This window comes from Cibotium barometz, chromosome 30 (genome assembly GCF_041138505.1).
Source record: "Cibotium barometz isolate CiBa-2024 chromosome 30, ASM4113850v1, whole genome shotgun sequence".
In the NCBI taxonomy this organism is placed as follows: domain Eukaryota; kingdom Viridiplantae; phylum Streptophyta; class Polypodiopsida; order Cyatheales; family Cibotiaceae; genus Cibotium; species Cibotium barometz.
This window is the reverse complement of record NC_141075.1, coordinates 22,619,967-22,744,863: the sequence shown is the minus strand read 5'-3', so window position 1 is coordinate 22,744,863 and position 124,897 is coordinate 22,619,967. Positions and strand designations below refer to the sequence as shown.

Below are 124,897 nucleotides of genomic sequence, written 5' to 3'. Positions count from 1 at the left end.
ATACATCATCTTTATGTGCTGCTTCAACATTTTCAGACATGGCATTAACGACATGCTGCATAACAAACAACCTTTCATTATCCTCATTGTTTCTGCTCGAGGATGCATAGTTGTCTTGCTGCAATTTTCCATTTTGCATGTCAACCTGCTTCTTATAACAATCTACCTACACATGTCCAGGCTTACCACAATAAAAGCATCCACGTGTATCATTATACTGCCTTTGCCAATTTCCATGACCTCTTTGACTCCCCCTGCCTCTGAATTGGCCTCTTCCACCTGCGTGTTGTTATTGTTGTTGTTATTGTGAATTCTGGGACTGCTGTTGTTATTGCTGCTAGCCATAATTCTGATTACCTGTTCAACCACCTCCTTGGCCGCGTCCACGGCCTCCTCTACCTCGTCCTCTTTCTGAACTTGTGTAGAAGTCCTATTGCTCTGAACTGTTTTTGTTTTGTGAAGACTGTTGGTCTTCACCCAAGCTCTTCTCTTTTATAATCAACATAGACACCAAATCTGTGAAATTGGGAATGTTTTCCCAATTGGGAATACATTTTGTGAAGACTGTTGGTCTTCACAAAATGTTTTCCCAATTTTTGTTTTGTGAAGACTGTTGGTCTTCACCCAAGCTCTTCTCTTTTATAATCAACATAGACACCAAATTTGTGAAATTGGGAATGTTTTCTCGAGTCTGAATAGACGTCTTGAACGCCTTGTATTGTGGTCCAAGACCACGTAGACAGACTTCCACCTTATCATCATCATCTACTAAAACGCTAATAAATGCAAGGGATTCCACAATACCCTTGATCTTCAATGCATAGTCATTCACAGACATACTCTTTTTCTCCACAGTATGAAGTTCATTCTTCAACTGTATCTTTCGTGCCTTGGTATTCGTTTCATAGAGTTTTACCAAGGTGTCCCATGACTCCTTGGGGGACTTGGCATCATGTATGTGTCCAATCATGGTGTCCTATATACTGATAGAGAGCCAATACATAACATTTCTGGCTCCTTGGGGGACTTGGCATCCTGTATGTGTCCACAATCATGGTGTCCTGTATACTGATAGAAAGCCAATACATAACATTTGTGTCTCCTTGGTTCCAATCCTTGAACTCTTTCACATCTGCAGAGCAGTCGGATTGATCTCCGGTATCTCTGGTGTCTCTTCGTGCTCACCTTCTATGTAGTCCCGGTAACCCTTTCCCATCAGGAAGTTTGTTAACCTGAACCTCCAAGCATGGAAGTTGTTCTTATCAAGCTTCTCAGCAACAATCTGGTTTATGCCATCATTTGACATCTTGCCAGACACACAAATTTACCAGAAACAACACTCTGGTTTGTCCTGCACAAACTCTTGTATTTTTTACAGCGATACTGTACTACACTCAAATGTCACAACAACCACTGACCTTAATGTGCATACATACACCTAATGGCAACTGTTGACCTCCTTGCAGCACACACAATGTCTGCACAACCAATGTGTCTTCCTGCAATTCTTGAAATAGAGTTCTGCATAGAATCGATAACTTACAGTGTTCGAAATCGCTTGCTTTCGGAAAAACAGAGGTCCTAACATGCCCGAAACGCATTTTCGGCCCGAGAAGTTTAGTCCGATAGGTTAGAATAGTTGCCCTATAGCTTTACTCCCGTGAAGAAAGCTCCTCAATCAGAGAACGTTTGCCGGTGCCTCCCGTAGAGCTCCTGACAAGGGTGTAGTTGCCAACACAAATAGGGAAGAGTAGATGAAGCTCTTACCCTCGTACCGCTTCCTATGCTTCTCTTACTTGAAGCTCAGCCCTTAGCATGCTCTGATACCATGAAAAGATGCAGGGGAGAAGAGAGCTTGAGCTCTTGCAAGCACACACACACTCACAAAACCCTAAAAGAGAACACACAAGGTGAGAGGGTGAAAATCTTCTTCTTCTTTACACAACACTCAACACACCATATACAAAGATAAAAGCACACACCATATGAAAAGGTACTCAACCAAATACATACTAGGGTTCTCTAAAGTGTGAACCTAACTAAATGAGCTGGCGCTATAACTATGCCAGTCTCTAGAATGGCTGTCACATAGCCTGTCATCCCACTGGCCGCATATCACCCATGATCTCACCAACCATGCCAGTGGTATAAGTGTGGAGCCTATCCCCCAAGCGGGTCATCAGTGTCCACACTGCCTCACTAGATGAGCTTGATATCTCAACACTTTCTTGGTAAAAGACACAAGAAAACATGGAAAAAGTGAGTTGATAATAGAATATTCTTGAGCATTTTCTATCTTTTCAAAGATTTCTTTGTCAAAAGTTAGCTATATAAAAGAATATTCCAATAGTATGAAAAGACGTGATGTTCTGCCATTTAAGATTATCAAAGGCTACCTAAAAACAAGGAAACCAATTTTTGAATTTAAAATTATACAAAAAAAGTGGAGGGACTTAAGGATTTTTGTAGAGCTCATTCTTTAAGCCTTATCTTCCTAAAATGCGTTTAAAGTTTGAAAGGAAGAGGAGGACTCCTTTTATAGATGGAGAATCACCCTCTCTCACCTTAATACAAGTTATAAAAATAGAAATCTTCATATCTTCATCCCTCCGTGACATAAGGCCCGATGTTGCTATCAATTGTCCTTCTTAGCTACTTTTGATAAATGTCTCCTTGATTTATTTAAATCAAGGAATTGGGGTATAAGATCTAACCCCACTTTAAGCCCACATAGGGGCCCCTCATGTACACATGTTAGATCAAAGATATTAAATTTTGTTATCATAACATCATCTCCAAGTAAGATGAAATAAGTGGTAGCTCTTTGCCTCATTGTAAGCACATGTGATATCCTCTCATCATCAAGACTCAAATTTGCTCAATATGTTACTTGGAGACAAATCTTTTCCTCTAGTCCACCCACTCATCCGAGGAATAGTGACATATGATTTTTTTCTTAAGTGTGTGTTGATATTCTTCTTTTCAGGTTCTTTTAAGTAGGATGTTCCAGACTCAAAATATAATAAGAAAGATCTTGTTCCTTGGCTTTTTAATAATCCTCTAATGCAAGGTTTGAATACCTTAGTTTGAACCTCTTAAGTTTCCCATGTGAGGTTCCCTCATGCTTTTTAAAAGTGCATTTCCTTTTAAAGGATCTTGTGGGCTTACCAATCCTTGCCTAATCTCACGTTTACTCTTTCACTTAGTATCATAATAGATATGGGAAAGATATAACCTAAGTATAGACTCCTTTTGAAATTCAAATATGCCTTTCAGCTTGTGGACCACTTCTTTACAGCAGGTGGCGATGGATTGAGTTAAAGGTTTTCTTCTCATGTAACATTTATCCCAAGTTATCCATGCCTTATCTTGCTCACTCTCTCCTGGTAAGAACTTATTATATAGGGCTTACTAAAACTCTTACTCATGTCACATTCATCCCACATTGTCTATGACCTATCTTGCTCATTCTCTAGTAAGAACTTGTTATGTAGGGCATACTAGTGACTCTTCCTAAATTTCAATTAACTTACTATCTTGGGAAAGCTCACATAGAAGCTTCCCTCGCTTGGCTTGACATCGAATGAACATGGCTCTTTAGCTTGTTTCTATTGCAAGACTAGACCCTATATGTAGAAGCATGTGTGACGCTATAGTGTACTATTGTATAATAATGACATGCATATGAGTAAATTGATAATACATCAGGGTAAGGTAAACATTTATATAAGGTACAAAGAGGTGCGTCAAGGCAAACATTGCAAAAGATAAGAATACTTATGAAAGAGGCAGTTTCGGAGGTTGCTACAAGTGTTCCAAGGAAGATTGACATGGATATCACAAAACAACTTGTATTGGATGCAATTGTTAGAAAGCATATGATAGATGGATCAAATATTAGCAACATGGAGTTTTCACAATTATTGGAACACATGCAATCCCTAATTCAATGTCAAAGGTAAGTTTAACTCCATATACATTTTAATTGTATGATTGTGTTTCCTAACATAATTTTACATAAATTGCTAAGTTTTCGCATTTTCTTGTAGATTCAGGAGGATGGTACGTGCTTCTAGAATCAACGATACAGTGCAAGGTGTAAAGTCTAGTATCCTAGATTTGAAGAGACAATGTGCTTTTGAGTTCTTCCATGGTAGTCGTTTTCCCGGCCAATGAGTCAGAGATGTGCTACGTGTTTAAAATGCCAACCACAGGGCCTGCATCAGGTTTAGACTTAGTGAACCGTACATGCATCAAACAGGAGATGGTGATTAAAAAGGACTTAGGTTTGTTTTGATCACATCAGGCATGTGTAGGGATGGACAACAATGGCTACACATGTATATGATCCAAGGTACAACAATGGCTGCACACATCAGGTATGTGTAGGGATGGACAACAATGACTGCACATGTATATATTCCAAGGTACAGTATGGTCTTGTAAAACTCCTAAAAATTGTGAACTATTTTACAACTATTATATGATGGCATGCAACTTGCAAGAGCTTATGACAATTGCTTCTTGAGAAATCAACGAAGAAGACATAGTGGCACACGTTTTGGGAGATGATTAATGATGTTGTGGTGCACAAAGGCTTTCCCAAACTAGATTTTTATGGCTTTATGGGCTGATGAGGTGGGAGTTGATTTGGAGAGCAGTAAAAGGATAGTATATAACAATGTACTAGAAAACATATTAGAAGGTCGTGAGTGGTTATGTCTTTTTCATTGGGAACAAAGCGTAAACATATATACAGTTCAATACGTAGTCAAGAATTTTCAAGAAGAGCATAAGCGACTGTTGTCGGTGGCGTTGTGCATTGAGTGAAGAAGAGGCACTTTTGAAGTACATACACATTAGATCATGGTGGATGAATGGTAAAATTGCTGATGGAAACTTACTAGCCATGGATTGGTAGTTTAGTTGTGGTGGCATATAAGATATCCCCATTGGAGGAAGCACCTTGTAGGGGTAAGTATTACTTTCTGGGTTTTCAAAACATAGAGCTTGCACTTTGGATTCTCATGTGTTAAGTTAATCTTTTGTTATAGGATGTGGTTGAACCTTATTCTTTGGATTCTCATATGTTAATGTTTTGTTTTAGGATGTGGACAACCCCACTTTGTCACACATGCCAACCACCAATCTAGCTGAAACAAAACATGCAAGTTAGTTGGTAGAAGAGGGCTTCAGGGGAACCACCAGTTTTATGATGTTGCTGTTTTAGATCTCGTTAATGCCCTCTTGAAATCCACAGGAAGCATGCATTCATGCAAGGAAAATAGAGGAAAAATATCACGAAGTAGGCCCTACAATAACAAAGTTGAAGGAGAAGGCTAGATCATCAAAAACTCCAAGCCTGTAGTAGCCGCTAGTAGATTGGTGGGGGATTGCACACTAATGCATGTGCAATCAAACTATATTGGTGATAATATTATAGTTAATTGATGCCAAAAACCAACAATTATAACTTGAGGATAACAACTCATCACATCGTCCAAAGTATGACAAAGAAAACCAACCACGTAAGACAAAGGGTAGGAGGTTAAAAATTTCACTTCCTATTCTTACAGTTACACAAAGGTGGTCAGCACAATGAAGGATTTGCAAGTGAAGATGAGGTGTAGGAAATTGTAGAGAATGATATATACCACTCAATGTGAGCTATACATTGAACACCTTTAACCAACAAGGTCACCTGCTCTGCCAAGAATGGTTAGGTTGCCAAGATGGCAAGTGTAAGAAGAGCATTAAAGACTATGGGTGAGGTGTTTCAGCTCCATCTTTCTATTATATGAGAGAGTGGTTAGGGGCCAGAGCTGTTAGTTCATGTGGTTTTGCAACAATGGCATGGATCACACATGGAGAGTATGTAAGACTATCTGTCAATCACACATGGAGAGTATGTAAGACTATCTGCTGTCAATCACCTGCTAGACCCCTAGTTGTATGGCCAATTGGACGAGTTGCAAACCTTACTATGGATGAGATCCGAGCATTGGAGGCTGGAGGATTTATGTCTCAAAAGGGATTACACCAAGAAGCAAATGATGTAGTGGCATATTGGATATGGTAGCTAAGAGAATAGATTCAAAAGTTTCAAATACAGCTATTTTCTTCGAGCATTTGGTCATTAAGGCCGGAGAAATGAAAGTGCTTGTAATTGAGAAGGAGAAATCACTACTATGTAAATACAGGGTAACTATTGAAAAGAATCCATCATGCACATGTCCCTATTTTCAAATCAGAGTGGAGGCTGGTAGAGCATATTGCGCATGCAAGCACATTTATTTTGTATATTTACGTATTTTTGGGTTAGATGTGAACCATAATATGTTTATACATCAACTCACTCTAAAAAAGGAAGACCTAATTAGAATGTTCAGTAGTGATGAACAATCTAAAAAGAAACTTTAAGTTTATGACAATTTATAGTTTTTTTTAAATGTCCTTGATTTTGCTAGTATATAATGTCCTTGTTACATGGTTCTATCAATTCTCTATGAAGTTCTATATACTTTTCATTTTTTAATATCTTAGTAGGACAATCGATATGGTTATATTACAATGCTTGAAATGGAAATGATGAATACATTTTTTTCTATTAATGTTAATGGTTAGAACATCTTCATTTTATTTATTAAGTTTTTTTAATGTTGATGTCAGCATCTGCATTTTATATATTGTCAATGGTTGGAATAGCTTTTCTTAAATATAGCAATTATCCATGTAATTACTTTTCTAACTTTATGGATTATCCATGCAAATCACTTTTTTCTTTTAGCATGTTCTATCTATATATATGACCCCCTAGCTTTTACTCTAACCCTCACTCCCATCTCTCTTTCCCTCTCTCTCACTATCATTCTCTCCCTCCCTATTTATCCTTCTTTCCTTCTCTCTCTCTCACTATCATTCTCTACCTAACCTACCCTCATTCTCATTCTCACCCTCTCCCTTATTCTCTATCTTTCTCTGACTCATCATGTCTTTATCAAACGCCCTAAAATCTACTCTTAAGGATATCCTCAAAGCTATTTGCAAGGATTTGTGCAAGAAATTAGGTAGAGTGTGCAAGAGCATCTCAAAATCACAATATAGGCTCGTAATCTTTGGGGCATGCTTCTAGCTTATGAGCCCATTGACTCATGAGATCTATATGTATGGAACATGAAGATTGGAACCTCCATCAACACTTGGCGGAGTTACAACTACATTGGTAAAGAAAAGGAGGAGCCCCTCCATGAAGATTTGAAGAATAGAGTAGCCCTTAAAAGTACTTAGGTGTAGGAACTTTTATGTAGTTATGTCATGTTATCTTTATGAAATAGTATGTAAGGCTATAGCCCTTAAAAGCACTTAGTTGCAGGAACCCTTGCTAGGTCATGTTATCTTTAGGAAATAGTATGTTAGGCTATAGCCCTTAAAAGCACTTAGTTGTAGGAACCCTTGCTATGTCATGTTATCTTTAGGAAATAGTATGTTAGGCTATAGCCCTTAAAAGCACTTAGTTGTAGGAACCCTTGCTATGTCATGTTAGGCTATAGCCCTTAAAAGCACTTAGGAAATAGTATGTTAGGCTATAGCCCTTAAAAGCACTTAGTTGTAGGAACCCTTGCTATGTCATGTTATCTTTAGTAAGCAGTATGTAAGGCTAATGTAATAACCTTGTTGGAATAAAATCATCTTTTAACTATAATTGTGATTATTATTCGCCTTGTTAATTTTACACTTTTTGTTGTTTTTAGGAAACAATATGTAATCCTGATGTAATATTTTTTCTGGAATAAAATTATCTTTTACCCACAATTATCCATAATATTAACTTTATAAGTTTACATTGTTCATTGTTTTTTTATGAAACAGTATGTAAGGCTAATGTAATATCTTTCCAAGAGTGAAATTATCTTGTATGCATAATCATGTATATTATTCACCTTATCAATTATACTAGCATGCAACGACGTGAAGTCACATGCAAAGGCATGAAATTACATGCAACGACATGAAGTCACATGCAAAGGCATGAAATCACATGCAACACTATGAAGTCACATGCAAAGGCATGAAATCACATGCAACACTATGCAAATGATATGCAACACTATGAAAAGGCCAAGTAGTACCATACAATGTAATGTAATGACATGCACATGTAATAACATCCAAATGCACTGCCATGCCATGTAATTACATCCAAATGCACTGCCATGCCATGCAATGCAATATGTCTCATACATGCATTGACATGTGTGTGTGTGTGTGTGTATGAGAGAGAGAGAGAGAGAGAGAGAGAGAGAGAGAGAGTTGGACAAAGGGAGGGAAAGGGCTAAAGATGAGTGAGAGAGAGGTAAGGAGAGATTATGCATATAGAAGGTGGGAGAGGGAGAAGGAGAGGGAAGAGGGTGGAAGAGGGAGAAGGAGAGGGAAGAGGGAGAGGGAGAGAGAAAGGGAAGAGGTTGGGAGAGAGAGAGAGAGAGGGGGGGGGAAGAGAGAGAGAGAGAGAGAGAGAGAGAGAGAGGGAGGGAGGGGGGGAAAGGGAGAAAGAGTGAGAGGGGGAAGAGGGTGGGAGAGGGAGAGAGGAAGAGAGGAAGAGAGAGAGGGAAGAGGGCAGGAGAGAGAGAGAGAGAGAGACATAGAGACAAGGGAGGAGCTAATTTGGGCTACAGGGGAGAAAGTGGGTTGGGTTAAGAGGTGGTGGTGGAGGTGGAGGTAGTAGGACGAGATGGAAGGAGGTAGTGGTGGAGGGACTAAAGAGAGAATGTCCACATTTTTAAAGAGTAGCCAACAAAAGCTCCCTCCAACCAAGCTCCCTCAAAAATCACACTCGATCTAATTGGACTACACATACATCACACATGAGTGTTGCTCTCAAAGATTGGTAAGAAATGTGAATTTTATTTTTGAGACTCTCTGAGGATGAATTCATTGAGATCCTGTGATACATTCAAATTCGCATGTCACATGCTATGAATCTATTAGGAATGTAGTGTTGAGATACCATGCTGAGATACACATGTCACGTCACAAATTGCTTTATGGTATGTGTATCCACATTAGAGTCCAACACTCATACTTCTCCGTGTCCTAGAGGAGTTCTTAGCAAGAGAGCTCTATCCATTGTATGAGCCAAAAACACATGTGCCCTAGAGGAGTTCTTAACAAGAGAACTTGAGTTGACAATACAAAATTTTATAGTCTTCTAACAATACGAGTAACAATTTGTTGTTAGTTGGTCAACTAAATTAATTCTAAACATGGTCAAAGTAGGTCAACTAAATTAATTCTAAACATGGTCAAAGTATATTATTAAAAGCCATTACAACTGAGGCTTTCCAACTTAAATGTAGGCTGTTGTCAAAGCCTTTTAAACCTTAATTAAAGTTTTAGTTCCTTTAATAGAGAACCTCCTATACAAGCTTTATAGGACTTATATAGCTCTATATTAAAGTTTTCGCTTGCTGCTCTATAACACTTATAATATCCAGAATTTAACTTGCACTTTTTTGGCGCATAAGCTCTTTTTTTTGGGGTTTATTCTTGTCCTCTTCAAAGAAGGTGCAAACCACCGGTTTGTTGAGAGAGGAAAATAGAAAGTTTAGAGCCCTCAATTATAGAAAATCTTATCTTAAAACTAAATTTGTTTATGAGAATAGAGAAAAAAAATTTAGATCTAAAAAAGATAAAGAGATACAATTCCAATTATTTGGAAAGAAGCATCGTTTTGCTAAAGGGTTGAAGAAATAAACTTTTAAAGCTTTAGACTTTGTGTTATATTCTTTACCCTTTACCCAAAGATTTTAAACATTTTCTTTTTCTTTGCTCAATGGAATAAAGAAGATGCTCTCTCTTACCCATAAGTCTTGAAAATTGGTTTGTACCCTTCACGGTTGGGTTGAGATTACAAATTTTGCACGCTTTTTATGGACTTTAAAAAAATATTTATATACCTTTTAAGAATTTTCAACACAAGGCTTTAAAAATAATAAGAAGCTTAGTTTTTTTAAAAAAAATTTCTTTTTCCAAGACAACCGTTCCTTTTATACTTAACCAAAGCTTTGATACCACTGTAACATGAGCTTTTCTCCAAATAATTATGTGAGCTTGCAAAATTGAAATAAATAAGGGATGTAATTAATACACCATAACATAACATAAGAAGAAGAAAATACTTAATACCACAAAAACAAGAGCATTGGGTGTAATCTCTCTCTCTCTCTCTCTCCCCCCCCCTCGGATATGTGTGGCTCCTCTCCCACCTGTTGTATTTTAATCATATTCATAATTTTAGCCCATAGAGCCATAAATAGCACCTGTTCCACTTTTAGGCTTTTGCTTTATATATAAATAACTTTATCCAAAGTTCCTAAGGTTTATACATGATAAAACCATTGCCTAATATCAAATATAATTATACACATCTACTTGTGCACACAAGCACATTAAATAATCTTGTGCTCATACGCACATAAACTCTAGCCACATGATAGGATACAAATGATCAATTAAATGCTAGTACAAAAATATCACGATTAACAAATGATCTTCGTCTTCACACCACCACTCAGTCCACCATCCATGCCAACACCTCAATCGGTGCTCCCACACAGTGCGACACCTCAACTGGTACCCTCACACAGTGCGACACTTCAATCGGTACCCTTGCATATCTTACCATCTATACTTTAAACATAATCCATATTAGTTAAACAGTCAATTGAAATCACATCAATCAATCCCAACGTTGTGATGAGAGATAAGCAACCATAATTTAAAACACACGTACCCATCGGCACGATGCACACGAGCGTCTCTGATATAAAATAGAGAAATAATAACATACGAGTTATTTTCGTAACAGTTATTACACTAATGCTATGTAACAATATCACAAGATTCACTTTATTTCAATGGAAGATACTACAAGAGAGAAGCATTTCAAAAAGTGTTTTTAAGGTAATCTATAAGGGAATGGAGAATGATGCTTTCGAGGAAGGTTTAAAAATCTCAACTCATGGTAACTTATGTTATCGCATCAAAAATATATGCATTTGACTGGCGGGATCCAACAACCAGATCAACAAGGCCAACTTAAGCTTGCAGGTGAGCTTTCATTGGATTTGTTCTGGTTTTCTGATGGCCTGTCTGGTTGATCTTAGCTTAGAAAAACGATCTCACCTTGCTGCGTGCACTTGCAAGTTCTTCTTATAGATCAAGGGTTACACACGCAATTTAATTCGATTTGCTTGTAAATCTAGATGAACGATTCAAATTTAGCCATGGAAGAAGGCTGCAGATCGATCTGCTTGTCATATAATTAGGGTTTTAACACTTGATGCAACAATGGAGGAGTGCCAAGCCTTCAAAACACGAGATGAGGGATGCAAATGAAACCCAATTATAGTTTTTCTTTTGGGTGCTTTTTATTTACCACCACCTCAGACCTTAACAGAGACATGTTTAAAGATTAACATGCTTCATTATGAAGGTTAGAGTGGGCTCCATCAAGTTTAAGCCCTAAGCACGGGGTTATCTTTCTAAGCTTGTCGGCAAAGCTACTTTGAGCTTATCAGAGGGCAAGGTACTTTGGGGGGTTAACTTTATAAGCTTGTCTGCAAAGCTACTTTCAGCATATCAGGCCCTTTGGAGGTGGTCATGCCCGGGGGATCCGGTGAGCTGCCACCCGCTGGGTGTCGGTGACTCAGCCAATGACAGGTGGCAGCTCCACATTGCTTGAATTGGATGGTGGCTGTTTGTCATCCTGGGCAGGTTGGAGAGAGGGAGTAGAGGGGTTGCCCTTTCAAGGAGTAAGAGATTTTACTTGATTGAATTTTTCACTTAAATATAGGTGTTCGGTAATGAACATTGCTCTGGAGCTGAAGTTGTGCACCCAACCATGCTACATGGTACAAAGGAATGCTTGAATCCCTTGGTTGGCCCTGATGTGGTCTGCCTTGAGAAGTAGTGCTTGAATGTGTGGGCATCTTTTTTACCTCGTAGTGGGCCTTGCATCATGGGGTACGACCTTTCTGCTACAGTTAGGAGTGTGTACCCATGCTGTGTAATGATAAAGGGATGTCTTGGCTGGCCATTGAGACTCACCCTTGGGACCCCACGAACAGAGTCTAGGGGTCTCCTTGCCCATTATCCATTTCAAGGTCTTCAGGTTATGTCCTCTCCTATTGATGTTAGTGAAGGGTACATTTGACAATTGTAGCTGTAATTGTGGGTTGGATAGTGGTTGTAGTAGGGTTGACCTTGTAGATCTTAATATCTTACTTAATTGAGTAAGGCAACACACAATCATAGTTGCCAGACATTTCAAAAACGATCTGTATGAAGCGTACATTTCATAAAAATATGAATCTTTCATATAGGGGGCTGTGTGGGGCTGCTGTGACATAGCTCCCACATTTAACCTAAGTTGGATAATGGTTTGTTCCTAAGTTGGAGCATGATATACTTGTTCTTGCATTGGGAGAAGAGGATTCCTAAGTTAGAGTTCAACATTTCTGAGTTGGAATGCACAGTTTCCTGCGTGAAAACATCATAGAAAAGCTGTGTGTAAGATTGGAGATTTCATGACAAACAGTTCTGCTTTCTGTGTCTTGTTGTGCTTGACTTGTGTGTGACTTGTGTTTGGACATAGACATTGCATTGATTCAATCGCACATGGTTGTTTGTGAGTTTCATGCGTGTGCATAAATCCCAAAGATGTGAGTGGCTAATGGGAATTTATTATTTTGTGCATTATCAATTGGCTTGGGATTTTTGCAGCAGGTGGTTAAGATTTATCCTATTTTTTGATATGTTTTTAACCTTAGCTTTTGTAGGTTACCTTAATGATAAACCAAAGGGCCACATAGGGTATTACTAGTCCAAAAATGCTCAGAAAGCCTTTCATGGGATGAACACTAAGAAGGTGCTTTTTGGCTAGTGCTCAGCTCTTTGCCCTGATTAAGGCTGGTACACGCTTTCCGAGCGAGTCTCATGACTTTTAGATAGACTCTATGGCTGTGTGCAGATCCCAAAGCAGGAGGAATGGCTGAAATATCAGTGTACAGCCTGTAGCAGCCCACATGTTAATTGCAGGGAACTTATCGGGCTGATTCCAACTGTATGGATGGGAAAAGGCTGGGTGGTTGTGTTTTGACTAGGTTTTGGACAAAATTGTGACATTGACCTAAAGATCTCTGAGTAGTACTTGGGTTGTGGAAAGCAGAGCCACGAAGGCAGTGTGCTCATGGACCCCAAGTTGGTTAGCGGGAAATCATACCGGGCATCTCATGTAGTTGCTCTTCAATCGGGGCCACTAGACTATGTTGGAGGTGCAAATCTCGCATGGGTAGTGGGGATTGCAAGATGGGAAAAGGGATGCCAAGTAATCTTACATGCAAAGACAATGTGGAAGATGAAAGGGTCTATATAGCCCAAAGGGACCCCTCCTATATTCAACTCCCCCAAGCGTGTCTTTTGTGGGTAGAATGGGGACATGCCTTAGCATGTTGGAGCCTCTGTAGGCCCATGTGGACGTGTGTGCCTCCAGAATCCTAGCGGCCCTCGCGGAAGGGGCATGCTGGGCACATTTGTTGGCTGACCACCATCCTCCTCCTTGGTGTGTTGGCAACTCTTGGTCTCCAAGATAGTATCAGAGCCCCTATTCATGGTAGTTGAAGGTAGGAGGGGTCCCTTTTGACTATATACACCCTTTCATCTTACACATTGCTGTTACATGTGGGATTACTTGGCATCCCTTTTCCCATCTTGCAATCCCCACTACCCATGCGAGATTTGCACCTCCAATACCCCCCTCCAATCAAGCATGGAAGGAAGTGGAAGATTGTAGGGCTGGTTAGGCAAAGTGGGGACTTGCCTTAGCATGCCAGAGCCTCTGTAGGTGCATGTGTGTGCCTCTAGGGTGGTAGTGGCCCTTGTGGAAGGGACACGTTGGGCACATTTGCTGGCTGACCACCGTAGTCCTCCTCGGTGTGTCGGCAACTCTTGGTTTCCAAGAGACTATCCACAGGAGCCGTGCACAAAATTTTCCCCCCCCAAGAAAACAAACTTTTTAAAGTTCAGGATAAAGTCTTGTAAAAGCTTCATACATAGTAAAGGGAAAAAGAAGTGAGGAGGTTGTAACTAATCTGGCAAGTGGATATGCCATCATGAAGGCCTTGTGGCTGTATATGTGAAGAAAAGACCATCATCCCACTCTTATAAAGGAAACTCTACAGGCTAGTGTGGTGCATGAGGAGTTCTCCATCCTACCTCACTTGGCCATGTGGGTGTGTAAAGTATTTGGCCAGCGTATTGAGTGATTGAGAGGCATAATTTTGAGTCCCATCTAGAGCCTCTGTGCATCTTGATCTCTAGATCTTCCATAGTAAGGAGACTCAGGTCTACGAATAGGTACCTTATTGCATCTAGAGTGATAGGTTGAGAGACTCTTCTATGGGTCAAAATCGTTTTGTCCTAATCTGCTCCCTCGTACATAACATGAGGAGCTGACTGTACGCTAGGCCAGAGATTTCCAAGTGATGTAGAAAGTCCCTCTCCTCAGCCTGCTAATTGAGAGAGTGACGGCTTGCCACATCCTTTGGGCCTCGGTGCAATCCCATATGCAATGCTAAGTGGACTCTAGTCTAAGTGGGTATCCATTGGAGAGGACATCCACCATAAAGCCAAAGACACCTTGGAGTCTGGACTACCCATGACAAGAGAGGGGTAAGGAGTCAGGACTATGTACCAATGGCTATTACTGAGCAAACCACTCTGATTGTGTAAAGAATAGCATCCTCAATCGGCTCCTATTTTGTTAGTCTGACTAGTCTCCAAACCTTTGCCACCTTGTAAAGGACTGACTGTTTATCCTCCTTGTCCCAGAGGATCAAAATTACCTGTAAGGGAACACTTGTGCTCGAGAAGATGCCCAGTCAGTGATCTTGTCTGCCCTCAATCTGACTGCCTCCTGACATAGTCAAGGGGTATATTTGTATATTTGTGAGTGATTTGTAGGTCATGAATGATGCTGTGGCGCTCGGGCGAGGGCAGCTCTCTGAAGACTATTCAAGAGCCCATTGTGGAGGCTGGTCCCCTTGACCATCTGGTCCATTGCATGAATCCAAAGATGCTTAGTGGAGACCTACAAATCAGAGATCAGTTAGGTGTTCAACCTTACAGGAGCATAAAGTGACAAGCTCTGTTCTAATGCTATAGGCAGCCCACCCCAAAAGCAGTTTAGCCACAGCCATTAAGTGGGTACTTGGTACCCAATTGGGTGTACTCTCCTCTCTTCTCATCTTAGATTCCTCATCATTCTTTGCATGCAATTAATGCGCACCTTAACCATCATAAATGCATCCACAACATACTGCATGTAACATTGGTATCAGAGCTAAGGCTTTGATCTAAGGCTGTGCAGAACTTGTGCAAGGATTTTTTTACTGTTGTTAGAGCTCCGGGGAAAACCCGTAAGAGCCACACACTAAGAAGATCTTTTGAATGGTGGTCAGCGCCCTGCCCAAGAAATTTTGACCAAGCCACCGTGGGTCAATGAGGAGGAATCATCTGTTCCTGAGGTCCGAGGAGGCTTCAGAGACCTCACACCACGGAGAACATACCCACCAGTATTCCTACCCCTTCAATACGAGCAGAACCTGTGAAGGTGAAACAAGCCCACTTAGAGCTGACTCTAGTCGGCAAGTCCATAGCTTAACAAGTTATTGTACCAAGTTAGTAATCCAATTGGTGAAATTCGTGCGTGATTCATAGTCATACCCTTAACAGGTGTAGGCATAATTTTAGGCATGAGTTGGTTTTATAGGTTTTACTCCACCATTGACTGGATTAGGCATCTGTTAATTATAACATTGAACATTTTTGAGGCAATCTTTATCAAAGGCAAATCCGGTACCCCACAATTTCCTATCATTTCTAGTATGCAAGTGATGCGAAGTCCAAACTATGGCCCTCCAAGTGTGTCAATGACTGGAATAGGCATTTGTTAATTATAACATTGAACATTTTTGAGACAATCTTATCATAGGCAAATCTGGTATCTGGCAAGTTCCTATCATTTGTAGTATGCAAGTGATGTTGTAAGTCCAAGCTATGGCCCTCCAAGTGTGTCAATGAAGTTAGACACCTCATCTATGTAAAGGCCAAAGAGCGATGGCATCCCTGCTTCACCCTGGTGCTAGTGATCACATGTCATATGCCTCCTGGTGGCCAGACTCTCCTTGTCACAGACTCATATAATGCCATGACTCCTCATTTAATGAGAGAGAGAGAAATGAAAATGAATTGAAATGTTATATTAACATCTTTAAAAGGCCATAATGACCTATGAGACCAAAAGTTACATCATGGTGGATCTGATACAATGTCTGGATAAAAAAACCCAGAAAATGAAAAATAAAGATGATACTACTGGCACCTAGAAAATGAAAGTGGAATTGGAATATAGCGAGGGGGGGGTACGCTATGGAGGTGAGTGGAATATAGTGAGAGGATACAATATCATGTGGGATGGAGGGGTACACTATGGAGGTGCCTCCATCTCATAATATGTGCCGCATCGGACACTGGCGGATCTCCTCAATATCCTCTGTGGTCAGCACCCTGACTGGGTGTCCCGCATGCCTCGCAAGAATAATCCGAATCTGCCGCTGCAACCTCCGTCTATGCTGGGATGCCCCCCTCCGTAGTCGTGGGCGTCTGGACCACCCAAGCTCAATCGCACGATCAATCAGTGTACCCCTGGTGTGGGCGGTATCCATGTCTTGCTGCTGCTGTGGTCCATCTGGCGCAGTGATGGCTGGACTAAAGAAATCTGTAATGTGCCTCTGAGTCTGGCTCTCTGGGCGCCTAAGCAGGCTATCTCTATGTCTCCGCAGCTCAAGCAAGAACAATCCCACACACCTCTGGTCCTGGTATCCCATGACTCTGGAAAGTGGTCCAAAACCCTCTTTGAATAAACAGTGGAAACGACCACGTATCTCATAGTATGCAGTACAATGGCATATATAAAGAGAGAGAGAGCATCCATAAAGACCCAATGGGCCCATGAGACCGAAGTGATACAATAATGTCCATGGCATATCTCATCATGGAATGGAAAATAAAATAGAACAAATCAAAACTCTCAGTGGAGTGATACAAAACTGTCCATGGAAATCTCATCATGGAATACTTGGAACATGAAACATGAGAGGAGCATCAGGCACTCTCCAAAATATCAAGCATGGGGCTAATGAGTATGGCTGGGAGGTCTCCCTCAGTTATGTCACGTGGAAAGGTAGCTCGATGGCAATGGAGCATGTCTTGGATCTGGAGCTGATGAGGCTGATGTCTAGGGTCAGGGCATCGGGCATGCTGGAATGCAGAACAGGTGGTTCCATGGGATCTAGTGTATGGGTGTCCTCCTCCTCCTTGGGTGTGGAAGCCAGCTGTGATGAGAACTCCCAAAGGGTCTATGAGACCAAAAAGATGTTACATATGATCCATGTGTAGACTGGATGTCAGAACACGAAAAAGAATGGCTGATGTACTACATAGGTCCCTGACTGTACGACTGTGCGATGTTTTGATAGACATCGAGAGCTCAAATGTCCATGGCAAAGTAGAGTGCTGAGATATCCACCTCCCGTGGTGGTGCCTCCCATGGCATTGGGGGATGTCTAAAATCTAAAGCTGATGGGTGGAAGGTTTGAATCTTTGAGGGTGAGGGCATTGGGCTCTATAGCGGGAGGCTGCCCGATCTCTGGTGACTCCAAAGGGGGCGAGTAGCCAAAACCTCCATGGGGACTAGTCTGCTTTGTGTGTGTGTGTGTGTGTGTGTGTGTTTGAGAGAGAGAGAGAAAGAGAGAGAGAGAGAGAGAGATTAAAAGGCAGATTGCAAAATGCAGAAATGGCCTCAAGCAGTTCAGAAGAGGAACTGAGCAAGAGTGATGTGTTGAAATCTGCTGCAAGCAGCACTGAAGATCAACTCAGCAAGAGTGATGCATCAGAAGTGGTGGTAACATCAAGACAAACTGAGCATAAGCCAAAGAGAAACTTTTTAGGAAGGATTTGGAGCAGTTTCTCCATTTTTGGGTATTTATTTTACAGCTCTAGCAATGAGGATTTTGAAAAAAAGTTGCAACATCTTTCCAAAGAGGAGGCAGCAGTTCACACTCGCCTTAAGCAGCGATCTCAAACTTGGAGAAAGCTAGCCAGGGGGCTGATTATTTATTCGATCATCATTGAGGTGCTTATTTCTTTTCTGCTAACAAGCAATTTATATGCCCTCATATGTATCCACTTTGTCAAAGAGACCTGGAAATGTGTGGATGCATGTGCATACTGATACATATATAGTAAAGCATAATGCTTGCATGAAAAATGCTATCTGTAAGGCATATTTTTGTGCACACATTTATTTTGTGCTAATGGTATGTACTTTTCCTTGAAGGTTTATGCACATGCACACACTGACACAATGCAGCTCCTATTCTTGTGAGCCTTTTGTCAAATTGAATATAACACAGGAGGGGCCTTTTTCACGAGCATGCTTTTATCACTAATACCAAGTTGTGTGAGCATTTTGTCAAAGCAAATATTAAACAAGAGGTGCCTTATATTTATGAAACCACATCACCCCCTCCAGTTTTTTTTCCCCTATTTGCCAACTCTTAGCCAGCTGGTTGCAACGAGTTGTTAGCTAGCTTAAGGTGACTGTCAGCCATGTCAACTTGCCACGTGGCGGCCCACATGCTGTCTCTACATTTGGGCATCCTTTTTAAGGAGTTTGTCCCCTAAAGGATGTGGAATCGTCCCAGCATCATCCACAGATGGTATTGCGCCAAGCCTAAAGCTCCATGCGATCCCCTGCCCATACAAACATGAGCTATCATTTGCTTCGGCCAACCTGAGATGGGAGCATGAATTTCTAAGAGGTTGGGTTTGTGAGAGGGCACATTGGTTCTTGTGTAATGAAATGAAATGAAAAAGCTTGTACTTTCCCTATGCTACGCTTAATAGTTTTTGTCATTGGCTGCTTTTTGCAGTGAAGCTAGTACTTTTGTGTTCCTTCCCATAATTGTGAGGCCATATATACTGCCAAAAGTTTACATCAATCTCTCCTTAATGTGTTTTGAACTCAGTTTTCAAAGGTGGATATAATTGATGCTGAAATTTTGTCTGCAGCTTTTGCTCTTGGGGATCGCAGTGATAATGACAAGGGCACCTGAGCTATCATGGCAAATGAGGGCACTCCGTGTCCTTCCCGTGTTTGCTTTCCCAGCTCTTGCTTCATTAGTGTACTCCACTTGTGCGAGTTACTACAGACTGTGTACGTGTCTTGTCTCTGAGCTAGCTCCATTATGTTCAGTTGGGATCGGGTTAGCCGATACAATCTTGTGTCATGAGATTTGGACTTTCATGTGCTGCTTTTGATGAGATTAACATCATGTGTGTTGCCTAGGGCTTGGCTTTTGTCTTTAATTATGTTTTATCCAAGCCTGTTTTTCCCCTTAAGTAACTCTTACCATGCTAAGACTGTCCTACAGATGATTTGCAATAATTTGCTAATTTTGGTCTCTTAGTCTGATTGTAGAATTTGGATTAAGAAAAGAGTGGTTGAAAATGTGAACCTTTTTGTGCAGGTGAACGGAAGGATCAGAAGACACTCGACCGACTTCGTAACGAAAGGAAAGCCAAAATAGACGAGCTGAAGGAGAGAACAAATTACTATTTGACACAGCAGCTCATCCATGTGGGTTCTTCTACACTGTCTCCATTGGACACATGATTATTATTTCTCATGGATTAGTGCTCAGTCCTTATCATGTGTACTGAATAAGTTATCCTTTTTTATTCTTGTTTGTCAATCCAGAGCTTGTGTGCAAGCTAGAAATATTTCAAATTTTGGTGCCTTAAAAGGTGATTATAAGAATCAAGATTATGTCTAATAAGCCTTCGTTTTGATGCTGCCTCTGGGATTTAGAAATACGATTCTGATCCTGCGGCAAAAGAAGCTGCAGCTAGAGTCCTGGCTTCGAAGCTTGGAGCTGATGCTGGACTTAGTTTATCATTAGAACCATCAAGTGTTGTGGATGAAAATAAGCATGCTTTAAGTGAAGCAAGAAGACAAAATGTGGAGCCACTCGATACGACTGGACTAAGAAGGCGGGTGAGACATCAGAGCACACCCAGCATACAGGCAATCGATGAGACTGCAGCAAGAGTTGGGGGGCTCTATCCTGGAGAGCAATCAATGGAAATGGAGCAGATTACAGGCAAAATAAGTGGTGGTGGTGGTGGCGGAGGGTGGGTTGCTCGCCTTGCGGCCATGCTAGTCGGGGAAGATCCTACTCAATGTTATGCCCTGATTTGTAAGAACTGCCACATGCATAATGGTGCGTTTCATGTTCTCATCGTCTTGTCACTGTCCCAAGTTGCCATTGGGAGTTGGGTGTTCGCCCTTAATGTTTTAGAGGAACTTTCTTGTTTTCAGGCCTGGCGAGAAAGGAAGATTTTCAGTATATAGCGTATTACTGTCCCCATTGCCATGCCTTGAATGGATCTCGTCAACTAGGTGAAACTGCAGCAGATGGTAGCAGTTCACTTGCAACTACTCCAAGGGCTGGGCTTCAAGGTTTAAACAACAATGATATCGTTATGGTAAGTGCTCCTTTGGTCACAGGTGGAGGAGCTATTGTTGAACCTCAGTCACCTGAAAATTATACAACTGCTTCTGACAGAAGCAATGATATCACCAGTTAAAGTAGATTTCCAAATCAGGTTGAAGTTTTCTGTTTAGATAGAGCAGAGGATCCTTGCATGCTGGGGAAGGATGATAGTGATGCTCTTGCAAGAGCTTGCTCTTGCTGCCACATGCTATATGCTTTACTTTAAGGAAGCTGTACAAAGAATGAAGAGATTGGGCCAACTATAAGTGCTGTACAGACAGGATGCTTGTACTTCGATTTCTTGGTTATATCTTGTGGTAATCATTGACATTGACTTCATAGCTTTTTGCAAAAAACAAAGCAAGCAGCTTGAACAGGAGAATTCTGAAATGGCGGTTTGATATATGTTTTTTGTTGTTTGGGCATTTGTGGCAATGTAGTTTGTAGGTCCTGCTTGGACCTAGTGTTCTCCTTGCATTTTAGGTGGCACTGTGGCAATGCTTGCCTTCTGGGACCTAGTGTTTCTCCTTGGGTCTAAGGCCATTTAGTAAAATATCAGGTTTTTCCTACATTGGGTGCCCAATGCCAAACCATGCACAAATAATAATAAACTGTTTTGTTGAGGTTGATGCCCTAGACTATTTTATCACGGTAATACGTTTTTTAAGGCCCACAGGTTTATTTTAAGGTTTAAAATGCAGATTATTATGAATGAAAACTAAACAAAATAAGAGGACCTATTGCTGGATAGTTTTCTGAAGCAAACACGGACGGTGACTGCACTGCCTTTTCATGTGCATCTTTGAGTTCCAATTCCAAGGAAGACTTTGGTATGAGTGGAATCAAAGGTGTGATATGTAAGCTGTCCGGATTATATCATGTTGGTTAGTTTATGAAGCTAGTAATATTTGTTTCTATTCATACCCTTTGGGTCTACATATGCAGCGAAAATCCATGCTTCAACTTGAGTAGCAATAAGGAAATGGCAACATGCTTGGCCTAGATTGTGTCTTCTGGGGTTTGCTCAAGTCTTCATCAACCAAAGCCTCTAGAAAGTTAACAATGAGAGCAATTTTCCAGATTAACCATATTTGAAACCATCACAAGTACTGAACATGAAACTTAAATGGTCCACAAGAAACATGCTTAAGACCTCGAATTTATAGGTTGCTTGTAATTTATTGTGCAGTTTGAAGAACATGGATTCTTTTGTCCCCTACAATCTAAAGGGGAAAGGATTCTCTCCCCCCCTAAATAAAGGGAAGAAACTTGTGGATTTCAAGATTTTGAAAGCATGTACATACTATCTGTGTAACATTCTAGTAAGATTGAAACGAAGATCACTAAGCCCCTTGCATGACCAAAACCCTTCTCATGTTTTATGTATGTTAAGGACCTTGTCAGGCACAGAATAAGTTAAATGCAAGGCATGCAAATTGGTTGAACTTTGTTTAAAATGAAAAAGCTCTTTGTACCATGGTTAATGAGCTGATTGTTTTTTTGTAAAGTTAAAGCAAGAGAATTTCACCTGCTCCAAAATAACATCGAAGGCATGCAATACTAATTTTCAGCACATTCAAAGAAACATCGAAGAGAGCTCAGAGGCTTTTAAAAAAAGGACTGATGAAAAAACAAGGGAGAAATTAAATGAAGAGGGTAACTTGATTATCTTAGGCACATTTAATGGAGTTTCAAAAATTTTAAGGTTTGAAGGGCCTTGGTGTGTAAGATTACGTGTTGTAAAAAGGAGGGAGATAAAAATAAGTCGGCACAGTGAATTTTGAGGATTATGAGTAATTAGTTTTGGAGCTGACCTTGAGTCTTTGGGGTTTTATCTACTTTTTAACTGTTAGAGAGGATACATGTGGCTTTTTTGTATGTTAGAAAGCATCATTTATCATGAAATTGTGTGGGCAATTTCAACTTATAACTAGTCTGAAACTACCCTGATGGTTCTTACTTATCTTAAAGAATTAGCTAAAATTCTATAAGGGAGAAAGCATGAGCATGTAACAGCTCGGACTAGTACATATTTACAAGCATGATGATACCTTTGGGGGGGGGGAGGGAGGTGTGAGCTTGATTCGAGCTCCTCTTCTATTCGGTAGGGCTCCCACCTCTACCACTACACTATTGTCCCCACCCCAAAAGTCGACCTCTTGAGTGTCTCTTTGATAGAGATTCCATGTGTTCTTGTTGGTGGCAATGTCAATACATGGGCACATAACTTCTAAGAAACCTTTGGTTGTCAGTTTGAATCTAGAAAATAGCATATTGAAGTACTTAACTCTTGTAATTAAACAAAAAACTTCAAAGAAACTTTCCATATTAGATGCCTACATAGGGTGATAAAAAAATAGGTATAACTTTCCTGCTTTTTAAGAACTATAAATACTACCTTGTAGAACTACACACACACACATCGCTATTGTAAATTTATAACACTAGAGACCAAGAGAAAACAAGTGTATCATACTAGTTTACAATGTATATTGACCTAAATTGTCTCGTGTGCATGCAAGCAAGATCATATAATTTCATGATAAATCCCTTGGTGGGTATTTATGTTTTATAATTTATTCTACCAGGCAAGACTATACAATGTATTTATGTTTTATTCCACAAGGCAAGACTACACAATGCATTTATGTTTTAAAGAGGTAAAGGCCTATAAGTTTTAAGCTATTTACGCAACTTAAGTACAAGACTATACAATGTGTTTATGTTTTAAAGGATTAAAGGCATGTAAGTTTTGAACTAGTTACACAACTTAAGCACGAGATGATGCCTTCCCAAGGCATGGGCATGGCTTGTTAGTTAGGTAAGTGGAACACTGGCTTTTAGCTTGGTTACCCTTTTATTCACAAGAGAAAGGAGAAATGGTGGGCCCTTTATCCACAAGAGAAAGGAAAAAACATGAGGAAATGGTGGGCCCTTTATATTTTTGTATTTGGGAAAAGTTCCATGGTGGGGTTGGCAAGGGCCCTTTGTCTTTGATTGGTTGGAGTTGGAATGCCTTGATTTGACCCTCAATTGGCTATCTGGACTTTTTCAAATCATGGGAGGTAGGTTGTATGGAAGTAACATAATTTCTATGTGTAAGATGTAAACAAAAAACACTACAATCAAAGGTTGCATAAAAAGTTATTGATGGGTGACTAGTCTATAAGTAACCAACTAGACATTTTATAACACCTTTCTTTTGTGCATTAATGGTGTGTAAGAGAACACTTATGGTAGATACAATGTAGTATTTGATATGGCTTCAAAGATAGAATTTAAGTTAGGTGGCCACATTTAGATTACGTAATACTTCACCACAATGTACTTGATAGATGAGAGGAGATGCAAGTAGTGCGATAAGCGAAGGTACCTTAAAATGGAAGGCAAATTTGTGTGAACTTTTATGTCCGCTATCGAGTATATGTAGGGACATTTTTGAGGTGCACATGCACACAATTTGTGCTCAATCATTTCTCGTTCTTATGAATGTACACAAAGATTAAAACACATTCACAATTACACACGAACTATGGGTAGTGAAATGTCTTATATTAGGATGGCTTGCATGTTCTTGAACATGCATATGTTTGCTACATTGGCTAAACAAAGTGATGTTACTACATTGTGAGGTTTTGAACATGATCCTTCTTGTTTTTTCTCTTGCAATGCAATTGTCCATGCCATCGGGTACATGCATCGAACGAAAAACTAATTTGCTCTTGCAGTATAATTCTTCATGACACATCAGGTACATCCATTGAACAAAAAAATGATTTAAAAACATGATTATTTCAAGTCATAAGCATGAGCTACTAAATCAGCATAACATGTTTAATAAGATTGGATTGATAAAGAAAATATTGGCATGGTCCATGTGCTACCAAAACTTTAAAAATTTGCTAGTGAAGTAGCGGTTTTTGGATAGCTCCAATCTCCTGGATGCAATACTTGATAAATATTGTGATGATAGAGATGCTTTTGTTGCATATTCTAGGCTCCTTCTTTCCTTTCTCTTCCCCTAAACTTCCTTGTTCTCGTAAGTACTACTCTCTCTCAACTTGCCAATCATGCAATTATTACTAACTTGCCAATCATGCATTATATGATAAATATGATATCATGGCTACAATCATTAAAAAATTCAAAGATTATCAAGGAACTTATAGTGCTCAACAACTTTCTGAAGCTTCTATATACTTCATTAAATTATATAAAAGGAGTACATGCTTGTTGAACCAATTTTCTTATGTATGGTTAGATAGCCCATGGCAAGCATATACATACCATTCAGAGCATGGACCATGTTTTTTGGGAGCTAAAGCCTATCCTATGCATGGACATACGATGCCGATCATGGACAACCCATTTTGAGACCAATCTAAGCATGGACATCACATTGCAAATATGAATAGGACCATTCCAAGCATGGATAGCCCACTTAATGTATAGAGAATCCATTCCCAACATTTGGACGAAGTGCTACAATGACTCATGAATAGATCAGACTTAAAAAACAAGATTTGGGAGCTCAAGACAAGTGCAAGATGAAGGCTATGGTGGATGATATGTGAGAAAATGCATTGTTTAGTTCATGAGAGAGAAAGGACTAGTGTGTTAATGATGGTGTTAGTGTATAAGCAAGTGATCACAACTTGGATAAGGCAAAAGTGTGTTCTTCTTCATTAGATTGTGGCTCTAGATATAGCCAAAGGAATAAAAACCATGTGGTTTCAAATGATGCCACCTCATCATCTCTATCCTCCAAACACATTGATAATATCTCATCTCCACCATCTAGGAGTGGATTCACATGCTCCTCTCTGTGTGTCCCAGCTTCCCACACATGGTACATTCAAGCTTTGGTTTGTTCTTGAACTTGCATGTGTTAATTGTGTGATCCAACTTGCCACAATGATTGCATCTGGGTTTAAATTCCCTTTTACTAGCATAGAGTGCCAAGTCCCTTGATGAGGACGCTCCGTTTTCATACTTGCTTTTCATCTTTTACTCATGTTCAAGCAATGAAGTTTGTACATCATTTAAGGTTAAGTTAGAGTTGTTAGACAAGATTTTAACTATGTTGGCATACTCTTCTTTCCTTTCACAACAAGCAAAATAGCTTTAGCTTCATCATCATCAAGTACTTTACCAATGGTAGCAAGTTGTTTGATACTTTTATACTTGTTGATGTGGCTTGTTAGATCAAGACTATTACCTAGGCGGCTGAGTTGATACGATCGCATTAGCAAGTAAACTTTGGAGTGCTTTGCTTGTGTACCAAACAATGTGTTTAGCTCTTCCCATGCCTCCTTGGCCTTCTCAATCCCAAAAATGATATGATGAATTGTCTCATTATCTAATGCAAGTGCTATGAGTCCCAAGACTCTCTCACTTTTCTCATTCCATGTGCTTCCTATGCTTGCTTGAGTATCCCTCCCTTGAATTATTTCCCATAGATTTTTTTTCATGAGTGCATACATGATCTTTGACTGCGATGTGTGAAATCCCATACCACTAAACTTGACAATTTCATCTTGGGCCATGGTGAATAGGGGGTCTTACCAATGCCCACTTCTTGGCAGTGTCTACCCTTTACAATGGTTGGTCTCAATGAGACTTATGAATAAATCTACACCACCTTGCCTTAATGTAGAAGACACTTACATACATGCCACATTCCTTACTGATTGTTTGCAGGATGCCTCAACTTAGTGACACACACATTAACGATGGGATGCACAACACATCAAGGTATGTGGATGCACTAGTGAGTGCTTACATAACAAGGATGTGATTTTGGTGGTGATTGCATATGGATACAAAGGGGTATTTGTGCAAGACTTCCCACAAACACTTTAGAATAACTCAAACCACTTGTACTAATGTCTCAATTAGTCCTTAAGCCACTGTGATTAAGATTTTTAATCAAACATATCCAAAATACCTCCAAAGAGTGGCCATAGCAGTTGAGGTAGGCATGAAGAAGGTATGATTTCTCCTTCTTCTCTTCGAAAGAGATCAAACCCTTTTAGGGGCTTGTAGAGCAGGTGGAGGCGTAGCTTTGACGTGCTAGAATTAGCCTGAAATGCGATGTACGGCCCGCGTGAGACAGAAAGGTGAAAACATGATGCGATGTACTATTCGAACAATGTTCTTCCTGAGCTTCACGATGTCGAGCCATTAGCGTAAAGTTGTGCCCTTCAATCCTGAAGAGAGCGAATCAAATTTCAAGGCAAATGGTTGCCTGTAGCTCCTAGAATATGCAAAAGTAGCTCATGGAATTTGCAAATGGTCAAGTTGCCAGGAAAGTTTAAAAGAGGATAAGGTTGAGATTGAGACGTGATTAGTGACAGATTTGGTTAAGTGACTCAAGGAGATTTATGAGCCAAGCTAAAGTGAGGTCCTAGGATCTAAATGCTATGATACCAACTTAAAAAACAAGATTTGGGAGCTCAAGACAAGTGTAAGATGAAGGCTATGGTGGATGATATGTGAGAAAAGGCATTGTTTAGTGCATGAGAGAGAAAGGATTAGTGTGTTAATGATGGTGTTAGTGCATAAGCAAGTGATCACGACTTGGATAAGGCAAAAGTGTGTTCTTCTTCATTAGATTGTGGGTCTAAATATAGCCAAAGGAATACAAACCATGTGGTTTCAAATGATTGCACCTCATCATCTCTATCCTCCACACACACCGATAATATCTCATCTCCACCATCTAGGAGTGGATTGACATGCTCTCTTCACACCCCCCCTTAGTACAAGAACTTGAGCATCTTGGCACCACATTTCCAACAATCAGCCCAGGTAGCATGATTCCTAATTACCATCCATGCAGTTCCTATTGTAAACCATAAAAGGATTCAGCCAATGTTACAACCACGGAAGTGGGCTACCTCATCCATAAAAAGAAGACCCAAGGATGATAAAAAAATAATTTCTAAGAAACCTTTGGTTGTCAGTTTGAAGCTACAAAATAGCATATTGAAGTACTTAACTCTTGTAATTAAACAAAAGAAACTTCAAAGAAACTTTCCATATTAGATGCCTGCATAGGGTGATAAAAAATAGGTATAACTTCCATGCTTTAAGAACTATACATAGTACTTTATAGAACTACACACACACACATATCGCTATTGTAAATTTATAACACTAGAGACCAAGAGAAAACAAGTGTATCATACTAGTAAACAATGTATATTGACCTAAATTTTCTCTTGTGCATGCAATCAAGATCATGTAATTTCATGATAAAGCCCTTGGGTATTTATGTTTTATAATTTATTCTACTAGGCAAGACTATACAATGTATTTATGTTTTATTCCACCAAGCAAGACTATACAATGCATTTACTTTAAAGAGGTAAAGGCCTATAAGTTTTAAGCTATTTATGCAACTTAAGCATAAGACTATACATGTTTATGTTTTATAAAGGATTAAAGGCATGTAAGTTTTAAGCTAGTTACAGAACTTAAGCACGAGATGATGCCTTCCCAAGGCATGGGCATGGCATGTTAGTTAGGTAAGTGAAACACTGGCTTTTAGCTTGGTTACCCTTTTATTCACAAGAGAAAGGAGAAATGATGGGCCCTTTATCCACAAGAGAAAGGAAAAAACATGAGGAAATGGTGGGCCCTTTATCTTTTTGTATTTGGGAAAAGTTCCATGGTGGGGTTGGCAAGGGCCCTTTGTCTTTGATTGGTTGGAGTTGGAATGCCTTGATTTGACCCTCAATTGACTATCTGTACTTTTTCAAATCATGGGAGGTAGTCAGTATGGAAGTAACATAATTTCTATGTGTAAGATGTAAACAAAAAACACTACTCCATAAAAGGGATTGATGGGGGTGACTAGTCTATAAGTAACCAACTAGACATTTTATAACACCTTTCTTTTGTGCATTAATGGTGTGTAAGAGAACAAATATGGCTAGATATAATGTAGTCTTTGATATGGCCTCAAAGATAGAATTGAAGTTAGGTGGCCACATGTTTAATAAGATTGGATTGATAAAGAAAAGATTGACATGGTCCATGTGCTACAAAAACTTTAAAAATTTGCTAGTGAAGTAGCAGTTTTTGGATAGTTCCACATATCCGAGGCTCCTTCTTTCCATTTTGTTTCCCTAAACTTCCCTTTCTCACTTGTTCTTGTAAGTATTACTCTCTCTCAACTTGCCGATCATGCAATTATTACTAACTTGCCAATCATGCATTATATGATAAATATGATATCATGGCTATAATCATTACAAATTCAAAGATTATCAAGGAACTTATAGTACTCAACAGCTTTTTGAAGCTTCTATGTACATTAAATTATATAAAAGGAGTACATGCTTGTTGAACACCATTTTTCTTATGTATGGTTAGATAGCCCATGGTAAGCATGTACATACCATTCAGAGCATGGACCATGTTTTTTGGGAACTGTAGCCTATCTTGAGCATGGACATATGATGTCAATCATGGAAAACCCATTCTGAGACCAATCTAAGCATGGACATCACATTGCAAATATGAATAGGACCATTCCAAGCATGGATAGGCCACTCAGTGTATAGAGAATCCATTCCCAACATTTGGACAAAGTGCTGGCCACAAATATGATGGCTAATGAATAGATCAGCCCATGTAGCACGAGTCCTAATTTTCATATAGCTATCTATGCACTTCCTATTATAAACCATAAAAGGATTCAACCAATGTTACAACCACGGAAGTGACCTACCTCGTCCATAAAAAGAAGACACAAGGGTGGTTATAATTAATCATATGCTCATCAGCAGATGAGTGGCAAGGGATCCGACACGGATGAGGAAAGAACAAATAGAGATACATGAGCCAAATAAGGCACCCTCTCCTCTCCTCTGTTTGACATATTACTATTTCTATTGATTTGGTATCTTTTCAATTTATGTAGCTTAGTCTAAAAAAGCACATATGTGGTGTAGGAGAAAGGGTTATAAGAATGAAGGTGAGACAACCTCCATGATAATAGGCACCCAACATCATTTTTTAGATTAATTAATTAATATACACAAGAAATAATAAAATCATATGATATTGAAAAATGGACAGACTCTTGGAACAAATTAAATAGATAGTACATGTGGAAAAAGCCTGGGGGGTGGTGGCACTCATAAACATGTAACCAAGCACCTAAGTTAATGGAGGGGTATTTTTTTTAATACATGGACTTACATAACCCTTACATGGAAGAGGGAGTTTTTACATATTTAATGTAGTGAATTTCTATAAATGCACATAGGGGGTTTTTAAAATTTAACATTCAAACATGTATACATATGAAAGCCCCCTATAAACATTTATGTAATAAAATGTACATATTTAATTTTATGGGTATTTTAAATACATGCTTGCTCACACATGCTATATGGGTTTCATAAAGAGTGGCCGTCTAGGTAAAAAATTTGCGATGGCAAGAGGTCGAGATTGCTAAATTGAACTAGAAAGTTGTATACTTGGCATCATTCCTCTTTTTATGAGTGTAACAAACCCCCCACTATAACCATACAAGGATTCAACCAAGTCCTTTTTGTGTTACAATCACGTAAGTGGCCTACCTAGCTTGGAAAGCCCTATATCAGAATGTTTAAAGCATGGCCAAGCTTCTCTTAGCAAGATGTGGCTTTTACCAAAGTATAAATATCATATGCAATCCCTATGCAAGCATGTACATGCTTTTCTACACATGGAGAGGGTTTTTCTGAGCATGGGCAAGGTATGTTTGCACATGGGCAGGCTTAGGCTTTCTTCCTAGTTTTTTGATCATGGAAAACCCTATATCCTAAGACTTTCTCTTCCGATGCTTAGGTTATTGACACCTTTGATACCCTTTTCGAGCATGTACATAACATATGCAACCCCTTTCGAGCATGTAAAAGACATGTGCACCCCCTTTTAAGCATGTACATAGCATATACAACCAACTCCTTTTGTGCATGTAAAGCCTTGATTTAGGATATTCTAATCATGGACATGATTTTTCACACATTAGCAGTACTTTACAAGCATGTAAATGGCATGGATAGTTTCTTCTAAGCATGGAGAAACCCTGTGTATGTGGAGAACACATGAACCCTTCTTGTAAACACAAAGCCCCTTTTGAGCATGTAAGCATTTGAAGAACATGTGCAACTCTTTCCTGGAATTAGGAGCACAGAAAGCCTTGTCTCAACAACATGTTCTGACTATGGACAAGCATTTTTGGTAGCACTTTACAGCATATAAATGGCATGAGTAGTCTCTGAAAGGCCTATGGGATGCCATCTATCTTGAGTATGTGGATGGTCATGGTCATGGTCATGGTGCATGGCTATGTATATATGTATGTATGTCCATGTGCATGTGCATGGTCATGTATATATGTGCACGATCATGTGCATGGCCATGTATGTATGCATGTCCTTGCCATGTCACATGTTGACATGGACACATCAAGTCCACATTAGCAAAACCCATATTGCTAAAGCTTGCCAAAATGAAAAAAGCTTGTTGCCAAATGCTCACCAAAAAAATAACCTCCCACCTAGATGAGAATGCTACCATCTATGTAATTTTATTCCCGAGGCACCGCTGAGTGGGTAATTTTTTTGTCCCAATGTGGTGACCATTGAAAAGTGGTGACATGTGGGTACCAAGGTGGTGAGTAACTGAATGCATAAGGTTTGACATTGAAGTATATATGTCATCCTCATCTCCTTTGGAACTTGAATTTACAAACATTGAAGTATATATGTCATCCTCATCTCCTTTGGAACTTGAATTTACAAACAACGTTTGCTTATACCACAAATATATAAATATAAATAAGCTTAACTATAAAATGGATTAGTTCTACCTGTGGAAGAAGATTCTCAACCTAAGCCTTCTTGGTATGGAACCAACATAGCAAGACGTGACATGCCATTTGAATCATTGTTCCATTCTCTTGAAATTCCCAACAATATGGATCTTCATTCACCACCTTGAGTATAGCCTCTAATTCTTGTTGTGACTTGTTAATGACAAGTGCGGTAGGACGAACATGACCCATTCTAGAGAAAACAATCCGCAGTGTGAACTCCAAGGCAATGACTTCATGGTAGGCTCCCACATCACATGTGCACAACATGAACCAAATTGGTATGCCAATACCAAGTTGTTTTGGTAGCACTGCAGCATATAAGGATAACCCAAATACGTTTGTCTTGAAAGTGCTATCTATGGCCCATGAGTTGTTTTTAGAGAAACGTAAAGCCATTTCCAACATCCAGTCATCTTGCAAAACCAAGATGAATGGCCTATCTTTGGCATCCTTTGCACTTGGATTATAAGGTTGGTAATATACACCTACATAACAACAATGTGAAGATGAATGGCCTATCTTTGGCATCCTTTGCACTTGGATTATAAGGTTGGCAATATACACCTACATAACAACAATGTGTGATATACCAAGATGTAACACATATGGTAGAGATCTCCAAAGTACTATAAAGTTTAGAATACACTACCTTTTCTTGTTGTTTCAATGCTAAAGCCTCCATGTACATTGACTCCCAATCATCTTTTGAAACCTTACCTGCATCATGTTGGTGCACTCAAATAATTACTCTTTGTGATCTAACAATATTTACTCATAAACAAAGGATCACTCTTAATTATCTTATCATATTTAATCATAAACAAAGATCAAGAAAAGTACCCTCAGCGCGAATTCGATATGATAATGAAGAAACCTCTTTGGGAATCATGAAGAACCTATAGATAGCGCAGTCAAGAGTAGATGCTCTCTCCATATGATATCGTTCTTTAGATAAGGACATTTTTGCAACATGGCGAGAGCTTCCCACATCAAACAAATCTTCTGTGCAGCATTCAATAACAGATGGGTGAACTGGCAAGTGATACAAGTCACTTCGTGTGCTTGGTTCATGTCGTGTATGGATTGGATTAATGAAAATACACTTCATCCTTGCCGCCGTCAATGTATTCCACTTGCACTTTGAAAGTGCATCCACATTTCTTGGATGTACGTAATCTCTTAATTTTTCCACTTCATTTAGGTCCACCTCCTCTATGACACATGTAGTCCACCATAGTCTTGGAAGGGTGGTGTCTCTTTGATGACCGCACCATGACTAGTCTCACCATATACTCTATCATTATATTCTTCAATTGCATGTCCACATTAGCCCTATTTATATGTATAGTATATGATGGCTCCTTGTTTAGATCCCATTTGGGATGCCTAATTAAAAGCATATGTTGACTCTTGCTATGATTACATGTACATGTATTAATAAACTCCTTGATGTAAGATGAAGGTATTCCATGTCTTCTGATGTCAGTGCACCATGTTGACTTGATCGCTTTAAGCGTGGCACATTTGCACTTTTGTGTTCTCTTGAGCCTTTGCCACAGTGTGCAGCTTTCACAATGCTTTCCCACTCCTCAATACATGTAAATTAAATCTTTAACTTAAATGGCCCCTTTAAATAAATACAAAGAGAACCATCCTCTCTCTCTCTCAAGCAAAGCTCATCTTTCATTTTTCGTCACTTTTTCAAATCAAGCATGTCTCTATCATCATGACTTTTTTAGCATTTCCAAGCTTGTGGACACATCATCTTGTAGTACTCTTATCATTAAGTTATATAGCTCCTCACTAAAAGAGAAACATATACGGGATAAATGCTCATTTGGATTGCATGCAATTTTTTTAGACTTCCGTTGTAGTATCATGGTTGTTACCACTTTGACATTGGTCTTCAATGTTTAGATCATCATCAATACTTGCATCATCACTATCCTCATCTCTAACTAGCCAATCCATCGTTGTGGACATTTAAGACTACATTATCAATACATACACAATCAAATTGATTAATATGCTAAACTATAAATTGTTTAAAGATAATGCACATCACATTGAAGATAAAATCATGTCAAAACAAAGAATTTCATTATCAAATTGATCAATATGCTAAACTATAAATTGTTTAAAGATAATGCACATCACATTAGAGATCAAATCATGTCAAAACAAGGTGTTTTTTGGCAATGCTTGTAACCAAAAGTATAGCTCAATGTATTAGAAAGATTAAGCTAAGAGAAATACCTTCTTGACAGATTAATGCAAGTGGTAGTTTGATCTTTAGATCCAATAAGATAATAGAATATTCTTCTCCTCTCCACTTTCTGCAATGTATTGGCTATATATATATATATATATATATATATATATAGAGAGAGAGAGAGAGAGAGAGAGAGACTATAATGTCAATGAAGTCCTCCCAAAATTACGATGGGCCGAGATTACTATTATCCCGAGATTACTTAGTGGTGGCTAGCATTATGTCCATGTAATGATGTTTAATAAATATCATTTAAAGAAATATGGACTCTCTTCAAATTTTTTAAAATTATACCAATGCATTCAATTCTCTTTATTTTTCGAAAAGATTCGCCACCCCCCCGCTTGCCCCAGCCCGAGATTACTTTGGGTTCGAGATTACTCGACTGGCGCCCGCCACCAAGATCAACGCCCCTCGCGTCAAGATGCGACTCCCAAACCTTCTCCATCGTTGATCCCCCTTGGCCATGCCCGTGTCAAATAGAGCTGAGGCCTGCAGCCTGAACCGTTGTTTTGCGAGAGGAACCGACTGCTTGTCACTGTGTCGGAGACGCTAGATCCACTACCCCGCTGCTGCAAGGCCTTCTCTGGCAGCCATCTCCGTAGTAGTCATCAGTGTTGCCACAGTAGCCACTAGTTACAGAAAAGGTTGTTTGGCGCCCCCACCCTGACTGCCAAGTTGTTGCCTCTTTCTTCTCTTTCTCCTCTTCATCATCTTCAACCTCCTTCTATGTTGTCTTTTCGGTCCACAAGGAAATATGGTAACTGATAAACTCCGAATGCTTCTTTACAGAAGCTTGAGCCTTCATTCTTCAAGATACTGCGCCCACTGCAGTGTAAGCTGTAGAAAAAAACCAACACGAAACACTGCGCCCAGCTGCAGTGTAAGCTGGAGCACAATAGAACCAGCACGCTGGGAGTGCTACCCCATATCGCTAAAGCTTATTTTAGAGAAAGAGGGAGAGAGAAGTGAGAGGATCCGTGGTTACTGAGCTACAAGCCTGTGCCGTTGGTGCTTGCTGTTGATGCTGCTGCTTCACATGTCCATAAGAACATAAGGTAGTGGTCTAGGCACATGCTTAAAGATAAAACGACTACCATTGAAATCGGTGCTGCTACTATCAGAGCCAATAGGAGAGTTTGGGCTGACACTAAGCTTTCTTAGCTTGTTTGCTTCCCAGCTACTACTCTCATCTTTCAAGCTCTCGTCTACGGAGGAAATCTCCTTACTACTTCTCTTTCTACCTTCAAAGCTGTTGCAGATCTCTTCTCCCTCCTCCTACTCTTCCAAAACCTTGCTTCCTTGGCCACCACCACCAACCAAAGAAGCTTTCTCTGCCGTGCACCGCCTTTTGAGACTGGAATTCCAGTCGTTCTTAATCGTGTTTTGTGTCCGACTGGGCAGCATGTGGGCGATGGTCGCCCACTTGTTACTGTGCTGGGCATTGGCGTCCATGATGGCGCGGTCGTCCTAGGGTGTGGCGGGCCTATGCTCCATCTGGGGGCTGAGCTGGTTGCACCATCGGAGGCGGCATGATTTGCCGGAGCAGCTAGGGACACCTTTATTGATGAGGGAGAGCCCCATATCTCTCAACGAGGCGATAGAGGGCTGCGTCTTCTTTTGGGCTCCAGGGACCTTTGATGCGCTCACACTCTTCGGACAGGGAAGAACCCTTGGAGGTAAAAATCGCCATAGCTAGATACAAGAGAAGGGTTGGGTTGTCCGTAGGAGAAAAGTTGTCCGTCTAACACGCTTTTTACCTCGCTTTTTTTTTATGCTTGCGTCTAGCATGCTTAGCAAGGGCGTTAAGGTAAAAACTGCAAATTTAATCGGTCACGCTGTGATTGTGGGACCACAACGGCTCCACGTGGGACGATGAATAGATGCCACGTGCATGCTCCTTTGTGAAAGTTGACCTTAGTTACGCAGCAAGCTTATTCGGGCGTAAATTTATGGGACTCGGAAGCCTTTTCGTCTTCTCGCAGCTAACTTCTATCTACGTAAGCTATGGTGGATTCATGACAGTGCCCGTGTGCAGCAGCAGCAGCAGTAGCAGAGGAAGAGCTGCCCAGTCATGGTGCCGCGAGAGGCCACGGTTGCAGCTCGCGCGGCTGCAGTGATGGTTCGGGTACATGGCCCTGTATGCTTCTTCATCCTCTCTCTGGTTTCTTGCTTTGTTCTTCAATACTAAGATTAATGTTACTCAGACACGCAATTGAATGAATCTCTTCAATGCTAGAACAGGTTGCAGCTGAATATTTGTGCTGAAAACTGTGAATTCATGTGTTTTTGTATGTATATATGCATCTTAACCTTACGTAGATTGACTAAGGGCCCCTGCCCTCCTGTAAATTCGATGGGCAGGGGCTTGGATGGAGACCCTCCATCGCCGTCCATGTACAATGGGCATTCCCGCCCCCGCACCACGCCCCCGCCCCCCTTAAAGCGTTTAGTGCCTGAAAACAGAAAAAAAAACACCACCCTTGGGAGGACTAGCAACGAGGACTTGGGTCTACAGGTCTTGAGGAGGGAAGGGTTTACAACCAAACTGTTGCTTGTTAGGGCTAGCTCAAGCTTGCTGAATACTCGAAAAAACAGTCTTTCTTATCAAGCAGTGTAGAATACTTGTCAGTGGTCCCTGGTCTCCTTGAACCAATTTCTTCCACAAAGCTTGCATCAAACGGGCACTTATTGTCAGCGTTAGTGGGGATGTCGTAGTATCTAGTCCATAGGATGCATAATGAAGTTGATAGTTATATAGTCTTGTGGGTTGACTACCATGAGTATATAACATGCACGTTCCTAAAAGGTGAATTTGGGCATGTTCCTGGATTCATCTAGGTATATACTTATTGTCAGCAAGGCCTTTGTGCAATGGGCCTTTTTCCATATTTTCCATGTCTGTTGAGTGTGTCCCATTTTTGTGAGTCAGTGGAGGGAAGCGCCTATTGCCTTGTGTCAATTGTTGTGTCTCATGTACCATAACAAGTTGATGAGCGCTTTTGTGGGGCCGTGGAACACTCCATAGGCTCAGCTTTGCAGGCCAAACGCTTGGTCAACCTCATGCTTTATCCTTGATACATGCCCTTAGTTTGGATCTTAAGACCTCGTCATAAGTAAATGTACCTCCCACATAATACACTATCCTGATGATGCTGATACTGGTCACCCATTCAACTGATCTTCTGTTATTGGAAATACACTGTTGAAGTTGACTATCCCTTGACCTGTGAGAATCTGTTTCTAAGAAGTTTGAGGCTGGGACGAATATTCAGAAGTTCACAGAGAGCATGCATGCATTTCTTGTCCTTATCAGAGGAACACACACCATCATTATTTGCTTGGTCCTATACAAGCTCCAAGGGTATCTTGCTCTTACTTGGTCCTTTAAGGGCACCAGGACTCTTTGGTGCTTTGGTCCTGTGCACATAGCAAGGCCTTTTCGTTGCTTGGTCCTATGCAAGCACATACTGTTGCTTGGTGTGGTACAGTCACATTTTTCTTTTCAGCAGGCACCAAGGTTCTTTATTTGCTTGGCCCTGTTCAAGCACCCAGGCATTTTTTGTTGTTTGGGCCTATACAAGTATCAAGACTTTTGTGCTTGATCCAAGCCTTTTGGCTGGTACATTGCCTGTCCCTTCATGGCATTCTCCTGAACAATTTGCACGTACATCTGTGCAAAAGCCAAGGCTTTATTAAATGGCAGCGGCTCCTGCCAGTTCACATAATACTGGATAGCCAATCCAAGTCCAGTAAAAAGTGCATCCTGCTGGTTATTGTCAGACTCCTGTTGCTGAACTCCCAACTGAGGAATTTTGCAGACAAACTGCTCAATGGACTTCGAATCATTCGCTTCAATCCTCTTGAACTCTGTTTGCACTTGCTTCAAGCAGACAGACTGTAGGTCAGAGGAAGAGCTACTGGGAGAGAGCTGAAGCCTATGTGAAAGGAAGCAGATGTTGGGGTGAGGAAGCAGAGGGAGAAGGAATTGGAGGTGACCTGTAGTAGTATCCTGAAAATCCTGAAAAAACATGCGCATGGTGGACCACAGACGTGCAGCAAATCTTGTGACTGTGGTACACTATTTTACCTCGATTAATAGATTAGTTGCTAATGATTATCAAGTGTTTACCCTTTCAGCTCAACCTGTTTGTCTCTTTGCCTTGTGTATCTTTTGCTTTTTTCAGAGTAGGTTTCTTACAAAGCCTTGTATTTTCCTCTTTTTCAGGACCCCAAAGGGAGGAAGATGCAGAATCATGCCTTTCATCATTCTGAGTATGTACATAGTATTGCATACTTAATACAGGATCAAGTTTGTAAATTAATGGATGTCCCAATCAGTTGGTTTAGTTAATTGGGTCAAGACCTGCTTAAATTAGGTATTAATATGTATAAGGGTGAAAGGTGGGGCCACATGGTAGCTTTTGGGAAAAGCCGCTCAACACTTAAATGTGACAGTGGATGTCAGATGTTGATCAACGGAAGTGTGCCTTCTTTGAAAGACCTCAACACACAACGCCAAGAATATACAAAAAGTAGGAAGAGAGAAATAAAGAATTGACAGTGGAAGATTTGCTTCTCTCAACTTAATCTACTGTAAATTATCCAAAAGATGACTATGTACAATGAAACTGCTGAAAATGGAACTCTCTGTGCAGAGCTCTTGTGCCTATGTGCTAGGTTTTTCAAAGATAGAAAGAAGATTCAAGCAAAAGATGGCTATGTATAATGAATCTGCTGCAAATGGAACTCTCTCTGTAGAGCTCTTGTGCTTATGTGCTAGGTTTTTCAAAGATAGAAGGAAGATTTAAGCACACAACCCCACACATTATAAATGGGTGGGTGGACAACCCACATCAAGGGCCCATAAAATAGGGGAAAAATGGGGGAATGTCTGAGCACAATACTCAGTCCAATCCTCACAAGTACCACTTGAGTCTAGTGGCCATCCAAATACAAAACTCTTACCACTAGCACACCAAGGTGGCTGAAAGTACCTTGGTGGAGAGGTGGGCTCAAGTTTCAAATCCTCATGAGAACATTCCACATTCTCCTTGCAAAGTTACAAGGTTAAGGATGCACATAACCAATGAAACAATCTTGCAAACCAGAAAGTAAATAACAAATATTGCGACTGTGCAAAACACAAAATATACTTAGCTTTTTATGTTTGTTGGAGTCAAATTTTGATTGTCCTTAAGTTTGAAGAGGAGGTCCTCTTGGCTTGATATGGGGTTCCGGCAGCGACCTGTGCTAGTGCCCCCCACCGCATGCCCCTTTTGCCTGCCATCTGCCCTGTGTGCTGCTCGTGACCCCACCTCCTGCCTTACCTCTTTTCGTGCAGCCCTTGTGCCCCGCCTTCCCGGGACAACAACCCAACCCCCCGTTCTCTTTTCCCCCCCGGGTGTCACCTCTCCCACAGTTTCCCTCTTTTCCATCGCTCCTCTTCTTCCACATGAACTGTAGAGCAACCTCTTCCATTGACCACGAAGGAGCTGTACGGCTCCCATATTTGGCTGTAGTATGTATGGCTCTCATTTATCATTGTAGCATTGTACCACTGAAACTTGCAGGGCTGTTGTTTCTTCTCTCAGCTCTAGTTGGGTTTTTTAAAATCATGTTTTTTTTCCATGATTTGTCACTTCATGGACACATTGTAACACTTTTGGTCTCATAGGCCCTTTGGTCTTTGGTAGAGTTAATAGCACTCTCTCTCTCTCTCTTCCACAGGCTGTACGGTGTTTCTACCCAGCTGTATGGCATCTTTTACAGCTGGTGGACTCCTAAAAGGCTAATTTACTCTTCCTTAGGTGTGCAGATCAGTTAGGGGCTGCTCTTTAAGCCTTATCCATGTGTGGAGAATTACCCAGGGCTTTGGATAAGGCGAGGCTCAAGAGAATGCAGAAGAACTCTTGGAAGGACAAGATGGCTGTCGGCTTGTATCTGTCGCTGCTGGCCGATAGATGACTTGCAGCAAGTTGGGTGAGTCCTTTGCTGCTGGCAGACAGCAGGTCGGCCAGGTTCTATGCATGATGGGAGCCTAACAAAGGCTAAGCAAGGCATGTTTGTTATTCATCTGAACCCTACAGAGGGGCTTGCCACATTAGAGTCTCTAGACTCTGCTTTTCTACCATTTTCGGGCATGCCAAAGGCTGCCAAAATATTGTACCTTTTTGTACTATAGAAATATACTGGAATTACAGCGCGTCTCTCTCTCTCTCTCTCTCTCTCTCTCTCTCTTCTCTGTCTATGTTGGTTTGTTCTTGCATCAAGAGTTCCTATGCAGTTTTTAGGGTTGAAAGAAGACTCCCAACATTCCCAGAGCTTCGGCATGTCACATTGGTATTAGAGCTTCAGGTTGATTCTGAGATAGTGTTGCTGCCCATGTCCCACCCACCCTTACTGCATCACACATGGATGAAACCATTGCCCGTGTCTTGATCTTAAGATAGTGTGGTGACCATGCAACATTGTTTCAGAGTCTTAGGCTCAGCAAGGCTAAGTGTTGTTGGTGGCCGAGAAGAAGTGCATAGGTCCAAGGAAAGTAACCTCAGCATGTATCAAGATCCCTAGAAGTTGGTTGGTGTTAGGCCAAACCCAAGGGAAGGGTTTCATGGAAGTCGGTAGTCATTTGGAGCTGCCAAGGAAGACTTTTATGGAGCGACTCCAAGGGATGATCATCATCCAAGGGGTGGAGCCAAGGGTGTCATGATCAACTTCAATTGTTGTGTTTAGGGATAGGGCTAAGAAGGCAAGGGGACAAAGTGGAGCAGGTGCACAGATCTCAACACTTTGCTAGGAAGGAAGGATGATAGATTTGGGAGTCCATGAGGAAACAAGGGGATGATGTCAGTCATCCAAGGTCAAAGGTTGGAATCCCGTCATCATGTTTAGCAGGAGGGGATGTCATGTTCACACATGGACATGGCTGTTTTCTAGGCTAAAATCTGATTTGGCAGCAGATAAACATTAGGGTTAGGGCATTAGCCAAGCTCAAGAGAATGCCTCTGGCATTGAATGAATAAATGCATAACATGCTCTTTTGCATTGTTTGTGTTGATGTGAAATTCCACAGTTTATTTTGAAGAAAGAGAACATACTCGTAGCTTCAATGAGCTCAAAGAAAGTGGTTCAAAAAGAGGCATTTCGTTTAGATTTGTCTGCCTTGTATCAAGAACCCTTCATCATTCTATAGAAGTTCAGTGATGCATCTTAGCTACCAGAGTATTGGAAGGTTTTTGGCAAGTGTCTTGTCTTAGTTAGTATGGCATATATTAACATTAGGAGGTTCATGGTTCGGAAGCAAAGTGAGTAGATTGGCACCAGATAGCAGGTGGTTGTTGGATAGCAAGTGTGAACTTGGGCAGGCTGATCAAACATAAGCTAAACTGAACTGACAATTTATAAAGGTCAAACAGGCTGTATGCAGCCTGATCAGGTTGATGTGCACTTGAGGACCATTTCTACGTATTGATCGAGTTAAGTCAAGTAGCTAAAGATATAAGCTGTCTACCAAAGGCTACTTCTTATGGCATGCAATGTGTTGGTGAGACTCTGTTGATGGACCAATGGGAGATACTCTTCTCATCCGTCTGCTAGTCATAAACATAGCATTTGAGAACATCAAAGCTAGCTTATTAAAGATCTCAGTCTGCTGGTCATGAACATAGTGTTTGAGAACATCAAAGCTAGCGTATAAAAGATCTTGGTCTGACCATCTAACTGAAGATGGAAGGGGAGCCCTGGGATTAGGAGAAAGCAGGCTAATATTGGTGGCTAAGGTTTTTATTAATAAATCCATGTGTATTGGCTATTTATAATAGTTCGGTTATTTATAGTAGCAATGGGCACTACATAAGTGAACCATGGGTTATTGTTGTTGTAACTCAGTATTGGTCACAGAGTTCAACCAAGACGCCAGCTACGTGTGTGGCAGAGCATAGATCGGCATGCCTAAGATACGTGTCTCAGAGCATAAATCGGCATGCCGAACCCGAACTAGGGGCTAAGGTCTAATTAACACAGATCCATGCGAGTCCTTCGGCATGCTAATCTATGCTCTTCCACACACGTAGCTGGAATCTTGGTCAAACTCTGACCCAACAGTGAGGTTACAAGAACAATAACTCATGGTCATAGAGAAGCCTCATCAATGTAATCTTAACAAAAGTCAAGACGTGCTTCCCTCGTGGGTAAAAACTCATCAGAGTCTCAAAAAATACCTACCCACATGAAGCTATACTAAATCCCCAGCTTAAAGCCGGAACTCTCTGGTAGAAGATGATGGAATAAACCATCCCTGAGATGCTATGCACTACCACTAAGAAATGTACTCAATCAAACACATAGACAGGGAGTACTGTTGGTAAACTCAAAATAGGCAAGATCAATGATAGTATAGGAAAGTAATAAGCAACTACAAGTAGTCACAAATTTGGTCACTAGCACTCGGCTGTGACATACACGCATCGTAATCGAAGCAAATGCCTGATGAAATTCCTTCGTCAAGGCTTCCTGATTGGCGTCCATCTATCCAGGATAACCAATGTTATTCTTGGATGCACGAAGGAACTATTGATCATGACAACTCTGCCAGCCAAAATAAAATTTGATAAGTGCATAGTATACATAGGCACTATCAAAGTCATGCCATCGATCCTTCGCATTCTCTCCTGGTTCACACCAGGTAGACTGCAATCACTAGGATCCCCACAAATGACGTGGGTTCCCCTTTGCAACGCATGGGTCACGGAATAAATACTAGAGTACATCCACATCCAAGAGTTCCTCTAACAAACTCAAGGTTATCTTGGAAGACCAACCAAAGAAGGTTCTTTGGTCTCCCAAGTCAATGGTCTCTACAATAACTCGTCTCTATAGGTCAGGGTTGTTTCCGAGAAGGAAATAACCCTTCTACAACGGAATCCTCTCAAATATATATATATATATATATACCTAGATGAATTCAGGAACATGCCCAAATTCACCTTTTAGGAACGTGCATACTCATGGTAGTCAACCCACAAGACTATATAACTATCAACTCCATAATGCATAGTATGGACTAGATACTACGACATCCCCACTAATGTCATCAGTGCCCAATAGTGGGTGTAGAACTCAATATCAAGATAGTGGGTGTAGGACTCAGAACGATACTCTGTCAGATATTGTGTACCACATGGGGCACCAAGGTATATGTCTCCAAGGTGTGTATCTCTATCTGAACCTCCCAAGAGATCAACCACTCTTGGGTCCCCTGCTTGAGATCACCCCTACAATGGTTCGGATCTACTGCTGCAGACGACAAGTCTACCATGAGTCCGGGTAATCAAGGAGAATTCTAGTCCAAGTTGTTCAGCTAAGGCATTACGAGTGCATATAAATTAAGAAGCTATCAAGAAATCTGCTTCTCGCTACATACTCAAACCTATGGCCACAATACCCTCTAATGGAGGGGAAAGAGCCATTAGGTATCTGGAAGGAATCATGAAGGAAAACTCAACTGTTTTGTTCCGATCCAGGATAGAAATCTACTCGGATCAAACCATAGAGGTGAGAGGCGGCTCGCTGAAGCTCCCGCTCCCCCCCTACTTGCGCTGCCTGCCTGCACGCCCTCCCCCCTTCCCGCCCACGCGTCTGTCCCCCCCCCCCCCCCCGCCCTGCCCTCGCGTATGCTCCCCCCCCCGCGCCTGGTTTTCTTGCGCGCCCCAGCGTTGTAGCGCCCGCCGCTCCCTGCTCCTCTCCTTCGCGCCCCCCTCCCTTCTTCAGTGCCCCGCCCCCCCTCCGCCAGCGGCCGCCCTCTCCCCTCCCCCCCCCCCCCGGGGTTTTTTTCTTCGCCGCCACCTTACCCCCCCTCCCCTTCTTTCTGTTTTTTTTCTGTCCCCTGGGGTTTTTTTTTGCCTTCCGCCTTCCCCCTCCGTCCTTTGTGTGCAGCTCGCATTCGCTCCGCCTTCGACATAGCTTTAGACTCTGATGGAGGCTCCTCCCGCCCCACCTCAGAGGGACTCTTCCGCAGCCCCCTCGCCCGCCCCTGAGGATACCCCCATCAGGCTTTCTCTTTCGCCAGAAGAGGAAGCGAGCCTCGCCGCAGAGGTAGAACGCCTCCAGGCACATTCCACCATCTGCCGTATAGTCGGCACTCGCCCGAGCAGAGGGGAGATCCGGGATCTTCTCCAGGCCCGCCTTCTTGCAGATGTGGGCAAGATCCTGGACGTTCAGCTACTACTGGGCCGTGGACACTACCAGATCGAGTTCGAGACAGCCCAGAGCGTGGCCCAGGTCCTAGCCATGAGTCCCCTTGACATCAGGGGCGCTCGGGCATTCTTCGCATGGCTTTGACCCAGCAGCGGCCGAGCAGGGGGAGCGCCTTTTCCATGTTACAGTTTGCTTCCCTGGACTCCGCCGTGAGTACCTTCCGCTCCTTTTTAGGCTAGGAGCATTGGTGGGCTCGGTGCTTGAGACTAGCCCCACAGCAGCTTCAGTGGTGGCTAGAGCAGCTGGGCTACCTTCGGTCAGAGTTTTGGTTCCTGACATCTCCTCCCTTCCGAAGGTCATTCAGCTACCTAGGATGGGGGGGGAGGGGGGGATGGATTGATCAGAGAGTGGAGTTTTCGGGGCTCCCGAACCACTGTTTTATCTGCAGGCAGGTCGGCCACCTGGCCAAGGCCTGCCCTCGCAGGAGACCCCGACCTTCACCGCAGCAGCAGGCCCCCGATGGCCCCGTCCACAAATGCGGCTCGGCAGGCAGCCTCCGGGACACCTGCTTAGCCCACAGAGACCTTGGAGTGGCAGCCTGGACAGGGGCGCCGTCAAGGGAGACAGCCACAACAACATGCCCAGAGACCGATGCAGCAGCAGCCACAGTCTCAGCATCATTGGGTTCCCGTGAGGAACAGCTTTGCTCCCCTCCAGGAGGAGACCCCAGTGCCGAGTGAGGACCAGGAGATGCCAGCACCCCCTCCTTCGCCCCCACCCCCCCCTCCCGCCTCGCTTCCACCTTCGCCTCCTCCCGTCCCCGCTCCGGTTTTGGCAGCGGCTCCTTCTCCAACCCCTTCTCCCCCCCCTCCTCCCCCCCCGCTCGCCTCAGCTCCCCGGGAGGCCCTGGCAGTTACCTGCAGTCCGGCAGACACTGAGCACCGACCTTGCTCGAGCACCGTAGAGGAGACTTACCATGCCGATTCGGGCTTCACGGATATCCTCTATCCGCAGTCGGCTGAGTCGTCTCGACACTAGACAGCGCTCGGAGGCTTTTGATTACTCCTTCACACGGCTTTTTGGAGTGGAGGGCCCCCATGAGCCAGCACCCATTAGAGTTCATGTAGTGATACCTCCGGCCCGAGGGGAGGAGGCACTTGATTCAGCGGTGGCCTTCTCATTCCCTCTCTGTGGCCCTAGCGACTGGGAGTGGACTCTGGATCTCGCTCTTAGCACTTTGAAGACTCAGGCAGTTCAGTTTTCTCACCATGTGAGCGATCTGGAGGTGACAGACGTGATAGGCCGACCATGGGAGTTGGCTCTTTTTTTTTTTTGATCCCGGAAGTGTGGATGCCTCCGGGATTCGACATTTGGTGGTTCGTATAGTGGCAGACTTAGCACGCGACCCTAGATATGTATGCATACACGAGGTTGCTCTGTCTGAGCGGGAGGCAGTCGCCATGGGACACAGCCACTGGTGCCTGGAGGTGACAGACATGATAGGCCGACTATGGGAGTTGGCTCATTTTTTTTTTTGATCCCGGAAGTGTGGATGCCTCCGGGATTTGACATTTGGTGGTTCAGACTTAGCACGCGACCCTGGATATGTATGCATACATGAGGTTGCTGTGTCTGAGCGGGAGGCAGTCGCCATGGGACACAGCCACTGGTGCCTGATCATCCGAGATTCTTGCAGCACACCGGGTGGGCAGATTCGTAGCCGCTCAGATGGGGACTATTCTCCATCCAAGCCGCTTGCGAAGGCCCGCCGTACGGCTGAGACAGCCTCCACCTCAGCAAGTCATCCATGAGGATCATCTCATGGAATGTACAGGGCCTTGGCGGCGCACACTATATACGTTATCGTGGTTGCTTAAGGCAGGAGCTTCAGAGATGCCTGGTTGGGGGTAGTATTGATATTTTGATGATGCAGGAGCACCATTTGGGTGAGAGCAGGATCCGGAGATACGGTTCGGTGATGCCTGGTAGATGGGACACCTTTTGGTCTGCAGGGTTTGGCCCCTTGGGTGGGTAGGGAGGAGTATGTATGGTCATTGCGGATGTATGGCGGCAGGCCATTGTGGATCGCGGGATCATTGTGCCTGGTAGAGCACAGTATGTCATTCTGAGGATGCATGATGAGCTCTTTGGCGTGCTCAATGTCTATGCGCCCAACCATGCTAGTGCCAGAGCAGAGTTCTGGACCCAGGTTACGGATGCATTGCCAGAGGCCGCACATTGGTGTGTCGGGGGAGACTTCAACATGCTTGAGGACCCGGCCGATAGGGTGGGAGGCAGTCATGTTATAGTGCACAGCACGGAGCTTGCAGCTTGGGAGCTATTTTGCATGACACTGAGGATCACTGATGCATGACTGCATGAGGCTTTCTCCCGCTCTCAGGATAGTCTTAGTTTTTCTTGGTCGGATCGCCAGCAGGGAGGGACTAATCTATCACGGATTGATCGCTTCTATGTGGGCGACAGGTTAGGGGAGCAAGGGGGCTCCGTTGGCATTCTCGCTGGCACCTCTTTTTCAAACCATGCGCCAATTATTTTGACACTTGAGGAGAGGACACGGGAGCCCAACTTGCAGTTGAGGATCCCAGAGAGGGTACTTACAGATCCTAGTCTCGCTGAGGACATTGAGAGGATATGGCATGATAGCCAGAGCTCTGACCAGGATGCAGTAGGCCAGTGTGCCCAGGGACTCATCGAGCTCAGATCTTTTTTGCACGCTGCAGCCTTGACACGGCTGGGAGAGACTCGCGCGTGGGAGTGTCGGTTGAGACGTAGCCTTGCTTCGCTTCAACGCCTTCAGGAGCAGCAGCCTACATGTGAGTGGGTGGCGTCCCAGCTGAGCCAGGCACGCCAGGAGGTTAGAGAGGCAGAGGAGCAGAGACATGAGTTCTACTATTGTCGCCAGGCCTCTCAGTGGACACAGCTTGGTGATAGAGTGACTGGGGAGTTTTTTGAGATTACTGGACCCCACCATGCTCGAGCAGGAGTCCGCCAGCTCATGAGGCAGGACGGATCGGTAGCCACTGAGTCCGAGGAGATCAGAGCCATTGCCACTGAGTTCTATAGAGACCTGCTTTCAGCGAAGCCAGCCACTGAGGCTTGGGATGCTTGCAGACAGACTGTGTGGGCCCATGTGCAGAGGAGGGTCACATATCGTATGTGTACGGTTCTGGGTGAGTCTCTTTCAGAGGTTGAGCTTGCTGAGGCCTTGAGGGTCCTTCCGCGCCATAGTTGCCCTGGGGAGGACGGATTGACGCCTGCCTTTTTTATGCGCTATTGGGACCTTTTGGGGTGAGGCCTCCGCAGGGGCTTTCATTATGTTTTGGACACTGGGGTGATGCCACAGAGTTTTTCAGAAGGCTTGATCTTTCTTATCCCCAAGGGGGAGGGAGTATCATATGATATTCGGCATTGGAGACCTATTACGATCCTCCATACTGTCTACAAGGTCTTAGCAAAGGCCTTGAGTTTGAGGATCCAGCCCTTCCTGGGGGAGTTGATTCATGCTACCCAGACAGGATTCGTCAAGGAGCGTAGTATCCTTGACAACATTTTCACCTTCTGGGAGGCGACGGCCCGAGCTAGATTTCTCGGTGAGGACCTGGTCGTGATGCTTCTCGATTTTGAGAAGGCATACGATAGAGTCGATTGGGGTTTCTTAGAGGGCACTATGCTTCGCCTGGGCTTTGAGCCAGTTTGGATTCGAGGAGTGGCAGCTCTATATTCCACAGCTCGTAGCCAGGTGCTGATGGCAGGAGGACGGGGGCCGAGTTTTTGAGTTGACCAGATCAGTTCGTCATCAGGGGTGTCCTCTCGCCCTGTTTCTTTTTCTCTTCTTTGCTGAGGCTATGAGCATGTATCTGACGGCAGAGGAGGTTGGTTTGAGAGGACTCCAGCTCCCAGTCCGGAGGGAGGACCTGCTCGATGCTGAGTTTGCTGATGACACGGGTTTATTTTTGCATGGCCAGGAGGCCAATCTTCAGCGGGCAGAGCTGTCGCTTCAGGTTTTTAGTGCAGCTTCGGGAGCATTGATCAATTGGCGCAAGACAGTGGCCTTTTGGATCAGTAGTGCTCCCACTCCGGCATGGAGCCCAGACCCGGGTTTTAGATGGATTCCTCTTGGCACAGCAGTGCGGTATTTGGGATGCCAGATTTGACTAGATTTGTCACCTGAGCAACAGATTGCCCCGCTTCTTATGAGCATTCGGAAGAAGCTTTTGTATTGGAGTACAGCTTGGCTATCCTTGGCTGGGAGGGTGGTGGTGGCAAATCAAGTGCTTTTAGCGACCATGTGGTACATCACGTCTTGCTGGATCTTCTCGAGCTCTTGCATCAGCCAGGTACAAAGGCTGATCAGGAACTTTCTTTGGTCTGGGCGGGATGGTCAGCCAGCCCGGGCTAAGGTTGCTTGGGCAGTTATTACACTTCCGCTGGCCCAGGGGGGCTTGGGCATTATAGATCCAGTTGATCAGAGTAGAGCCTTATTGAAGAAGCTTATTGTTCGGGATTGTCCTACAGTTATAAGAACAGAACTGTAAGACTCCGAGATGATATAGAGTAGAAAATACTGGAAAATACTGAAAAATGTATATCAGGTAGATCCATGTATGCTGATCAGTTGAAGTGTTGCCCTCTCCTTAGATCAAGTATCTCCGCCATGGGGCTGTCTAGAATGGAGAGGTCGTAGAAGCGAGGTAGGCGCCTCCGATGCCGAGCAATAATGGCTCTGATCTGGCGATGGTGAGGATGCCGTGGTCGGGATCCTGGTGGGCATGGCCGACGAGCATGACATAAGATAACTGCTCTATCAGTGGTGACTCCCTCGGAGCGTGGTTGGTGTCGTGATGGCCAAACGGAGGAGGTATCAGGACGTGTGTGGGCTAGGTTGGTGGTGCTGGTGCCGTAGAAATCTGTCAAGGTCCTCTGTCTAGGTACATCATGGCTCGGCCTCCTGTCTGCCAAGAGGGTCTCTCTGTGTCTCCTGAGCTCAAGTAGAAACAATCCTAGGCATCTTTGATCCTCAAACTCCATGACCCTGCGTAACGGCCCAAAACCCTCTCGGAAGAGGCAGTGATATCTCCCTCGGATCATAAGACTGTACATCGGCAAATGTAGTGTTCCTCTATCTCTACCTCCTGGTAGCATAGCTGACAAATGCGGTCATCCAAGATCTGATGCACATATCGCCCTGTCTCAATCCACAGCTGGTGTCATGAGGTCCGGATCTGTCCAATGGCACAACGTATCCCATGTGATAGGTGTACATCCATGTACGCCGGGCGGGTGATAAAATCATCCGGTGAGAGGGGTAGAAAATGGCTCTTGTAATGAGCCATTTTCGTGCCCAAGGGCTCAAGGGGGCTAGTCCATGTTTTCTATGTGTCCACTCTGATGATATCCATCCTGATCACATGGTTTTGCTCTGAGCGGGTGAGATCCAAAAATGGACAATCCAGACTATACTGAAAGGGTGGTAGTGCCTCTATCCACAAACCATGTAGGTCAAACCATGATCTCATCTGAGCGTACCAACAATGAGTATCTCCATCCTCTGCCAATTGTATGGATGAGGTCAATGCCAATTGGGAGTACCTCTGCTGAGGGAGCTCCCATACCCGCTGTAAAAAGGTAATTGCCTGGAGGAATAGAGCCTCGGTTACTACTGGTGGGGCATCCAGCTCAGCTCGAACAATCTCATGTGTTACTGATGATTTGCTCCGAATCATGCGGGCAATCATCATAATCAGTGGTCTCTCCGTTTGCCTCCATCCCTCATCTGTCCCTCTCTGAGATCTGTGATGTATACTGGGCCCCCAAATTGGAGCTCCATACAGGAGGGTCGGTGTGACAAGCGTATCAAATAGCCACAATTTGGTGTGTGGCTCCTGAAACTGTATGTGTGCACACTGCCTCTCAATTGCCCCCAAGGCTGCATGCCCTCGAGCTAATCTAGCTGTTGCTGCCTCCTTCAGGGAGAAACGCGGTCCTGTGAAAGTAACTCCCAAGTAGACATATGACCTGACGTACTCTACCGGCTCCCCTCGGAAAGTGAACTGAGGCTCTGATCTCGTCACCCATGCCTGTGTGGTGTTAAGCACCATAACCTTGGTTTTCCCAAGGTTCACTGTCAAATCTCTATCTGCATAGAAAGCCTGTAATGCATCCAGGTGTCTTTGTAATCCCTCCGGAGAGTCTGTGATTAGAACAGTATCATCAGCATATAAGAAGATGGGTATCAACACCCCTGCCAGGCATGCCCCTGGGCCTCCCAATCTGTCTACATAATCAGAGACCGCATCAATGTACAGTCCAAAGAGGGTGGGCGATAGCGGGCATCCCTGCTTCACCCCTATCGTGTTGGTCACCCTATCAGATAGTTCGCCTGGAGCTCGGACTCTGCCTGCAGACTTATACAAAGCATATATCCCCCACTGCATATCCTCGGGTACCTCAATGTCATGCAATCTGTGCATAAGCCTGGCACGTGGTACGGTATCGAAGGCTTTGCGGAAGTCCACAAAGCAGCAGTATATCCTTCTCTTCTGTGCCCTGCCCTCTTCAATAAGTGCCCGAAGTGTTAGTATGTGATCCAAGGTAGTAAATCCTCTCCTGAAGCTAGCCTGTCCATGCGCTCGATGACCATGCCTCTCTGCCCATCGGCTCAGCTCCGACTCCAATATAGAGCCGTATAATTTGGCCAAGTAATGACCAATCATGAACCCACTCTTAAAGAGTGGTACAATGATATGCTCTGTCCAGCTTGTTGGGAAACCCTCACAAATGGCACGATTAAACACATGTACGATGAGCAGAGCCAAAGTGTCTCGTGCATATGAGAGTTGGTAGATATCCTCCTCTAGCTTAGCCAGATAGGCTCGTTTCTTCCTCCACACAAGGCACCGAAAGATCATCCTGGCCTGTCTATGCATGTGAGACCCAATGGCAATCTCACGCTGTAGCTGTGCTCGTGTCTCATGACACTCATCATCATACCAACTGTTCTGTGGGGCAGTGCTGCTGGGGTGGGTGGATGGGATCATAGTGCAGGGAAACGCATATGAGGCAGATGCATGTAGTACACCTGCCAATCCTCTCGTGATCTTGTCCAGAGGGCTATGCGGGTCTAAAGCGAACAAGCCATCAGATTCTGCATCTCGATAAACCCCAACTGTCTCACGTGTAAACTGATATCTCGGGTACCTAGGTAGATGAGTGGCTGGCCCATCTACCTACTAGTGTGAAACTCAGGTATGCATGATCGGCTGCTATGCCAATGGGCCTACTGGAAATCGTGAAACCCCGCACATCAGGTATCAATGAAGGAGATCCCATCAAGTAGTCCACTGTGCTTACTCCCCCTTTAGAGTTCCAGTGTGTGAGAGCATCTGATCCTTGCCATCTCGATAAGCCATTGTATATGACCAACCCATGTGCACTCCCGAGTGTCAGAAAATGCCTGCCATAATCTGTAATCTCCCCCTCATCCTGTGCCGCGCATCTCCTCGCTCTCCCCTTTCGACAAGCTCACGGGAGGGCTCGCCTGGTGCATCACCGCTAGCAACGTCGACGTCGATCAGAAAATGCAGGAGGGCTCACCTAGTGCATCACCGCGAGGGAGAGAGAGTCGCCTGGTGCATCACCGCGAGAGAGAGACTAGAGTGTGTATGTATGAGCCTTGAGGGAGGGAGAGAGAGAGTGTGTGTATGAGAGGGAGAGAGAGTGTGTGTGTGAAAGAAAGAAAGCTGTATTAAACGTCTGCAAAAGGCCAAAATGATCTATGAGACGAAAATAGTCCATTATCATCATCATCTGGATACATCATCAAAATTCAAGAGTACAAAGTAAAATAAAATGAACTGAGAGAGCTCCAAAAGTGGATATAAAAAACATCATCATCCTAGTGTGTTTGAAGTTTGAAGTTTGAACTTTGGGTCTTGAGAAAGGCTTAAGGGAGGGAGGGAGAGAATGAGGGAGAGAGAGAGAGTGTGTGAGAGGGGCTGCCTTGGGCCCTTAAAGCCCCCGTCTAAAGACTCACACCAGCAAAAATTTTAAAAAAATTAAAAATAAAAAAAAATTTATGGACGCCTCGATCAGGCAGTCGTACGCCTCGAACGCCTCTAACCGTTAGAGGCGCGCCTCGTAACAACTATACACACACGAGTGCATTTTTTTGGAAGAAACACCCATTTGTTTGTTTGTGTTCGATAAAGTGTTCAGGGCTCATGATCCTTCCGGAACCTTCCTAGAACATAAATACACAAGATCTCCAAGATAGCTAGTCCCAAAGACTTTCATCATGTCAGGCTCCATGGCCAGACATGTACACCATGTCAAGTCCCACAAGCCACACATGTACTATCATGTCAGGCTACACGAGCCATACATGTACTGTCATGTTAGGCTCCATATGCCACACAGACACACCATGTCAGGCTATACCAGCCATACATGTATGTCATGTCAGGCTCCACAGTAGAAAAATAGAAGCTGTAAGGAATTTTGTGACACATACATACACCCAATAGCACTTGTAAGATCTCTTTGCAGTACACAATGTTTGCATAACCAATTGCCCTTCTTGCAGTACCAAAAATAAAATTTTGCAGAGAATCGAAACTTACCTGCAGTGCCCGTGAACCATAGTTGAGGGAAATGGGGAAACGGAAACGGAAATGGAAATGGATACGGATATGGAAACGAAAATTTGTAGGAGAGCCGAAACGGAAATAGAAACTCCACGTCAACAAGGAGTGCTAAGGGAGGGGAGGGGTTGAAAGTTCATGATTGTTGGTACACACATGTGATCCCATTATGACATGAATTTTATGGTTTATAAGAATAAAAGGGGAATAAAATGGATATCAGTTGTTGTAGTGTGACATTTTCTTACTAGTTCATGTTGATTTGGGTGGAAAGATCTTTCAAATGTGTAGTGTTGTGGGAAACGGCAAGCTAAAACGTTTTCCCTTTTAGCTGAAACATTTCGAGGAGCCATTTCGGAGTTACTGAAACGTGTTTCAGTCTCCTACCTACCTTGAAACGTGTTTTGGCCCTCAAAAACAATTGTTTCGGGCGTTTTCCATAACTATGCCGTGAATGCCGACGAACTGAAAAACGGAGGTCTAGATGCACCCGAAACATGTTTTTGGCCCGAAACATAGGATTCAAAGGACAATATTGTTATTCTTAAGCTCCGCTCCCGCGAAGAAAGCTCCTCAATCGGAGTTCGTTTGCCAGTGCCTCTTGAAACAAGGGTGTAGTAGCCAACACAAAGGGGGAAGAGTAGATGAAGCTCTTACCCTTTGTGTAGTAGCCAACACAAAGGGGGAAGAGTAGATGAAGCTCTTACCCTTGTACCGCTTCTTGAGCTTCTCTTGCTTGCCGCTTAGCTCTTAGCTTGAAACAAGCTCTGATACCATGAAAAGATGCAAGGGAGAAGGAAGCTTGAGCTCTTGCAAGTGCGCACACACTCTCACAAATCCTAGACGGAAGCTTGAGCTCTTTCAAGCACGCACACACTCTCACAAATCCTAGAAGAGAATACACAAGGTGAGAGGCTGAAAATTGTTCTTCTTCTTCAACAAAAGAGGTCTACAAAGGAGATAAAGTGACTAAGACACGTACTAGAGTATATACAAGCGGTCCATAATGTGAATACGCTAAAGTGGAGTGGGTAGGTTTGGACTAGTCAATGTAGTCTAGCTGTAGAATCTCTATCGAAGATATGTCGGTGCCAGCTACCAAACCCACTAGTGATGTAAATGTCGAACGGTCACGCAGGCGCCTCATGAGTGTCAGCTCATGTTGAGCTTGACATCTCAACAAGGAATGTCACATGCACACCCCATTAGGTGTTCAAGTGACATGGCATTATTAGCATCCATAAGCATTAATCAGAGAACATTCAGGATCATGAAATATTATCTAGGGCATTTACAGCATATATCTCATCATTTGCAACATGTGTATGGGCTTGTACATCACCTACAGCAGTTATATAAGACATTCATGAGCATTTAGGGCACTCAAGCATCAGGTCGGGAATTGTTATTACCAGCCAACAGCATCTTTCAGCAGTCGACAGCAGTATTTGGGCATTTAATGTAGTCGTGAAGGCCTAGGCATCTGACCGACTGCTGTACAGTACCCGACCAGCAGCATAGCACTCATATAAATAGAATCGCATCATTTCAGCATCTCATATCTTGCATTCTCTTGAGCGTTTCCTTCCAAAGGAGCAAGGAGAGTCAGTAGTTTATCTGCAGCCTGCAGTACAGAATACCCAAAGGTACAGCAGGGGAGTTCATCATCTACAAAGCATTCAACATTCACCATATTCAGCATATTCGGAATTCATTCATCATCTCTCCTGCCTTCTACATAGAGGAAGGCCAACATTCCAAGGGTGGACCTCAGCATTGGAGAAGGGAATAGTCATTCATCATCAGCATTCAGCTTATCTCTCTCTTCTCAAGATAGATACTCATCTAGGGACAGCATAGATCTATTTATAGATCTTCATTGTAACCATTCATTTAATATAGCTGCATTGCATTGCATTGACACCATTGTCTATCTCTTAAGTATAATTAAGTGCAGTTTAGTTAAGCCTAAGGTTGTTTTACTACAATCAATCCCCCGCATGTCACATTGAGATTGCAAATAGCAACTCGTAGCCCAACACTGCTGAAGGTCTCCTTGGCCAGCCCATGCCTGTAGAGAAACAGTCTGGAGACGCCTAGCAATGAGAAATGCAAATGAAAATGGTGATTACGAGATGCATATTTATATATATATATATATATATATATATATATATAGAAGAGAGAGAGAGAGACATACATTTCACCTATGCTAGTCGGCCACCTTTTTTTAGGTCAGCCTGTTTTAATTGCTCACGAAAGCTTCATAATGACGAATTCACACATGTGGCCCAGCTGCACTGTCTAGGCCTTGACCGGCTTCCCACACACTCATCCACCTGCTCTAGGGACCGCTTGCCTGCCTACACACCTGCTGTACCTGCATGTCTGCCTCAGCCAGTGGTCAGCTACCACGTGGCAGTGCCACATGGCACTCCTGCAGTAGAGGGGTGTCACAAAGATGGCTTCAAAAAATATTCTAACAAGGCTGCCCTTGTCTCATGTACACTAGGATTCTGATTCGAATCTAACTCATTGGGAGAACACAACATCTCTTACCATGCCAACCTCCCTAATTGAGTGGTCGACACCTTAGGCACAGTGGAGATCCTCTGTTCACATGCGATCACTATGGGTAGCTGAGATCCTCTGGTATCCTCTGGTCACATGCGATCACTATGGGACCTGGGTATCTCTCAACAAGTGTAGAGTATGATGTTGCCACTTGATCAGGGGATCATAGTGATGGAGGAATTGGATGCCCTAAGTAGTATCTGCTCCAATTAATGGTGCAATGGTGAAATTCTTATCCTTCATCCACTGTTGTAAGTCCAGCTCCATACCGTGGACCTCTGGTGAACTCTGCAGGGTTCCTTCCTCAAGACTAGAGTAGGAGTGACGTATATGGTAAAAGTGACGTGTAATCTAGCCCGCTTCACCTCCCCGGCAAGATGAGGCCTGTTTTTGACAGAATTAGCACTCTTTGTCCCTTGACCTGTTCAGAGCACCAAGCACGTCCTGAGAAAAGCCTCCCTCTTTCTTTGAAGAGCCCTCCTGCTTACATTGGTACTGCCAAGAACTATGAGAACTATGGGTGGCTGAGCAGGTTCTAAACCTAAGGTTTATTTGAAACCTTTCAGATTTGCAGCTTTTGCCGAAGATGAGGCCAATCACCCTGCAATGTTGAGAGGTTTGATGCCACGGTTCCGCTGTGCCAGCTGGACTAGATGATCTGATGATGATGCCATTCAATCTTGCTGTTAACTGCGTGTGAGTTTGAGCTGTGCTTTGCATGTCTTTATGATGGTCTTGCTTGAGGCCAAAAATAACCTCATTCTGCTTACACTGAAGGGAAAGCAATGCTGCCAAGTGCCTATGGGCTTGGGCTGAATAGCTGCCTTGAGTTTACTGCACTGGATTTTTGAAGAAATGCAAAGCGGTGACTCTTGATTAAGGCTAAAATAGCCTTCAGAGAAGCTTTTCTGTTGGAGGTGTGGCTGACCTTTGCAGGCTGAAAAATGCTGAGCCAGTTACACTTTTTGTCAAATGATGATCCTTGCTGCTTTTATGTGAGCTCTCTGGGCACTGCTAAAGCTCAAAACATAAGCTAATTTCTCTCTGAGAGTGTCCTAATCTATAATTAGGGACTACATCTTAAAAAGGTGAGAGACACACAAATTGGATAAACATACTCATTCTTTCATTGTAGAGTGAATCTTTATTAAGGAGGCAAATATTTGTGAATTAAGGTGCCAACATGTTTACATGTCCATGCCATGTGTCTGCCTAACCATGTTACAAGTGACAAAGTTACTTTTCACTATCCTAATGTCTATCCCATATGCAAACTAGTAATCTAGTTGCATTATCATATGACTGAAGTTCTCTTTTTTGTACCAGGTCTGGAGATACCACTCTGTCGGCATCCGGATGGTTGTTGCATGATGGCTGTAAAGCTGTTGAAAAGGACAGCTCTTTACTAGTATTAACATGTGCATCTATTGTTGAACCGTTCCTCCAGAAAGCACCCCTCCCAGCAGAGGGATCTACAACTCAGGTATATTTGAAACTGTGGTATCTATCATGGCCATGGTTGTCTTTGATAGAACTGATACCATATTGAGTTGAGTATTCTAGCTCTGCAACTTGTATAATTTTCGGTTTTATAACTTGCAGTTTCAAAGGACTCCCATTTTGATTCCTGGTGCTGAAGTTGATATTCTCATAGAGGATTTTGAGCAGGTTAGTCATGCTGTGCACTTCTCTCAAGCTTCTTGGCCACATGCTGCTTGCCCATGCATAATGTAAAGGGTTGGCTTCTCTTGTTTATACCTTGGCTGCCCTTGGTGAAGTTATTGTGCTTCTCCCCCCCGCCCGAAAAAAAAAACAAAAAAACAAAAAAACAAAAGAAGAAGAAAGAAAACCCCTAGGATGCAGCCTCCCTCTGAGAGCGGTTAGCCATGGACCCCAGGTGACTATGCCCTTCTCTCTGGAGAAGAATGGTCCGGTCCTGCAGGTTGCAGTAGAAAGCCACCTGCGGTCTCTACATGCACTCTGAGTCCTCGTAGGTTATGAATGAGATCAAGCCAAAAAGAGCAAACGGTCTCCGCAAGAGAAGTGGGGGCACCTCCAATGATCTCATGCAGTGCGCATGCCAGATGTGCTAGGTGGCCAGGCTGCAGATGAGCTCCCAGCACTGGCATGTCCCAGTCTCTGGGGTCCGGTGTGGGCCCGTGGCATGGGGGCTGTGGCCACTGACACCACTGAAATGCGGCGGTGCGAGAGCACAAGGGCTCCTCCCTCATCCTCACAGAATAGTGTTGGGCTGGCCTCCGCCTGTGAGGCCGCTGTGGGCCCCCCCCCCAAAGGTGATGGCGCGGGTAGTTGCAGGAGGTGGAGAATGTGCTGCCAAGCTGCTAGGCCTTCGGGAAATCCCAAAGACAATGTCGCTGTGTGACTCAGCCGGACCGTCACACCTGCAACACACTGCTGGCTAACAGAGATCACAAGCCATGTGCTCACCGCAAGGCTTCCAGCAACCACAAGAAGTAGGAAACCTTGTGGGGGCGGTAGCTGTGCCAAAGGCACTGCTAGACGTCTTTGGAGAAGGGGAGATGCAGCGAATCTGAAATGGAGGCTGAATTTGATGCCAGACCCTCTGACGGGCCTCCTCGTGCTGGGAAGAATCTGGTTCAGCAGAGAGTAGCAGGGTGTGGTAAAACTGCAAGGCAACATCCCGAATCTCTAGAGGGGGGGAGGGGGGGGTGGGCGCATCCTGGTCGCCTCAAGGAACGGATACCTTCTCGGCAGAAGTGGGGCCCAGTGGTGACGAAGGAATCTCGGGAGAGACTATCCCCTGCCTGTGACCAGAATGAGGTGTGGGCATGGTACTTGTACTCCACTCTCTGCTCCTTCAAAGAGAGGTGAGGGCAGTGCAGGTTGTCTAGAGCTGGTGGGCCACTATGCAGGGCTATCAGGGGCGTTCTGCTCTTGGAGACGTTGAAGGGAGACAAAGCCACGGTGGCAGAGGCCTCTCTATCGCTCTCTAAGAAAAGTGAGCTGCTCTTGGGCTGGTGACTGGAGGAAGTGGCTAACCTCTTGAAGGGCGTGGTCTAAGGTCGTTGCGGCACCTTGAGGGGAGAAGGAACGAGTGGCCCAATCTCCTCAATCCGCCTAACTATGGCAGGTTTGTGGATGAGGAGATCCGAGATCCTCGCTGACTGTTGGCGGTCCTGGTGCCATGGGTCAGCCAAATGAGGAATCACCAGGGCATGGTTGAAAAAAGTGCTGCCTGTGAGGATGCCTACCATGCCGCCTTTGTGGCACCCTCACTCGTCTACATAGAAGCGATCCAATGGGAGAAGCTAGGGCTCTCCCACTGACGTTCAAATCGGGAAAAGGCGAGGCTGTGGGGCGTCTCGCCAAACTCTAGGAGGTGCCAGGTGTCCTGGGCCCTGACCAAGATCAGGGGAGGGGCTGCTAGGCCCTTGAGGAGGGGCAAGATTCCCTCTGTGCTGGGGTGGGGGGTTGCGGCCGGAGGAGGCGGAGGAGGAGGGCATGCCTTGAGGCGGCGGGGTGAGTGTTGATGCTAGTGTTATGGCTGGCTTTGGGCCAGGGTTAGGGTGCGCTAACGGTAGCGGTCGCTAACAGTTTGCCACTCTTGTTCCAGCTCCTTCTTAGGATGAGGCGCTGTTGGAGGAGAGGGGGGGAGGGCTGTCAATGGTGAGGACGTGGTGTGGGCTCCGCATTTGGAGTGATCTTGAGCGGATCCAGGAGGTGTTGGATTGGCTCGTTCCTCGGATAGTGAGGCAACTTCGGGCATTCTTCGGATTTACTGTCTTTCTTAAAAAGTCAGTAAAGGATTATTTGAATTTGATTGTTCCTTTCACAAACCTTCTCAATTACCTAGAATGAGAGGCTTGATGAGGTTTTTCGTACTCTCAAGCTCAAGGTGAAGGAAGCATCTACTTTAGCCTTATCGGATCTTGGCTAGCCATTTGTGGTTGAGACTGACACTAGTGATCACGCGATAGGGGCTGCTAAGAAGCTTGATGATAGCCATATTAGGTGGCGTACTCAAGAGAAAGAATTGTTTGCGGTTATGTACGCATTAAAAATTTGGAGACATTATTTGTAGGGATCCAAATTTGTTGTCCTGATGATGACTGACCATGAGTTGATCAAGTATATTTGTGATAGATCTGAGTTTAGAGGAAGGAAGGCATGGTGGGCATAGATTATGGGACTTTGATATGGAGATTCAGTATAGGAAGGACAGTTGGGATTGCCATGAACCAGCAGAGGGCATGGTGCTATTTGGGTGGTGGTAGATAGACTAACAAAGATGGCAACGTTTTTAACTAAAAGGTCAGCCATTAGAGCAACTAATGTAGCTCAACAATTCTTGAGCAGCTGTTAAGATTGTATGGGTTGCGTTGTGACATAGCGAGTGATAGGGACTCCAAGTTTTCTAGACACTTGTGGCAGCTAGTTTTCCACAGAAATTGGAGACTACCCTGAGCATGAGTTCCTCTGATCATCCTCAGTTCGATGGGCAAATGGAGAGGGCGAATCAGGTTCTGGAGGGTATGCTTTATGCATACGTCTTGAGGCGACATTCTGATTGGATACATCCCAATGGTTGAGTTTGCCTACAATAGTGCTAAGCATTCGGCTATTGGTTATAGTCTGTTTGTATTGATGTATGGTTACCAACCTAGATCTCTGATAACTATCTCGGACTTAAGGGTATAAAGATTGATGTGGCTAGAGATTTCTTAGCAGATATGCAAGAGATGCTAGTCACTACACGTGAATCTATCAGAAGTGTTTAGGAAAGAGCATGGTTTTATGCTGATAGGAAGCTTTCACCGAGGGAGTTTTTCAAGGGAATTCTTGTATATCTACGGATACCCAAGAGTTCTGAGACGTTGCGGATGGGGAAGGTTGGGAAGTTGTTGCCTAGGTACTGTGGACCTTATCGAAAAGGATTGATGAGGTGGCTTATAAATTAGAATTTCCTCCTAATGTAAAAGTTCATCCAGTTTTTCATGAGGATAAGGTAGTTAAACCTAAGGACCTAGTAGATGTTTGAGGACTTGTCCTTTGTTTCACATGAGCCAGAGCTTATTTTGGATTTTAGGGAGAGGAAGCTTAGGAATAAGTTGATCCCTTAGGTGGTGGACTCGACTTGGGAGGATAGTTGCTAGTTTAGAGTGGAGATTCCCTAATTTTGTTTCCTAGAGAGAAAAGGTCTTCGGAGAGGAAGTACGCTATGTACCCAACACTAACCCTTGGGATTAGGTCCTAATCTAGTTAGGGTTGGAGCCTGAGATTAGGGGAAGGCCACATGTAGGTTACATGTAGCTAGGGTTCATTATTAGTGATAATTCATGGTTACTGGCTATTTATAGCGGAAATAGGCATTATATAAGTGACTTTTGGGTTATTGAGATTCATTTAGTCATATTACTTGGCTGATGGTTTATGCCTAGACAAGATTCCTGTGCCATGGACATGGTGGTTCACAGGCGGTGTTCCTGAAGGTCCCTTAGGATGGGCTTGGGTGGTATGGGATGCCACGGTTGACTGGCTTGGCCTGTGGGGGGTGGAACCTTAGCCCCTAGCTCGAGGGAGATTCCTGATAGAATATACGGTTGGGAGGTGAGTTTGCTTGCACCCTTCTATATGTTCTAACCTTGTGTGTTTAGCTTGTGTATCAGGTGGTCCTATGGGAGCTTTACACTAGTGATGATTGTAAAAGCCAAGAATCCTCACCCACTAAAGTGAGTTGCCGCTTAAATCCTCGGTGGGGGAGAGAGTAAGATGTCCTTGTGGACTAACTGTGAAAAGCAGTGCAGGCCCTCCATCCGGGCCAAGGACTGCTAGGGGGATATCATGACGAATGAAGGCTCCAAGCCACTGGGGGGGGGGGGGGGGGGGGGGGTAGAGTCTTGGAAGGGGGTCTACTAGTCTAGAGAGATGGTTGAGTCGATGGCGAGGGTAACCTGTTGATCTCTGCCCCGGATCCCAATGAGGCATGTGTCATGCATTGCTAGGGGGAGTCTCTTGAAGCTAGCTCCACCCTCTGAGAGACTTAGTAGGACCAGTGTAGTGGGGGCCTAGGTAATGTGGGAGCGAGCGCCCAAGGGGTGGCCACGCAGCATCCTGAAGAGGGGATTCCAAATCAAGGGCTGGTGGAGTCTCTTGTAATCTGTGGTCAGAGGCAAGTTGGTGAGGGCAGGCTTAAGATGACGCCAAGCTCTAATCAAAACTTGCTGCAAAGCGATTCTTGAAGGAGGAGCTGGGACCATAGTAACGGGCCTATGTGAAGACCCACCGTGCACTAGGGATCCAAGGGCCACCAAGATAGGGGATGTGGGCTGAAAGCCAGGGGAGAAGAAAAGCCTTCTAAGGCTCATCACCTTGTTGAAGGCCTTGAACAAGCAACTTGACCAACAGGGCTCTACTCTAAATAGTTGGATCAATGATGCCCTATCACGTACACCCTGCATTGGGGTACACAGTGACACACTGGCATCATCATTAGTGCAGCATTTGTATAGTAATAGTACCTTTTTAGGAACTTTTGTACACTGTGACCTTGTTGTGAGTCCTCAGTCCAGGGAAAGTAAGGTATGAGCTGCATAGGTCAGTCTCGGAGCCATCGAGGTCAATTTGGAGTCAGTCATCTTAACCCACTTGGAGAACCCCATCAGATATAAGTGCATATAACAGTTAGCCATAGCTTAGGTTTGCATCAGAAGCATCAATAGCATGTAGGCATACATGGAGATAAATACTACTATGTATTTGCAGCCCTACAATATGCCAGGGGCAGCCCATGCCTCATGGGCACACTTGGGCAGCCCATACAACAGCCAATGCAGGCTGTAGAGCATAGTCGGCCACCCTAGCATCATATGGGACAGGCCGACAGCAGTTTATAGGCAGCAGCTATGGGTATTAAGCCTGGCCAACCAGCATAAGCCTGGCTGACAACAGCATTGGGGGCAGCAGCACTATGTGCAGCATTAAATGCTAATTTCAGCATTTTTTGTACCACCAAAACTGGCCGACAGCCTCTTTGCTAACAGACCAGCAGCCCCAAGCACATAAAAGCAATTGCCTAGTATTCAGCCTAAATCATCAAGCAAAATTCAGTCATCAAGTCAGAAATCAGTCTCCATCCTCTCTAGGCAAAACCCTGAAGCTCCTCTTCATCATTCAGCCAAGCAGATGTGCAGTTCTACAACTATCTTGGACTTGCATGAGTGGCCTAGAAGAGTCTTCTACAGTGCCCTTGGATTGGTGGATTCTCAGCCGATGTGTACGGTCTTCCTCATCCTTGTGTTGGGTGGTCATAGCTCTTGTTCTCGAGCATTGTACGGAACCCGACCGCTATGTTGCGCGTCCAAATAAAGGAAAGAGACGGGCTGCTTTCCGGCAATACCATTACCACATGGGCTGAATTTAAGAGCAAGTTTTATGCACAATTTTTGCCTCCCAACTTTGCCAAAAACATACGCAAAAAGTGGGATTGGTTAAATCAAAAACAAGGAGAATCAATCACCGTGTATGTATCAAGGTTGTGGAAGGTGCTATTGGAGGTGATTCCCTTGATGAAGATAGATGAAAAATAAAAGAAGAGAGTTTGAGTCAGGCCTACAACCCATCTTTGAACATGGGCTTGAAACCTACCCAAATCAAACTTCGGAGCAGCTAATCAATTCAGTTTTGGCCTTCGGGCAAATCAATGTCAAGTGGGTGCAATCCAAGATTGATGTAAGCATGGGAAAAGGAAAGGACAAAGCTGGTTTTAACATGCATGAAGGTGGACAGCCACCTAAAAGGGAGTTCAAGGATGCCTAAGGTGCTCCGAAATCTGAAAATATAAAAGAGAAGAAGCCATGGAACAAAGGAGTTGTCTTAGCAACAAAGAGCGTAGCACATATGAGAAGGCAAATGCTTTGAGTGTGGTAGCAAAGACCACATATGTCCTCAATGTACTAGCAAGGGCAAGAAAGAAGAAGCACCTGAAGTGCATGTAAATATGGTGCCCGATGTGTAGGGCAATACGGGTCATGCAAGCAAGGATAGAGTGGTATGCAAAGCATGGGGGCAACTCAAAGGTAAGCCTGCCTTATTTATGTTTGATCATTTTTCTACTGACAACTTCATCTCCACTGAAATGGCTACAGCCTTGGGGAATGAAGTGGGAGACATGGGACCTGAAATACATGCATGTTGTGCCGTCGTTGAGAAGGATGTGAAGGTGACTTCTCTCATTTGAAATCTGCAAATCCACATCAAGGGCTACCTTGACCACAAGAACTTTCTTATTGTGCCTCGCAATGGATGCGAAGTATTGCTTGGCAAACCATGGCATGCGCGCCTTTAGCCCGGAAAACTACAAGACAAACAAGCTCTCTTTCATGTACAAAGGCCAAGAGCATCTTATAGATGCAGGCATATCGGGTGATACTATCTCCATTGTATCTCATGTACAAATCAATAAAGCAATGAAAAAGAGTGTTTCTTCATACTTGGTTTTTGTATGTGATGATGTCAAACATAACAATGTACCTGTTGATTCTCTCACTCACGATAGACCATAGTTACGGGAAACAGGTTGAAACGACTACTCAAGTGGAGCGAAACACGTTTTGGGGTGGGAAAGGGACCGAAATGCGTTTTTGACACCGAAAAATTTCGATGATCTTGAAACGGTTGGTCAAAATGTTTTAGCCACTAGGGGAAACCTTTTAGAGTTTCCCTCTCTGCCACGTGTTTTGGAGTTTTTTTCCACCCAAATCAACATGAATTTGTAAAGAAAATGTCCATTTTATCAATTGATATTCATTTTATTCCCCTTTTATTCTCATAATGCTTAAATTTCATGTCATAATGTGATCACATTTGTGTACAAACAACCATGAATTTTTAGCTTCTCACCTCTCCCCTCCCCTCCTGAAGCCCTTCTCACCAGCGTGGCGTTTCCGTTTCGGTTTTCGCCCTCCTAGAAATTTCTGTATCCGTATCCATTTCCAGGTTTCCCTCAACTATGTGATAGACTGAATTTTCTAAGTGAGCAAAGAGATTTCTTTGCAGATACATTGCCAAGTGAAATGATGCCTCCTCGGCCACAGGATCTCCACATTGATTTGGTGCCAGGCATTCGCCTCTTTAATAGGCCGGCATATCATGTGAGTGCTTGCCAACAAGAGGAGATTATGGAGGAGGTTAGTGAACTCTTAGGGAAGGGTTTAGTTTGACCAAGCTCTTTGCCATTTTGCTCACCCATTCGTGATGCTTGAAGATGTACACTAAATAGCTTTCCGCACATCTTTTGGTCTTTAGGAGTATTTGGTCGTGCCAATTGTTACAACCCAATGAAGCTCCTAGACACAAAACACAATTGATTAGTACAACCCCCTAAGAGGGGTGCTGGCTAGCTAACCTCCCAACCGTAGGTTCTATGCTTCGAACCACCCTAAGCTAGGGGCTAAGGTGTGACTCCCGGAGATTTGTGCCAGTCCTTCGGCATACCGATCTATGCTTTGCCACACACGTAGCCAAAGTGGAAACATATGAGGAGGGGAAGTATGTTACGTACCTAGTGCTAATCCTTTGGGTTAGTGGCCTAATCCGGCAAGATTAGGGGGCCACACGCGTAACCAGAGTCTCGGTCCAACTCTAACCAACAGTGAGGTTATGACAATGATAACCCATGTTCCACTTATATAGTGCCCACTGCTGCTACAAATAACCATCATGTTAAAAATAGCTGGCAGACATGGATTTAATATTAACCTTAGCAACCTACATTAGCCTGCTTTCTCCTAATCCCACGGCTTCCCTAACCATATCGGATTAGGCTACTAATCTTAAGGATTAGCACTAAGTACGTAAGATAACAAAACAAAGTGATTAGTACAAACCTTCTAAGAGGGGTGTAGGCTAGCTAACCTCCAAACTGCAGGTTTGTAGGTTCTATGCTTCGAACCACCCCCGAGCCAAGGACTAAGGTCTGACTCCCACAGATCCATGCCAATCCTTCGGCATGCCGATTTATGCTTTGCCACACGCGTAGCCAAGTCTTGGTCCAACTTTGACCAATAGTGAGGTTATGAAAATAATAACCCATGTTCCACTTATATAGTGCCCACTACTGCTATAAATAACCATCCTCTTATAAATAGCCAGTACACATGGATTTAATAATAACCATCGCCGCCCATAGTTTATATTATATGTTTCATACTACCTTACATCAAGGAGAATGATAGGTATGATAAAGTATGATTCAGCTCCTGGTGGAGTTTCATAGATGGCCTTACATTTGGGGCTATATATGCATGTGGGAGTTGGGACTTAAAAATATTGACAATTTGACACTTGAACGTTGAAACTTGAAACTTGAAAGTTGAAGGCTGAAGACTTGAATATACAAAGTATAGGGCTTTTTCATAGTATAGTGCCCACAGCCCAACCAGAGGCCGAGGTTCTTTACAGGCTGAGCCTGATACCTACAAGGTGCAGACCAGCCACGGTGTCACTTTCAGCAAAAAAGTCTCAAAATTTTTATTTAAAAAGAGAGCAAGAATGACAAGCCAGTTTCATACGCTGTTTTACCATATATTAGCAAACATTTGCTTCACCAATCATACGAGTATGATATGAACTATGTAGCCGCCTATATTGGCATGGTTTCTCCTAATCCCACGGCTAGAGTATAGATTGGCATGCCGAAGGTCTCTATCATCATCATCATCATCATCATTTCAAAGTCAATGAGCACATCAATGAAGTGGCTTTTCTGCTGGCTTTGTCAAGTCATTGGAAAATTCACAATGCATTTTATGTAAACCTCTTGTGTAAGTTTGTGGGACTTGAGTCTATAGTGCCTATTGTGGAAGATCCACCAAAAGTGGATGAGCTAGAAGAGTAATTACAACCTGAGCAGATTGTGTTTCACAAGGAGTGTAAGCTTACACAAGTGGCAAACTTTAGAGACTTTACCTTGTGAAGTTCAAGAACTATTCACCTATGGATGCAAAGTGGATGGATGAGATATACTTCCAAGAGTATTGGCAGCTCCTAGCAACATACTTGGAAGCTTTTCAGTTGCTATCAATAGCTTAGAAGCCAGGAGGATGATACCATTTGGGCATTCTGAACACATAAGAAACTCTTACCCAAGAATTGGTTTTGCCATTTGCAAGCACTTTCTAGCTTTAGGTCGAAGTAATGATGATAGCGTACTCTATAGCACTTCCGCCTGGAATTAGGACTTCTTAAAATTAGGGCTTGGTTCTACAAATAAGGGTTTGAGCTGAACTAGGGTATCTGCAAATTAGGGTTTCTATAGAGATAGGACTTCAATAAAATTAGGATTTCTAAAAAATTAGGGTTTCAGCTTTTGGAAGATTTTCGACGGAGGGAGAGAGAGAGAGAGATAAGCTTTCCATACAAAGATTGGGCCACCTCAGCAGAGGCTATACCTCTCCCATAAGTAGGGAGAGTGCTTGGCAAAATAGCCTAGCTAACCGAAAGGGATAAATTACCCAAAATTCTACTACAACACCCCCCCCCCCCCCTCCTCCCCTCCCCTCGTTGATGATGTATGAATGCCCAACTCACTTATAAGATATTGTCCAGCCACACTTTCATGAGGTGTGGACCTGCAAAACAGAAAAATTAGACATGACTCCTAAATGAATAACAAAGAGTTTAAAAACACACTTACCACCTATCTACAGCCCACGAGCATGGTCAGAATACAAATTCAAGCGCACTGTTCACGGGTGGGCATCCCCTATCCGTGAACTTAGACACACAAGTCTTGCAGGCAACAAAAGAATTCACACAAAAATAGTTCCAGGCATGGAAGTATGCCATGCATAAGAACGTAATCTCCCTTTCATTCAGGTTATAACATGCGGTCATTCCGGGCATAGACATTACGTCTCCAGGCCAGCCGGAATGCCATACTCTGAAAATGGCCAAGGACCGAAATCTCCAACCTCACATATCCAGCCTACTGGCCCTCGGCATAGACATAAGTCCCTTGCTGTGAGGTGCCAATCCACATGACCCTTGGCACAGATATAAGTCCCCTACCATAAGGCATCCTGTCCACTATGGAGCTCGTCCATGGGCCCAAAGCTCCTCTACATCCGCGTTCTTGGCCATTAAGGTCTCTTATGTCTTGGCCTAGCACACACTTCCATGTGTATGGATGCCAGTGGATCATAGCTGCTTGTGGCAAGATACTGGGGATTGGGGAGTGAGGTCCTTCGAGATTGAAGCTATGGATTCAACCTCTACTACAACACAACTTGTTTGAAGTTGTTTTCGTATGCAGGAATGTCGTTGGAAATGTGGCAAGCATTGACCATGAAGCTTCTTGTAAAGTTCCTTGATAATACAATCAAATTACAAGGGGGCTGGTTCCTTTCTGGCTCTATTGTAGTGTCATTTCAATTTTTAGCATCTTGTTTTGCATTGTGCCGATTCACTTTGTTTATGAGCTTTAATAGTTCAAGTGTGTGTCAAGATTATGCTTACTCCGACCAAGGGAATTACATAAACTGTATTGTGGTCTCAAGGGGTCCCCTAGGTGGAGATGGACAGGTTTCATCTGTCACCTGTGCATCCACTTGTTGGATCTAGAAAAGTGGAAGCTCCCATTGATGCGACCAAACTTCGGTAGCAAGTGCCAGGGATCCTGTCCTCTTATGGTGAGTATCAACTCCTCCCAGGCGGCGGAGTACTCGGCCCGAGAAATAATGTCTAGACCTCCTCTCTGTCTATCCTTTGATTCATCTTAACTCGTTGAAGTCCCCTCCCATACACCAAAAAGTTTCCCGAGGAAGCTCATGCCATAGTTGAATCCAGAACTCCGTCCGCCCCACTACCCAATGTTGAGGAGACCCACTCAGTCTTCCCCAAACTGGATGATTACCCACTGGGCTCTACCCTGAACAATGGTGCCAGAATCCACAAGTGAAGGGAGCAGCTGCCCATGACCGAGAGGCACCCCCCCTTGGTTCTCCTCTGGACCAAAAGCAGGCAACCAGAAGGTGTGACTGGCCACGCAAGAGTTTATCACATCTACGTGTAGGTCCTGATGAAATGTGGTGTTCATGAAAAAAACAATGTCCATTGAGCCTTCAACTACTGTTCTCTGTAGCACTTGCCAAAAAACCCCTGTGAGCATGAAAGCACCCAATCCCCATGGCTAAGGATGGGAGGAGTAAGTCCTGTTTGGCACACCCTCTGCTCGAAGGATTCTCCATTTGGGGGAAGTAGTCACAATCTTTTCGGGTCCAAAGGCAAGCTAAGTGAGCACTCTGTTCTCACACTCTCATCCTGCTGTATGCATACTCAAAGCTCCATCTATCACAATAAGGGTAGCGGTATGCCAGCATAAGGGGCACTGCCATTGATACATGAAAAACAAACAGGACCACCTCTAGGATGAGGGTTCCATCCCGGTTCCAGTGCCTAACTCCATGTGTGCCAGGGGCCAGGAATGGGTGACAATATCAATGAGGCACTTGTCTCCAATATGGTGAGAGAGAGCAACTGCATGAGAAGAAGGACGCCGTCTCACAGTCCCACTTGCTGTTGGGGATGACATTGAGGGGGAAGGAGAACACTGTTGTACCGCTGTAGGGGGTGGCAGTATGAGAGTGGTGAAAGATCACGCAGACACAGGGCTAGTCTCTCCGAGAGCTCACTTGCGTCCACCACCGGCAGGCACCTGAAAGGGCTGTAGTCCTCTGCCTCCCCCATGACCCGCCAGAAGACTCTGAAGGCAGGGCAATCGTCATCTTCATGAGGCAGATTGTGTGACAAGATTGTGCTCAACCCCGCTTAGGGGTATTTCAGGCACACAGAAAAGAAGTGTGGAAGAGGGGCGGAAAAAGGAGGAGGGCAGCTAAGTGCATACGACTTGCAGCAGCAGGCAAAGGAGAGGCAAGGGAGGAAGGGGCTCAGGCAGGCAGGGGTGAATTTTGGGGGGAGGGGGGGGGGTGTGGGGAGCTCAGACGGCCAGCGGGGGCAAGGAGACGGGGGCGAGTACAGGAGATGAGCGGGGTTGAAGGAGGGGATGGGATCACAAAGGAGGGAGGCGAAGGGTGAAGCGCTGGAGGGGCACAAAGCTGCATGGGACCTGGGGGGGTGCTGTCCTGCAGGGGGACTCCAAGCTCTCGCGCCAGTTACGAAGCTATGGCCGCATACTGATGTTACATTCTTGCATGGGTTAGCTATGGAGTTTAAATTTCACCTGGGCTGTGAAACCCCATCGTGGGTGCTGGTGTATGGGGAACATTCGGTGGAAACCTTATACTAGGGTGTTTTGCCTAATCTAACTCTCCTAAGACACTTTCTTGGTTTGGAGCAGAGTCAACTGCAGGCTCAGTTGAATGATGGAGCTTATCATTATTCAAAGCACTCTTCCTCTTGGATATCAGCCAAACTTGTTGGCCTGGTTAGTATTTTTTGGATCTTATATTGTTTCTTTTGGGGATGAGACATCGAAGTTTAGATTGATACCCTCTCTGATCTTAGTTTTTATGGTCAGGTGGATATACCTTTAGCTGGAACAGCTTTACAGGATTTGTTGGATGCGCATGGTGGCAGCTTGGATGGATCTTGGGAAATAGGCTGGGCTTTAGCTCATGTGGAAACTTCTCAATTGCAAGGGCCAAACCCATTATTTCGTAAAGTAAAGACCTCTAGACCTTGTAATTTGACATTGATTTTATTGTTGGCTAAATGCAATCATGACATGGGAATAGTCATCACTTGGTCTGTGACAACAATTTAGTAAACCCAAGTTTCAGGCCATTCACATAATTTTTTGCTAAACTTACTCAGGAAAGTGACCAGGCAGTGCTTTCCAAAAGCTACAACCTGTGTGCTGTCACAGACAGGGAAAGTAGTATCAATAATCTGGCATCTGCAACAACAAGGATTGCTGTTTTGAGCATGTGCACTCCAAAAATGAAGGTATGGTGTTGCAACTCTCTATTCTAGTATTTTGAATGATGTCATGCTATAAAGAGATGTCAGTCCTAGTCGTATTACTCTTAAATCATTGTAATAAGCAGTACTATTTTCTTGGTTGAATGCTACTGCACTATGCCTGATGTACTTAGGTTATACTTTCTCTCTCTCTCTCTCTCTCTCTCTCTCTCTCTCTCAGACCAAAAGTGATACAATAGTGTCCATGTAATCTCATCATGGTACAAAGAAAACAAAGACTAGAGCTATGAGCTCGGAATGTCAAATCCGAGCCATATGATACAAAGTGGGACCATCATCATCATACAATCTATGGAGCTACCCCCCCCCCCCCCCCCCCCCCGGTAGGGGGAGGGGGCCGTCAAGGATATTGAGCATGGGGCTAGCCTATAGAAGGCTATGCAGATCCATCGGGCGTGGGAAGGTGGCTCATAGACCCACTGGGTCTTTTTGAAGACGTTTAATATAACTCTCTCTCTCTCTCTCGGATCATTGACTTCCCAGACTAGCGTTGCCTATGCCTCTTTCTGCTTGAGCTCCACAAACACAGGGACACATTCTCGAGAGAGCTTCAGCCCCAGCCACCCCGACCCCTCCCTTGCGAGCCAACCATCACCAGTTTCTTCCGGACCCAGGAGGTCGAGGACACCCATACAGTGGATCTTGTGGACCCACCTTGGGCTTCTCCGGACCCACCTCGCCCGAGAGGAGTTACCTCGGACCGGGCCTCCGCATTCCAATGTGCACGATGTCCCCGTCCCCCGGACGTCGGCATGATCCCCTCATCAGCTCCAAATCCAGGACATGCTCCACTGTTATCGAGCTCCCTTTGCACGTAACTAGCTAAGGGAGACCTCTCGGCCATACTCATTAGCCCCATGCTTTTTATTCTAGAGAGTGGCATACCATCTATTGGGGGCTGATGCTCCTCTCATGTTTCACGTTCGTGGTATTCCATGATGAGTTTCCATGGATAGTTTTGTATCACCCTCGTGAGAGAGCTATATTTTGTTTCTGTTTTATTTTCCATTCCATGATGAGATATGCCATGGACATTATTGTATCACTTTGGTCTTATAGGCCCATTTGGTCTTTAGTACACTTTAATCTCTCTCTCTCTCTCTCTCTCTCTCTCTCTCTCTCTCCCCCCCAGACTAGCGTGTGTGCTCAATTCTATCCCAGAGGCAGAATTGAGCACACACGCTGAGAGGGAGGGGCTTTGTGCCCCTGGTCAGGCAGGTTTTCGGCGAGCCTTCTCTACTATTGAACACATTTTCACCCTGAGATGCCTGATTGACCAAACTCCGGCACGGAGACAGAGACTCTATTGCTGTTTTGTGGACTTCCGCAAAGCCTTCGACACAATCCCGAGAGAGCGCCTCTTCCACCGCTTACAGACACTGGGCATACCCCCCGACATGATGTGGGGGATTTACAGATTATATGAGCAAGTGTTTGGACGAGTTAGATGCCCAGGGGGACTATCAGATATGATTGCCAGCACCATTGGTGTGAAGCAGGGCTGCCCTCTCTCCTCGACACTCTTTGGCTTATACATCGACGAGGTAGCAGACTACATCATACATGGAGGAGGCTCTGGGATTGACATCTCAGGTACGACTGTACACATTCTATTATATGCTGATGATATCATTCTTGTGTCGGATACTCGGACAGGGCTACAAGCCCTGGATACTTTCTGTGCGGAGTGAGGACTCACAGTGAACCTTGGGAAAACCAAGGTTATGGTCTTTCATACATCAGCAAAAAACAGTCAGATGCCAGACCATCCTTACACTAGCCCGGGGATAGGTAGAGGTGGTGGGCTCATATGTATATCTTGGGGTCACATTTACCAGCTCCTCTATGGCACAGGCAGCCAGAGACAGAGTGACACGAGGGTACGCAGCACTAGCAATTTTGGAACGCTAGTGTCACCAGGCACACTTCCAAGAGCCCCGTACTAAGGGGTGGCTATTTGATACACTAGTTACTCCAGCATTGATTTATGCAGCAGCAGTATGGGCACCAGGTTTGGCTACATCCTCATGGACACACATAGAGCACCCTCAGATTTTGATGCTCTCACGGATGATCCGCAACAAACCTTCAGTACCACATGATATCCTTCGAGCAGAGTTTGCTGTACCACCTATGTTAGTAGAGGCCATGTTCCAGACTATATCTTTTATACACAGGATGCAGGAGCTCCCACTAAATCGGGTATCTCGGGCTGCTTTTGAGGCATCCAGACAGCTTGCTGAGGAGGGACATACCTGGTCATGGTACTCCCAGGTGGTACAGTGGATATCATCACACAGGATTGATATTGACAGATTACCACCCTTACAGTATGACCTAGCTGCACCATACAGACGCCTCTCTCAGACAGAGAGGAACAGAGTCATGAGACATGACATTTGGCAAGGCCACATACAGGAGACTTGGCTGTCTCCCAGTCAGCCACTCCTGACAAAGATGCTCTACTACAGAGACCACTTCTTGAGCACCTCCACAGACGGCTTCATCCAGTGACCATGATACTTGGAGGTCCACTTATCACATGGAGCCAGAGTAGCCATTGGGCGACTAAGGGTCTCATCACACCAACTAGAGATCGAGACTGGGAGAGCAGCACGCATCCCTCGAGCAAAGCGCATTTGCAGATTATGCCAGACGGGGGTAGAGACAAAGGAGCATTTTGTTTGCCAGTGTGGTGCTTTGCAGGAGATCAGGGCATGCTATCCTAAGGTTTTTAGAGGGACCACATCACTTAGACAAATCTGGGAGAGATCAGACCAGAGACAGCTAGGCAGACTACTACTAGCACTACAGAGACACAGGGAGATCTTACTTCAGACACCCGCACATCATAGTGGAGGAAGACAGTCCCAGTTGACTGACTTCTTCCAGAGATTGGCACTAGTAGCCCAGCCACACACATTGGGAGTGACATCTCCGCAAGCGGAGGAGATTCGAGCTAGGCGACGACCCAGACTAGCCGGCTACCAGACACCACGGCTACACCACAGAGAGATCACGGCCATCCGGTCTCGACGCCAGCAGGAGGTCCAGGAGCAGCTAGCACATTTTCGCTCTAATCCAGGACGCATGTTCCAGACATTTACGGCATCCTCAGATCGGATGTATGACATATTGTACCCAAACTATGGGACTGGATGGAGTTAGGAGTAGATAACATATCATACTTGTATCACCCCTTCAGCATATAGAGATGCATTAGTAGCTCTAGTACTCCATCCACACCCTCTCGTTTGTACACCACTATTGAGTCCCCTATGGTCGTATTGTGATACTTGTACATTTTATTCTCACTCCACATTTTCCTCTTGATGACTGGAGGAACATCATTGTACTACTTGTTTGTCTCATAGGCCAATTTTGGCCTTTTGCAGACGTTAATATATCTTTCTTTCTTTCTTTCTTTCTTTCTCTCTCTCTCATTGGAGATGGCGTGAACATGTGCACCTTCCCCTGCTCACGTTGCGCGATGCTGGCATTAGTCTTAGGGTTAGGGTTGCATAATACAGAGCCTAAGGGGGATCGAAGATGTTCATGGTGATTGTGTGTGTACATAGATAGAAATAGAGAGAGAAATGAGAGAGAGATAGAGAGAGAACAAAGCTGAAAGGAGAAGGTAACTGCACGACTCAACGATGGAGAGATTGATGAGATGTGTTAAGCTTACACCAAGTACATGCTTTTGTAGGCTGTAAGCCTTATTTTCACTCAAGGGAATCACACCTTTCCCTGCTCACGTTGCGCGATGCTGGCATTAGTCTTAGGGTTAGGGTTGCATAATACAGAGCCTAAGGGTGATCGAAGATGTTCATGGTGATTGTGTGTGTACATAGATAGAAATAGAAAGAGAAATAAGAGAGAGATAGAGAGAGAACAAAGCTCAAAGGAGAAGGTAACTGCACGACTCAACGATGGAGAGATTGATGAGATGTGTTAAGCTTACACCAAGTACATGCTTTTGTAGGCTGTAAGCCTTATTTTCACTCAAGGGAATCACACATGCATACTAGACAAGTGACACATGGCACCCTTATCTTATCCACACCTAAGGGTGGGTTCACACACACCAACACACTTAGCCGTTTTAGAGGTTGTTCACATACACACACAAGTGGGTACACAAACAGGGTACATGTACACGATGGGTACACACACACAGGCGATGTAGATGCTTTATTTGATGTAGCCATGGCCAATGATGCACATGGGCTACTTGATACTATCCGATCACATAGTTGAAAATGATAATGATGTGTTCTTTTGATGTAGATGTAGCCATGGCTGATGATGCACATGGACTACTCGATGATGACCCTATGTCAATGGATGTAGCCATGGCCAATGATGTAGATGTAGCCATGGCCAATGATGCACATGGGCTACTTGATACTATCCGATCACATAGTTGAAAATGATAATGATGTGTTCTTTTGATGTAGATGTAGCCATGGCTGATGATGCACATGGACTACTCAATGATGACCCTATGTCAATGAGGATGATACACTTATTATGGTTCTTCCGTACCTTGGAGTAATGCCTTTCCATGCACGGGAAATACTCATAAGCAAAAGGTTTTTAATAAAATGAACACTAAAGTTAAGATCAAGCAATCTTGTATGTGAACGGCAAGAACCTTGGTATTGTACCAAGCTCTACTTGTTGGGAGTACACTTCGTCCAAAATACCCAACAAACCCCCCTTTGAAGCGATGGTGGAGTGACATGAGACGACCTTCAATAGCCACAATGATTTGAGCTCAACAGTGCACTCTAATGCTGCATCTAAGACATGTTCCCTGTTTACAGACTTAGAGGCTAGTAAGCATGGTTCAGAGGCTAGTGAGCTTGGCACCAAAGGCTCAAAGAGGCTCGACAAGCATGGCTCAAAGGTGTAACAAGCATGGACGCGTAGAGAATCAGAGGTCTAGGGAACAAGTGCCAAAGAGAAAACCACTCATGACTTACATCTGTCTCTCAGAAAATCACCCCCCTCCACCGGATATAAACAAGGATAAATTGAAATACTGAAGCCTTTTATAACACACAAGGCGGTAAAACACATTAAAAACTGATAGACATGAACACTTATTACAAATCTATTTCGGGGGACAACCCAGGCAGAGGACCCATGACACTCGCACATAAAAAACAGAAAATAAATATTTTATGGAAGTTTCAAAAACTTTTGAAGCTGGTGAAGTGTTCATGAAGATGCTATTTTTTTTTTCCAAGGAAGAGACTTCTATTAAGTATGAAAAAAGGCATACAACAATCACGGCTATAAGCTAGAATAGAATAGAAGCACCCCAATATGTGAGGTGATCTCAACCACCGAGGAACATCACGGTACCATGAAAGACTTGTGGGACTAGAGGTAAAGAAAATGCCAAGGTCCCACTCCCGCATAAATACAACACGCTTTGCCTACGCGGAACGAGAGGACCTCTAAATACCAGCCCAAGTAGCCTTGAGAGTATGGATGATATCACCCCATATAGTACTAATGCATTTAGACTTAAAAATCTTGACACCCTCAATTGTCTCCAAGCATCTAGGTCTCTAGAACTACCATGTTGTAATATTGGCAATAATCTCCCAATTGGTGTCAATCCTCTGTCGGAGGGGTGTATAATGACATCACGCAGCAAACCATGTTGGGCAATACCTCTACGAATGAAAATAGCAGTGTTTGTATCACTGCCCTTGTAGAAAAGCTACGGACCAGATTGGGAAGCCAAACAACTATCCCCCAAGTAACATACATGGTGAAGCCACCCAATTCGCCCTAAAGTTGGGCTATAGAACCCCAAATACGTTGTGCAATGTTTCATCCCCATAAACAATGATGTACAGTCTTAGAATTTTCCGCCCATCTCGGGCAGGTAGGTGCTACACCAAAAACCGATCTGCACTGATTGGTGGGGAGACCACCATGTAAAAATAACCAAAAGAAATGAGAGATATGGCTACTTTCGTATGAATGCCAAAGCCTATGCCAATATCTACGCTGTATCACTGGAGTGATGTCATAACTCTCCCAATGAGGCCTGAGAGTAGGGATCCTATGCACTTGTTGAGTGATGAGAAGTCTAGCATTCTAGACCGTGAAATTGAAAAAGGGAAGGCTTGTCAATGGATTGGAGAAAACAATCCACTCCCACTCACTTGGATCCCACTAAAGATATTTGATAGGACTACCACCATACAGCCACAAACACCAAGTGCCGTGAGTCACTATCCGAGGAGAAGGATCAATGAACCAGTGCTTCCCCAAATGACCAACAATCCTCACTGGACTAAGCTTGGTGTTTGGGATGATCCCCTCCATGCTACATCTCCTCAATATCCATCCACGCAGCATGATAGAATAGATGATGCAATCTGTAGCCTCTTGGCACGGGAGAGCAATGACCTTGTAAGGTACGCCTATCCTAGAAAAAACTCCCAGCCATCTCGGATGATAATCTCCATGAAAAATATCAGAGAGCTACTCATGCGGTATAGTTGCATCCATTTGATCAATACATATGCGAGAGTCCCTAAGATGCTGAATTGATGGAGCTCTCCGATCCACTGGAAGATTCTTGAAGGTCTTCTAAGCAAGAGCTGTATATGCACAGCTCTCCCATCCTGACCACTACATGTAACAAGATGCACCTAGTGGCCCACCGGCCTCATCCCTAATGAACTCGTTCCACATAATAGGTTGTCGGTCAGCCTCATCCAAAGACCTAGGAAGCCTCTGTCGCAAGAAAGTTCTCATGCTTCTCCATGCTTTGACAATGGCTACAATAAGAGGGGAAGATGGTGCCCTAATATCTGCCTCCGTGCTCTGTAGCCAATCTCTCCCAACATGGGATGTACATCCGAAAATCTGAGATAAGAAAAAATTCTTCCAAGGCTTGGTGCCCAGTAGGAAACCTGTAACCACAAGTTTGCAAAGCAACACGCTGCACTAAACATCCGGATCAATAATATTCAGCCCTCCCTCTCGTCTGGGCTGAGTAATTGTAAGCCAAGCTACCCTAGCACGTGTGTCTATGGTGCCATCCAAACCCGACCAAAGAAAATTGTGGATCAAAGAAGGATCCATTGTGCTCTCGTAGGTAAAATGACACCATGTCCAATGATGCACGGCAAAACCAAAGCTGAAACAGAAATACAAATACCACCTTTGGTACCAATGATTGGCGACCAAAAGGTGTCCCGAAAGAAGCTTGCCTGATCTCCCGCACTGGCTAGCATCCAATTTATGCTCTTGCAAGAGCAATGCATCCATAGGTACACCTATAACTACACTATGAAGCTGAGTTTTGACAATCTGTTTCCACCGACGCAGAAAAAAACCCCCAAGACCTTGAATGTTCCATGAGACAATCCTCATAAGGACTCAAAGTAGGAATGACCAGGTCTCGTGGTTGACGAAGGACGCCCTTTAGAGACGGACGTAAGTCTCACATAGGTAAGGGAGGGAAAATCTGACAATGAAAACCTTACCTCTCGTTTCCACTCCAGGGGAAAGCCAGGGTTGGTCCTCAAAATTGGAGAGGTACCATGGTAATGCGACTGGGCAACATCATCCTCGAGAGTGCAATCATCCTGTATCTCTAATGCTACATCCTCCTACGAGGGATCCAAATCCTGTGCCTATAGAACCTCATCCTCCAAAGAAGGATCTGCATCTTGTGAGGCAAGAGCTGCAAAAGGGTTGGGGTGTGCTCCTCTAAGGGTGCGGGTAAAGGGGCAAGTATGGGGGACCAAGGGTGCCTACCATCTCTAACCACAACCCAACACTCTGTGGTCTACTAGGGCATAGGGGCAACTAGAATCTGGGTAGTTGCAAGAGGCATCTGCTGGGTGTAACATGCAGCGGAAGTATTCGTATTGGAGGATCTTGTCACACAAATGCTCACACCGTCTTCTGTATCCTGAGTTTCGTGAGTTTAGCAATCCACTTTAATGACTTCAAACTTTAAAGAGATGAGAACTATACACCGTATGGGGTCTCGAATTACCCACTGAAGGCCCCCCTATCCCGTTACCGGGATAGTATTTGCTTTATTATCTTTAAAGAGACTGACGGTGTGATTGACGATAAGCCAAACGCAAGACCTTTGAAGACCAAGTGTTGGGCTGAACTGTACACTGCTGTAGAAACACCAAAGATGTCCAATCTCGAGCCTATGCACTCTTCCCAATGGAATGAGGGAGGGATGCAAAGCTAGGGTTGAGAGAGGGGCTCATGTGTTGAGGCGCCTACTGCTGTAGGAGGAAAACGCTGAGAGGAGGAGGCTGAAAACTGCAATCGCTTTGCTCCTTGTGCTAAAGATGCTAAGCGCCTGAATGCTCCTTGGCTGAATATGATTGAATGAATGAATGATTATGCAAGGACTCTATTTATATGGGCCACAAGAACCAGTCGACTGGCTACAAAGCAGGCCGACTGCTCATGTCCATAAATAATGCATAAAATATGTATAAAATGCTGAAAATGATAGGGAAAATACCAGAAAAATCCTAGCAAATATCCTGATAAATATTGGCTGCATAGTTGTTTCTCGTACCGGTACGAACCCATTCGTACCGTACGGTTCGTACGGTATGAGCCCCTCCCCCCCCCTCCCCAAAAAAAAAAAAACTTTGAATTTTTTTTTGCAAATGCTTTAAAAAAATTTAGAAATCCTCCTTAACGAAGATCTTAAATGCCTGCAATACTTTGCAACTTTCGTGTCCACTCAGTATTCCATATGGGGTTGTTGAGAGACCTAAAAAGTCTAGCAAGGTAGACTGGTAGTGCACACTTGATTGGTAGGATGAGAGAATCTTGCTACATCACTTGGAGATCCCTAGTATAGGTAGGCTAGACAGTTAGATTCTCAAGTTATGTACAAGGGAGAAGATTTGGACATGGCCATTTTGATCTAGAGAGGTGTCCCTAAACCTATCACCCTAGATGCACTGCTCGTATTTGTGCAAGGACGGTCCCTTAGTCATAAACGCTACACTGGGAGACCTTTGGTACTGCATTACCCATCCAGGTTCTTTTTTGGAGACAATCGGGAGATCCAACTAGGAGAGACACATATCCATGTTTTGGTTCCTGAAGCACTATAGACTCCTCTCCCCCACCCCGCCCCCCCCCCCCCCCCCCCCCCAACCTTCCCGCACATTCAAGCGCTTGAAGCTCCATAGGTTGTAAGTGTTTTAAAAAAAAAAAACCGTATTTTATCGTACGGTATCTGAAACTTTCATATCGTACCAAAATTCCCGTACGGTATCGTATTTGCGTACCGCGACAACTATGACTGGATGGTATTTGGGGTTCCTGCAATGGTCTAGATGCTATGCATGAATAATGTGCAATATGCAGCATGCTTTCTGATGCAAATCCCAAGGTTTCTATTGATTGTATATGCATGAATACGTCTCTTTAAGTGGGTTAAGGGACTTAGATTGACTGACTGACTTGCTATGGCTGAGAATGACCTACGTAGCTCGCGCCTAACTTATCCTGGACTGAGGATATACAATGGGGTCACGGCGTACAACAAATATCATCCTAAATGGTACTAATACTGTTACAATGTTGCACTGATGATGATGAGCCAGTTTGTCACCATGCACTACAGTGCAGAGTGCATGTGACATTCTCTCCTGCTTAGCTTGGCGGTAGAATCATGGCTTCCAAGTAGTCCGCTAACAACTGGGGATACTCTTGAAAGAACTCCTCGTCTAGCCATACGGCTGGACCTCGATCTCGGAATTTCGTATAGAACTGACGTATCCGTCGACCGGAACCATGCTTCCAACGATGAAGAAGGATACTCGGGCTCGATGACTTGTGCTTTGTCTACCACGTTTGGCTCTCACAGTTGTCTAGTGTGCCGAGCACTCCACCGGGCACTTGGCATCGTCGGGAGCCACTTAAGTGCTTGGTGGTCTGTGATGACTGTGAAAATGCGTCCATAAGAAACATGATTCAAATGTTTGAGAACTAACTGATGTTCTAGCTTGCCCTTGAAAGACTTGGAAAGACAAGAGGCAAACTTGCTAGGAGGTTCTGTCCTAGGGACCAAATCGATATGATGATCCAGAGAATGAGAGGGTGGGAAATTGGGTGGGAGATCGTCCTTAAAAATGTCTGAATGAGAAAGGAGATCTGCCAACTGAGGGACTGAAGAAGATGAGACAATGGTTATTGATGAGAATCGAGATAGAAGCTGTCTGAGCATAAATCAATGCTCCTTCTACTCCCTTGTAGATAGCTCGTCGGGCGTGGAGATGAGAAATCATAGGAATGCCAAGAATGCTCCTATCTCCCCGAATCATGATAGGCTCAGGAAAACCTTTAGAGATAATAAAGGTATCCTGCCTCCAATTGAGAATAGGTTCATACTGATGAAACCACTGGATTCCTAAGATCATGTCACTCCCCAATAGAGGCGAGACAATGAAATCTTGTTGGAATGAGGTCTTCTGAACATCAAAGGCAAATTGTTGTGCCTTTTGAGAAATGTGGGTGTGGAGACCAGGTGTAAACTCGTCCACATCCAGATGATATGGGACTAATGTGCAGTTCATTTTGTTAGCCAACTGGGGAGAGATGGCATCCTCAGAACTACCCATATCGAACAGGACCACAAGCTCGGATGAGGCTTTTCGGTGCAGCATCACTCTCACCCTCTTGCTTGGCATCAAATACCACGGATGGCATAGGATGCATAGAAGGTAAAAGTTGAACCGCATTGGTGGTAGTAGGCGGGGCTGGAGGAGCTGGGGATGTTGTGGCAACTGTGGTAGAAGAAGCTTTGGCGGCTTGTTCCGCTTGCCATTTGTGGCAATCCTTCTTACCATGCCCTATGATGTGACAAAAAAAACATCTATTTTCTGACTGATACTTCTTTTACTCCTCTAGAGGAAGATAACCTCCAGTAATGCCTGCTTTAACCTTTTCATCGGGGGTTTTCTTAGGCTTAGATTCTTTATTTTTCTTACCCCCTGAATTGGAGCTATTATTGCCGTCCTTCTTAGCATCTTTAGAAGATGCATTACCTTTCCCCTAGTTGTGCAGTGGATTGCTGCTACTGGGGTTTGGTACTGGACTGAGATGACTGGTTGGACTATCTTAGCTAATGGAAAATGAGCAGCAAATTGATGAATGAACTGATTAAGTGCTAAATGATCACACTTACCATTATACTTACTGAAATTTGGTTGACTACGAATGACGATAGTTGATGTTGCGAACTGCTGGCTGGCGGCACTCGAGGCAGGGGATGCTGAAGAGAGGTGCTGGTATCTAAGATGAAAAAAATATATAGAAACCCTACTTAATGAAGATCCCAAATGCCCGCAATATTTCACAACTTTCGTGTCCACTCAGTATTCCATATGGAGTTATTGAGAGACCTAAAAAATCTGGTAACGTAGACTGGTAGTATACACTTGATTGGTAGGATGAGAGAATCTTGCTACATCACTTGGACATCCCTGGTATAGGTAGGCTAGACAGTCAGATTCTCAAGTTATGTACAAGGGAGAAGATTTGGACATGGCCATTTTTACACTGGGAGACCTTTGGTATTGCATTACCCATCTAGGTTCTTTTTTGGAGACAATCGGGAGATCCAACTGGGAGAGACACATATCCATGTTCTGGTTCCTCAAGCATTGTAGACTTCTCCCCTCCCAACCTTCCCTCACATTCAAGCTTGAAGCTCCATAGGTTGTAAGTGAAAAAAAAAAACCCGTATTTTATCGTACGGTATCCAAAATTTTCATATCGTACCAAAAATTCCCGTACAGTATCGTATTTTCGTACCATGACAACAATGCTGATACCAATGTATCATGCAGCCGAAGTATTCGTATTGGAGAATCCTGCTCACACCGTCTTCTGTATCCTGAGTTTCGTGAGTTTAGCAATCCACTTTAATGACTTCAAACTTTAGAGAGATGAGAGAGAGAGAGAGAGATGAGAATTGTACACCGTATGGGGTCTCGAATTACCCACTGAAGGGTCCCCTATCCCGTTACCGAGATAGTATTTGCTTTATTATCTTTAAAGAGACTGACGGTGTGGCTGACGATAAGCCAAACGCAAGACCTTTGAAGACCAAGTGTTGGGCTGAACTGTACACTGCTATAGAAACACCAAAGCTGTCCAATATCGAGCCTATGCACTCTTCCCAATGGAATGAGGGAGGGATGCAAAGCTAGGGCTGAGAGAGGGGCTGTTTGGGACTGTTCTAGACTGAGTATGAATGCTGTAAATGAATATGAATGCTACGTTTTACCTTCACCAAGTGGCTGGAGCAAAACGATGAATGGATAAATATTGAAAACTGTATGGATGCAGAAAACGCAAGATGGGACTGAAGGCTGAATGCTGAACTGATGCGTTTTGCTGATGCAAGATGGCTAAATGCTCATGCGTTGAGGCACCTACTGCTGTAGGAGGAAAACGCTGAGAGGAGGCTGAAAACTGCAATCGCTTTGCTCCTTGTGCTGAAGATGCTAAGCGCCTGAATGCTCCTTGGCTGAATATGATTGAATGAATGAATGATTATGCAAGGACTCTATTTATATGGGCCACAAGAACCAGTCGGCTGGCCACACAGCTGGGCGACTGCTCATGTCCATAAATAATGCATAAAATATGTATAAAATGCTGAAAATGATGGAAAAAATACCAGAAAAATCCTAGTAAATATCTTGATAAATACTGGATGATATCTGGGTTCCTGCAATGGTCTAGATGCTATGCATGAATGATGTGCAATATGCAGTATGCTTTTTGATGCAAACCCTAAGGTTTCTACTAACTGTATATGCATGAATGCGTCTCTTTAAGTGTGTTAAGGGACTTAGACTGATTGAGTGACTTGCTATGGTTGAGAATGACCTATGTAGCTCGTGCCTGACTTATACTGGACTGAGGATATACAATGGGGTCATGGCGTACGACAAATATCATCCTAAATGGTACTAATACTGTTACAATGTTGCTTTAATGATAATGATCTAGTGTGTCACCATGCACTATAGTGTAGAGTGCATGTGACACCGGGTAAGACGCCGCCGCCTCCTAGCATGGCCTCTCAATCCGCGACAATCTCTAGTAATGTGGCCCTGTCGACAATAAATCCGACACTAACCAGGTCTGCCTGCAATCTCCATCCTCTGATAGAAATAAGAGCCATCAGGCCTCTGAAGCATGATATGATCGTCAGTAATTGATGCATCAAGAACAAGCACAAAAACCCAGGATACACCATTAGAAGTGGTGACAGCAGCGGGTGAGCCCGGAAGAGTAGGTACCTCCAAAACCTGGCCAAAGGAAGCCCCCATGGAAGCTAAGAGCTTCCAATAAGACCAAGACTTGATCAATGGAAGCTAAGAGCTTCCTAGGACCAAGAGGAAACAGGTCGCCAACCAACACTACTTCCGAAGAAAGAAAGTCCACCTGGAAGAAGCCTCGACCAAGTAGACATGTATCTGTAATATGCGGAAGCTTCGGAGAAGAATCGGTAACTTCAAAACTCATAATTCAGCACTCTTATCGCGACGGAAATTAACGCACAAACTGAAAGGAGATGTGCAGAAAATAGAGAGAGAGAGAGAGAGAGAGGGAGAGATGGAGAGGACACAGTATTGGGTCCCAATTAACCTCTGTAGGGCCCCCACCACGGATGGTGTATTTGCTTTATTAGAATGATGAGAAATCTGAAAGAAAATACAGCAACCTTGGATCTTTTCTTGGCTGGAAAATCCTGCCCTTGACCTTCAGTTCTCCACCCCTTTGCTTAGCAATTCCCTTGGCTTGTCTAGCCCTTGATTTGCTTGAGCTCTTGGTGAATAATGAGATGAATGAATGGGATTATGGACACTTCTATTTATACTACCCCATCAGGAGCAGTCGGCCAGCATAAAGGCAGTCGGCCAGCCCATAAATGTCCCACGACTGGGAATTCAGCATTAAATGCTGAAAAATCATAAAATCTGCGCATCTCTTCCTAGCTGGTTGGACATTAGGTGCCTGCTTCTGATTGGTTGGACACAACTTTTGTCCATAATCCAAGGGCTGGGCAGCCTGTATGGGCTGCCCCATACATGCCCTACAGCCATATAAAGGCTGTAAGCTCCTGGAAACAGCCTTATCTTTGCCCTAGGGCTGTCCTACAGTCCCTCAATGGCTGGTGGGTTCAGCCTGGGCCTTCCTGGCTTTCATGTGGGTGGTTCTACACCATTCCCATGCCCACACTCAGATCCGGGGTAGCCCTATGGGCTGGCCCCTTGTCCTAACCACTATCTACTCAGTGATCTAGCATCCGGTACCATACCAGATACACAGAACCACTGACATCATTCTAGAGGGAGACTCACAGCGTGGACTGGCACTGTTTCATGTGCAGGACAATGCACACCTGACCTTGGACTCATGTGCAGGACAATGCACACCTGACCTCGGACGACTGAGATGGATTCCTGGCTGACTCGTCCCGGACTGGGCTCACATGGGACCAGTTCACCATCCCAGGTCCTACACCTTCTGTACAGAAATGTCTACGTGGCATCCAAGTGCGGGATGCACGTGACATCCCCTTCTGCTTATCTTGACAGAAGCTGCATAGCCTCCAAATAATCCGTCAATAATGCCGGATAGTCTTCGAAAAATTCTTTGTCGAGCCATACTGCTTCATGAGTTCCTCGGTCCTGAAACTTTGTGAGGAACTGACGTAGTCTTCGGTTGGAGCCATGCTTGAAACGGTGCAGAAGGATCTATTCTGGAACCATGATTTTTGCTTGATCCACAATGTCTGGTTCCGCTTCGTCTTTGACCTCCGAAGGGGATGGACCTGCATATTTAACCAACTGACATTGTGCATAGTCCAACTCGGAGGTAGCTTTAACTGCATAGACACCTCATTAATCTTTTTTCGGATGGGAAAAGGTCCGAAGCTCCTGAAAGACAACTTTGGGCGTGGCTTGCCCACCTGCTTCAATCTTTGCTTCATAATCCGAAGATAAACCCAATCCCCTTCTGAAAACTTCATATCCCTTCGATCTTTATTGGCCTGTCGAGTGTAGGCCTCTTGCACTTTAGCCAATCTGTCCTTTACTGACTCTAAAATCTCCTGGTAAGACTCCGTCACTCTGTTCGCCTCCGGTACTGAAGACGAAGTCCTGGTTAACAACGACTCGAAAGGTCTTCCAAACGCTGCCTCATATGGAGTCCTGCCAATAGCTGAAGAAAAAGAGTCATTCAAAACAGCTTGAACTAAAGGCAAAAACAATTCCCACTTACCTTGCTGATCGTGGACATAACACTTCAGCATATCAAAGGCCAACTGGTTGTATATCTCTGTCTGGCCGTCTGTCTATGGGTAGAATGCACTGGAAAAATTCAGCTTAGTACCAAAATTATCAAACAATGCCCTCCAAAAATGACTGGTAAACTTGGCATCTCGGTCTGACACTATGGTTCTAGATATCCCGCCAATCGGGTACCAATGCCGAATGAATAACTGGGCAACATCCTCGGCGGTCACATTGGCCCTGTAAGGAATAAGCATAACAAATTTGCTAAACCTATCAACAATAGTTAAGCACTGCGTATTACGCTTACTCGGACTGGGAGGCAAATTTGTGACAAAGTCCATCGAAATGTCCTGGAAAGGACCCTCAGGAATTGTAACAACCCTATCTTCTTTCCACGAGGAGCTTTCACCTTTTGACAAATGTCACAGGGTTGTACATATGTAAACACATCACGCCTCATCTTTGGCCAATAGTATTGCGGTTCTAATTTCTCCAGAGTCGAATTCATGCCCCTGTGAGCACCTGTAATGGCGTCATGGGCATCATGGAGAAGAGCTGCCCAGAATGACTTCATGACACAAAGTCGGCTTTTGTAGTAAAGCCAACCATCATGTATCAGAAAATGGCATGGTCCTGTGGCATCCAATGCCTGTTCCCACTGAGTACCGAATTCCTCGGAATCTGCGTACGTGTGCTTCATGTCATCTAGTCCTGTACCAACAAGGTCAAGTCTAGTGGTCTGAATCGTAGACACTTGTCCCTTCCTACTCAAAGCATCGGCCACTGGATTGGCCTTTCCTGGAAGGTACTCAATCATACCACCAAACTGTTGGAATATCTGACTCCAGCAGTGTTGTCGATCACTCCACTGTGCACTTGGCATTGTCTGGATCCAACGTAATGCTTGATGGTCAGTGCGAACCTCGAAGTCATGGCCATACAGGAAATGTTTCCAATGTTTCAAGGCCTGTATTGCTGCTAGGTGTAACTCGCGGGGGGCGGGTGCCCGGGGGACTAGGGCCTTTGACACACTTGTTGATACCATCAATGCATATTAAAACATTTAAACATGGCCACAGCCTTAACACTATGTAACTCGCGGGGGGCGGGTGCCCGGGGGACTAGGGCCTTTGACACACTTGTTGATACCATCAATGCATATTAAAACATTTAAACATGGCCACAGCCTTAACACATATCCATCATCACTTTGCATAAAACATAAAGCTGGACAAAACATCCACAAATGCTGAAAATGGATCTTGCACATGTGACACCGCATAGAGGCCGGAATGGGCCGACCCCCCCCCCCTTGGAGTATTTTATTACCCAAGGAGAATAATATCATGTACAAGCTTTGAGGGCCTTACTCTCCCCACGGGAGATGCCGGATTAACCCTATACAAATGCCATAGCACAGCCCAACACAAGGCAACCAAGCCGGAACATAGGCTCTAGAATGCCGAGCCAACAATATAATCCATATACCTCCGTGTGGGTACTGATTCTTCCCCGAAAACCACGGGTCTTCATGCAATAGAGCTAGTACAGTAAGTACAACTCTCCATTCAGCCGGTACAGCAGGTACAATGGTTGGTACAGCAGGTATAGTGGCTGGTACAGCCGGTACGGTGGCTGGTACAGCAGGTACAGCAAGTACAGAAGCAGGTACAGCAAGTACAGTGGCTGGTACAACCGGTACGGTGGCTGGTACAGCAGGTATAGCAAGTACAGAAGCAGGTACAGCAAGTACAGTGGCTGGTACAGCCGGTATGGTGGCTGGTACAGCAGGTACAGCAAGTACAAATGCTGGTACAACACATACAATGGCTAGAAATCATAATATATGATTGAATACCCTTGCCTTCACTATTTCTTCGCGATGGAAGCCTCCAAAACAGTCCCATACAGCCGGTATTCTTCATGGGCAGCCTTCAAGTGAGAGAGAAAGAGAGTAGCCATCATTAGAGAAGCCTTCAACGGTGGTAGAGGCTAGTGTGCAGCAAGAAAGCCTCCATTAATGAAGAGAGAGGGCTCCAATTTATAGATTTAGGCCTCCCATGAGCTAAAATGGCAAGAGAAGGCTACAATGACAAGTGTGAGGCCACTTGTCTCACTTTGATCCTTTTTCTAACAAGTGTCAGGCCACTTGTCTCACTTTGGTCCACTTTCTTGCCACATGTCCCAATCTAAGAGATGGGTCCTTCCATAATCTTTACCTCTAAAAATATCCCAAATGGTAGACATTCTGTCATAGGCACTTTGCCAACTCTTGGTATCTGCTCAATTCCAGATGTAATGACGCGAACAGAATTTCCATCGGAGTCGGGCCAAAAATAGCAACTCTCCTAAATTTTAGGAGTGTGGTTCTTTGTATTCTAGGATAATCCCCCATTCCCAAAGCTTGTACTTTCCAAATATTTAAGCATCCTGGAGTCCACCAGACCCCTTTTCAGACTGGGAAATGTCCAGGCTGGTGACATCCTCCCCAACTTCTTAAAAGTTGTCCGCAACTTTAAGCTTTAAGCCATATATTCAAGATATAATCATGTCCCATCAAGTGGGCGAGACTAGACAGTCTCAAAAATCCAATATGACTGAAATAATCCATGTCCCAAATAAATGGGCGAGAGAAAACAGTCCCATAAGTCAAGATACCATAATCATGTCCCAAAATAAATGGGTGAGACAAAAAAGTCCCATAAGTCCAGGTATCATAATCATGTCTCTCTGTCCATACTCTAAGTTGAATCCAACTCCAAGAAGCAATTACTCGTTCCCCAATCCCCAGTGTCACGTCAAACGCATGCTACTCTCCACTGGCTTCCATGCTTACATATGCAAAGACCAGGCAGAGAAATAGAAGACCGATTGACCGTGCACGCGGATGTAGAACGTCCACTGGATCTGAGCGCAGACGTCAAGTCCCCAGCATACCACATTCCAGTCTACTGACACTTGGCGTAGACATAGTCTCCTGCCAAGAAGGTGTCAGTCCACATGACCCTTGGTATAGACATAAGTCCCCTACCAACTAGGCATCATGTCCACTCTTACCACTTGCACTCCGTGTTGGTACTCTGAACACACACCTTGGAGGAGAGGTGGACTCAAGTGTGTAACATAAAATAAGAATCACTCACAGGCATAGATAGTTTATAGGCATATCTGCTACACATAGTTCATAGGCATTTCGACCACCAGTAGTTTTACATGCATTTCGGCCGCCAATAGAAATCCTCGATCCATGAGATAACCACGACTTCCATAAAATCAATGCATCCCAAATAAAGGGAGCCAAAAAGAATAATCCATAAACCTGAGGATGGATCCAAATTCCTAGAAAAGAAGTCCAAGAATCCATACACCTGTATATCATAATCCTTGTATACCATAACTCTTACCACATACTCCGTGCTAACCACACACCTTGGAGTAGAGGTGGACTTTATCCATAAAAGCATCATATCCATGAGATATCCAAAGATTGCTTCTCTATAAACTCGGACAGATTCGTCCATAGAAATTGCTTGTGAAGCCCAATATCTATATAAATCTCGTCCAAGAAAGAAATCTCCATAGATATAATCCATCCCAATAAAGGGAGCCATGAAAAGAATTCATCCCATTAAAGGGAGCCATAAACAATGTTTCCCTGAAACCATCTCAAGGCAAACAACAACACCTTTCTCCTTGCATAGCTATACAAGGGTTAGTGAACATCAAAAACACTTCATAGTAAATAGCAAAAGCACCAACTTTGCAAACTCAAAGTATACTTAGCTGTTCTTTGCCAGGTTGGTCATGAAGCCAACAGAAATATCTCGTCACCATATCCTTAAGATATCTATATCTCCATATAGCTTGCCTGTAAGCTTGATAATATAATCCACAATATCCATATGGAAAGAGTGCTAAACGTGTGCACATAAAGCCAACTCCATACTTCCAAGATAAATTTTGTGAATTCATAAATCCTTAGACCAAGCTGTCTATTGCTCATGCTCTTGCTTCATAGGCTCTGAAGTGGCTGGCCATGCTTAATAGCAATGATGGTAAGTGTGGTCCCCACTCCAGATCTTTTCTCTTCCTTATTGATAGAAGGAAGCCTTCGCTTCCAAGAAAGCCTATGCTCTGATACCAATGTAACTCGCGGGGGGCGGGTGCCCGGGGGACTAGGGCCTTTGACACACTTGTTGATACCATCAATGCATATTAAAACATTTAAACATGGCCACAGCCTTAACACTATGTAACTCGCGGGGGGCGGGTGCCCGGGGGACTAGGGCCTTTGACACACTTGTTGATACCATCAATGCATATTAAAACATTTAAACATGGCCACAGCCTTAACACATATCCATCATCACTTTGCATAAAACATAAAGCTGGACAAAACATCCACAAATGCTGAAAATGGATCTTGCACATGTGACACCGCATAGAGGCCGGAATGGGCCGACCCCCCCCCCTTGGAGTATTTTATTACCCAAGGAGAATAATATCATGTACAAGCTTTGAGGGCCTTACTCTCCCCACGGGAGATGCCGGATTAACCCTATACAAATGCCATAGCACAGCCCAACACAAGGCAACCAAGCCGGAACATAGGCTGTAGAATGCCGAGCCAACAATATAATCCATATACCTCCGTGTGGGTACTGATTCTTCCCCGAAAACCACGGGTCTTCATGCAATAGAGCTAGTACAGTAAGTACAACTCTCCATTCAGCCGGTACAGCAGGTACAATGGTTGGTACAGCAGGTATAGTGGCTGGTACAGCCGGTACGGTGGCTGGTACAGCAGGTACAGCAAGTACAGAAGCAGGTACAGCAAGTACAGTGGCTGGTACAACCGGTACGGTGGCTGGTACAGCAGGTATAGCAAGTACAGAAGCAGGTACAGCAAGTACAGTGGCTGGTACAGCCGGTATGGTGGCTGGTACAGCAGGTATAGCAAGTACAAATGCTGGTACAACACATACAATGGCTAGAAATCATAATATATGATTGAATACCCTTGCCTTCACTATTTCTTCGCGATGGAAGCCTCCAAAACAGTCCCATACAGCCGGTATTCTTCATGGGCAGCCTTCAAGTGAGAGAGAAAGAGAGTAGCCATCATTAGAGAAGCCTTCAACGGTGGTAGAGGCTAGTGTGCAGCAAGAAAGCCTCCATTAATGAAGAGAGAGGGCTCCAATTTATAGATTTAGGCCTCCCATGAGCTAAAATGGCAAGAGAAGGCTACAATGACAAGTGTGAGGCCACTTGTCTCACTTTGATCCTTTTTCTAACAAGTGTCAGGCCACTTGTCTCACTTTGGTCCACTTTCTTGCCACATGTCCCAATCTAAGAGATGGGTCCTTCCATAATCTTTACCTCTAAAAATATCCCAAATGGTAGACATTCTGTCATAGGCACTTTGCCAACTCTTGGTATCTGCTCAATTCCAGATGTAATGACGCGAACAGAATTTCCATCGGAGTCGGGCCAAAAATAGCAACTCTCCTAAATTTTAGGAGTGTGGTTCTTTGTATTCTAGGATAATCCCCCATTCCCAAAGCTTGTACTTTCCAAATATTTAAGCATCCTGGAGTCCACCAGACCCCTTTTCAGACTGGGAAATGTCCAGGCTGGTGACACTAGGAGTTCACGATCATAGACTGAGTAGTTCTTCTCGGCGGGCAGTAACTTACGAGACATGCAAGCTACTGGATGACCATTCTGTTGCAATACACCTCCAATTGCGATGTTACTTGCATCGGTGATCACTTGAAATGGTTCGTCCCACAAGGCAAGTGCTAAACAAGGTGCTTCTGATAAAGCCACCTTGAGGTTCTGGAATGCCTCCAACGCTCGTGGAGTCATTCGAATCTTTTGCCTTCTTGTTTTCACCCCCTTTAGCAGATCAGTGAGATATGCCGAGAGGTCAGAAAACTTGTCGATGTGGGTGGAATATGCCTGGCATATACCCACAAATGATCTAATGTCATAAGCTGTCTGAGGTACTTCCCAGTTAACAATCTCGGCCACTTTAGTCGGATCAAGTCGAATGCCTTCAGCACTAATTATATATCCCAAGTAATGCACCTGGAACAGATAAAATTCTGACTTCTTTTCATTGACGTAGAGCTCGTTGCTTTCCAGCAACTTAAGGACTTTCTCCACATCAATGTCATGCTGCTCAACTGTAGCTGAAAATATGAGTATGTCGTCCAGAAATATGAACACACACTTTCCAATCAAATCCCGGAAAATATGCATCATCATGTGGTTAAATGTAGCTAGGGTGTTCGTCAAACCAAACGGCATGACCACAAATTCATAGTGGGCCCGTTCTGTACAGAAGGCTGTCTTGGGGATGTTCCCCTCGATAATCCATACCTGGTGGTACCTACTCTTTAAATCCAGTTTTGAAAACACCTTTGCTCCATTGAGCCTCTCGAGAATATAGTCAATTCGAGGCATCGGGAATCTGCTTTTGATAGTCAGCTTGTTGAGTGCACGATAATCGACACACAACCGGGAAGACCTTTCTTTCTTCTTGACAAATAAGATCGGTGCTGCAAATGGCGACACGTTGGGGCGGATGAAGCCAGCTTGCAACAATTCTTGGAGTTGGCGGTCCAACTCTAATTCCATTGCCTTAGAAAGGCGATACGAAAACTTGCTCGAGGGTTCCGAGCCTGGGAGGAGGTCAATCTTGTGATCCTCCGGTCTGGACGGGGGGAAGCTGCGGAGAGAGGCTGTCCCGAAGAAAAATCTTCTGGAACTTTTCATGGAGAACCAAGTACTTCTCGGAAGCACTGGCCACCGTCTGGGTTGTCTGGATGTAAATCATTGCACACTGTGCGCCTTTCCTGACTGCTCGCTTAGCCTGCAAGTGGCTTATGAGCGGAAAGTTCGGAATACCCGGCTCACACTTAATGGTCACTGGGGTGTTTGACACTTTCCGATAGATCTGGAACGTGTGCTTGTCCCACTTGACATTAGGAAGAAACTTGTGAAACCATTGAATACCCAAAATTATGTCTGCTCCTACAAGAGGATAAAGTCACGCACAAACTGTATGCCCTGAATCACTAACTTAGCACCTAGAGCTTCATATTTGACACTCGTTGTGATACCCGTGCTAAAACCCTCAACCTGTTTGTCCACCGAAGTCAGCTCGAAACGGGCACGCCTAGCGGCTTGTTCCGTGACCACATCCTCCGTGCTGCCGCTGTCAAACAAGACGACGACTCTTTGGCCACCCATGTAGCCAAAGGACTTGAGCAATTCGTTGCGCTCATACTCCTGGTCATGGGCACCCTTCTGCTTATCTTCGAGCTCCCGGCTAATAATTGCTCCAACTGAAGCACCGGGGTTTGAAGAACTAGGGGTAGCTGCTGGGGTCTGTGGGGGAGCTGAGCTCACCACGGAAGCTGTGGAGGCGGCGGCGGCCTTTGGAGGCTTCTTCAGACAATCCCGAGAAGTATGTCCTTTTGTATGACAAAAGAAACATCTACCCTCCTCCTTGTACTGAGAAAGCTCCTCAACACTCAACTTGCCACCTGTCTTGCCTGCCTCCGCTTTCTCGTCTGGAGTAAGCTTAGACGCATTGTTCGAGTTCTTGGAGCCAGAGGCTCCCGGGCTCTGTCCTGGGGAAGACCCCGTCTGGTTCTAGCTTTTGTTCCCCAAGGTGTTAGCCCTGGGAGAAGCCGGCTTGGAAGTCTTGGGCTTGCCACCATTGTGTTTCATTTCTACACTCCGCGCAAGCGAGAGTGCATCCTCAAAGGTGGCTAGCCTAAACATACGCACCTCCCATTGGATTTGAGTGTCCACGCCATACAAAAACTGCCCTTTCTTGTCCGTATCAGATAAGCCTAATTGCAGACATAAGGTCGAAATTTTATTGGAAACTGAAGGACTTGTTGCGCGTTCTGACGCGCTCCCCTGAACTCGTCTTCGAGTTGCTCAAGGTAGTGGGGCGGTAGAAACCGCTGCTTAAGGTCGCGGACGAACTCGTCCCACACATAAGCTGCCATACCTGCTCTAGTGTGGGCATGAGCCCACTGAGTCCACCAAGGGATGGCCTCGCCTTCCAAGTACCAACTGGCTATGATCACTCTGTCAGTATCTGTTTTCCTCATTGCGGCAAAGTAAGCTTCAAATTGATGTAACCATGAATAAAGAGTTGTGGGATCGAGTTTACCATTATACTTACTGAAACTCATTTTCTCGGAAAAATGATTCGAGGGCACCGTCGGTGTCAATTTGGCGTCCAAAGTTTTGAGGTAACGCTCGTGTTCCACGCGTCGCATGGCATCGTCTTCTCGTTGTTAGATCTCCAATGCACGCATCTGCAATTCAAGCAAGGAGCTTGGCTGCGGCTGTAACCCCGCGAGAGGGTCCCTGTGACGAGGATCTGGTATTTGGGATACGAAAGGTGAGGGAGGAGGAGATGGAAAACACGACGCTGGAGAGCGGGTACGCTCCTCCAGAGCCAAGATCTGCGCCTTTTGCTCATCCAACTTGGCGGTCTGTTCTGTGACTGCTCGCATCATCTGCTGGCACATGTCTGTGACACTCAAGCTTGGTGCCCTAGCTGGGCTGCTTGGTGCACTCTGGTCCCATGGTTCTTGGTCTCTCTCGTCATCAAAGCTCGCCATAGCAGGAAAATACAATTCCTTTCCGAAATGCAATCTGACCATCCACTATCTATGTGGGAGACTTCTGGAGGCTTCCGGAGGCTAAAAACCAACCGTCCTTCGAGGGATAGGAGTCACTCCGAAAGGGGTAGTCCACCGGCGTCTAAAAACCAACCACACAAGCGAGAAAAAATTCTTGTTTCTTTGCTGAATCTTTGTACTTGAAGTAGGCTCTGATACCACTGTAATATGCGGAAGCTTCGGAGAAGAATCGGTAACTTCAAAACTCAGAATTCAGCACTCTTATCGCGACGGAAATTAACGCACAAACTGAAAGGAGATGTGTAGAAAATAGAGAGAGAGAGAGAGAGAGGGAGAGATGGAGAGGACACAGTATTGGGTCCCAATTACCCTCTGTAGGGCCCCCACCACGGATGGTGTATTTGCTTTATTAGAATGATGAGAAATCTGAAAGAAAATACAGCAACCTTGGACCTTTTCTTGGCTGGAAAATCCTGCCCTTGACCTTCAGTTCTCCACCCCTTTGCTTAGCAGTTCCCTTGGCTTGTCTAGCCCTTGATTTGCTTGAGCTCTTGGTGATTAATGAGATGAATGAATGGGATTATGAACACTTCTATTTATACTATCCCATCAGGAGTAGTCGGCCAGCATAAAGGCAGTCGGCCAGCCCAGAAATGTCCCACGACTGGAAATTCAGTATTAAATGCTGAAAAATCCCTTTAAATGCTAGAAAAAATCCCATAAAATCTGCGCATCTCTTCCTGGCTGGCTGGACATTAGGCGCCTGCTTCTGATTGGTTGGACACAACTTTTGTCCATAATCCAAGGGCTGGGCAGCCTATATGGGCTGCCCATACATGCCCTACAGCCGTATAAAGGCTGTAAGCGCCTGGAAATAGCCTTATTTTTGCCCTAGGGCTGTCCTACAGTCCCTCAATGGCTGGTGGGTTCAGCCTGGGCCTTCCTGGCCCTCATGGGGGTGGTTCTACACCATTCCCATGCCCACACTCAGATCCGGGGTAGCCCTATGGGCTGGCCCCTTGTCCTAACCACTATCTACTCAGTGATCTGCCATCCGGTACCATACCAGATACACAGAACCACTGACATCATTCTAGAGGGAGACTCACAGCACGGACTGGCACTGTTTCATGTGCAAGAGAGTGCACACCTGACCTTGGACTCATGTGCAGGACAATGCACACCTGACCTCGGACGACTGAGATGGATCCCTGGCTGACTCGTCTCGGACTGGGCTCACATGGGTAGCAACACTAAAGTAATAAGAAGCTAAAACTTGTCATTGTCACTTAGCGGATGGAGTTGCTCAAAATTGGGGCAATTTTGAGAAATGGCTGGAAATTGGGACTAATTCCATGATTGGGGGAAATTAGGGTTTGCAATTTGGGAGAAATTGAAGATTTCAATTTTCAGCTGAGAATGATACGGGGATGAAGAGGAAGAATAGAGGAGGAGGAGAAGAAGGTGAAGAAAGAAAGGAGAAGAAGAAGAAGAAGTGTGAAGAGGGAAGAAGAAGAAGAAGTGGAAGAAGAGGAGGGAAGAAGAAGAAGAAGAGCTAGGGAGGGAAGAAGAAGAAAGAAGAAGAAGCACCAGCAGCGCACGAGAGAAGAGAGAGAGAGAGAGAGAGAGCAGGGGATTGAAAACGTCAAAACATTAAAACCTTTGCTAAGGCTAAAGTCAATTTAAAAAAAACCCTTACCTCATATTTTTTATGAAAGAAACGTTTCTTACAATAAGAAACTTGGCAAGTATTTTATAGGCAGTCCCAAGTAATGTGATAGGCCTCCATTGACGAATATTCATCTTATCACCACCTTTTGGGATAAGATGAATAAGACCCTCAGTAAGAGAACAAGGTATAATCCTTGTGTTCCACATTTCTTGAAGGGCCATAGTGATATCCTCTCCAAATTCATCCCAAAATGTCACGAAAAAGGTGGGTGAGAGGACACTTACCATGAGGTAGTGCATGGAGTGCTTGCTTGAACTCCTCTGAGGAGAAGGGGGCCTCAATTGAAGTACACGTCCTTCGTGATGCAATGTATCCCAAACCTTTTGTCGTGCTCTTCCCTCTAGGGTGTATGGGGCTCTGTAGTAAGAAGGCAATAAAAGTCAGAGGCAATCCGCCTCACCATGGCAGGCTCGGAGTGAAGTGTGCCGTGAGTATCAAGCAATTGTCTAACACTTTCTCTGTTATGAGATGGACCATGAGTAGCAAAGAAGTGTTTATTGCATCTGCATCCCATCTAAGTCCAAAATAACTCCTAGACATGGTAACAATACTCCGCTCTCTGCTCCAACTCTTCAATGACCACTATGCAAACCCAGAACTGAGGAATTCACATATGCTGGCTGAATGCTGAAGAAGCTCTTCGCGGAGGCCTTGGGGCTGTAGCAGAGTAAAGTGCTGATTTGCTGAATGTATGCGCAAGGCCGGAGGCTCTAGGCACACATCACTGCTCTTGTACTTCTTGTAGACTGATTTATGCTCTGAATGAAGCGTTTGCTTTTATATGAACTTTAGCTGCTGGTCGGTTATCTCATATGCTGTCGGCTTGTTTTATGGGACAAGAAAATGCTTATTTGCTAGCATTAAATGCTGCGCGTATTATCCATGCTGTCCTTTGATGCTGGCCGACTGGAGCATACCCAACTGCATGCTGATGTGAGCTTTATGCTGGCCGACTAATGTATGTAGGCATTGATGCTGGCCCTCATAGCAAGCTTGTTAGAGGAGAGCCCCCTTTCAAGAATCTCAATGGATATACTCTGTAGAGAGTATGAGTGATTGGTTTCCACAAGCATGGCTGGCACATCGACCCTCCACCCTTTGCCAGAGAGGAGGCTCCCAGCACCCCCTTCTTTGAGTACATCACACGGTGACGCGTCTGTGGGACAGTTTTCAGCTGTGGAAGATTACACTCTTTTAGTGGCAGGTAGCCCATCGGAGCTTAGCGGTTGGGACTTAGTTGGCCATCGGAGGTAGATCTGCAGTTTGTTCGAGGTGTGGCCATCCTAGCATCATTGCCTTTGGGATTGCACAAAGGCTCAGCAGGTTTGGCAGAGAATTCTCTACATCTTCACTACGGACCAGGCTCCCCGTATAGTTACTTGGGGCACAGTGGCTTGGGCCACCGAGGCTGAGACTGTCATGGCATATGAGGAAGATGGTGAGGATTGGCACTGGAGGTTGCTCATCATCGGAGCTCAAGAGTTCCAGTTCCGGTCCCCTCTACAGTTCACTCCAGGCTTTTGTGAGAGAGATTGTTGCGTGGCATATATGGCGACCTTGTTGCAGCGAGGCCATCAAGGGCACTGGCACTCCACCTGCGGAGTCCATCCGAAGCTTATGGCTTGACATTCACACTCTCCGTGGACACTGGGGGAAACTCCACCAGGGTGGCTCTGATCGCATATGGAAGTGCCGTGAGGCCTTCCCGTGGACTTGGCAGCATGGCCCATTTCTCACTATCAGTAGTGGTGAGCCCACCTGGCATTATAGACCACCGGTTTGGGTGTCTCCTCCCCCATTGTATGAGGTAGCCCCTCCCCCTAGAGCGGCCAACTTGGGGAGGAGTGCCACCCCCCCTTTTTTTTCATTTTGATTATCGCCTAAACGAGGTTGTACTTGGACCGCATGGCTGTTTTTTGGTAACTAATAGAAGGATCTTTTCCGGGGGAAAAAAAACTTATGTAACAGTTTTTTGTCTCATATACCCATTCGGTTTTTAGTACACATTAATAAAAGCTCTCTCTCTCTCTTCTCTCTCTCCATCCGTGCATGTGCGCATATGTGTGTGGCAAGTGTGCTGTGCAGGGATGCTCCTGTATGAGAAGATTGAATAGGCATGCTACATCACATAATGGTTTTTTATGTTGTAGGTTTTGATGTTGCTACATAACCTTGTCTCCCCTTGGTTTGCTGCTCAGGGCCTTACTGTTTATGCAGATTATGCCTGAAATGGTTTTGGCCAAGCCATGCAAAAGAGGGGATTTTCTTTTAGTTGTTGGATCTCCTTTCGGGGCATTATCCCCACTACATTTCTTCAACAGGTTTGAAAGAAGGTTTTACTGCATTTTGCTGTGGTATAAGTTGAAAAGATAAATTTATTTTTAGCAGGCAATTTTCACTTTACCTGGACTAAGTTAGTGTGGTGGTCAGCAGCATGGTTGTGGGCATTACTGCCAATTGCTGGCCTCCTGCATCTCCTCAGGCTTCACTTTTAATGGCTGATTTGCGATGCCTTCCAGGTAACACCTTATTTTGTATGTTTTTGTTGACTCTCATGTCTTTTAAAGCACACATTCTGAGGGAATTTAGCAATCAATACAGGGATGGAAGGTGCACCTGCATTCAATGCAGATGGAGCTTTCATTGGGATGCTTGTTAGACCCCTACGTCAACGAGGTGGTGGTGCAGAAGTACAGGTTAGTGTGCACCAGTTTTGAAACAACAGCTTTTGCCACCATTTTCCTTTCGCATTCAATTGTAATTTTCTTTTTGACACCATATCTGGGTTATCTGTAGCTTGTGATAACGTGGGAGGCTCTTGCACCTGCTCTAAGAGATATTGGGATAAATTTGCAAGCATGTTCCCTAGGAGTGCACGATGATGCAACGCCTTCGAGTTGGGAAGGAAGAGTAATCAAGGCTCCGAGAAGTTTGGGCCAACATGAAGGTCTTCATCATGGCAGGAGGCAGCACGTGCACTTATCACCATGTATTGATGAGACTGTAGCCTCTGTTGTATTGGTTACTGTTGGTGACGGAGCATGGGCCTCGGGGGTGCTTGTAAATGACAAGGGTCTTATACTTACAAATGCTCACTTGCTGGAACCTTGGCGTTTTGGTAAAACCCAGTTTTCTCAGTCACAAGGTGAAAGGGGGGGACTGCCAGGACAGGCAAATGAACTTGTAAATTACGCAGCTAATGATGGTGTGATTGTTCAGCCAACATTAGAGATCAATTATAGAAGCTATAGGAAAATAAGGGTCAGGCTGGAGCACCCGATGCCCCGTACTTGGTATGATGCCAGGGCAGTGTACATCTCACGGGGACCTCTAGACATCGCACTCTTGCAGCTTGACACAGTACTGGCTGGTTTACAACCAATAAAGCCTGAAGAAGAATACCCTTTTCCAGGCACAACAGCTGTTGTTATCGGACATGGCCTGTTTGGTCCTCGGTCAGGTGATCGGGCTTGCTTGCAATCTTTGTATCAGTATGTGTTTTGCGTAGGTGGAGCTCATCTTGTTCTGTTTTTTTTGGGTGCAGAGCTGTGCCCTTCTCTTAGTGCAGGTGTGGTTTCTAGAGTAGTAAAAGCTGTGAGTCTTGGATCTCCTCCTGAAGCAGAGGAATCACCAGCAATGCTAGAGACGACAGCTGCTGTACATCCTGGTGCAAGTGGAGGGGCTGTCGTGAATGAACACGGACGTATGATAGGGCTGGTTACGAGGTTAGGTTTTGACCCCCGACTTGCACCACATTCTGGTGTCAGTGGACCGTTGTTATCTCTGAGATGGTAACACTCTTTGTGGTTGCTTGCAGTAATGCAAGGCACAGTGGGGGTACCGTCATACCTCATCTTAACTTTAGTATACCATATGCAGCCCTGAAGCCAATTTTTTCATATGCTTCTGGAGGTGGGTGCAGCATACTCTTGCTTATTTTCTACATAAAAGATATGCCTGCCTACTCTAATTTGTTTGCCTCTGCTCTTTTTACCTGCTCAGACATGAAAGATTCGTCCTCTCTTTCAGCATTTGGTAGGCCTAACGAGCAGCTCTCAGCAGTTTGGGCCTTGGTTCCTCCCACACCTCCAAGGCCTACTCAAGTCTTTCCCTTCTTACCCAAACCACCCAGCACGGATAATAGCACTTTGCATGGACAGAAGGCAGAGCCGAGTGGGCAGAAAGGATCGCGCTTTGCCAAGTTCCTTGCTGAGAAAAAGGTGAATCTCTCCAAACAATCACCACTCATGCATGCAGGAAGTGACCAAGTGCCTACAAATAGGCTGTACCCACCATCAAAGACTGTTGTACTGGGACAAGCCTTCCACAGTCGAATGTGATCGTAATCAGTTTGCTTGGAGCTTGTAAGCCTTGGATGTTGAATGCATCTATTGTATGTTTTGAAGAGAATTCTTACAAGGCAAAACCTTCCCCAACTTTAGTTGTTTTGCTGCAAGTAGGCATTTCATTTTCTATGTGTTTGTGTGGGTGTTGACCTGCCTTTGCATGGCTCTCTCTTGGATTTCATAATGCAAAGCCTTCCATGTCATGCCTAACAAGCGTCAAACTGAGCCAATAGAATGGCTCGAACATACAATGCTGTGAAACGGCCATTTTATAGGCCGGGGTCGGTGATGCAGCGATGAGATGCTCCGCCATGACATAAAGAACATTGTGCGGTCGAGGAGGTAGGCTCCTCGACAGGGATTTGGGTTTGCAAACAACAGTTATATTCCACATACAAATCTTGCCAACCATGTTGTCATGCTAGAACAAGACAATCAGGAGAGCAAAGTTGGATAGCAAGGTCAAATATCAAGCTTGGTTAAGAGCTAATTAATGAAACTTTCAGTCGATAGGGTGTTGGCCCCCTAAATGTGGGAAGCTAATCAGTGAGGTTCCACTTGATAGCATGTCCGTCCCGAGCTTCATTATAGCATGCAAGAAAGCGACAAAGAGTTCATAGAGTTCATTTTAGGTGATGTTTCGTATACATAGCCTCCCGATAGGCAAATCAAGGGCTGATCTAGTAGCATTTTGTTTTTGTTTTTCGAGCCGGGGTCAGAAGTGAGCACGCTCGTTCTAAGACTCGAACAGAGAAAAAGCTTTTGTCATTAGCTTTGTCATACTTGCATGACAATGACCAAGAACTCCCGAAGGAGCCCAGGTACTGTGGGACTTGCTCTTCGGCTCACCCACTAAAAACTTTGTATCCCAGCGGATTTTCGAAGAGGAATTGCGCTACCCACATTGGGCTGAAGATTGGTGTGAACTTTTTTCCTCCATAGGTAAGAAAGTTTCAATAAGGTAGGTTTGCACTATGGCTATGATTTCTTCTGTCCACCATCATTATAGCCTTGATGTGTCCACACTTACTAATCATGATCTGGTCCCATTTGTATTGATCAATAACTTAGAGTGGTATGTTGTAGTCAGGTTTTTGTTGAAATGTGCAATGTAAAATGAATGGGTTATTTGGTTGTATGTGGGAAAGCATCCTAGAGATACAAGATATTGTGGCAAGATAAGAATGCCACATGTAATATTGAATGGTGTATGAGTGTTGACCAAAAGAGTGGAAAAGGAGTTGGCACATGGATGATGACATGTAAAGTGGGATAAGGCTAGAGTGCCTATATTATTGTATGGTTCATTGTGAATGCAATAGTGTAATAGAATTGAGTGTTGAATGTACAATCTCTCTTTCTCTCTCTTATGGAGTTATTAGTGTGGTTTAATCCACCTTAATTATATTGCTTAATCTATGTCTATCACCATGATCAATCTCATTTTAGGGTTGTTTAATATGGTATCAGAGCTTGGGTGGGCTCTTGGTCATGGTGAATATTTATGTATAGATTTCTTGGTTGTGTTTATTTGATTAAGTATTATTTTCAGTTTATTATGAAAAACACTTATTATCATTAGTATTGCATTTGGAGAGAGATTATGCCCATGGAGATTTGGAGTTTGTGGTGCTGTCCAAAGAAGCTGAAAATGGAGATTTCAGCAAGTATGAAGGCTATGGAGTCTTTGGTGTCAACAAGGAAGCTGCCAAGAAGTTTGTGGAGGTAATTTGTGAAATTTTGTCTCAATGCTTTTGGTTATTGAGCATGGGAGAATGCTCTTGTGGAGGTGCATGCTTGTCAAGATGATGGCAAGTGAGATAATGGACTCAATGGAGTGCATCAAGAAGAGGATGCACTTGTGGATGGTGCTCAAGGGGATGAGCAAAGTTGTGAAAGCTGTGGGAAATTTCACAATGGTTTATACACCTTGGTTTCTTGTGGGAAACCTTAAATGAAGCACCCTTGAATGGTTGCATGAAAAGAAAGAGCATGCATATTTGAGAGCTCAATGGTAAGCTCAATGTGGCCATTATTATGGTCACCGTGAACCTCATTGAAGAGGTAAAAAGGAGGTAAAGCAGCAGCATGAAGAAAGCAGCTTGAGTCATGTAGCTCTTGAGAGAATGAAGAAGTAAGAAGATTGGAAAGCAATCACAATGGCAGAATACAGTTCAGAGAATGCAAACAAAGAAGTTAGGCATGACAAAAAAACACAAACGTTTTATAATTTTAAAAAAGATTTATTATTTTTTGGATAAGCCTTGTAATGGTAAAGGAGCATTCACACATGAATGCAAAATTCTTGTTCACATCAAGTTTACACATAAAAGTTCACTTGAACCTTTTTCACATGCTCCAAAGGCAACTGAGAGCCTTAATTAACAAGTGAACCAATTGGTTTTGGAGACAAACATGTGTTCACTCATGGGCCCGTTGCCTGCCGGCTTTAGCCAAAAGGTTTTGTACTTTTTACCCATGATTATGAGATGGGTAACCGTACCCGAGCTTGAAGCTCAAAACATTGTAATCACCCACATTGGTATGAGGGTTGCTGTGCCCAAGCTCATCGAGAAGCTCAAAATGGTTATTGTGATGTGTGCATGAGCGATGCACGTGTGAGGTGCATGCGCATGGGTTGGTTCCCACCCGAACTTCTATGTTCAAATTGGACTCAGTGATTCCGCTGTGAGCGAGTCGGCTCAAAATGGACTTCGTGTCTAGATTTACTAGGCACATGCACACACACTTGTTGAACACTCTAATTTGCATTGAGGGGGAGTGTTAAGATTGGCAATGCCAAATTGATGGGGTAAGAAGTGAGTTGATCAAATTGATTGGAGAGATTGTATGCACACACCCAAATTTACATTGAGGAAGGGTATTGAAATGTGCAATGTAAAATGAATGGGTTATTTGGTTGTATGTGGGAAAGCACCCTAAAGGTGCAAGATAGTGTGGTAAGATAAGAATGCCACATATAATATTGAATGGTGTGTGAGTGATAACCAGAAGAGTGGGAAAGGAGTTGCACATGGATGATGACATGTAAAGTGGGATAAGGCTAGAGGGCCTATATCATTGTATGGTTCATTGTGAATGCAATAGTGCAATAGAATTGAGTGTTGAGTGTGTAATCTCTCTCTCTCTCTCTCTTATGGAGTTTTTAGTGTTGTTTAATCCACTTTAATTATGTTACTTAATCTATGTCTATCACCATGATCAATCCCATTTTAGGGTTGTTTATCAATTTTGATAATGTAGAATTATTCTTCTGAAGTAATAACGATCTTGTATTCCTTCCATTCATAGAGCCTCTTTGTTTTGAATCCCTTGCTTTTGATGATTTTCTACTTGGGCTAGTATTTTATGTGGTCCTTGTGTCCAAATAGGTTCTTTTGAAGTATCCACATGTACATGGAATTCTTTGGTAGAGTTTGGACACACATTCTTCACGTGCTCTCTTCTTTGATGTAAAGGCTCCTATCTAGATTGTTGTGTCTAATAGTTTGATTGATCAATCTTTAGAAAAAAAAATTATAGATGGAGATTGATCATCTTTTCATCTAAGTGGTTCTAGTTTTTTTTTAATAGAATGATCAAAAGAATGAACATTCTTTATATATGTGCAGCTATGTTCAGTTGTATCAAATGTATCTTTTTGTAGAATCTACCATGTCACAAGAATCCAATAAGCTTAGCAACATCTATAAGTGGTTCTAGATTTTTTACAATCTCATCATGTGTGGTAAATATCATTGCAATAAAGATAGGATTTTGCTTGTAGCCACAAAGTAAGTGTGTGTTGCTCAATTTTAACTTGGCGAAAAATTTGATCTCATGAAGGTTGAAATATAAACCCTAGATGAGTCTTTGGATGATATTGGAGCATTATTACACATAGACCAACAGACATCACTTGTTATGCATATGATGATCATTTTGTGATGAAAATTTATTTTTCAAGGTCTTCTCTTGATTAATTATTATCACTAAATCCATTCCTAAAGGTGCACATCTCATGGGGGATAATAACACTATTAATTACTTGTACAAATGGTAGTGGAAAAATATCCATTTTAGTTTATGCATTCTGGATTTTAATTCCATGGCCAACCTCAACCTTTATTCTTGGACACAACTATGAAAATACAAATATCTTGTGCTTCAATGGAATAGTTAACACTCTTCTTTAACATTCATTGTTAACTTTGTCTCATTCTTCATCAATTTGTTGCATAATAGGTACTACATCTTCTTCCAAAACTATAATGTGTCAATTAAAGTTTAGCCATAAAATCTTTGCAATTCCAAGCAAACACAATAGAACACATGTTTCTTAGGTTGGGTTCACTCTAGGGTCATAAAGACTAGCAAAAAGGGTCATATCAGAGGTGGCAAAAATGATTTGCAAAAACTCCACACCATGGTTGTTCAAAGAAGAAAAAAAGTTTACAGTCTCAGGGAATAGAACAAGTGGAAAACTTCTCACAAAAATATAATCCTAGAGGACCCACCACATTTGGCTAAGAGCTCTAACCACTTGGGCTATGTCTATTTGTTGATGGGAGTCAAAACATTACTAACAATGCAAGCGTTATGTGTGAACAAGGGAGGTTCTTTGGCTCAAATGCAACCCTTTGTGCAAACTGAACCCACCCTTAGCCTTATTGATCATTTTGAAATCCTAGATCTAAATCTTTCTTAATTCAGAGCAACACTATTTATGCTACCGACGATAACCATCTATGTACCCCAATTTATTCATTCATATGACTTCGTCTTTGATGGTACTCAAGGGTCAATTGTATGTTTCACTTATGACTTGTCCAATTAAGATTGAGTAAAATTTTGGGGAATATCTTGGGTCCTAGTTGCTCGATAGGTTCAAAAAGTGTCACCTTTAGTTTTGATTTGCTTTGCTTACATTTTCATCTTTTTTTTTTTCAAATATGTAGATCTATCAATAGAAATCATGTGCACATACACACACACACGTGCACATATGCATATGCACATACGTGAACACAGATAGTCAATCATAGTCTATACACCCCTCCCCCCCACAATCGCATCATTTTCCATAAGTGCATTTAATTTTAGACAAGGTCTTCCTTAAAACAATGAATGCACTCCTTCCATCCTTAACATCGCTAAATTGATAGAATCTTAACCCAATCTCCTATATAAGTTTGCTCCCTAAAATCCAATTATGTTTACCCTTCTTTTTTTTACTCTTAATTAAAAAAATAAACAAGGATCAATATAAGAATTCCCAATCTTTTTTGGTATGATAATCCAAAATCCAATTAATTACTACTCAAATAATCTCTTGAATATTTACATTGACTACTATATTTCAATTGAATCATCAAGTCTATAATTATGTCCACTATATACAAGTTAGCATCTTGTTTTTTAAAATGTTGATTGTCCTTTTCTGAACTACCTTGACTCCTTTTATAATGAATCCCCAATAGCATTTTCTTATAGTTGAGGAACCAATTTTATTTAACCCTCCAACTATGACGTGCTTTCTCTTGTTTGACATGTTTCCATATAGCACACAGTTTCTTATTATCTTTGATATTTTACTTGTCCTTTTTATTCATGGTCTTTTTCAATGCCTTGAATTCTCTTTGCCAAGACTTATGTGGTATACAGAGTTAGATATGTTATGATTATAGCTTACAAGATGAAGGCAAAACATGATGTTATGTACCAAGATGCATCTCATTACATTTAACCCTCCTTTAATATTAGCTCAGAAGTAGCTTAAATTGTGCTTCAAAAAAAAGGATTAAGGAATATATACAAAAAGACTTTCTTCATTCCCATATCAAGCTTTGGAGGAGGTAGTCCCTTGAACTGATAGAGCTTCATGAAGGTATTTAGCTAAAGAAAGACAAACCTTAGACTGATTTTGCAATGGAAATAACGAAAACAATGTTAACCACTCCATATAGTTTCATTGGCCCAATCTACCATAAGGTGCTTTGCCATCTTACTTGCACGAAAACGACATTGGAATATGTAAAGCAACCTTACCATGCGCTTAATGTCAAATAGGGAAAGTCTACATACTTGGTGTACTTAGTGTACATAGTTACCATGCGCTTAAGGTACATAGTTACTTAGGATTAGTAATAGAGGCCGGATTATTTTCAAAGGGAAAGTCTACAGACTTAGTGTACAAAGTTACTTAGGATTAGTAATAGAGGCCAGATTATTTTCAAGTTTGGTCGGCCTAGTGTGAAAACTAGTCACTTGTATATAAGTCATTTTTGACAATAAGGAATAGACAATCATTTCCTCGCAACAGTTTTCTTGTGAGCTCTCCTTCCCTCTTCTTGCTTGCTTGATGAATGCATGCTATATAGGTTTGATTGTAGGTTTTCTTCTTGTAATAGCTTCTTCTTCTTCTCCCTCCTTTTGTGAGAGAGAACCACCGCACAGACGGATATCTTCTTCCTCCATCTAGGCATTGAGAGCTCTCCCTTCACCCCTTTGGCAACGGAGAGAATGCTTGATGAATGCATGCTATATAGGTTTGATTGTAGGTTTTCTTCTTGTAATAGCTTCTTCTTCTTCTCCCTCCTTTTGTGAGAGAGAACCACCGCACAGACGGATATCTTCTTCCTCCATCTAGGCATTGAGAGCTCTCCCTTCACCCCTTTGGCAACGGAGCATTCCAATGTGACAACGGAATGAGAATGACACGTGGATGAGCTAGCGCACCCCCAATGTGAAGTTGGATTTGCAACTCAAAGGCAAGACCCGACGACATATGCTTTGGTAAGGCTGTAAGCTCTTGACTTAAACAAATAGAGTGTTAGCAAATATTGATAGACTGATAGGAACCACCATACCAAAGCTAAGTGATTTTGTAAGAAAAACAATTAAGACCAACCACCAATTAAACTCGATTGAGATCTCGCCTTATCCCAATCAGGCTGGCTTGGGTCCAATTATATCTCATATCTAATTAAGGTCTAAAAATATTTCAATTGAACATAATTAAGTCTAGTCCAATTTTATCTCATTTAGATCCAATAGGGTCTTAACTACATCCAACTATATGTCTCTCTCTTAATTACATCCAACTATATGTATCTCTAAATTGGGTCTTAATTACATTCAACTACATGTATCTCTAAATTGGGTCTTAATTACATCCACTACGTATCTTAAATAATAGGTCCAATTATATCTCATTTTTTGGTTCAATTATGCCTTAGTTGGTTCCAACTTTATGTAAATGAGTACAATTGAGACTTGATTGAGTCCAATTAGTATGAATAAAGTCATTTATGAGTCGAAGGTGTGTGCCAAGATAATTTATAATTTTATTTATGAGTCAAAGGTTTCATTGGTCCAAGTGATTAACCTTGAGTGAGAGTATCACACACACACACACGAGGATAAAAATAGGGAGAGAGAGAGAGAGAGAGAGAGAGAGAGAGAGTCTACGAAAGACCCGAAGGGTCTATGAGACCAAAAGTGATACAATGGTACCAAGGATATACCAAGCGATGGATAACTGCAAGAAAATGTAAAAAGAAACACTACTGTGCTAGAACTGATCTGATGGTGAAGTGAATATCAGGCCTCTATGATGAGCATGTCATATTGGCGAAGAATCTCCAAGATCTGTCCCTGTTAGATGATGGTGCTTTGGATCGAGGGCGTGCAAGGCTCGCTCAGAACTCCGATGGGGTGTGAAGTCGAAGCATCGGTATGTGGTGGACTTTGATGTAGGAGCAAAGGCACTAGTATGGGTCGTGGACTTTGATATGGTGGATGTTTGTATCGCGAAGAAACTAATGATGGCTCTTTGTTAAAGTTTTGCATGTTTCTCAACATGTTGCCTCTCAGTATTACATCCATGTGGCATGTGAGCTCCATCAAGTACATGCTAGGAATGTTTGAATCCCTCACGCAAAAAAAGACAATGGAATCTGTCTCGTATCTCTTAGTAGGCCAGGCAGCTAAACATATAGTGTGGCTCATCCTCTCCCTCTTTCGGGGTACATACTCTGCATGTCCTCTCCTCCCATGAGATATCATCAGCTCACTCAATCTCCTTGAGATAGTGGGAGGATACCTCGAGGAGCTACTGCCAATTGTGATATGTATAGCATGTGTATCTATATGTATCCCATGACAAAGTATCCATCTTAAGAGAGTCCCAACAAGTGATCACTGTAGAACTTACATTTCTTACCAATTTCTTATCCACGTCCAAGTAGATTTAATTGGATGATCTCCTACCAAGTGTAGTACAAGTAGATCTAACTAAATGATTTAGTTGATCTCCCACCGAGCGTAGTCCAAGTAGATCTAACTAGATGATCCGGTTCATCTCTACCGCAATGAGAGGTCAAGGCATATGGAATCCACATTGTATGTGTAGTCCGAGTAGATCTAATGATCCGATTGATCTCCTGGCATGAGAGGTCAAGGCACAAGGAATCCACGGTGTATTGTTCAAAATGGGGGGAGACAATCCATCAGGTATGCCATGTGCATGAACCACTGAATACCATGCACGTGTAGGTAATGGTGTGTGTGTGTGAGAGAGAGAGAGAGAGAGAGAGAGAGAGAGAGAGAGAGAGAGAGATTTATGGGGGAATTTCCTCTATATGTGTTGATATCTTCTCCTATTTTTTTACTATGGTGGTGTTTTCAAGAAGGGTTTACGTTCTCCTCTTGCAATATTCGTGACTTTTAAATGGATTCGACCATTTACCCATAACCACCAAGAAATTAATTTTTATTGTTTGTCCATTTAATTCATGTACCGCCATAATAAGGCACCAAAATGCTCTTTCGGATTTATTAATTAATTTAAATGTAAGTTGCCACCTTCTTTTTCGAGAGCTTTAGTAAGGTCCGACTATATTCCACATAGCCTTTTGCATGCCTTGTTTTGTGGCCCCGTCATCGAAGGCGCATGCTGATGTTTGTCATTGTAGCCATCTGTTGTTCTCCATGCGTATGGCCTCCCGATAGTGGTTTCTTTTCTTCCCGGCTATTTCGTGGTGTTAGTGGCTTCTTGCAAGCACAAGCCTTCTACGTGCATGGGGCGCCGCAGTTTCATGGTGTGGACGTCAAGTGCATGCACCGTCTACCATGTGGGCTTGTGTGTTGCTTCTTTTTTTAGCTCTCAAAAGCCGCAGATCCTTTATTAATATCCTCATCTACTTGTTCTTGATATGCTTGTTGTGAGCATGGTGTCCAAAAGGTTTGCACTCTTTGAGCATACTTGTTCTTGATATGCTTGTGAGCATACTCTCTCATATCACCAACTTTGCCCCACCTCATGTATCCACTTCCCTTTTCTGTCATGAAGCAAAACCGACTGCTAGTACTCCTCCCAAAAAATGGAACTGTGAATTCTGTACTAGAAAGGATACTAACGCCTCCTCAAGGCCCTACATGCGTTCCTAATGTTTTGGCCATCGAAAGGAGGGCAAGATCACAAGGTTATGTTTCTTTTTAACTATAGTTCTTGTTTTCTCTTTGTATGAAATATGAGGCGCTGCGTCCCATTGTGAACATACGTAGGTGCTTTTTTCGTTCTTTTGTATTTTGTATGTTTGTCTTATAAGCGGCAGTTCTTATTTCCAATCACCATCGACCATGACCACACATTGCATGTACACTATAACAATCAATGTTATGGGAATATATTTTAAGCCCTCTTAAAAATATTATTCTACCCTCTTAGATAATTCGGGGATGCTTGGATTATCTTTGTGTCAAGCCAAATTATGTTAATATCATAGATAATGCCATTATAAATATTAATACGATTGGTAGATATTGACATATATTTGGGGTCTCCAATGTTTGTTTCAGCTGGTTCATATGAAGGGGTGATTCTTGTTGAAATTTGAGCAAAATGATGAGCTACGGTGGATCAAACACTAGAATCAACATAATTAACAAAGTGATTAGTAAGTGATTAAGATGTAATTAGTGAATAATTAGCACATAAATTAATGTAGGCATGGATACTCAAAAACCAGCAAATTCTCATTAGGGCTATGCCTCAATTTATAGAGTTTACATCAAGCATCAAATTCCATTGATTTCTCCATGATTCACTCCCAGAATATCTCCACCTCTTGCCTGATTCTCTCCACCTCTTCTCTTTTCCCTGAATATCTCCCAGAATATCTCCACACTCCTAAATTCTCTCATGCTACCCATTATTCTCTCCTAGTAGATTCTTCTCATCTTTTCACAGGTTCTTTCACAATTACATCTCCTCTTTTACAGCCTCTATCCAAGAGCTTGTTCCCACACACACCCTATTCACTTGTATTTTCAACACCTCCCCTCAAGTGAATAATCCTAGCACACCTAGACCCTATACCAAGTTTGCCTCCCCTTACTTGGTAGTCCGCGACCAGTGTCTATTCCTCCCCTCAAGTTATCTCAGCACACCTGGACCCTGTATCAAGTTTCTTTCTTACTTGACAGTCCGCGACCAGTGCCTCAAGTCCTTTAACTCATAGTCCTTGACACTCTCTCTCTCTATGTGTCCAAGGCTTACTATAGGTGCCCGCGACCTTGACTAAAGTGCTCACACATACATCTACCACTTGGCCTACATCATCGGTGGCTCAGAGGTGGTTTTACTTTATTGGGGCAGGTTACATTGGGTTGTGGGGTCTCTCTCTCTCTCTCTCTCTCAGAGATTTTTACACGGCTCCTCACTCTTTGGAGCCTCACATCTTCTCTTGTCTTCAGTCTTCTTGTCGTGGCAGCTTCTCTCCACACGTCCGTCTCTTCTTTCAGTCTTCTTGGGGCAGCTTCTCTTCTTGTGGCAGCTTCTCTTCTCATGTCCATGTCTTCCTTCAGATCTTCTTAGTGTGGATCCTCTTCTTGGGAAGAGATATTCTTCTTCTTTCATGGTTGGGGCCATGAGCTCGTCCGTCAGGTCTTTTTGCTCCATGTGAGCAACATGTTTCAATGTTTTGCTGACAGTTCCTTTGGGCTTTTTATGTTTATTTTGTATCATTATGCAATGCAAACCCAAATTTATGCGGGAGGTCTTACCTCTTGCCTTAATCTGGACAAGGGCAGTGTCTGTTCCCATTTTTACACTAATAAAATGTGCCCAATACATAATGCGTATAGCATTCATTCTCATGCACATTCCCAAATGCAACTTTGGCTGTGAATAATCTTGAATTTGAGTGAGATTTACTGGCATTAACCAAGGGTTAAATGCAAAATGATGATTTTCACAAATTTATCAGCACAATTTTCCCAGAAATTACATTAAATCAAGGGTAACCAATTTGTACGGGATGGTTGGAGTATCAAACCAACTCCGATTTGCAATCTGAAGTTGTAGGGATCTGTATCAGATACCTAATGGTTAATTTGAACCCTCAATTGCACCAAAATACAGTGATTAGCACTGATTAATCACTGATTAGCAAATTAATGCTCTGTTTTGTGTGCAAAAAACAGAGTATGCGGGGAGCCCAGATCTGGTGCCTTCCACTTCAAATGAGCTCAAATGCTTTAAAAGGCATCAATAGCAATGAGTCTAGTAGAGGATTAAGCCAAGAAACACAAGATTTGACCAAATAATGAAAGCTTAATCTCTGTTTTACCAAAGTCACCTGCAGATTTGATGAAGAGCTTTGATCTCACTGTAGACTTGATGAAACTGAATTCTGTCTTCACCAGCTTGTAGAGCATGCTTGAAAACCCCCGAGGCTAAGAGGAATTAGACCCATTTGATTTGATCAAGTAGAAATCATTGATTTACTGCAGAAAAACGTAGCTTTTTAATCAGCAAAAATCGGGAGCTTCCGTGGGCAGTTTGCGCTTCTAATTTGATGGGCTGGAGCTCCTATGGGTTAGCTATCTTGGGCTAGAAGGGTTTGGGCAATGGTTGAGTGTGCAAGAAGAGGGAGCTCCTCCACTGGCTGGGGGTACAGAGGCTAATTGAAAAAAGAGGAAAAATTATAATTTTCTACTAATCTTGATTAATTAAATAATGGGCTCATAAATCTGATGGATTCTAGGCATCGCTCTGATACCATGTTGAAATTTGAGCAAAATGATGAGCTACGGTAGATCAAACACTAGAATCAACATAATTAACAAAGTGATTAGCAAGTGATTAAGACGTAATTAGTGAATAATTAGCACATAGATTAATGTAGGCATGGATACTCAAAAACCAGCAAATTCTCATTAGGGCTATGCCTCAATTTATAGAGTTTACATCAAGCATCAAATTCCATTGATTTCTCCATGATTCACTCCCAGAATATCTCCACCTCTTGCCTGATTCTCTCCACCTCTTCTCTTTTCCCTGAATATCTCCCAGAATATCTCCACACTCCTAAATTCTCTCATGCTACCCATTATTCTCTCCTAGTAGATTCTTCTAACCTTTTCACAGGTTCTTTCACAATTACATCTCCTCTTTTACAGCCTCTATCCAAGAGCTTGTTCCCACACACACCCTATTCACTTGTATTTTCAACAATTCTCGGGTTACTTACGCCTGACAAACATGTGTGTGGCTATGGTTTCACACCATTTTTGTAAACAAGCTTTGTATATACATGTGCTAGCTTGTGCACATTTTGATTTATTTGGAAAGCCTCAGTTTATCAAGCATAGACTTGACCTTTAATATTTTTGTAAAGCGTGATATGCTTTAAACCCAAGCCTCAATTTATGGACACTCTATTTTTGAAGATAAGAAAGTGTCGTGCAAGAAAGCACCTTTTTGTATTTTTGGAGACTATGGCCTAAATTGGAATAAAGTGTCTCATAAATACTCATGTGTGAGGGAAATACGCCATACACACATGAGGGGAGATGATTGCACCCAATCTTGGAGTCGTGCTTGTGAGCTAAGTATTTTTACTTGTTTTCTCTCAATTATTGAATATGTTGAGCATGTGGTGTTTAATGAATTATTTGAATTAAATCAATTCTTATAATTTCATTAAAATCTATCTCCCTAGAAAATTAGATCCATGATAGTGGTATCAGAGTTAGATCTAGGAAGATGGAGACAAGAAATTGAAAGCTAAAAAGCTAAATTCAAAGGTTTTTGGAAGGGTTGCATGTATTACCCAAGGGGCAAAGACCAAAGGATAAGGGGAGGGTGGCAAACCAATCTGCCTGAAAACCACAAAACCACTTTTTCTATGAAAAGCGATTTTTTCAAATTCTTAGCGTTTTCTTGATCCATCCGTATGGATGAAGCCTACAATTGAAGGGGAATCCGCCTTAGCTTTTGGATTGCTAAACCACTACTGGAGAGAGAAATCCATTAAGGATGGTCCATAAGCTCCTATAAATCAATTTTGGAGAGAAATGCTTTAATCGCTTTTTGTTGGCTGAATTTTCTTTTGGAAATTAAAAAGAAAAAGCTTCAAAAAAAATCTTCTCCTTTTTCTTCTCCAACTAGCAACGCTGCTTTCATCCCTCTCTCCCTCATTCAGTTGGACACTAGGAGGACATGGCTAGAGCCCTCACAGGAGTTAGGGACGGAGATGGCTTTCTATAGAGACCATCTTCTCCGCACCATTGAGGATGGCTTTATACTTAGACCGAGCTACATGGATACCCATCTGTCTCATGGATTGAGGTGCGCCATTGGGCAGATCCGCACCTCTTCACATCAGTTAGAGATAGAGACAAGTAGATTTAGAGGCATACCTCCAGGGGGGACAGGATTTTTCAGATTTGTTGGATAGAGCTAGAGACGAAGGAGCACTACATCTGTCGCGCTGCACAGCATATTATGAGATTCGAGGGTGCTACCATTGCCTTTTCATAGAGGGATTTGGACCACTGGCTAGAGTCATGGACTATTGTGATCAGAGATGCTTGGGCTTTTATCTCCTGGAGATCCATAGGCTTAGAGAGTCCATTATCAGAAGCAGACGCTTGACTGGCAGGGAGTCCACACAGAGACAGATTACTGACTTCTTTAGAGGGACTACCCAGGAGGACACACAACCGGCAACCTAGCAGCAGGCACCCCGTGGGACTCTAGTTGAGGGAGCTATCCAGTTGGGTAGATCGCGACGCCCAAGGGTTCGCGGATCCTCACATCAGAGATGGTACCTACACCAGAGGATTCAAAGCATCATTGCGAGGCATCGGGCTCGTCCGACCAGGCATCTCACTATGGCAAATATCTAGGCCATCTGGCAGCGACCCATGCTAGAGCTCCTAGGATGATTACCACTCTAGCCATATACTGTTGTACTCACTGTCACTTTTGTACTCCCCCATATTCATGTATTCATATATCCATGTACTCATGTACCCCATTTTGACTAGTAGCATTAGCTTCCCACTCTCCCTAGTTGCTGCTTGTGGATGCTCCCTACTACTGATGTATTGTAGGGTTAGATACTTACCTTCAGTTCTTTCTTTTCTTTTCCAAACAGTGTATCAGATGTCTTATGGTTGTAACTTTGGTCTCATAGGTCACTTTGGCCTTTTGAAGATGTTAATATAATATTTCATTTCTCTCTCTCTCTCTCCCACGACGGTAGCAACGTCGTTTCTTCTAAATTTCTTCTGTTCCCCATAGCCGCGCTGCACTGATAGAGCTTTGTTTTGCTTCAAGCTTTATAAAGCTTGGCTAACAAAGATTTAACTAAGATTTTTTTTTTAAGTAAAAGCTATATAAGCTTGAAAGCTTTATAGCATCACATATATATATCCCTTCTCTCTTTTTGTGGTGCATCCCAGCTGAAGTAAAACCACCCCTTTTGGACTTTAAAAGCCTTGATAAGAAAGACTACCTCATATATTACGAGCTTGAAAAATAAGCTTATATAAGGTTAAGGGTGTACCTTCAATTCATTCAAGAGAACTCTCTACTCTCCACAAAGGCAACACTTCAGAGAAGAATCCCACTCTTCCTTGGAAAAGCCTCTTGCTCTTAAATTTTTCGGCATCAAGAAAATATTGATTTTTCTCAAAATTCTTGAGGACGGTATCTAGCCAACTATTTCACAAAAAATGAATTCAAGAGCTAAACTCTCCATCCTTATTTAATTGCAATGGCTACTTTACCCGTACTACCCACAGTGCAAGAACAAATATCAGTACTTCAAGAACAAATTGCCAATGAACAAGAACTCGGGCGCAAATTAGAGCGTCAATTGAAGCGTTCTAAATGCAAACGTGATTCTTCCGATTCGTCTGACTCAAACATGGAGGAAAGTGATCATATTAGACGCACTGTTAAAGTGGTCCTTTGTGAATGTTTGTCTGCATGCCTTCTCACATATTCGGTATCTTGCATTGCCGATTTTCCTCCTGAAATTTGTTGCATATGGAGTGTTGCTATGGGGTGGCTTGTTTATGTGGTCTCGTTTGCATGGTTGGGTTCCTCTTCTCTTGCTATGGCTGGCACAGCTATGTGCCTTTAAATACGATTTATGTTGAATGTTTGTCTGCATGCCTTCTCACATATTCGGTATCTTGCATTGCCGATTTTCCTCCTGGAAATTGTTGCATATGGAGTGTTGCTATGGGTGTCTTGTTTATGTGGTCTCGTTTGCGTGGTTGGTTGGGTTCCTCTTCTCTTACTATAGCTGGCAGCTGTGTGCCTTTGAATATGATTTATATTGAATTGGGTGGTTGAGTTCCTCTTCTCTTACTATGGCTGGCAGCTGTGTGCCTTTGAATACGATTTATATTGAATTGTTTGATCGTTGGTTTGCATATGGTTTTCACCATGTCTCAACCAGTCATAAAGAGCTAAAGCTCCTACAATCGTCTCACCTCATAGGCCTCCTACTAGTGGCGTGGCTGAATTGAACAAGGAGAATGTTCCTCCTCGTATCGTTACTCCTCCAGAAGATCCAACTGGTTAATTTGAAAGGAGTGAAACGCAGAGTGCGTTCATCAGGTATGGATATATATGTGAATTAATATATTGGATTTTGTGGTTTGCAGGATGCTCTGAGACGTCTTGTGCTATGACGAAGAGGAAGAAAACAAACAATGTGTCCGCCTCTTCTCCTGCATGTCCAAACAATAATCTAGCGGTTGCATGTCCGAAGTTTCCAAGTGGCGATAATTTGAAGATGCTGGAAGTTTCTATCACCATCGGCATTGGCAATGATGATGTGGATATCTCTCTGTGGGATTCTCTTGCGGAGTTTGTCTGCCCATAAGTGTACACAAGCAGTCTTCTCCTTAGAAAGAGATGGAACCCTTAACCATCTCCACTTTCAAATGGTTCCCCGTATAGTGTCTACATCAATCATTGTAGTTGGAAAAAGTGTGAAGCAATATTTGATGTGGAATATTAACAAACCACCAAGGGCTATTGTCATGTGCCGCGCACTACATTAGATTAAAATGCACACTTGAGGGCATGGTAGGTTATTGTGTGAAGGATCTACATAAGCCTCACTTTTGATTCCATGCACATAACGTTTTTGCAAAGGAGATGTCTAGAGGCAAAACTTTGTATGCACAATTTGGTTAGGGTGATCTCAAGAATCGAGTGTGCCTAACCCCAGTGAATGTATTCGAGCGTGTTTTTGTATATATGGAGAATTATATATTGAACAAATGGTCAATAACACTTGGAGTTACTCTTCTGAAAATGATGAGGAGCGGCAAGTATTTTCCCAGTGCACAGTGGATAATTCCCAAAGTTGGTAATGGGATGCATTCAAGAAGAGCTCGTGCCGTTTAGAAATTCTTGAAGATATTGGACTTGGGTGACATCTCCGACATAAGGAAAGTGTTCTTCCAAGATCACTACATAGAAGACAAATCTGCAAGGTACTTCTTGAAGACATCCGAAAGGAAGCCTGAAGAGCCACAGCAAGAGGAGTCTCTGTTTGACAAGCAAAATGATCAACTTGCAAGCAATCAAAAAGGTGACCAAGCCAATCCAATCCTGGTCAAAGATAGCCCACCTGATGTAGACCCCAATGAGCCGTGAAAGATCCCTGTCCCCTCCGCGTAACGAATTCTGGGGTGCTAGTAGCGGAAGTAGCACTTCTTACGCGAGGCAAGGTCCCTCACTCGGGGCCTCGCCCACGTATATCCGGACAAGAGACTAATCTCTCGGTTCTTCCAAAACCGAACTCGGAAAAACTTTCCTCATCCCCGGAAAGCACGGGCGATTTCTCCAGGATATTTTTACTCTAACGTAGTCAAGAGCCTTAACTAACTGAACCGATCTGACCGAACCCGTAAGTCCCATAGTCAGATCAAGGAAAAGACTTACACTTGGATCATAGAGACCAACGCTTTTTTCCTCATTGAGAGGCACAGCCATTGATTCTTTTCCATAGAACAATTTTTATCTGGGATTTACTTCATCTATCGTACCATAACAAAATTGAGTCTCTTTTTAGGGATCCATCAGTCCAGCCTAACCCCATCTAGTCCCGTGGGTTAGAACCACTATAGTGATGGGATCCATTTAAGAATTTGGTTAGGTTTTGTCCCGGGTGCCATTGAAAAAAGTTCCCAGGCCCCCTAGCCGGATATTCATGCAAACTTAGAACTAGTCACACCACTTACACACCCAATATGAAATTGCGTTTTTCACAGATTCAACTGTCTTTAAAATAATCTTTTAATGAAACTATAGTATCACTGATCATAATCCTCCAAAATATCCGGTTGAATCCTAATTTCTAATTTTTCCTTCATCGGTGTACCTATGGCATCATTGGCAACCAAAACGTTCACCACCTATCCACTCGGGAACCTTTTCGATAGTTCCTAGCTCATAGTAACCGGCAATATTTTCACTTATAAAAATCAAAATGGAATCTCCATTGAAGATCAGCAAGATCAACCAACATATCCATATAAAAGAGCCATGGACTCATCCGTTGAGGACCAGCAAGGTTAATCAACCAGATCCATGCCCGAATTCAGAAAACAACTCTTACTCCTTATTCCAATATCTTCCACGACGCACGTGTGGGTATCTTTGGTGACCCAGATCCCGAGCACCATATGGTCAACACCCTCTAGGATCCTTCGCAGTTCACCTAGCGTTTCACTCATAGGCCGCTTCCTTGGTCCCTCATCCACCATACCGGAAGTTCACCATTTAAATCGAACCGAGACTAGTCAAGACCTCAGCCGATCGACCTCAGCCGACCTTGCTACGCGAGACGTCCTCCATTGACTCTCCGTCAGCTGTTGTAACTTTATCAGTTAGGTCTCCACGACCTTATTCACAAGACGATCAAAATGCTTCCCCAGCATTCTTGACATAAAACAATCATTTAAAAACAGGTCATAAATTCAATTTCTATAACGAACTCTCGTCTTTCCACATCAATCCACATCCATTTCATATGTATTCCCATTCTCATCCAATCACATCATTTTCATCTCATCACATCTTTCCTCATTTATCCTCATCAGATCTCATCCACTCGCATCTACCCATATCCACATCACATTCATTCACATCTCATCCATTCACATCACATCTCATTCATTCACATCTATCGCGATTCACATCACATCTCATCCATTCACATCCCATATCATTCATTCACATCCCGATTCACATGACATCACATCTCATTCATTCACATCACCATCCCATCACATACATTCTATCCACATAACATCACATCACATCTATCCACATCATATCTCATTCATACACATCTCATCTCATTCATCCACATCCATCTAATCGTTCACATGCACATCTATTCATACATTCATATCTATCACTTCACATCCACATATATTCATGTCACATCACATCTCTTTACTTCACGTCACATTCTTTCACATACACATCCACATCCATTCTTTCACATACATATCCACATCCATTCTTCACACACATTCATATCCATTGTTCACATACACATCCACATCCATTCTTCACCTACATATCCACATCCATTCTTCACATACACATACACATCCATTCTTTCATATACATCCACATCCATTCTTTCACATACACATCCACATCCATTCTTCACATACACATCCATTCTTCACATACACATCTACATCCATTATTTCACATACATATCCACATCCATTCTTCACATACACATTCACATCCACATCCATTCTTTCACATACACATCCACATCCATTCTTCACATACACATCCACATCCATTCTTTCACATACACATTCACATCCTATATCATTCATTTACATCCCGATTCACATGACATCACATCTCATCCATTCATTCACATCTATCTGATTCACATGACATCTCATCACATCTATTCACATCTCATCCATCCATTCTAGCGTATGACAGTCCTTTAAGAAAACACAGTTTCTATGCAAGTTTTCAGTTTGATTTTTCTTTTCAATACAAGGAGTATTAATTGAATCAGTGTCCTCAAAACTTCTTGATCGAAATTTTGAATTTCATACCAGAATTCCTCGAATTCTACAACCTTGATCCACAGATCAATTTGAAGGGTCTCAAACTTAGTTTCAGATTTGGCGAAGTTTTGAGTGTATTTTTCTAAACTGGTCACACCTTATTTCTTCAAAATTGATGAAAGAGTTTGGTCTTGGTCATAGTCTGATTCAAGGTTCGAGTCGGATAAGATTTTTCCTAAACTATCTTTCTCGGAAAGGTTTGATAATTCAATTACTATTTTACTAAATTTCTTTCTTTGAATATTCACTTAACTGATTTCTAAATTAGATACGAATTCCAATGAGTGAGGAATAAATTAATCATTTATCTGAATATTTCGATCTCGATAGATTTCTTGAATTTTCTTCTTACAATCCGTGTGAATATAAAATGATATAAATTTCTCTCTTAGAGTATTTAATTATTCATTTATCAAATACTCATAGAATTTAAACATAAAATTTAAGAGAATTATAATTTTGATATAAAAATTCTTTATGCATCTATTTATGCATAAAAATCAACTTCAATGGGAATAACACTTTTATATAAAATAAAAATCCTTTTATGCATCTATTTATGCATAGAATCAAATTTAATAGGAATAACACTTTTAAAATAAAAAGAATTTCTTTATGCATAAAATTTAATTTTTATAAGAATAACGCTTTTATAATTAAAAAAATTCCTTTAAGCATCTTTCTATGCATAAAAATCAAATTTAATAAGAATAACACTTTTGTAATAAAAAAATTCCTTTATATATCTTTCTATGCATAGAAATCAATTTTAATAAGAATAACACTTTTGTAATTAAAAAATTCTTTTATGCATCTTTCTATACATAGAAATCAATTTTAATAAGAATAACACTTTTGTAATTAAAAAAAGTTTCCTTTATGCATCTTTCTATTCATAGGTGAACAATTCTGTTATGGTACGATAGAGGAAGTAAATCCCGAATAAAAATTGTTCTATGGAAAAGAATCAACGGATGTGCCTCCCAATGAGGAAAAAAGCGTTGGTCTCTATAATCCAAGTGCAAGTCTTTTCCTTGATCTGACTATGGGGCTTACGGGTTCGGTCAGATCAGTTCAGTTAGTTAAGACTCTTGACTACGCTAGAGTAAAAATATCCTGGAGGAATCATCCGTGCTTTCTCGGCGAGAGAAGTTTTTCTCGATTTTGGAAGAATCGAGGGATTAATCTCCTGTCCGGATATATGTGGGCGAGGCTCCGAGTGAGGGACCCTTCCCCGCGCAAGAAGTGCTACTTCTGCTGCTAGTACCCCAGAATTCGTTGCACGGAGGGGACAGGGATCTTTCAGCTGGTATCAGAGTGAATTGGCTAAAGCGGATCAACCGAGAAGCCAAAAATGTCAAAAATTTATGAAGTAATAGTAAAAAGCCAAAAATGCACGGAGGGGACAGGGATCTTTCAGCTCTGGTATCAGAGCGAATTGGCTAAAGTGGATCAACCGAGAAGCCAAAAATGTTAAAAATTTATGAAGTAATAGTAAAAAGTTGGAAATGTGTGATGAAATTCATACAAATTGATATTCAGACATAAATTCATTAATTAGTAATTGGGTCTTCGAATGGAAGTACCGTAATTACATGAAATCCTTTACTTGCTTGAGGTCTAGACATGATAGTATTTACCTTATTATTCCAAGGACCATGACTACCCGTATATACCGAGGGTATAACTGTAACTCTTTACTGGCAGTATATACGAGTAAATCCAAGACCTTGAAATTATAAGCAAAAATGCTATCCATATGATGAATTCGAATGTGGTTGATATGATTTTAAAACTCTGGTTGAGAACTGATGAGTTGATTTGGATTCTGATTGAAAAATGATGAATTTTGGATTGAAAAGCGATAAGCTGAGCAAAACAACAATGAGGATGAATGGGACGAGTCCCTGTGTGATGATATTCCTAACTGGAATGACAATAATGACTTCAGCAAATCACTATGAGTATAGTGGATTATGCTGACACATTATGCTAACAGATTGCTACTATTAACATTGACCCAATGGGTCAAGTTAAGGGATGACAAATTAAAAATCTGTATAATTGAAATTCCAATCATGGAGGACTATTCAGATGAAAATTTCGGTTTAATGAACCATTATTGTGTTAAGAATATGAATGATTTGATCTGAATGAATTGCTATCTGATGATGAGTTCTATATGAGATCTTTATCCTAGGATTCTATTGGATTCACCAGACTATAAGGAATCCCAGAATCAGTTAGATCTTAAGGGAAAGAGTTGTCCTCTAGTTTGCAAGATGAGGACATCTCGCGTTTTTTAAGTGGGGTAGGATGTAAGATTCCTCCCTCCAGCTTTTGAGATGTGCAGGTGTAAGAACCTTCCCTTTTGATCTTATAATTATTCCCCTCTCTGAAATAAAAGAAAGATCTTGTTTTACCTTGTTTTGGCCTGGAGAGAGAAAATGTTGAGAGGGAGGTAATTCAAAATTGAGGTATTTTTGGATATAAAAATCCTCCTAGTGTCTAAAATGGTTTTCCCTGAAATCGAAATTCAAACAGAACTTTCCAATGTGCAATTGGAATTAATTGAAAATAGGTATAAAGGACCTTAGCCTAAGGGTCCAGATTTTCAGAAATTTTTGGATTATGGTCCAATTAAGATTCCTATGGGCCAATTGGATCAATCCAAGTATCGGGAGGAGATAAATTGAAGAATAAATGAGTAAATGCTCACATACAATGAAGAGTGGACTAAGGACCAAAGAAAAGAATTAAAAAACTGAATTTTAACACCTCTGTGTGGGGATCTCCCCTCATGAAGTAGGCGCCTTTTTCTCATTATTACTCCCAATTTTTAATCAATAAAATGAGATATTTTCACATTGAAGATCAGCAAGATCAACCAACAGATCCATATAAAAGAGCCATGGACTCATCCGCCCGTTGAGGACCAGCAAGGTCAATCAACCAAATCTATGCCCGAATTCAGAAAACAACTCTTACTCCTTGTTCCAATATCTTTCACGACGCACGTGTGGGTATCTTTGGTGACCCAGAGCCCGAGCACCGTATGGTTAGCACCCTCTAGGATCCTTCACAGGTCACCTAGCGTTTCACTCATAGGCCGCTTCCTTGGTCCCTGATCCACTGTACCGGAAGCTCACCATTTAAATCGAACTGAGGCTGGTCAAGACCTCGACCGACCTTGCTACGCGAGACGTCCTCCATTGACTCTCCGTCAACTGTTGCAACTTTATCAGTTAGGTCTCCACGACCTTATTCACAAGATGATCAAAATGCTTCCCAAGCATTCTTGACATAAAATAGACATTTAAAAACAGGTCATAAATATAGTGTCTATAACGAACTCTCGTCTTTCCACATTGTTCCACATCAATCCACATTATTTAATCCACATCCATTTCATATGTATTCTCATTCTCATCCAATCACCTCATTTTCATCTCATCACGTCTTTCCTCATTTATCCTCATCAGATCTCATCCACTCGCATCTACGTTAGATTTCTTGAATTTTCTTCTTACAATCCGTGTAAATATAAAACGATAGAAATTTCTCTCTTAGAGTATTTCAGTATTCATTTATCAAATACTCATAGAATTTAAAAAATTTAAGAGAATTCTAATTTTGATATAAAAATTCTTTATGCATCTATTTATGCATAAAAATCAACTTCAATGGGAATAACACTTTTATATAAAATAAAAATCCTTTAATGCATCTATTTATGCATAGAATCAAATTTAATAGGAATAGCACTTTTAAAATAAAAAGAATTTCTTTATGCATCTATTTATGCAAAAAATTTAATTTTTATAAGAATAATGCTTTTATAATTAAAAAATTTCCTTTATGCATCTTTCTATGCATAAAAATCAAATTTAATAAGAATAAAACTTTCATAATTAAATTTTTTTTCCTTTATGCATCTTTCTATGCATAAAAATAAAATTTAATAAGAATAACACTTTTGTAATTAAAAAATTCCTTTACATATCTTTCTATGCATAGAAATCAATTTTAATAAGAATAACACTTTTGTAATAAAAAAAATCTTTTATGCATCTTTCTATGCATAGAAATCAATTTTAATAAGAATAACAATTTTGTGATTAAAAAAAGTTTCCTTTATGCATCTTTCTATTCATAGAAATCAATTTTAATAAGAATAACACTTTTGTAATTAAAAAAATTCCTTTATGCATCTTTCTATGCATAAAAATCAATTTTAATAATTAATATCAGTGATATCCATGCATATTCATACGTGAACAAGTCTGTTATGGTACGATAGATGAAGTAAATCCCGAATAAAAATTGTTCTATGGAAAAGAATCAATGGATGTGCCTCCCAATGAGGAAAAAAGCGTTGGTCTCTATGATCCAAGTGCAAGTCTTTTCCTTGATCTGACTATGGGACTTACGGGTTCGGTCAAATCAGTTCAGTTAGTTAAGACTCTTGACTACGCTAGAGTAAAAATATCCTGGAGGAATCATTCGTGCTTTCCGGGCGAGGGAAGTTTTTTCGGGTTCGATTTTGGAAGAATCGAGGGATTAATCTCTTGTCCGGATATACGTGGGCGAGGCCCCGAGTGAGGGACCCTTCCCCGCGCAAGAAGTGCTACTTCTGTTGCTAGCACCCCAGAATTCGTTGCACGGAGGGGACAGGAATCTTTCAGCTGATATCAGAGCGAATTGGCTAAAGTGGATCAACCGAGAAGCCAAAAATGTCAAAAAAATTATGAAGTAATAGTAAAACGCCAAAAATGCACGGAGGGGACAGGGATCTTTCAGCTGGTATCAGAGCGAATTGGCTAAAGTGGATCAACCGAGAAGCCAAAAATATCAAAAATTTATGAACTAATAGTAAGAAGTATGCCCGAATTCAGAAAACAACTCTTACTCCTTGTTCCAATATCGTTCACGACGCACGTGTGGGTATCTTTGGTGACCTAGAGCCCGAGCACCGTATGGTTAGCACCCTCTAGGATCCTTCGCAGGTCACCTAGCGTTTCACTCATAGGCCGCTTCCTTGGTCCCTGATCCACCGTACCGGAAGCTCACCATTTAAATCAAACTGAGGCTGGTCAAGACCTCAACTGACCTTGCTACGCGAGACGTCCTCCATTGACTCTCCGT

At 43.2% G+C, this 124,897-nt stretch overlaps 3 protein-coding genes across 3 annotated transcripts; 2 read left to right on the top strand and 1 right to left on the bottom strand.

Moving 5' to 3' along the window:
* Window positions 1-10,969: 10,969 nt before the first annotated feature.
* On the top strand, window positions 10,970-21,155 carry LOC147621281 (uncharacterized protein At2g24330-like). Its single transcript, XM_086823982.1, has 6 exons — window positions 10,970-11,106; window positions 17,910-18,250; window positions 19,189-19,333; window positions 19,647-19,756; window positions 19,988-20,399; window positions 20,498-21,155. The coding sequence occupies exons 1-6, from the start codon at window positions 11,028-11,030 to the stop codon at window positions 20,764-20,766; spliced, it is 1,356 nt and encodes a 451-aa protein (XP_086680108.1). The 5' UTR covers window positions 10,970-11,027; the 3' UTR covers window positions 20,767-21,155.
* Window positions 21,156-31,563: 10,408 nt separating this feature from the next.
* On the bottom strand, window positions 31,564-35,275 carry LOC147621280 (uncharacterized). The gene is made up of 5 exons (XM_086824436.1): window positions 35,103-35,275; window positions 34,542-34,648; window positions 34,260-34,406; window positions 32,191-32,265; window positions 31,564-32,048 (listed from the first exon to the last, which is right to left on the bottom strand). The coding sequence occupies exons 1-5, from the start codon at window positions 35,273-35,275 to the stop codon at window positions 31,564-31,566; spliced, it is 987 nt and encodes a 328-aa protein (XP_086680562.1).
* Window positions 35,276-35,343: 68 nt separating this feature from the next.
* Window positions 35,344-100,414, top strand: LOC147621279 (glyoxysomal processing protease, glyoxysomal-like). Its single transcript, XM_086823981.1, has 15 exons — window positions 35,344-35,499; window positions 35,862-35,960; window positions 38,049-38,095; window positions 56,578-56,734; window positions 56,854-56,919; window positions 69,587-69,673; window positions 69,767-69,910; window positions 70,063-70,194; window positions 98,196-98,299; window positions 98,412-98,497; window positions 98,580-98,674; window positions 98,775-99,438; window positions 99,523-99,703; window positions 99,796-99,890; window positions 99,981-100,414. The coding sequence occupies exons 2-15, from the start codon at window positions 35,895-35,897 to the stop codon at window positions 100,316-100,318; spliced, it is 2,262 nt and encodes a 753-aa protein (XP_086680107.1). The 5' UTR covers window positions 35,344-35,499; window positions 35,862-35,894; the 3' UTR covers window positions 100,319-100,414.
* Window positions 100,415-124,897: the final 24,483 nt, after the last annotated feature.

Bases quoted from the DNA above. Each gene is read 5' to 3' on its own strand.
- LOC147621280 (XM_086824436.1), bottom strand. From the start codon at position 35,275: ATGGACGCCAATGCCCAGCACAGTAACAAGTGGGCGACCATCGCCCAC. The intron at 32,266-34,259 runs GTTTGGGAGTCG...AACATGATGCAG, and splicing joins GGGGATCAACGATGGAGAAG to GTAAGGTTTCAAAAGATGAT. The intron at 32,049-32,190 runs ATTCTAAACTTT...ATTCATCTTCAC, and splicing joins ACAACAAGAAAAGGTAGTGT to ATTGTTGTTATGTAGGTGTA.
- LOC147621281 (XM_086823982.1), top strand. From the start codon at position 11,028: ATGTTATCGCATCAAAAATATATGCATTTGACTGGCGGGATCCAACAA. The intron at 11,107-17,909 runs GTGAGCTTTCAT...TGCAAAATGCAG, and splicing joins AGGCCAACTTAAGCTTGCAG to AAATGGCCTCAAGCAGTTCA. The intron at 18,251-19,188 runs GTGCTTATTTCT...TTTTGTCTGCAG, and splicing joins TTTATTCGATCATCATTGAG to CTTTTGCTCTTGGGGATCGC.
- LOC147621279 (XM_086823981.1), top strand. From the start codon at position 35,895: ATGGTGCCGCGAGAGGCCACGGTTGCAGCTCGCGCGGCTGCAGTGATG. The intron at 56,735-56,853 runs GTATATTTGAAA...TATAACTTGCAG, and splicing joins CAGAGGGATCTACAACTCAG to TTTCAAAGGACTCCCATTTT. The intron at 98,675-98,774 runs GTTAGTGTGCAC...GGTTATCTGTAG, and splicing joins GTGGTGGTGCAGAAGTACAG to CTTGTGATAACGTGGGAGGC.